General features: G+C 44.5%; 3 protein-coding genes across 4 annotated transcripts; 2 read left to right on the top strand and 1 right to left on the bottom strand.

Annotated features, from left to right (window-relative positions):
* The first annotated feature begins 1566 nt into the window (after nt 1-1566).
* On the top strand, nt 1567-53711 carry RPS5 (ribosomal protein S5). 2 transcript variants are annotated; one of them, XM_063291408.1, is made up of 7 exons: nt 1567-1699; nt 3021-3126; nt 3274-3483; nt 6625-6753; nt 6836-6934; nt 8209-8283; nt 53700-53711. In XM_063291408.1, the coding sequence occupies exons 2-6, from the start codon at nt 3022-3024 to the stop codon at nt 8275-8277; spliced, it is 612 nt and encodes a 203-aa protein (XP_063147478.1). In that variant the 5' UTR covers nt 1567-1699; nt 3021; the 3' UTR covers nt 8278-8283; nt 53700-53711. The 2 variants fall into 2 exon arrangements, with proteins under 2 accessions (XP_063147478.1, XP_063147477.1); XM_063291407.1 differs by lacking the exon at nt 53700-53711 and having other exon boundaries at nt 8209-8331.
* On the top strand, nt 26405-33660 carry RNF225 (ring finger protein 225). Its single transcript, XM_063296406.1, has 2 exons — nt 26405-26863; nt 32693-33660. The coding sequence occupies exon 2, from the start codon at nt 32808-32810 to the stop codon at nt 33525-33527; it is 720 nt and encodes a 239-aa protein (XP_063152476.1). The 5' UTR covers nt 26405-26863; nt 32693-32807; the 3' UTR covers nt 33528-33660.
* GABBR1 (gamma-aminobutyric acid type B receptor subunit 1) lies at nt 37280-106019 on the bottom strand. The gene is made up of 22 exons (XM_063291384.1): nt 105941-106019; nt 87125-87328; nt 85934-86122; nt 83836-83868; nt 73905-74065; nt 69010-69144; nt 68447-68617; nt 63824-63925; nt 55779-55844; nt 55250-55441; nt 53533-53775; nt 52741-52804; nt 51486-51563; nt 49688-49838; nt 48830-48962; nt 47236-47352; nt 45861-45968; nt 42673-42766; nt 41710-41837; nt 40719-40847; nt 40251-40394; nt 37280-39182 (listed from the first exon to the last, which is right to left on the bottom strand). The coding sequence occupies exons 1-22, from the start codon at nt 106017-106019 to the stop codon at nt 38940-38942; spliced, it is 2964 nt and encodes a 987-aa protein (XP_063147454.1). The 3' UTR covers nt 37280-38939.
* Nucleotides 106020-144179: the final 38160 nt, after the last annotated feature.

Here is a 144179-nt window from a genome sequence, read left to right on the forward strand (position 1 = left end):
TTTTTCTCTGGAGAAGTTCCTCAACTCTTCTCACTGTCACTCATGCCCTTGTGACCTCCTGTCTGGATTACTGCAATGCATTCTACATGGGGCTGCCCTTGAAAAGCATTTAGAAGCTTCAATTGGTGCAGAATGCAGCTGCCCGGGTAGTAAATGGTGTTGGTTATTGGTTACTCAGCAAATGTAACGCTATTCTGTGAGTTGCACTGGTTGCCAGTGTCCGTCCGGATGCAATTCAAGGTGCTGGTTGCCACCTTTAAAGCCCTTTGTGGCTTGGGACTGCATTACCTGAGGGACTGTCTTTTCCCAGTTGTTTCTACCCATCCTATTCAGTCTGGCAGGATGGGCATGCTCCTGATCCCATCAGCCAGGGAATGCTGGCTGGCCCGGCCCAGGAAGTGTGCCTTTTCTGCCATAGCAACCACCCTATGGAAGATCCTACCTTCGGAGATCAGGATGGCCCTGAACCTGCTTGTCTTTTGTAAGGCTCTAAAGAACTGGTTACGTGCCTGGGCCTGGAGCCCTGAGTGTGTGAAGGGTCCCATCTCCTGGCTGTGTTAACGATCATGGATTAGAACAACCTCCTCAGCTGCTGTATGTATTTTGATTTTTGTAACATGATGGTAACTTGCTTTTTTTATGATTGTTCACTGACCAGAGTCACTTGGAGTGAGATGGGCGAGAATGAATGAATGAATGAACCAGTCAACATAAAGTAAAGGCAGCTTAGGTTTCCCTTGACATTAAGTCCAGTCGTGTCTGACTCTAGGGGGCGATGCTCATCTCCGTTTCAAAGCCAAAGAGCCGGCGTTTGTCCGCAGACACTTCTGTGGTCACGTGGCTGGCATGGCTACACGAACACCGTTACCTGCCCGCCAAAGCGGTGCCTATTAATCTACTCACATTTGCATGTTTTCGAACTGCTAGGTTGGCAGGAGCTGGGACTAGCAATGGGAGCTCGCCCCATCAAGCAGATTCGAACCGCCCTTCTGATCGGCAAGCTCAGCAGCTCAGCGGTTTAACCCGCAGCGCCACCCGTCCCACTAAAGGCAGCTTACTTTCACTTTAATAAACAGATTGTGCTCCACCTCAAATTTGAGTAAACAAAGCGATGGAAGCTGATCCAAACGCACCTAAACAGAAGACAAACTTTTAATATGCAAGATCTCCCTTGCCAATGTTTAGAGAAAAAGAAATCACGGGGACATTAGGGCCCCCAGATGCGGGTTGCAAAAACCCGGGCGAGATGGCAGCCCGGCGTTAGCACTCTCTGTGTCTCTTTGCTCCCATCTCGTGGGCGTCCGGAGTTTTGCAGCCCAGATCGGGCAGCTCAACCTACCGAGCAGTTCAAATACAGAGAAATAAAACTGATAACGGGGAAAGAGGAGTGAATGCGGAAAAAAAGGCAAACCGCCTCAATAATAACGATGATGTTAATAAGCCCACTTTTGTCCTCAAGCCCTTCATCATCTGTCACAGCTCAGAATTGGAAAAGCCCAACTCCGCATGCGACGAGGTTCGTACAAATCATGCGACGACTTATTCGGCCCCGACTGGAGCCACGGGGTGAGGATCAGCGCATGCGCAAATGCGCCGGAAGCCGGTAGCCCGTGGATAAGTCTCAGGGTAACCCCGCGTGCGGCCTTTTTCTGCCTGAGCCAGCGAGCGGGACGCGGGGAGGGGAGCGGAGCGTCTTCAAGTGAGCTTTTATCTCGGCGAGGCTAAGAGGGCCGCGGCGGGATCCTGTTCGGTTCGAGGGTGGGAGCAAAGAGAGGCTCTGCGGGAAAGGCCTGGGGGTGCGCGGGTAGGGTCGGTTGAGAATGAGGCCGGGGAGCCCTTAAGGGCACGTGATCCGGCGGAGTGGAGAAGTCTTGGACACGGTGGCATACCTTAATATAATAAACGTAATAATATTATAATAAAATCTAACAAAGGCTAACATAATAAAGCAACGGCAGTTCTACTGAGACGGGTTTTGTGGGCCAGCCAGCCTGCGCCCTTCGGATAATGCTGGAACTTGGATCATTTCCATGGTTCCACCGTGGTCATGCTGACTAAAATTATGGGAGTTGTAGTCCCGATCCAGCATAGAGTGGGAGAGGAATGGGGAGGCCGGGCTTCAAATCCCCACTTGGCCAGTGACGCTGTCTTTGTGATCCTTGGCGTCTCCTAATTTCTAAAATGAACTTTCGGGATTTTAAGTTAAGGTGTTCTGAGTTTGGAAAAACTTTTGAGAGCGAAAGAAAGTTGTACCTCGTGGCATTTTTCCACATAGATTTCATTTTCAGCTTGCATGATTCTGCACTGCTCTACCTTCATTTCCCTTATTGGTGTGCTGGCATTTTGTGTATTCTGTAGATTGTAACATTTTTCCTATCACCCATTCTTTCTGTCCCCTTATATGCCGTTTTCCATTCTTCCCCCAGCTTTTTCTCCACAGTTTTGTTTTCTATTACAGTCATCCCCACCTGTCTCTCCAGCTAACTTATGTAAGCAGAGTCAATGACAGCCTCAACATTTTGTAGAATGGGTGCTCTTCTACAATGCACATCACATTATTACCACAATTTGGGTTGTCTGATAAGCCTGAACTTGGAAAGAGGGAGCATAATAGTCATATATTTGTGAATAAAGCTGACAACTACAATTATTCTGGAAATATGGGCATAACGGGTCTTGTAGCCTGATGCCTAACCCTGTTAAATGAATGCACATATAGTGCATCATGTTTTTCATGTACATGGGAATCACGGGCCATTTGGATAAATGGCCATTGTGACTTTCTTTGTGTTAGCTTGTCTACATCATTCGTGTTGATTACAAACTGGAGCTGTGAAGTTAAGTTTCTTCACAAACTGAATCATGAAAAGATAATTGGACTAATTTTTTTTTACATGCATAGCATGGGTAGAGCTTTGCTTGAAATTGTCTATTCAAAAAGTCAATGTTAGGAGGGAGGACGCAAGCTATTGAAGGAGGGGGCCAATTCAGGCCCTAATCGCTTTTTATTTTGTCTCTAGAATGACTGACTGGGAGACAGCCCCTGCTGTGGCAGAGACTCCTGATATCAAGCTGTTTGGAAAGTGGAGCACAGATGATGTTCAAATCAGTGATATCTCCCTACAGGTATGAAAAGAGAAGTTGCAGAGTAAATTTTTGAAGACAGGTCTGCAGAGTGGTGTTGCCTTCAGACCTGGCTTTGTGGCTGGAAGAGAGTTTTATTCTGATATTTCTGCCTCCTAATGCATGGCTCTTTACTTGTGTTTTTTGTAGGATTACATTGCTGTGAAAGAGAAATATGCTAAGTATTTGCCTCACAGTGCTGGGCGCTATGCTGCTAAGCGCTTCCGTAAAGCCCAGTGCCCCATTGTGGAGCGCCTCACCAACTCCATGATGATGCATGGGCGCAACAATGGCAAGAAGCTCATGACAGTGCGCATCATTAAGCATGCCTTTGAGATCATCCATCTACTCACAGGAGAGGTAAGCATGGGATTGCTCTGTGGAAATACGGGATTACTTGGAGAGGGCCAGGAGAAGGAAAGATGAAGTCATACCTACTAGAAAGAAATATCTATAATATGAATGAGGCATAAGCCACGTACATGGAATTACAGGTCTGATATAACTATATTTGATGGATAGCTATTGTGTTTGCTCATTTTCTTAAGAAATCTACTTTTGAAGCCCATTACTGTTTCCCATTCAAGAGTAAAACAATTTGCATTTGACTAATTTTATTTTGAGGAATAGGGATGCTGTACACAGTTCTTCAATCCTGGACAACAGTGTACACTCTGAAGCTCAGTTGCCTGCAGATACCCAAAGCCTCTCTGAAACTAAACTAACTAAACTAAAATGTTTAATTATAGCTTCACCCTCTCCCCCATCCTTCTTTATAGAAGAGAATATCTGGGGAGTCCTTGGTGCTCTCTGAGCTCAGTTGTTTACTTGCAAACATTTCATTACCTGACTAGGTAACATTGTCAGTGCGAGGGAGGGTGGTGTTTGCTCTCTGTTTATATACCGTAGCTTGCCCTGCCCGTGCTGGTGGGGGTGTGGTTTTCTCCTTGGTAGTTCCTTGATTAGGGTATTTCTTTCTATGTGCTTCTTGATATTCTTCTTTACATGTGCTTGAGACAGGTATGTGTCTGCAATCTCCTTGGCTCTTATAGCACAGCCTTAGGAAATAGTTAATAGTGTACCTTGCTGTTAGCCCTGATTCAGTTTACAGGTAGTCCTCAGTTAATGACCATTCATTTCATATGGTTCAGACTTACAACGGTGCTAAAAAACGACTTACAACCAGTGCTCCCTGCAGTCATGTGATCACAATTTGGGTGCTTGGCAACCAGTTCGCAGTTATGACTGTCTCAGCATTCCGTGGTCACATGATTGCCATTTTCAACCTTTCCGGCCAGCTTCTGGCAAGCAAAATCAATGGGGAACTGCGTGATTGGCTTAACAACCAAGTGGGTCGCTTAACACCCACGGTGATTCACTTAACGACCACTGCAAAAAAGTCACAAAATTGGGACCGCTTTGTTTAGCAACTGAAATTCCAGCCTCAATTGTTGTTAAGCAAGGACTACCTGTAAGTGTCCCTGACCATTTTATACTTCCAGAATAATGGGGTTGATAGGCAACCTTTTAAAAAACATTCTCTGAGTTTTCAGTAAAAGTGAAAAAGATTAGCCCCTTTTTAAGATCATAAGCAGCAATGACCACTGATATAAGATAGTCCAACTCTATAGTCCAAAGTTCTTAGAAATAAGTAATAAACCGTCCTTAGCAATATTAAAAAGTGTTACCGAGTTAAAAGTCAAAACTTATTTCAATACTGAGAGTAATGTGAGGCGTCTACCAAATGTAGCCTTTACTGGAAGAAGCATTCAACTTTATTGAAATAATCTAAAGGTATTGGCCTAGGGCTACCTTAGAAAGATACATCAACTTCGAAGTAACATTTATTTTTATAACATTTGCCTTTCCCCGCAAGGTCAGTGGAATTTTTAGTTATCTGTTTTGTTGTTTAAAGTTTAAAAGTTGAAGTTTAAAACTTGAGTATTGTCCACGAAGTGGAATAACTACAGATACTTGCAGATACTTAATTCAAGCAACAATTAAAGCCCCAATTATTCTGCCTTCCTTTAGAAACAGTTGCGATTGTAGGAAGTACATGAAACTTACTCCAAAGTTGATGTAGAGAATAAATAATTATCAGTGATATAGCAGTTTGTTTTCCACGTCAGCCACTGTTAATCCAAATTGTCCTCTATTTGTCAAATAAAGCAGGGTAAGGGGATAAAGGTTATCTTTGACAGTTTCCACAATATACCTTTTGAAGAGAGAATTCCATTTGTAATAACCCTAACAAAAAAGGGGGGACTCTGGGCGGTTGGATGTGTTGTAGGAAAGTTAAATTGATTCCCTTTGCTTTCTTCAGAGCAGTTGCTGCAAAGTGATTGCTACAGAAGTATTTTATAACAGGTGCACAGTTTTTCTGGGTTGGGGGCTTTATTTGTGCAGGAGGGTCTGGGTAAGTGGGCAGAGACAGTGGGATGGTGCAGTTGTTTCTCCTTGGTTAGTTTCAGGATAGCTATTCCCTCAAGTCGAGTTTGATTTCCAGGGCCTACACAGACAACTAAATCCCTCTAGTATCAGGAATCAATTCAACAATAGCTACTTACGCTATTTCTTTTATTGGTGAAATAATAACATTTGTAACTCACAGTAACTCAGGCTGTTCTTTAAAAAAAGTCTCTGCCTTCTGGCAATTAAAAGTTCCATCTTGTGTCTCTCTTAATACAAGGAGGAGGAAACTATAATATTAGAGAACAAAGCTAGAGTATCCATGGTAGAAAATGGGGAGAACTGATATTGGCAAGGTGGATTTTCTCTTTCTTTGGAATAATGCAAAACAGAAAAGGAATTTGGGGAATCACAATTCATTGGCAAGTCTCTGGTTGGGTGAAGTGGGGAGAATTTTTCATAAGTGGCATGGTTGACAGGGAGAGATTATAGTAATTTAGGAGAAAACTAGGAATGTGCTAAACTCATTCTGGGGGCAAGAATGTTTCATTTTCTTCCAGAAGATGATCCAGCTGTTCCAAAGGCGATCTCTTACTTTCCTGGAAGTAGATCTTCCAGAGCAAGCAGGGCTTGTGGTTTTTCAGACGTAGTCTACCACCAAATGCCTCTGTTCGGAATAGTGAATATTGTATACAACTATGGAACAATTACAACTAAAGTTATAATTGGAGAATCTCACATGCATAAATCTTCTCTATCACCTCAATTATTTTGCCTTTGCAGTTTTAGAGACAGATTTTAGTATTAGCAAGTATAGTAGAATAAAATTAGTTACATTCATGGTTACATCTTTGAGCTATGTTTACTTTTTATGAACCCGTAACGTTTTAAAATCGCACTCCAATTAAAAAAAATTAAATGTAAAAAATTAAAATTTAGATATGCAGATTATTTAGGTGCTAATCATTTGTGTGGAACATGCTTCTGGAAACTGGCTATAAAATATTTAACATTTTGGGCTATTTTCTGGGTAACATTGGCTCTTTAGTCCTTTCCCAGACATAGTTTAAACCTGCTTGATCTTTGTTCTAGAACCCCCTCCAAGTCCTGGTGAATGCCATCATCAACAGTGGCCCTCGTGAGGATTCTACACGTATCGGTCGAGCTGGCACAGTGAGGAGGCAGGCTGTTGACGTGTCACCACTGCGCCGTGTCAATCAGGTAGGAGTTTTTATCAAGAGGGGTAGATTGATGTAGACCCAGTTGACTCTTTTGTGAATATATCTCCTATATCTTCATGTAGGCTATCTGGTTGCTTTGCACTGGAGCACGTGAAGCTGCCTTCCGAAACATAAAGACTATAGCTGAGTGCTTAGCAGATGAGCTGATAAATGCAGCAAAGGTAAGAATAAATGAATGGAGAGCTGAGCTGAGCTACGGAGAAGATGGCTCTTGGGTTTAAGGAACCACAGACCTTGGAATAAAAGATAACAGTCTTAAGAGTATTTGTCTTTGGCCCATCTGAGCCAATTCAGTCAATTAACTAGTCCTCTGGAAAAACAGCAGAAGCCCAGTGAAGTGGTGCTAAATTGGGCCTCCATAGCAGTCCTATAAATTTCAGTAGACACATTTGTTTACTTTGGTTTGGGCCTATGAAAGCTTTTCCAGTAATGCAGAGGAAGCAAAATGGCATTTGGGGACCCTTAAAGCAAAATAATTTGCTGGAATCTTTTTAGTATCCTCAAGCGTTGTGAGATTTGAAACAAGAATAACAATCTCGTGGGATTTCAAACAAGAACACCAAAATTATTAGTGAGATTTCAGCTATTTAAGAAGACAGTGTTTTTGTGGTTGCATGTGTTGTCATATGATGCCCCTAAAGTTGCTGATCTGTGCTGGATTAAACATTCATTTTAAGGTGCAGCCCAACTCTTTCCTGCCTTCATTCTAGTCCTGGGTGTTCATTATTTGGCAAAAATAGCTATCATTACAAGTAGCCTGCAAGCATTAGCAGGAAACAAAAAGTGCAGGTGGTCAATAGAACTCTGGCCTTGTGAAATGTATTTATTTTATTGATTGATTTCATGGATGCATATAGCCGCCCATCTTGTAAAGTGACCTGGGTGGCTAACAGGGTTAAAAACCTCAATAGAAATACACTAATAACAGTAGCGAAACAAAAATAAATCAGTAACCCAAAAAATATGGCCACTGAGGCCAACAGCAAGTGGTACAGTATCACCCACCTCACAGGCCCTCTTAACCTTCTGACTCCCATGCCTAGGCTCAGAGCCACGTTGTTGAGGCTTTTGGGGATGCCAGCAGAATGCTTAACGATTGGAAGGGACCCTTCTGCCACTTTGGCTGTTCCTCTGGCTGCAGCTTTTAAGCGGCTCTTAAATGGCTGCTACAAACAACGTTAACATAACTGGTGACAGTCTGACGTGTAATCAGGTAATTGTACAATAAGGGTTTCTGGCAGTTTCTGGAGTAGTGATGCCTGACTGGCTTTTCCAGTTATGTATGTGAAAACAGTTCTGTTGCAGTCACTTATCTGTGTGGTTTGGAGGGTGGGAGAGAAGGGGAGGCTAAAAGGGACATCTTCAGTGACAACATCAGGCTGGCTGTGTGCTTGCTTAAACTGTAACTCCTCCTCCTCCTCCTCCTCGTTCCTAGGGATCCTCCAACTCCTATGCCATCAAGAAGAAGGATGAGCTGGAGCGCGTGGCCAAGTCCAACCGCTGAAGAGTTGTTCCTGGAAGCCCAAAGCAAATAAATCCTCATTTTCATACCGTTACACTTTTTTGTGTTGCAGTTCACTTGTCGAAGCAGATTTGAGGGCGTGGCCTGGTTGGGTTATAACAGACATGATAACTGGGGCTTCTTTCTAAAGGGGCCTCTTCTGGAAGGTGGGCCGGGATTTGGGAGAATGATCCGGAAGGCAGGCTGTTGCGGTTAACGTGGCAAGGCAAGAGGAGAGCAATGAACGAGAAGTGGTTATAGAAGCACCACAACATACGTGTAGAGCTGCTGCTCCTGTAGTTGTTGTTGGTCACCTTGGTTTGCAGCCAACCCATACCAGGTGGGTGAACTTAGCATGATGCAGGGACTCTTTCAACAGAGTTTTATGGGCCATATCTATTAACCCAGATGCACAACTGGGGCAAGGAGAGTTCTTGGTCCATGGGTTAGTTGTGAAGTATGTCAGCCCAAGTCACCTCACAAGGCTGCTGTTGTGGGGAAAATAGGAGGAGGAAGGAGTATTTGGTATGTTCGTCGCCTTGAGTTACTTATAAAAATAATAAAGGTGGGTATTAAATTAATAGATAAATAAATGTGCCCAAAAAAAGGATAGTAAAGGATTTACACAAGAGATTTTTCAAGCATGTGCGATATAATGGATGCAAGAATTGAGAGGGATTATGAAAAAGGGGAAATTGTGTAAAGGAAGACAAGCCAGATGGAACTTGAGGCTTTCTGGAGGAGGCCTTTTGGAAGAATGAGAGCTAAACTCACCAGAGTCTTCGATGATCTTTCCATAATTCATTGATCAATAATTTTGTAGGAACAGGCAAAGATCAGTCAGTCTGCTTTTCTTTACCTGGAAAAGAAGAATCCTTCCAGTTCTTTCACAGAACCTTTTGCCCAGCCGCCAATTGAAACGGATGAATATGTTCTGAATACATTTTAGGGCCTTTGCTGTGGGTCTCTTGGAGATAGCAAGTCTAGCCAACCATCTCTTCTGGCTTCTTGGGCAGCAGGAAGCAGCAGGGTGAGGCAGGATTGTTAACTTTTGGGCAGCCCTTTGCTGTTTTTGTATTCTTTTAAACAATTCCCAGTATGGTGCTGGCAAGAAGAATATACCAAATTAGTACACGTGTATCTTGATAGGAACCCTACTAGGTTAGGCCACAGGTGCATTTATTCCAACGTTCCACATCACATGGTAGCCAATTAGATGCCTGGGAAGTTCACAAGCCTGGTCTGAAAGGCAACAGCCCCATGCTGTAACTTCCCAGCAACCAGGAATGAAGGCATGCAGCTTACGATTCAAGAGCTGCCAACAACCATTGGTATTAATGGCCTCTGCTTACCTGCTCCTCCGTGAACCTTTTTGGTTCCCCTTTAAAGCAGTCACGCTGGCTGCCGTTACCACAATGGCTGATAGCAAGTTTGATACACTGCATACTACATGAAATGTTATACAGGTAGTCCTCACTTAACAACCACAACTGGGACCAGAATTTTGATTGCTAAGCGCAGTCATTAAGCTAATCCAACCCAATTTTACGACCTTTTTTGTGGTGGTGGTTAAGCAAATCACTGCAGCAGTTAAGCGAACCACGTGGCCATTAAGCGAATTGCCATTCCCCACTGATTTTGCTTGCCGGAAGTCATCTGGGACGGTTGAAAATGGTGATCACGTGACTGTGGGACACTGTGATGGTCGTAAATGCAAACTGGTTGCAAGCTTCGAAATTGTGACCACGGGGACACTGATGGTTGTAATTGTGAGGACTAACCACAAGTCAGTTTTTTCAGCACTGTTGTAAGTCTGAACCATTGCTAAATGAGTGGTGGTTAAGCGAGGACTACCTGTATTTCAATTCAGTGGCTAACCTCAAGTGCAAATACGAGGAAAAACCTACTCTTCATACTCCCTATGGTGGGCATGATGTACCTATGTCTGCTCTCATTCCCACTCAAGAGCCCTGACTGCTGTAGTCTTTCCTGGTAGGGGAGTTGCTCCAGCTTACTCATCTGGGTTGTCCTTTTTCCTTTTTCATATTCCCTAGCTCTACGATATCTCTTGGACGAGGCAGTGCTGTACATCAGGGTTCTTCAACCTTGGCAGCTCTACGCTGTGCAGATTTTGCTGGCTGGGGAATTCTGGGAGTTGAAGTCTGCACAGCGTAGAGCTGCCAAGGTTGAGGAACGCTGCTGTCCATAGTCCTGCCAAGCATGTTCTCACTCGAGATTTGCACTGGGCAGGGAGGTGCAGCTTTTTTGTATCTGAAGCCAGAAAGCTGCTTTGGGGCAGGGGTGGGCTGGGTAGATGCACAACCGCAGGAACACACACATTTGAGGTTTAGGCATTCCTATTTTGGTGGTTCAGTTTCAAGTTCCTTAATAATTCCAAGCATGAACTTTGTCTTTTTTTTACAGCAGCTGATCAGCAAACAATTTTCCTGGTTAGTCATTTTTAGTTCAAATCCTATTAATATCCAGATGACGTTTGTACTTTTTGTGCCCACATGAGTTGCTTCTCATCTGTGTATGTTGTTTATTCGTTCAGTCGCTTCCGACTCTTCGTGACTTCATGGACCAGCCCACGCCAGAGCTTCCTGTCGGTCGTCAAGACCCCCAGCTCCCCCAGGGATGAGTCCGTCACCTCTAGAATATCATCCATCCATCTTGTCCTTGGTCAGCCCCTCTTCCTTTTGCCCTCCACTCTCCCTAGCATCAGCATCTTCTCCAGGGTGTCCTGTCTTCTCATTATGTGGCCAAAGTAGTTCAGTTTTGCCTTTAATATCATTCCCTCAAGTGAGCAGTCTGGCTTTATTTCCTGGAGTATGGACATCTGTGTATATTGAACTGAATTTGCCATGTTTGAAGCCCATTCATCAAATGTGGTTTCTGGGGCTTTTTGAGTTCCTTTTCATTTTTTTTTTTTTATTAGATTTATGTCCCACTTTTCGCTTAGGGACTCAAGGTGGTGTGGATGGCACTCTCTCCACCCATTTGTCCTCACAAGTACAACCCTGTTCAGCTGGGTTGAGAGAGAGAGAGGGGCTCAGAAGTCACCCAGGAGCTTCTGTGGCTGAGGTAGACGAGATCCAGGGGCCCCTACTCAAAAGCCCCACCCCTTCTCCACTATGCTAGCCTTCATTTATTTTTCCCAACCATTTTTACATTTCTAATTACGCAAAGGCACTTTCTTGCTTTAGCCACGTTTTATAGTAAAGCCCTCTCATGTCAGTTTATATCCGAGCAGTCATAAATGATGTTAGCCTTTCAGTAAAAGTGCAACAAACATACCACACTGAAGAGGTCAGCAGACTCCACTGTAAAGAGGACTTCTGGTGGAGTCTGACTAGAAATTCTGACAAAAAATAGCATTAAAAAGGCTGCCAATAATATTGGTGGCTACTGAGAGCAGAAAAGGTGTTTCAGTCTTGGCCTTTCTATAGGCACCTTGTTAGTCGCTGGAGAAATAGATGGGGGGCCTTCACCTTCAACCCAGCAAAATGGTCTTCCTATTCCAGGGTTTCTCAACCAGGGTTCCGTGGTGCCCTAGGGTTCCATGAGAGGTCACTAGGGGTTTCCTGGGAGATTTAATTTAAAAATTAAATCAAATTCGGGCAACTTCAGATGAGGCAAGTTCCATTCATTATTTTTAGTTTTAAAAACATTGTTCATGCATATATACAGGCCTACCCATTAAATGATCACAATAATTTTGCAACTTCTGGCCTCTGTTTGAGCCTGAATGTGCAGGGGTTCCCCAAGGCCCGCCTGAAAAATATTTCAGGGGTTCCTCCAGGGTCAAAAGATTGAGAAAGGCTGTTCTATTTGTTGTCATGGTTTGGTACATGTTGCAAGAGGTACTGAATCTCTATGAGATTCCCCCTGCCCAACTACTTTTGAATCAAAATTTTGTTAGCTGTGGTATGAAATCTGCTTAAGGTGGGATGCAACACAAGAGCAAGCCGATTGTTTTATTATTAGATGTATATCCTGCCTTTACTTCGTACAAGTCAAGGTGGTGGGCATCATGCATCTGATTCCTATTTCCCCCGCAACCACAGCCATCACAGCACCACCACTTTGGCTGAGAGAGAGTCACCCAAGCAGTTTTCATGCCTAATTTGCAGTCTGCTGGTTTCTAGTGCAGCATCTTCACTGTTGCACCAAATTGGCTCTCCAACATGAAGAGCCAAGTAGCTTCCCTACAGCCTTTGTGGGCTGGGTGTTGAGGGACTGCTGCAACCTGAGCATTTGCCATTTCTGTAGGTGGGTTGAGGTCACCTAGAAGCAAAGGTGGTAAAGTCCTCCTTGCAGTGGCCCAGCCCCTCTACTGAATGACGTGAACCTGGTAGTGTTTGATGTTGGGCTAGATTGGTTCCTTGTATTTCATAGGTAATTAAATATAAGGGCTCGGATTGTTCTCCCTGGCATTGTGTAACTGGAGATGATAAATTTGAAAGCTGCGATCCAAATTACATTTTATATGAAAGCTGAGTTGCAGGGTGACTTGCTTTTTTTCTGACCACAACTGAATGCTAATCCCTCCTCGCCTGCAGAAGTTGTAACGTTTTTAAGTAATCAATTTGTTTTAGCATTTGGCCGCCGAAAAACTTTGAAGAAGTCTTTTAAAGTTCCTTTTGATATCTCAGCTTTACAGCTGTCAAGCAATTAAATGCATTATGCTTAATAACAGCTTAGCAAATGCCATTAAAGACATGTCCTGAGATCATTACTGAAAACCAGCCTTTTCTTCTGAAAGGCAGCACGCTTAATATCTTTAAAAAAAAATTGGTCTCCCCCCACCAAAAAAAAAAAAGTGGAGGGGAGAAACCCCTAAACAACATGAGTTATAGGCAATAAGAAAGAAAGAAATCTCTTATTTTGGGCCTGCATCAACAGGACCAAGACTTACTTGGAACTTGAGTCAACCCACCAAAGATCACAGATTACAACAGCGAAAATGTGATAAGAGTTTCCTTTTCAGGCTAAACTTGCTGGTTTTTTATTTGTATACATTGAACCGCTGAGTAGTGCTTTTTCATCTTGAGGCAAAAAGTTTTGAAAAGTTTTTTTCCATAGAGATGAAATCTAAATTTCTTGGATGAAAATGTTAATGGACGATGTTGAAAGCCATAAACATTCAAGCCGCAGAATATTGTTGCTGGGTTTCTGCCAAGTCTGTTACCATGTTGTACAGCTGGGAATAGATTTTGCATTCATAAAATAAGGGGCAGGTTTGTAAAATGACTTTAAGCCCAGATGACTTTTTGGCCACAACTGAAATCCTGCTCAGCTCTTTATTTCAATGTATAAAGGCTAGATTCATAGTACCTTCTAAAGCATTAGCCACAGGGACTTCTCTGCTCCTCAAAGCATCTGATTTCCCTGTTGCAAGTAATTTATTGTAAAATCTTTTATCCAGTTACCCAGGCCATGGAATCATCTGACATGGCTTTCGCACTTTCCCACTACTCCTGGATAAATAATGTATCTGGTAAAACAAGGATCAGCACCGTCCATAACTGCCCTGGTTGTATCTGAGATGGTTTGTTTGTTTATTTGTCACATTTTTATCACTGCCCATCTCCCCCACAAGGAGGAACCCTGTGTTGGATGTTATTCGTTTTGAGAGGGTCAAAAACCAAATCTTCAGCGACCAGTTAAGAATCAGAGTCTCTGTGGACAGATTGGGTGTGAGGGGGAGACATCCCTCCACCGTTTTAGCTCCATTTGCACCTATTTTTTAACAGCACTACAGTAAGTGTTTCTAGAGAAAGGCTGTTCTGGGAGGTTTCCATCTCACTCTACAATAGTGGAAGAGTGGATTAACCCTATCATAGTGCAGTGTTTGTCTTGTGAAGAGTGTAAATGGACAACATTCTTTTGCAAAGTGCATGTCATCTGTGTGTTTGTTTCCTAGTATTCTTTGAGAGTCAAGACGGTGTCCAAGGAACTGCCAGAGTTTTCCATCCAGATCCGGATCTGCTTAGTTTCATCAGGGCAGCTCCATCACGTCATGACCTGGAGAACAACTTACACATGGCAGCCAGGAAGTTCATTTTCAAAGCAAGATTTGCATCTCGGTCTAGCTCTCTCAAATGCTTCATCCCTTATCTGTGATGGCAGGAAAAGGAGATGATTTAACTTCAAGGGGGGAGAAGTTGTAAAACATACACTTTGGCACTTGAAAAGATTAGCTTGGAATGCCATCCTTGCTGCAAGTCATCAGATCAGGGAAGGTTTTTTTCCATTCCAGTTTTACTAGAGATCATATACTCAGATACTGTACGTTCATTGTGTGTACAAGTCAAAGATGTCTCAGTCTTCAGTCATGCATGTACACAGGAATGATGGACTTCAAACTGCTTCCAAACAAAAGCTTTTTTCTGTAAAACCTGTTCCTGCCTCTCAAAAAAAAAAGTGGGGGGAGGCAAGAAGTGCAATGCTTTGTTTAAAATACCAGCATAGAGAAAGTTAGCCACTACTTAGCCTTACACAGTCCTCAGACTGTTAAGTTGCAAGGGGCTTGGGTAGCAAAATCTTGGATCTGTATGATCTAGCAAGCAGTTAATTGTATTAACGTGGTTGACTCTAGCATGACAAATTGGGTGACGGATTAAACGTTATTTGGGAAGCACTTTAACTGTCATCTTTATCCATGGGTTTTTATAGGCTTTCTTACCTCAGTCATTGTTTGTCCTGATTTGCATGTTGTCCTGATCAGGACAAAGAGAGAGTTCATGTCTCTTCCCCTTTCCACAGGGAGAGATGAAAAACATGCATGGCCTCAAACTGGAGCTGGTCCAGCATTATTGGTTTTGCTGCTCCCTTTTTCTCATTTTCGAAGGCTGGAATTAAAGGCCCCCAGGGAGCTGGAGGAAAGTTCCAAATCATTAAAAAGAAATGGGGGTTGGGGGAGGGAAGCGTCAGCACCCAGCCAGTTCAAAGTTGGTTGGGATACTGGCTGACATGGAGGACAACCAACAAACTCTGGTTGGCACGTTTTCCCTCGTGGCACTCAGGACTCATTCTCTTACATATAGGATGGGGTAGAACATATCCAGGGATGTCCTTAAGGTATGGTCAAAAAAGTCAAGATGGTGGCTGCAACAGTGTAATCAAAACTCTGCCTGTTTTATGTGATGCACATAAAATTCAGGCAAAGCTTTGATCACACCATTGTGGACATCATCTTTGACCATACCTGCAGACACACCTGAACATATCCTTAGCATATCCTGAACATTATTTGTGCTAAGCCAGTTTTAACATGTTGTGCAAACACACCCACTTATCCACTTCCAATATGGGAAGGGATGACTTGCTTCCTTTGTCATATAACGCCATCACACGGGATTCTCCATTGGCCTATAGGGAAAAGCTAGAATCTATGAATAGCCTTACTCAGTCTGGCCAGAGTTAAGGATAGGCAACTTGGGTCCTCCTGATTTTTTTGAACTACAACTCCCATCAGCCAACTATTGTGAAAAATGGTTAGTTTGTGGGAACTGTAATTCAAAATATCTGGCAGCCACTAGACTGCCAATCCCAAACCAGAGTTCCTGTCACCCAGGGCACTGTTTCCAGAGGGAGTCAAGCTGTTAATTGTAGGTGGCCCAGATGAAGCTTTAGTAATTGTCTTCCTCCTGTTTGTCTCCAGCTTCTAGCTGCTGGTGTATACTGCTATTGAACATGGAGTGTCTGATGAGCTGGCATGGATAATTGCCGTGCAGTTACGGAGATGGCGAAGTTGTTTGGCGTATGTGATCCTCTGCCATTTTAAGTATTGGTTATGTGGGTGAAAATGCTCTTTTAAAGGGACTTGATGTATTGGTAGCTCTGTAAGATGATACTCCTTGTAATTGATGGATGCCTCCTTCGGAAAAAACGTTGGCCCTCGTGATGGTAAACAGCGTCTTTGCTGCTGGTGACCCTGCCAATATCTTGCAGGGCAGGTCATACTGGTCTTGCTGTTCACTGGTTCCAGCACTGTCTGAAACGAGTTGTGACTCTGCATATCGGATGCAAGGAGTTTTACCTCTAGGCCCTGTGGCTTCCTGTTGATCAAAATGTCCTTCAGCACTGGGGGGTAATTTCCTGCCTCGCTCTTATTGTGCCATCCCTACGTCTCCCTTCTTGGAGCGATTCAGCTAGAGGGGTCCCCAACTTTGGGGGCTTAGTGGACACACTTGGAATATTGAGAACATGCTGTCCCTCCCAAAAAGGCTGCCATGGGGAATATAACCAGTTACAAAGCCTTGATTTCCCAGAATGCTCGCTGCATATTATCCCTTTGTGTTCTCCAATAAAATCAAAGGAGGGGGTTTTATTGAGCTGCTCTGAACACCTAGAAGAAAGGTGGGGTACAGCTCTAACCCACAGAAATATTTTCTCTGCTTGCTTTTGTCCTTTTCTGGGCAAATGGGCATACTTCCAAAAAAGCACTGGGCTTCAGCCAACCATCTTTTTTTAATTATTATTATTTTCAAAGCAAACATATAAGGCCCATTGTGTACTCAAGACTGTTTGGAAATAAAGACAATGTAGGATGACTGCCACATTGATCTGTAGTCTTTGCTTATCACCTGCCCATTGGTTTCAATGCTTTTTGTAAAAGGCAGGTGAGTTGGGAAGCTTGGCTGGCATCAAAGGAGATGTCAGTGGGCATATTGGTTTAATTATTGCCCTAAGGCTTTTCACATTGCAAATCATGACAAACTGTGGCATATGAGGCCATCTAATTAGCCTTGTGAAGAATACAGGTAGTCCTCACTTAATGACCATTCATTTAGTGATGGTTTGGACTTACGTTGGTGCTGGAAAAACAACTTACAACTTACACACTTAATGACCATCACAGCATCCCTGCAGTCATGTGATTGCCATTTTCAACCTTCCCGGCTGGCTTCTGGCAAGCAAAATCAATTGGGAACTACATGATTCACTTAACCACCACGTGGTTCGCTTATTGCCCACAGTGATTCGCTTAATGACCCCTGCAAAAAAGGTCATAAAATCAGGTCAGATTCGCTTAATGACCACTTCACTTAGCAACCAAAATTCTGGTCCCAATTGTGGTTGTTAAGCAAGGACTACTTCTATGCATGATGACCAGGAAGTAACAGAACGGATTACGAAAAAGGAGAAAGGAGTGTGGCAAGGTTTTCAACTGTCACCTTATTTATGTAATTGATATGCAGAAAACATCATGAGTATTACTGGCCTGGAAGAAATAGAAACTGAATTAAAACTGCCAGGAAAAAATATCAACAACTACAGAAATGCTGACGATCCCACTGATGGCTGGACGTGAGGAAAACTTATGGACTCTCTTGTTGAATGTGAAGGAAGAGCAGCACAAGCCAGTTTGCCGCTCAATATTTTAAAAAAAGCTGAGGGAGAGGAAGAAAAACAGTTTTATCTTCCTAGACTCAAAAATTCACAGGGATAGTAACCATAGTCATGCAATAAAAGGGTTTCTGCTACTTAGGAGAAAAACAGTGACAGATCTAGACCAAATATTGAAGTGCTGAAACATCATCTTTGTTATCAAAGGTACATATTGTCCAAGCTATGTAACACATGTCAGTGGGCATACTAATTAAATGTGAGCAATAAATAAGTAAATAAATGAAAGCTGAAGCACCAGAAATGCAGAACAAAAAAACCCGAACACCTTTGACCTGTGATGCTTGAGAAGTTGCTGAAAATACCTTGGACTGCATTATGAACAAAAAATTCACTACCTGCTAAGAGCGGAGGTAGAGCTTAATGTTTGGGACAGATAACGTGAAGGGCAGAGTCACTGGAGAAAGCCCTGAGGCTTGGAAAAATCAGCCTGAATTTAAAAAGCGGGCAAAGGTGGCAAGCTACTATCACGGATGACCCAAGCTTAAGCAAAGATGTTGCTGAGAGACAATCCTGGAGCAATGACGTCCTTCGGGTCACAAAGACTTGGAAGTGCCTGAATGACTGAACAAGGCTAACAAGAAGATGAATGTGCCCTTTCCTGAGAATGTTCCATTGCAATGGATGGGCGTGATGCAAAGGACAGCCTTGTGTGCTGCGTATCTGGTCTAGTTACCTTTGGTCCTCTTCTAGAGAGTTGGGCACATTTCCAAACTCAACAACGGGCTGCAACCTCCTGTTATTTTTATTTTCTGAAAAAGCTTGTTGGGCCTGTTTTGGTCTAGAGGCATTCAGGCAAAGGCTGATACTGGAAGTATCTGCTCTGCTTTGTACTAGGGCCCCACTTTTAAATAGATTTAAAAAATTAAGGTAAGAAGTAAAGAGGGCTGGGTGGGTGCCAAGGGATGTGTCCATAAAGACAGTGGTGCTCCCAGGCGTCATGTTAGGGATCCCCAAAGGTAAACCATGGTTTATTAAATTGGCTACAAAACAGTGGTCAAAACTCAACCAAGCCACACAATGTGGCTCAGAGTAATGCATAAACATAGATATTTTCAGAGAATGCTTCCAAATTGGCCCTTTTAAAAATAGGAGTCTTCCGTGATAACAGTTCAACAAGGGAGATCTGTAGAGCAAGTCAAAAAAGTCAACATGGCAGCCAGGACTGCATGATGGAAGCCCCACCTCTTTTCACATGCTTTAAAGTGTGATGCACATAAAAAAGAGATGGGGTGTCAATTGCACAGTCACAGCCTCCATCTTGACTTTGTTTTGTTTTTACCAACCCCCATCTCCATGGTGTGCCTGCTGCATTGCAGTCTTTACTCCCAAACTCTTGTAAATTTCAACTGGTCTATAAGCCCCATTACTTGACCAGAACAGCTCACCAAAGTTTTGCTGTAACTTGTGCTGCTGTGGCGCCTTAGAATTCCCTCCTTGGGATCCAAAAACATCTTAAGCCAACCTCATCTCCATGCACACTATGGCATGAACAACTGCTATTAGCTGCCAGGTTTTCTTTTTTTCTTTTTCTTTTGCAAAATATTGGAAATCTAAACTCTTTACCCAGCTTGCTGGGGAAGGTGACGACTGGGGAAGGCAATGGCAAACCACCCGGCTAGAGTCTGCCAAGAAAACATCGCGAAAGCGGCATCCCCCCAAAGGCTCAGGCATGACTCGGTGCTCACACAGGGGACCTTTCACCTTTCACAAACTCTTTCAACACATCAGTGGCACTTAAAAGTGTGGAAATTGCTTTAGCAGAACAATTAACAGTACAAAGGGCTTTGAAAAATTCTACAGTGGAAGATAAATTTACTCCGACCATAGTTTCCCCAATAAAAATTCTTCCCCTCACCTAGCCAATCTTGGCAGATCTCAGACCTGGTTAGTCCTTGAATGGAAGATCACAATAGCTGTGAGGCTGGATGCTGAAAAACTGCAAGTGGATAATAGCAAACTGCTTCTTTACTGTTGTCAAGAAAATGATGTGGATTTGTCGGTGAAGACAAGCACAACTCAAAGGAGATTCTACTTATGAGCAATAATTTCCTTCCCTTTAAAGGCAGTGGTTTGGTAGCATTAGAACAGTGTTTCTCAACCTTGGCAACTTTAAGATGCATGGACTTCAACTCCCAGAATTCTCCAGCCAGCATGGCTGGCTGAGGAATTCTGGGAGTTGATGTCCACGCAACTTAAAGTTGCCAAGATTGAGAAACACTGCATTAGAACGTAAAGCTAGCTTACAGAAGTGGGTTCATTGTAGAGACACAGGTCAACCAAAGACTGGTTTGGATGTTACTTGTTTAAAAAGGACACTTCTAATCTGGTGCCCTGCAGATGTGTTACACTTCAATTAGCATAATCATAGACAGTTTATACCATTCCTTTGTCTATGTAAAAGAGGAGCCTTTCTTAAGGTAACTTCTGCGTGGTGGGGAGCCTCTGGCCTGCAAGCTGTTCCACAATTCCTGGATCTGTAGGCTGGCTTGATATCTCACGAGAAGCTAAGCCAGCAGATGGCACTCTTCTTTAATCAGTGTGGCTGGCTGTATGAAGGCCCAGTGCTGGAAGCAACAGGAAAGTGATCTATCTCTGGCCTGTAAAGCAGGACTCCAATGTCCTCAGGAGGTTTGTGGAGAAAGGCAGGTTGAAGGGGTAGGTGATACACCTGTGCAAAAAAGCCCCCTCTTCCTTACACAGGTCTTTCCCAATCTTTCATTGGGCATTTTTCTCTAATTGACATTCTTGGGGTAGAGAATCAATTCAGTTTTCCCAAAAAGAAAAATTTCTTGATCTTGGAGATCTTTCCTGCTGCCAAATATTTCCCTGAGTTCAACTCTGGCAACATTCTGATCTGTTTCCTGGTGTAAGCTGGTTAGAGAAGTCAGACATGAATATGGATCACACCTCTCACCTTGAACTGTCTTTGATGTTGCTGCTGCTGGAAATGTTGGTTTAATTCACCCGTCTCACGTATAACACCTGTAACCCAGAGGCACCCCAGGGCTATTCTGGAAATACTCATTTCTCATTAAAAAAAACAACAGGAACTTCAGTGCTGACTGGGTTTGAAGGCGAGACCAAGTGAAGCAAAATAAAGGAATGTTTTCTACCAACTCAGACATTTCCTTGCGTAGAAGCACTGTAGAAGTTCACACCTTAAAAGAAAGGAAATGTTGAGAATACCCTCAAGACAGCTGCAAAAGGCATGTTTACTTCCAGACACACAAATGATTTAGTTGCAAGTGAGCTTGTGTAGAGGATCTAAAGTGGCCTTCTTCAGCTTGAAGGTCTCAGGTAGTGTAGGATTCAAATTCCCATTAGCCCCAGCCACTCTGGGCTGCAATGATGGGAGTTGCAGTCTCAGTCATCTGAAGGCTGGGCAGATTATATCTTCTCCACCTGTTGATCAGGCAGTAACTGTAAGGAGGATCTGTGAAATCCCATCTGCTGGGCCTTCTTCATAATCCTAGAGTGGATTATGGCGGGAAAAGTTCTTCTCATGTATGATTGGTTGAGAGCAGCTGAGATAGTCTGGCCAGGTTCATACGACATACCAAGGCATAATGTAACTTCTTGAGTTCTGACCTAGTGTATTATATGAACCCAGCCAAGAGTGGTTTGTCAACAATGGTTTATAGCTTCCCCAACCCAGATGCCTTCCAGTTCTGTGGACTTCAACTCCCATAATTCCCCAGCCAGCCTGACCATTGCTGAGAATTCTAGGGGGTGATATCCACAGATCTAGAGAGTGTCACAGTTGAGGAAGGCTGTCATAGTACGGTATGGAAACCCAGACAACTGTGGCTTGTTCAGTAAATTAAGCAACCCATGTTTTAGCACAATGTGTGAACTTAGAACATTAGGCTGTTGGTGAAGGGAGAAGACGGGATAGAAGAAGGCAGAAAAAGAGTTGAATTGGATGGGAGATTAAGATTGGAGGAGGACATGTATGTTGTGAGGTTAAAATGGCTTCACTGTGATATTTCAAAAGATGAGCAGAGGGAAAAGGCAACCTTTAGGCATCATTTCTCCATATATGCCCAAAATCTCATGTATGCCCATCTTTGAGGACTGAACACTACTATAAGAGGGAGGGGTATCTGGTGGGGGTCAAAAAAGTCACAAGTGCAAGATTGAAATCTGTTCCTTTTTTACATGCATGCAATGCATCCGTCTCTTAGGTTGCTGGAAGAGAGTGTTTGTTATGCACATTGAGTTGTCTTGGCAAAATTCTATCAGCCTGTGTCCTGCTTCATTTTGTTCTCCCAGGCCATGCTTACCTGTCATTCCAGGTGTCATTTGACTGCCCACCTTAGCATTCCAGTTTCCTGTGATGAAAATAACATCTCTTTTAGGTGTGCTGTCCAGTAGGTGCTGCAGATCCTCATAGAACTGCTCTACTTCAGCTTCTTCAGCATCTGTGGTTGGGGCGTATATTTGGATCACTGTGATGTTAGATGGCTTGCCCTGAATTTGAATGGAGATCATTCTATCGTTTTTTGGATTGTATCCAAGCACTGCTTTAGCCACTTTACTATTAATTATGAAGGCTACTCCATTTCTTCTGTGGTCCTCTTGTCCACAGTAGTAGATCCGGTGGTCATTTGATGTGAAGTGGCCCATTCCAGTCCATTTCAGTTCACTGACGCCCAGAATGTCTATCTTTAATCTTGACATCTCACCAATAGCCACATCCAATTTGTCCTGGCTCATAGATCTTACATTCCAGGTTCCAATGGTGTGTTGATCCTTAGAACATCGGATTCGCTGTTCACCACCAGCACCGTCGGCCGCTAGCCGTCCTTTCGGCTTTGAGCTAGCTGCGTCATCACGTCTGGGGCTAGTTGAACTCATCCTCTGTTCCTCCCCAGTAGCATTTTGACCATCTTCCGACCTGGGGGTCTCATCTTCCGATGGTATACCAACATATCTCTGGTTGTACCGATCCATTTAGTTTTCACGGCAAGAATACTGGGGTGGGTTACCATTACCTTCCCCAGGGATCGCGTTTAGTCTGACCTCTCTGTCATGACCTTCCCGTCTTGGGTGGCCCTTCATGGTTTAGCTCATGGCATCATTGAGGTGCTCAAGCTCCAGCACCACGGCAAGGTAACGATCCTTTGCTGAATGTGCATAACAAACACTCTCTTCCAGCAACCTAAGAGACGGCTTTATACATGGACTTCCCCAGATGGACAACACCAAAATCAGATTGACTACATCCTTTGCAGCCAAAGGTGGCAGACATCTATACAGTCGGTAAAAACAAGACCTGGAGCTGACTGTAGTTCAGATCACGAACTTCTTCTTGCACAATTTAGGATCAGACTAAAGAGATTAGGGAAGACCCACAGATCAGCTAGATATGAGCTCACTAATATTCCTAAGGAATATGCAGTGGAGGTGAAGAACAGATTTAAGGGACTGGACTTAGTAGATAGGGTCCCGGAAGAACTATGGACAGAAGTCCGCAACATTGTTCAAGAGGCGGCAACAAAATACATCCCAAAGAAAGAGAAAACCAAGAAGGCAAAATGGCTGTCTGTTGAGATACTAGAAGTAGCCCAAGAAAGAAGGAAAGCAAAAGGCAACAGTGATAGGGGGAGATATGCCCAATTAAATGCAAAATTCCAGAGGTTAGCCAGAAGAGATAAGGAATTATTTTTAAACAAGCAATGCGCGGAAGTGGAAGAAGACAATAGAATAGAAAGGACAAGAGACTTCTTCCAGAAAATTAGAAACATCGGAGGTAAATTCCAGGCCAAAATGGGTATGATCAAAAACAAAGATGGCAAGGACCTAACAGAAGAAGAAGAGATCAAGAAAAGGTGGCAAGAATATACAGAAGACCTGTATAGGAAGGATAACAATATCGGGGATAGCTTTGACGGTGTGGTCAGTGAGCTAGAGCCAGACATCCTGAAGAGTGAGGTTGAGTGGGCCTTAAGAAGCATTGCTAATAACAAGGCAGCAGGAGACGATGGCATCCCAGCTGAACTGTTCAAAATCTTGCAAGATGATGCTGTCAAGGTAATGCATGCTATATGCCAGCAAATTTGGAAAACACAAGAATGGCCATCAGACTGGAAAAAATCAAGTTATATCCCCATACCAAAAAAGGGAAACACTAAAGAACGTTCAAACTATCGAACAGTGGCACTCATTTCACATGCCAGTAAGGTAATGCTCAAGATCCTGCAAGGTAGACTTCAGCAACTCATGGAGCGAGAATTGCCAGATGTACAAGCTGGGTTTAGAAAAGGCAGAGGAACTAGGGACCAAATTGCCAATATCCGATGGATAATGGAAAAAGCCAGGGAGTTTCAGAAAAACATCTATTTCTGTTTTATTGACTATTCTAAAGCCTTTGACTGTGTGGACCATAACAAATTGTGGCAAGTTCTTAGTGGTATGGGGATACCAAGTCATTTTGTATGCCTCCTGAAGAATCTGTATAACGACCAAGTAGCAACAGTAAGAACAGACCACGGAACAACGGACTGGTTTAAGATTGGGAAAGGAGTACGGCAGGGCTGTATCCTCTCACCCTACCTATTCAACTTGTACGCAGAACACATCATGCAACATGCTGGGCTTGAGGAATCCAAGGCTGGAGTTAAAATCGCTGGAAGAAACATTAACAATCTCAGATATGCAGATGATACCACTTTGATGGCTGAAAGCGAAGAGGAACTGAGGAGCCTTATGATGAAGGTGAAAGAAGAAAGTGCAAAAGCTGGTTTGCAGCTAAACCTCAAAAAAACCAAGATTATGGCAACCAGCTTGATGGATAACTGGCAAATAGAGGGAGAAAATGTAGAAGCAGTGAAAGACTTTGTATTTCTAGGTGCGAAGATTACTGCAGATGCTGACTGCAGTCAGGAAATCAGAAGACGCTTAATCCTTGGGAGAAGAGCAATGACCAATCTCGATAAAATAGTCAAGAGCAGAGACATCACACTGACAACAAAGGTCCGCATAGTTAAAGCAATGGTGTTCCCCGTAGTAACATATGGCTGCGAGAGCTGGACCATAAGGAAGGCTGAGAGAAGGAAGATCGATGCTTTTGAACTGTGGTGTTGGAGGAAAATTCTGAGAGTGCCTTGGACTGCAAGAAGATCAAACCAGTCCATCCTCCAGGAAATAAAGCCAGACTGCTCACTTGAGGGAATGATATTAAAGGCAAAACTGAAATACTTTGGCCGCATAATGAGAAAACAGGACACCCTGGAGAAGATGCTGATGCTAGGGAGAGCGGAGGGCAAAAGGAAGAGGGGCCGCCCAAGGGCAAGGTGGATGGATGATATTCTAGAGGTGACGGACTCGTCCCTGGGGGAGCTGGGGGTGTTGACGACCGACAGGAAGCTCTGGCGTGGGCTGGTCCATGAAGTCACGAAGAGTCGGAAGCGACTAAACGAATAAACAACAACAAACGCGTCCAATGCGTCATAAAAAAGATAGGGCTTTGACTGTACAATCATGCCACCACGTTGACTTTTTTGACCCACCCTGTGGATGCCTGAACAATTCTCTTAGAGACTGGGAACTTGACAAAAACATCATATTACCAGTAAAAAAAGTGTCTTTCATCTCTTTACTTACAGAAACAAAATGCCATTTTACCCAGTTGTTTCATAAAAAAGTAATGTTGCCTCTGTATGATACTAATTACAAAGACTTTGGGTACTAACAAATCCTTGGACTCTCCTGGTGCCTGTAGTAAAATATATTTTTAAAGTAATAACTGAAAAAACTATTTGGCTATTTACTGGTTTTGTCATTTTGCAGGGCCTGAACCCACATTTGCTATTTATAAAGTTACATATACCCACATTTTTTTCCCTCTTCCTCTATGTTTCAAGTGCGTGACTTTGAAGGCAGAGGCCGCAGCTGTCCTCACTTTATACTCATTCTGGCCAACTACATTCTATACTAACATGTAATCTGTAAGTTCAGCGTGTCATGAAAACCCTGAAAATTGGGCTGATTGAGTAAACTGTGTGTTGGGCAAACACAGCTATTGTATCTGCTGCTCTATGAGGTTCCCTGATGTTTGCAGCCGAATCTATGCCTTCTAACCAAACACATGACTGCTAATTTGTCAGCTTCACTGCTCTGTTACTCTCTGGCCTAGTTCATACCACATACTAAACTGGGTTAGGTTTCTGGCTTAGGACGTGGTTTGAATGCAGCCCATTGGGTTGGTTCATGGTTCAGCGTCTCAGGCAAATTTTAAAAATGTGTTAAGGTAAGAAATGTGGTACAGTATTCGAACAACCAGTTTGCTGTGCAAAAAGGCCACCCTGTGTAATTAATTTCTGGTTGACTCAGTGTGTTATACACCCCCTCCCCAAATCGATTTTACTAAGTAAACCGTGATTAGGTGAACCATGTGTAAGTGTGTTGTTTGAACCCAACCTCTAAGTCTCGCAGAGGAAGTTGGATCCCTTAGGTAGGTGCCAGGGGCTCCGGTGTGCAGCCAACGGGCCTGGAAAAATTCCAGCAGCAAACTCCGGAAACGTAACGCCCGTTCTCCTGCGAGGGTTTGTTACGGAGTGGAGGATTTCTAACGCGCTGGGCTGCACGGACTCTGACTGCAGCAAGGCGGCCAGGCAGGCTTCTGGAATTATGACTGCAATCGGCAAGCCCCGTCAGAAGGACAGAGGGCAAACCATCTTCCGGAACGCAGGCTATCCGCAGGGCGCGTCCCCTGCCTCGAAGGCGGGAAAGACACACGCTTAGGTCTGTCTGGTGAGGAGACGCTCCTGGATTTGCAACTGGGCCCTCCACCAGGAGCGGTTTCCTACGAAGAGGGGCCCGAAGAGCCTTGGGTGGGAGAAAGGGGTCATAAATCCGCACCTGGCCGGGGATGAGGGTCGGCGAGCACATGCGGGCGCTGTGGCGGCGGGTTACGCGCGGGCTCCTCCGGGAGAGAATGCGGCGGCACCGGCTCGGTCACCCCGCAGCAGGTGGAGCCCTAAGACGGGGTGTGCCCGAGGAATACGTTCTCTCCAGGGGGCAGATTCCAGGGGCAGGGAGTGGCTAAGAGCGAACGGCAGCCGGAGACGGCTGCGGAGGCGAGGCAGAAAAAGCCGGCAGCACTGTGGGACCGAGAGCAGAGCAGCTGCCGCGCGGCGGCTCCGGGAGGCCCTTCTGCGCCTTGAGACGGGTAAGACTTGGCCGGCGCACCGGCCGTGGGGCGGGCAGCTTCGGCCTTGCAGAGGCCTTGGGAGTCAGGCAGAAGGTCAAGTGGGGGAGCGGACACCTCCCGCGGTGGGGCCGGCGGGCTTTCTCACTGGGGGAGCTGGGAGCAGCTCCATATGGCAACTAAGGCCAAATGTCGCTGGAAACATTCCTATCGCGGGAAGTGCCTTTGTCCCACAAGGGGTGGGGGACCGGGTACTAAGGATGCCCTTAGGGGCTTTCCAGGGCCCCACGGCCCCCTCCGAGCTTTGCGTTTGTTTTACACCATGGGAAATGCCGTGCCTGCCGTGCCTGATTTGGATCTGCCAAATTTCAAGCTGCTTCTTGGGAGACAACTATGGAATACCAAGCGACAGTGTTTCAAAGGGGCATGTTGCTAGTCCTCATGGGTGCAGGAAAGCCTCGGAAGACAATTTCTGCTAGTAACTGAAAAGTTGGAATCAGCTCCTAGGGGCTTTGACTGAGAGGAAGTGGTTGCTTTTCATTCCGCGCTGATACCTGAAGTTGAGCTCACCTCCTTTAGATGTCATGGACTCAGCTGCGCGCCTTTCTCCTCAAGAGTACAGAAGGGATTTGCCTCTTTGCGGATGGTTTTCAGTGGAGTCCTTGGTGCTCTCTGAGCCTCGTTGTTTTCTTGCAGATGTTTTCAGCTTCCTGGTCTAGCCTACATCTTAGGGATTCCTGGGAAGACTCCCATTCGGGGACCCAGCCGAAACCAAACAGCCAAGCCCTCAACTAAGGCTCAGGAGAGGTAACACCCCCCAAATTAGATGCACTGGAGCCCAGGCTGCTTGGAAGCCCCATCTTCTAGCAAATCCCATGCTGGTTATAGAAGATCTATGTAGCTCTTCCATGCCACAAGAATACTGCATTCCACTTATGCTCAGAGGCATTCTCCCTCTCACACACTCTTTCATGTGTTCCATACAGTATAGTACTGGACCTGGAAGCAGGATCTGAAAATAAGGTAACCCGCTGGGGAATTTGGACTCCAAGAATCCCTGCAGAGGGAGCAGTCACCTTTCAGTTCTGTCTCTTTGACTCACCTGTGTCCAGAGACTGCAATGCTTTCAGGTGCTAGTATAAAAATGGGCTCAAGAGACAGAGACAAGCTCCTTCTTGGCTTGAAGCCCCAAATCCCCCAGCCTCACCCTTAGGAAATGCCTGCGAGAGCTGCTGTGGCCATGCCTGGTTTGTCCTGTTCTCCCTGGCATGTGCCTGTCCCTGTTGAAGGACCAATGCAGGAAGAACATCATTCTTCGGAAGCCTTTTGAGAAGGCTCCAGGTGGCAGCTGTTGGGGGATGAAACCCGGTGATCTGCAAAGGCTGAGCATACCAGGGTTTTCAAGTTGCCAAGTGTGGAGAATTCCTGGTCGAAGTTGAATGCTGTCTTTGCCTCCCCAATCCTTCACTTGAGGGATGCTCCAGCTTTCCCAGGGGATCTGTCTTGATCAGAGTGCAGTGCCTGTCCACCCAGACAGACAGCTGGCCTTCTACTTGCCTTTTCCATAACCTTCTAAGAAGCTGATATGCTGTCAAGATTGTCAGTGCTCTTGCATGCTGATGAGTTGCTGATCAATACTCCAACTTGCCCAGATTTTTTGAGGCCACCCTGGTTTCTGTTTCTGATCAAACCACTCAGAGAAGATCCATATCCCTGTGGAAGAGTGCGCCCTGCTATGGTGGGGCTGAGAAGGACTCTGGTCTGAAACCTGGAAAACTACTGCCAATGAACACTTGGAATCAGGCAGCTTCACATGTTCCATGTTTCTCCATTTGCAAAGCTGGTGAATAAGAGAAAATACCATTAAAGCAGGGGTGAAGAACCTACAGCCCTCCAGATGTTGCTGACCTATCCATGCAGCCTTCCTCCGCAGTGCCCGTGTTGGTGAAGGCTTGGCTGAGAACTGGATTTTTGCAAGAGCTGAAGGTCCACAATTCCTGAATTAGAGAAAATAATGGATTCAGGTGGCAGGGTACACTAGTTGGTTCCTTTATTATTTATTAACTACCTCTTTTGTTGAGGCTACGTATTCCTCTGCCCTAAGGTGGCAAGATCTGGACTGCAAAAATCCAGACTGCCACTAGATGGTGTCAGATAAACTCTTTGATGCCATCTAGTGGTCATCTGGATTTTTGACAGATCTGAGGGGTTGGGATAATCATGGCTTTCCTGCCCCAGTGTTATACTAAGGTGAGACCAGGCATTATTGCTTACTCAAGATAATGATGCCATTGGGGAATCTCTCCCATTCATGCCAAGTTATACAGGAAACATCCCCAGGCAATCAGTAAAATTAGCTTTCCCAAATGAAATCTAAACTGAAATGACAGAGTCCAACAATCCTATTTTCCACGCATCCCTATTGACTAGTGGCCATTCCTCTTTTGTTCCTACAGTACAGTACATGGGGATGGTTGACCATTGGTAGAATGACTTGCCGACGTTACCATTCTTTCTAGAGCCCGTCTATTCTCCAGTTGCTCTTGGAACTGAATCTGGGAGTGGGGGAGTGTGTGCGTCTTGTCCCTATCGCACATCCCTGAATGCTACCGGGCTGGGCAGCCCAAAACCTCCCCCTTTATGTTTAAGCACCAGTGAAGACTATTTTGAATTGCTGCTGAAAATTTCTCATGGAGGAAGTTTTCCTTCCTTCTCATCCAATGCAGTAGAAGATGACTATCTCTCTGCACTGCCTTCTGCCCTTTGCAACCTGCTGGGCATCCTCCAAAAGTGATCCAGAAGATACAAGTTGTGCTGGAGGCTGCAGAAGGAAGATAAAAAATGGCCAAATGATCTCCCCCTTTCCTGCAGACAGGAGTTTCTGTATTCCCCACTCTCAGGGTACACTCTGGAGGGTAAAAAATAAATTGGAGGGGATGTTCTAGATGGACTTCCGGGGCACCAGATTAGGAAAAGTAGCTTTAGAACTGTATTAGACTTGTGTGTGTGCGCGTGCGCCTTTGCGTCGGTGTTAAGTCCTGGCAAGTGCCTGCACAAGTCCCTGCGGTTTTCTTGGCAAGATTTTTCGGAAGTAGTTTCCCCTTGCCTCCTTCCTTGGGCTGAGCGAGGGTGACAGGCTCAAGGTCGCCCAGCTGGCTTCGTGCCTAAGGCAGGACTAGAACTTGCAGTCTCCTGGTTTCTAGCCTGGTGCCTTCACTAAACCAAACTGGCTCTTGTGTTAGACTTGGTATATATTTCAGTAAGAGAGCCATCTCCACCCTTGGCTTTCAACAGCACAAATACTTCCTGTTTTACTCAAAATTAAATAGATTATACCTTAGATTGGTCAGTCATTACCATTTTTGCTCTAGCGCATAACATAACATGGCTGTGTGGCTCTCTGGAAATTGATCCAAGATTGTTGCAAGGCTAAAAGGAACTCTTCTGGCAAACGGTAGGAAGTTGTGTCATTCTGGTTCAGCGGTTCTTCTGATGTGGAACTTCCAGCCCCACAAATGGAAGGTTAGGCTAGATGTGCATACATGAGAATGGCTAGTTTTTAAAAACCAGCTCTTGCCATTGGACCTTTAACAGTAGCTTGCCACGGAAACTTTAGCAGTGATCATCCTTACTTGCTTTCTGTGAAAACTGTCGATCAGGCAGCTGTTAAAACCACAAGAACTCTTTCCCTTCTTCTCAATCAGCAATCTTATGACTGAGGTCTCTTAACTGATGGCCTCTTCCTTAATTTTTAAGAGGTTATTTTTTCAGAACGAAATTCCATGGGTCAAAATAGCTCAAAAGAACTCAAACGTGATGTAATGCTGAAACGAGCATTAGGGCCATTGGTAGAACAACACTTGCTAGGCTGCAGAGAAGCAGAAGGTTGGGAGGGAAAGATTTAAGCATTTAGCTAGGCCAGAAGAACCCAGAGGAAGGGAGATGTTTTTCATGTATTTGGCTGGGGAAAGGGGAAAACAAACATATTTTTGCCTTTTTTCTGACTGTCAGTATAAAACCTGATTTAAACCTTGGGCTCAGCAATAAAATATACCTGCTCTTTTTTTTTTTGCGGATACAAAAGTTCTACTTAGTTTAACTGTTGCTTTGGCTAGAGTCCTTTGGATTAGAGATAAAAAAATATTTTAATGCGCACTAATTTGTAAAGCATTGTTCTACCTCCTGCACCAGTCTAGGTGTTAGGAGTTAATACAAGAGAGCCCATAAATGTTGCTGTTTGCTCTAAGTGCTTGGGGTGTTATGACCAAAGCAAGGCCATGTTTACCTCTGTTGCCAATTGAATGTGGCCCTAGTGTACTCTGAACAAGAATTTGAACAGGCAGAAAATATTTGCAAACTGGCTGAGTATCCAAAACTCTTATTACTTTCCTGTCTACAGGTGTTCCACCAACAGATTGAGTGCAAAACTGAAAGTCTGAACCATCCAAAGCTAGTTTCTACCAGACATTAACATCAGCCATAACATTTTAATATAGGTTTCTTTTTCAGTCCCTTTCTCTTAAGATGCGTATGTGCAACTTGAAAACTTGCTGGCTGTAGTTTCTAAATATCAAGTCGTATCATCATTTTTTGGAAATGCCCCTTATTTCTCAGTCACACCACATTTGTTACGCAGTTGAGAAGTCAGTTGCTCAATGAAAAATAATTGATGGAGCAGTTTCTCTAATCATCTGCATTGTTTTTCCCTGGTCTTTTCCACAGCAATGCAGCAAGGTGTATGTTGCTAATTTAGATCATATTCTTGTCCTTTGGATCTACAAGAAGTCTCTTCTAAGGCTGAGGTTGCAAAAGCAATGAAAGGTTTAGGGCTAGAAAAGAACTGTGTCATAGAATATTAATCAGGATAATGTCGGGAGAACTGCTAAGGAACTAGATCAGTGTTTCTCAACCTTGGCAGCTTGAAGATGTGTGGACATCTTCAATCCCCCACGCTGGCTGGGGAATTCTGGGAGTTGAAGTCCACACATCTTCAAGTTGCCAAGGTCGAGAAACACTGATCTAGATGGTTAGGAATATGAGAGATTGGGGTAGAGGAATAATAGCGTCTACCATGAGGAAAAGAGGAGAGGAGAGGAGCTGATACAGCTGCCATTTAAGGGCAGGAACAGCAAAGTATCTTTGGACTATGATAGCAAAGAGAGCCAGTTTGGTGTAGTGGTTAAAGGTGCTGGGCTAGAAACTAGGAGACACTGAGTTCTAGTCCTGCCTTAGGCTTTGGGCTTCTCTCTCAGTCCTAGATGAAGGCAGCAGCAAACAACTTTCAAGAATGTTGCCAAGAAAACTGTATGGACTTGTCCGGGTGGTCACCAGGAGTCAAGACTGAGTTGAAGCGGGCACACACAAAGATAGCAAAAAAGTCCAAAATGTAGTCGGTGATCTAGGGATGCTGAAGATGAGGCCAGGGAGGTGTTAGCAGCTCTTAAGTCCTGTGAACCATTTCTGCAATAAGAAAATGAGCAGAAGGATTTTGATCTGTTTCACATGTAACTTCTAGACAGAGCCACCTATAGTCTGTGGTGACTAAGTTTGGGCGTTGACAAGCATTACTAATTTGAGCCCTTGATGGCAACAGGCATAACTTCTATCACAAAAACTGCATGTTCAAAAGAAAAAAAAATGTCTTCCCCTGGGTGGGGCTGTGCTGTTTGAAAGCTGCTATGATTTGCAATTCTTCACCTGTTTTAATATCTTATCTTGGTATCTGCAGATAAATTGGAGCACCTCCCTTTGAATCTACTTGACAAAGGTGGCATTGCGCTTGGTACATTTGTGGTTTGGGAACCTGTTATCATCAGGGCTAGACTTTTGTCCTCTTTTTGTCCTTCTTAGAAATGTCAACACAGGCCTGACCAGCTCCTCTGAAGCGGCTGAATTTCCATGGGCTGTTGAGGCACGACACCGGAGTCCCTCAGCTTTTGGTCCTTCAGCCTTTGGGCCCAGCGCAATGGTCAGAGACGCCATGGCCCACCACAACATCAGTTTCCAGCCTGAATCCTCAATCCCACGCTCAGATTGCAAGGAGGAAGCAGCGGATTGCAAGGACGAAAGTGCCAACACTGAGCCCAGCCCCTTGGACTGCGTTATTTGCTTCACTCCTTATGACCAGCTCTTCAAATTGCCAAAGGAGCTGAGCTGCGGCCACGTCTTCTGCCTGGAGTGCCTGGCCCGCATCAATGTCTCCTCAGAAGATGTCAATGCCATCACCTGCCCCATCTGCCGGGCACCTACCACCTTGCCCTCCCGCAAGGGCCTGCCAGGCCTTCCAACCCGCTGGGACCTGCTGGAGCAGCTCACCTTGATGCCGGTGCCCCCTGGCTCAGTACGCTTTGATCGTCAGCGGGGTTTGCTATACCTGCCGGGGGGAAGTAAAAGCAGGGCTCAAGTTGGGTCAAAGCTGGGGCCACCCCTCAACACAGTCAGCTTGAGTGTAGATGTTGGGAGGCCTCCACCCCCGGGATCAGTCCGAAGACTGGCCCTCTCGGGGTGGCCCTTCTACGTTGCTCTGGCAGTCGCTTTGCTAGTCACGATTGCCTTGGTGGTCTGTGGCATCTATATTTTTATGATGCCTTCTATGTACATTTCAGTTGGAGGACATCCCCAATCAAATCACAGCTTAGGGTCTGGGGGAAACCAGTCCCACCCAGTTAGTTTTTCCCTGTCCTAACGCGAAGAGATGGGCTTCCTGCCCTTCCAGCATCCATTTGTTGTGATTGTGTCACCGGTAGTTTCAGATTCTCCAGAAACTACCTGGCCACCTCCGGCTGCCAGGCATAGGAGGGATGGGAAGATAAAGCTTAACTCTGCTAATCCTTTTCATCACCGGAGGCTGCTGCACCAGCACTTTACTGGCAAATTGCTGTTTGGACTTCTTCTGGAACTTCCCTTACAGCCACCCACCTGCGTCTCATCTTTAGGTGAAATGGAGAGACTGAAGTTGCCCCTTCACTGTTTTATTGCCCACAGGAGCAGGCTGGTGGAAAAACAGAGCATGTTACAAGTTCTCGGTGGAAGGGAAACATATTAATCCACCTTAACTGTTGCCTTGGCAGAGATACACTATGCTGTTAAAATGTTGCCAGCCTTCCTTAACCTGGTGCCCTCCAGACATGCTGGTTTACGACCGCCATCCCCTCCAGGAAGTTGTAGTCAGATGCAGATGCCAGACAGGAGAATATCATTCCAGATGAGGAATGGGGAGCAACGTTTTAGGTGACCAAGGAGCTGCCAGCTTGAAACTCTTTCTTCAATCAGAAATGTAATACAGCACAGAATATGATGGGGTAAAACTCTTAGAACACATGCTTAGAGAGAGGCAAATGAAGACATTTCCGCTGCCCTCTCCCCTTGAACAGCTGGTGGAATCTACTCTGCGGTTCTGCTTCACAGCTGGATCTGGCCATCATTTCCAGGGATTGAGGATTCTTTGCAAGGGGTCCTTTTCCTGGGCAGCTGCACTTGGTTGGGTCACTGTTCTGGGTGCTGCTTTGTTTGCTGTATCCTCTCCTCCTGGGCCCAGGCTAGACTCCTTGCAGGAGCAGCTTGGCAAAGAAATCCACTTGGCTGTGGTGGTGGGCAGTAGGCACCTTGCCAAAGATGCTAAAGTGGGATTAACTGTTGATGCTGCTCTGGAGTTCTGGCCAGTATGAATATAGGTCTCAAGTCTTGTGGATCACAATGAAGGACAATGGAGTAACACTTCCTGCTTCTTGCTTGTTTTGCTACCTCGTTTTCATCCAATCTTTTGGGGCCCGAACAGCTGCATGGTGAGCAGGAATCCAAGTAGCCAGTGTTTTCCTAACATCAGAGATGTTGCAAAGGGAGGGGGCTTTACCTGCTCTGAGCTACTTGCTGTATGGCTACAAAGGCACAAGACCGGTATTTAGGATGGGGGGAGAGAAGCAAGGGGGTGGGAAGGGGGCTGCACAAAGGCAGCCTGTGGTTTGGGCTTGGAGGTTTTATCTCCAGCTCAGAGCCATATTTCTTAGTGGATTATGGTTATAAATTGGCTAGGGAAAAACAAAGACATCCTGCTCTGTGCCTTTGTCTTTAATAGCACCAGAAAATGCATAGATCAGCAGATAAAGTGGGAAACAGTTATGGGCAATTAATATGGGTCAAATTACTGTATGAAATGCAACAGGAAGGATTGGTTAAGGAAGTAAGAATGATAGAATTTTGCACTCTTCAGGGTTTGTGCCCTAGAAATTACTCTGTTTTTGCTGGGGGGAGGGGGCTCTGTAGCAGGAGTACCTCATTCTCAGATACCCCTCAAAGCTGTTTCACCATCCTGCAGAGGAAATCTGCTCTATTGGAAAAATAATACTAATTTTTAAAAAGATTGGCCAGCCGTTTAGAATTTGGTATTTAGAAATGAAGTCCAAAAGCCTAGAATTCTATGCCTGTTGTCCTAAGAAGTTTAATCTTTTTTAATGTGTTGTCTGCAATCACAAAGAATCATTAAAAGACTTTCACAGATTTCTTAAGAATGTCTTGAGGACTTGCTCTGGATTTATAATGTAGTTTTTCTCTCCTTATGGTTGACTATGAGCTGAGCAAAGTCATCTCCGGTAACTCATCTCCTACGACTGACACCTGAAGCCCAACTAAATTTCACGCATTTTTTATAAGATCTTGATTAATTATTGCTGTTGATGGAGCTAGATGAATACCTTTCTTGCATAGCTTTTATTTTTCCTTTGCCTTCTCCCTTTCCCTCAAGTAAGTATTTTCTGTATTAAAACTCTCTAAGTTCACAAATAGATGAAAGACATACGCAATAGAGCAGCGTTTTTCAACCTTGGCAGCTTTTAAGATGTGTGGACTTCAATTCCCAGAATTCTTAAAGCTGCCACGGTTGAGAGAGACTGCAATAGAACAGCAAAGTTGGCAAAATCAAGGCTCCTGGTCTGCTTGTGGAGGCTATTTAGTTATTTACCAAGCCTGCAGGTTCTACCTGACTGCATTTGTTGGAATGCTGGTCCAAGCATAGGCAGAACCTAATGCCTTGAAGGGTGGGAGCCAGATGCATGTTGCAGTGGCAGGAAAGCCGATTACCCTGAACTTCTAAATCCAGTATACAAATTTATACCTCAACAACTACAAACGGGAAATTCTAAGAGTCCCTTTTTGATGGGGAAGAAGCCTTTTGGACCAGCAGATAATTGAGGTAATATAAGCTCTTGGTAGTTTCTAACCTACCTATCTGGTTTCCCCTGAACTAGGGCATAGAATTGTCCACTTAAGTCTTACATTTTGTCTCTAGACGATCAAGGTCTACAATATATAAAAGAATGGACCAATTTCTAATCATATGGAGAACTGTCCTGGCACTCAGTCTTGGCAGCAATGAGGCAAGAGTGCTGCCCTGGTGCCGCCCTGCGGGACCTCCATCAATCTCTGCTACTTCGCCGTTCTCCATAGCACTCTGTTTTAACTCCAGGAGCTGGGCATTATTAGATCAATGATCCTCTTTGCCTTCAGGCTACTGGGCTAATTCATCTGTTTGTTCATCTGCAGAGACTAAGCCTGTATTTTAAAAGAGGCTTCCCAGACCAGAGTCCTTCGCTTCCTTGGCTCTGCTGCAGTGACAAAGCTTTACCAACATGCCACCCACCCCTTTCCAGTCAGGTATTTGTGCCACTGAACAGCTTTTCTTTTAAAGTAATAAGGACAATTTGGAAACACTTAGTCCAAGTATACCCACCACCTCTAACGTGAGCTTTAAGAAAAACAACTTAGGTTAACAAATTTGCTGGAGAAGCCAGTTACGGTTGGCACTAAATGGCTAGAATCTTTTACTGAACTTTACAAGCCCACCAGCAGTTTTTTCTCTATAGGCTGTAATCTCTTATGAACTTACATGGAAGAGGACCCATGCGAACTCAGTGAAACTTACTTTTGGGCCAAGCAACCTGCCCTTCCATCACTCCCAACAAATTTGGTTAATATTCAAAGCTGGAGCAAGTTTATAAGCCAAAGTATTTAGACAGTACTAGACTGAGATGCTCTGGAGCAGTGTTTCTCAACCATGGCAACTTGAAGATTGTGGACTTCAACTCCTAGAAGTCTGGGAGTTGAAGTCCACACATTCTTATATAGGAAATGAATGTATGTTACTCCAGAGAAGTGTTTCTCAATCATGGCAATTTGAAGATGTGTGGACCATCTCCCAGAATTTCCCAGCCATGGCTGCATGGCATGGAATAACATGCATTCATTTCCTATATAAGAATGAATGGATTGTACCTATAAGTTGGGAGAGAAACATGGCGGCAGGAATGCTTTCATGAATCTCCCAGAATTCCCCCACTCCATCCCTTGTTACTTTGTGTGTAGGGCTCGTGTTGTTGCTGGAGTTAGGACAGCACCTTAAAGTTGAAGACACTCATACCGTTCACAGATGACACGCAGGCATCATTTCATTATGGTGTAATTTTACTAAAGAACATCTTTATACTGGGTGGGAAAGGTCTGGCAGGCATCTGGGCTTCCCTCACTACCCCGGGCAGCACCCATTGCTTTCCATATCTGCTGGGACAATAAAGTGCTCCAAATGGAAAAGGCATGGGGAGGACCTGGCACATGTGTGCATAATGCATGCAGAAGTGCATATGTTCACCCGACTGTTGGCCCCAGTTCCCTAATGTTCATCAGCAACCTAGCCAATCCTTGACTTCACTGTAGCTCCAGCACTTTATATTCCTTGTGTAGATGAGCCAAGATGATGGCAATAATGGCAACTAAATATGGCCTAGCAATTCTCCACGGGCCATTGGCAAAAGACGGACACACTTCCAAGCAAGAACAGATGTTGCTGAGAGAGAACTGCAACGTGTCGAAACAACTCCAAGCTAACATTCTCACATCAGGCAATGCCCACCCCCTATTATCCAAGTAATGGTGCTTGCTTTCTTAAGAACTCTGCTACAAGAGTATTGGCAGGGTGTATCCTGTGTAGCCACCTGATACGTTTCCTTTCCTGTCTCTCATCAGTATCCCATATACCTGAATGAGGGCTCCACCTTCACCTTCTGAATTTTTCCCTTTAACTCTAAACCTTCACCTCCATTGTTGCCTCACTCTTCACATAGATACGGCCCAGCTGTGACTGCACGCTGTCCCATGATTGTACAGGAATGCTGGCAGAGGTTAAAATGAGACCTGATTATGATCTGCAATATCATTCTAGGCATAGCCAGCCAGGTTGTGTATTTGTGTGGTTGCTTGTATTGGCAGCCAGAATCAGACCGGGAAACTAGTTAATCGCTTTTGATACTGAATGTACATAATCAATGCATTCCAATCCAACCATATGGAACTCTTTGGGGTTACATGAGACAAATTCTTTCATACCAAAATGCTTAGAAGACAACTATCTGCTGCAGGAAGACTGTGCTATAGGCTGGCTTGGGATAAATAGACCCTTTTAAAGACTATTTTTGCAAACTATCAGGCTGCAGCAAAAAGGAAAAAAAAAACCTTGGGGTAAGTAAGACCTTGTGAACTATGATATGACTATCAGTAACGCAATACAATTGCCACATCACAACTCGATTGTACACAAAATTGGTATCCCTGTATGCTGTAGCTACCAGGATCTGAATCTAGGTAAGTTTACACAGGAGCAAAAACCACGCAAGTTTTCAATGCTCCTTTTTGTTCTGTGTTTCCTCCTTTCCCTCCTATTCCTGCAAGCGCATACGGTGTGCAGACACACCCACGGATGGAGAGGCCTGCCTTACAACAGCCGCACTTCCAGTTGCTCCCCTCCCAGGCAGTAACGCTTGAAGAGTAGTGAGAGGTGTGCGTGTGATGGGGGAAAGTGTCGATGTGGGTGTCCCTGGGATTCCCTGCTTCTAAAATAACTTCTCCACAGTTTCCACCTCCAGGGGAGGCAGGTGGACAGACGTGAAGGTATTTTACAAAGACTAGGGACTATGGTTCCTTTCCTCCTCTTTCTTTTGGGAAAAGACCCCTTCCCAGCCAGCTGTACAGAGCCCCTACCCACCAGATGCCCGCTGCCCGGCTACCCAGGCAGGTCCCCGCTCTCCCCCTCCCCGGCTATCTGCAAGGTCCTTCACTTGTAGAGCAAGTGGACACGGCTCCCGTCACAGTTGTTGCGTCCCAACTTGGGCTGCTCGGCCGCCAGGCACCGGACCAGAGGCAGGCTGGGCTGGTAGAGGTTGGGGCCGGTGGCCGCTGAAGCTGAGGCCGAGTTGTTGAAATGGTTGTCAGCCACGCAGTTGGAGGACCGCCGCCGGGAACGCAGTTGCTGCCGCTCTTTCAGCTGCTGCTGGAGCTCCGAGACACGCTCTTCTTTCTGTGGGGGGAGGGAGGGAGGGTATATGAAGCAATGGGACAAGACCCCCAGCATCCTGGGGAAGGGACCGAGGTTGGCCCAGGAGGACGGATGATGTGCCATAAGTCGGTGCTGACTCTTAGTGACCACATAGATAGATTTTCTCCAGGAGGATCTGCCCTCACCTGGTCCTTTAGGTACAGGGAGGAGGCAGCTGCAATGCCCCCACCCCTCCCAACAAACCACCAAAAACCAGATTCACTTCCAAGGTGGTTGCCCAGCAATGAAAAGGGAGCTCCATTCTCCTGCTGTTCTTTTATACTCAGTCCTGTGGACTGCTAAAATAGTATACAGGTAGTCCTTGACTTACAACCATTCATTTAGTGACCATTTGAAGTTACAACGGCACTGAAAAAAGTGACTTATGACCATTGCAGCATCCCTGCAGTCACATGGTCAGAATTCAGGCGCTTGGCAATTGGTATGCATTTGCAACAGTTGCAGCATCCCAGGATCACATGATCACCACTTCCCAGCCAGTTTCCAACAAGCAAAACCAATGGGGGAAGCCAGATTTGCTTAATGACCACATGATTCACTTAACAACCACTGCAAAAAGGTCATCAAGTTGGGCATGACTCACTTAATGACTGCCTCACTTAGTGATAGAAGTTCCGGTCCCAATTGTGATTGTAAGTTGAAGACTACCTGCATTCTAAGAATATTTCAGAAGGTGCTCATGAACAGCAAGCAATGTTGTACCACGTTCTTAGCCTTTATAGAAGGTGCGGCCAATTTGCCCTTCCAGGGTTGCATTCTCCACCAATGATCCCAGAAAACACTCCTGAGGGAGTTTCCCACTATTCTGAGTAAAGAAAGAAACTCCCCCAAAAAGTTGGGTAGAAAGAAATCCCATGCCTTCCCACCATGGCTTGGCCCTCTGCCCTAAGCCTTCTCCCTCCAGATCCAAGGAAGTCCCCTCCTGCACATTCTATCATTGTGCAGAAGGTATAATTGGAGATGCAAGGAAGGACAAAGGGCCAAACATCACCCCAGATTGCCCCCCCACAAGTCACATACAGTCCCCACCTCAGCAATGATCTTCTCCAGTTCACGGTTCTCTTTCTCCAGCATCCGCGATTTTTCCTCCTCGTTGTTGTTGGTGGATGAGCCGGTCTTCATGGTGTCCTGCTGCTCGGACTGCCATTCTCCCCGGGTGATGAGGCGCCGCATCTGAAACAAGCGCCACACTTCTGCAGCTCCTGGTCAGGAAAGGACTGAGCGGGACAGCCAGAGCGGGAAACACTCTGACCTCGGAAGGCCAGGTGGGCCTCTCTACTTTCTCAGCCCCCTTCCTGAGGAGGCCGTTTTCCGGGATGGGCTAGCCCAGTGTTTCTCAACCTCAGCAACTTTCAGATGTGTGGACCTCAGCTCCCAGAATTCCCCATGCTGGCTGGGGAATTCTGGGAGTTGGAGTCCACACATCTGAAAGTTGCTGAGGTTGAGAAACACTGGGCTAGAGAATGACGTAAGCAGTATCAGAGGGGAAGTACTTACCTTGGGCACAAACAGCACAACCAGTGTGATGTAAGAGGAGAAGACGATGGCGAGTGAGGCAAAGGCAAAGGCAGCATCCTGTTGACTGCTGAGGATCATGGTGACGGGGGCCGTGATAAGACACAGCACCTACAGGAGGGAGAGGCTCCAGGAAGTTAGAGAGCTTGCACCGGAAAACACACCCAGGAAGTCCTACAGCAGTGTTTTACAACCCTGGCCACTTTAAGCTGTGTGGACTTCAACTCCTAGAATTCCCCAGCCAGGGTAGGAGTTCTCAGGACATTGGCTTGTAGGCTTTAAGGCTCGCCCTGCCCCTCTGGGCAAGGAGAGAGAATACCCGTGACGTCATCCAACAGGACAAGATGGCTTCCCGAAAGCAGATGGTGATCCCTGCAACACTATAAACACTGGAAGCAAGGGATCCTGACTGAGCTGCAGCCAGATGTTCAGAACCCCCTCACCAAAAGTGTCAGCCCCACTAGGCAGACCACAGCAGGAAATCAACTGCACAGGTAGGCTAAAACCCCTTTTATTGCGATGGGCGATAATAACAGAATCTTCCCAGTCTGATTGTGCTTCCTACCCATTCTTATAGTTTGGTGAATTGGGGAGGTGTCTTGTCTGAGCCACTTCCAGACATCATCTGGATGTTCTGGACTTAAAAAGTGTTTTAACCCTTGTTGCCTTGGCAACAGAGCTTGCCTATCTGTGAAGATCATCTTCCTTCCTCTTTACAAAGGAATACAGTTGCATACAGCCAGTGTGAGGCAAAAGTGGCCAGAACCAAGAGCACTGTAGTGTGGTGACAATTAGAAGTGGCCCGGTCCCTGTTCTGATCCTTGCTAATGCAGGAATGTTGGCCCAGACCTTGCTCCTTCTCCTGAGGCTCTTGCAGTCAGGAGACACTGAGCACTTCTAGGTGCTTGTACTCACTGCCAGGCCCAGAAGGTCAACTGGCAGAGATGCCAGTCATGAGAAACAAGCTACTCACAGCCACGTTATAGATTGCCATGCCCACAGCTCGGTGGTCATTGATCTTCTCTGTGGAGACTCCCTTTGTCTCATAGGCAAGGAAGATTCCTAAAAGCAGCAGCAGCCCCTTGAAGCCATAGAAGATACCTGTTGGGTAGGGAGAAACGTGGAGGTGGTGGAGGGGAAGAGATCCCAATGAAAGGGCAGCGGGGAGAACAGGCCTCAGAAGGGTGGCAGTAGATTCTGCCTCCCTCAATCTCTCTCTCACTCTTTGTGGGATAGCTCACTTCTTTTATGAAACATTCAAGGAAGCTTACGAGAAATATATGTAAGCAAGGATTAAAAAGAAAGAAATTTTAAAAGCACAGATTTTAACAAGACTTTAAACCAGCCTCCACCCCTCAAGGATGAAGTCTCTCAAAACTCCCAGGTAGCCTAATTGCTGGCCATCGCAGTGAAAGTACCGGGTTGTCTAAGCAGCAATAGTTTCAAAACAGTGTAAGAACAGCAACGATTACTGAGTACAAATCAAATGTAACAATGGGAGAGGGCACCAAATTGTACACAATCTGTGCCCAGTATTCTTGGCAGAGCCACCTGGCTGGCTGTGTCCCCAGGACGCCAGTCAGTCCCAGTCTACGTCTCCACCCCCGTCACCTGCATGGCTCTTCAGCCCTCTGGCGCTTCCTGCCCAATTTGCTACAGACACTCCATTGTATCTGGAGTGGTAAAATACGCAGGTACAGAAGGAATATCTGGGGCAACCGGGCAGTAGGCATGAAACTGGCAAACATTCAGAGCGTCCAGCCTCGGCCCAGAATGTGGGAAAGGGACCCAAGTTGCCCAGTTCTAAACTAAGGTGAGGCTGGGAAGGGGTTATAGGGCTAGCCAAAGGAAGGGAAGGACGCCGAAACCTTGGGATGAGGAGCGGAAGTGGACTTGGGGCAAAACCAGACACCCTTCTTTTCCTGGAGAGGCTCACCCAGCCAAGTGTTCATCTTTTCGGAACTGCAGTGCTCCAGCTTGGGTAGGATCAGCACGTCAATGTCACTTTTAGGCTCCTCTTTGGTAAATTCCTTCAGGGGAGAGAGGATGAAGATGTTGGAAGCAGAGGAGGCTGGGAGGCTGAATTGCCAAAAAGGATTTCGTAGCCACGGCAGATCGTACAGGTAGTCCTCACTTAACGACCACAATTGAGATGCACATTTTAGTTGCTAAGCAAAGCGGTCATTAAGTGAATCTGACTGGATTTTACAATCTTTTTTCCAGCAGTCATTAAGCAAATTGCCACGGTTGTTAAGCAAGCCATATGGTTGTTAAGTGAATCACACAGTTCCCCATTGATTTTGCTTGCCGGAAGTCAGCCGGGAAGGTCGAAAATGGCGATCATGTGACCATGGAATGCTGAGACAGTCATAAATGCAAACCAGTTGCTGAGCGCCCAAATTGTGTTCATGTGACCATGGGAATGCTGTGACGGTTGTACGTGTGAGCACCGGTTGTAAGTCAGTTTTTTCAGCACCGTTATAAGTCTGAACCATCATTAAACAAATTAAGGGAGGACTACCTGTAAACTGAATCAGGGCTAACAGCAAGGTACACTGCTAACTATTTCTTAAGGCTGCGCTATAAGGGCCAAGGTGATTGCAGACACATACCTGTCTCAAGCACATGTAAAGAAGAATATCAAGAAGCACATAGAAAGAAATACCCTAATCAAGGAACTACCAAGGAGAAAACCACATCCCCACCAGCACGGGCAGGGCAAGCTACGGTATATAAACAGAGAGCAAACCCCACCCTCCCTCGCACTGACAATGTTACCTAGTCAGGTAATGAAATGTCTGCAAGTAAACAACTGAGCTCAGAGAGCACCAAGGACTCCCCAGATATTCTCTTCTATAAAGAAGGATGGGGGAGAGGGTGAAGCTGTAATTTGAAGCACAAAAAAGACATGTGGACAGGTTTTGGTCTCATGGCCATCTCCCTTGCCCTGCTTCACCCTCCCCTTTCGGGTTTCTTCTCTCAGCTAAGAACAAGAGCCCAGCTGAAAAATAATCTTAAGTAAAACTTGGCAAGAACGTTAGCAGCATTCTCTCTCTCACACACACGCATACCTTTTGTACCTTAACCTGCCTGTCTTTACACATCTTGCTTTATACTTAACTGGGGTAGCTTCAAGCTCAAAATTACAGACCACTGGCTGTCACATGTAGTTTGGAAAAAGGAATCTGCTAACAAACCGGTTTTACAGAAGTTTAACGGCCACGGCCTGCTCTACGGGTTCCTGGCACCCTGCAGGTGTGATGCAGAAGCACCTGCAGGATCTGACAGTTTTATCAAAATGAGGAAATGGGTGTTGTGACATCACCATGCAAGCTCCATCCCTTACGTACAGTATGTGCATGCCATGTCATGATGAATGTGCAAAAGGGCAGAGCTTGCATCCGTACCTCACCATGATCATTTGCTCCTCTTCCCATGGGATATACTGTTAGGTCAGGGGGAAGGAACACTGAGGTTTTAGCCCCTTCCCAGAGCCAAAGTCCCAAGACATTTTGTAAAAGAAGGAAACCACCCTGTGACAGGTCTTTAGATATATCCCATCTCATACAACAGCAGAAAAATTTACTAAACCCCATACACCCTCATCTGGGGATCATGATTCAATCAAGAGATGAACAAAGCTGCCAAAAATGGAGAGGAAAGCAACAAGGGTGCAAAACAATCATGTCATCAGATTGTTATATGGAAGAGGAGAAGAAGTGGCAGGGACATACGGAAAGGATGGTATCTAACTGCAGACATCAAGGCCAGTAATATGTTTCTCTAAACCAGTGTTTCTCAACCTTGGCAACTTTCAGATGTGTGGACTTCATCTCCCAGAATCCCAATCCCAATCCCAATTCCCCTGGCTGGCTGGGGAATTCTGGGAGATGAAGTCCACACATCTGAAAGTTGCCAAGGTTGAGAAACACTGCTCTAAACGTTAAGTAGCCAGAGCTTATAAAACTCAGACTCACAGGTTAAGTGTTGATACGGTTAGTTCATAGAGTTTCTACCTGTGCTTACAACTATCTCTGATGGCTGGGCAAGTAGGGATTTCTGTACAAACTCCAAAAGCTGAGTTAATTGGTTAAACCATGATTAAGGCAAGTGTATCGTGTGAATGCAGCCAGCACAGACATGAAGGGAGAAGACTCAAAAAAACAAGAGGCAGTGAATGTATGGGGGATCACGGGGGAATAGTTTAAGGAAGGGAAGAAGCAGGGGATCTGGGTCATGGAGGAAAGAGAGAGTGAGATAGTCAGCTGAGAGAGGCAAACTTTTCTACAATACATTGGGATGAACACTTGCTTTTGTTATGGTCCACCGAGCCAACCCTGACTCCCAGCGACTGCATGGACAAGTCCATGCAGTTTTCCTGCCAACATTTTCAGAAGGTATTTGCCATTGCCTTCTTCCTAGGGCAGAGAAAGAATGACTGACCCAAAGTCACTCACCTGATTTCATGCCTAAGGCAGGGCTAGAGTCCCCCTTTGGGGGAGATGGATGGTGATATAAATTTAAATAATGAACAAATAAATAAACAGATAAAGAACTCTCAGGCTCCTGGCTTCTAATCTAGTGACTTTAACCTTGATTGCAACTGTTGGTTTTTCTGTAAAAAAACAGGTGGTCAAGCGGGATGAGGACCACCTCCAGTAACATGGGACTTGTGGTTCTCTTTGTGGCTCCTGAACTACGAAGAACTCCCAGAATCTTCAGCCTGCAGGGTCAGTGATGAGGGATACTGAAAAATAGCAACATTTGGAAGGCCATGAGGTTCCCCACACTGACTTAACAGGAGTGTGGAATCTTCTTCTGAAGATGTTTCTAATGTAAGAATAGGTAAGCATACTTAGTATGTTCGACAAAGCAATATTTTGTTCCTGAAAAGATAGACCTTGTGGCTCAGGCTAACCGAAATTTTGTGGATGCCTGTTTAACTCCCTAAAGCCTTGTGGGCTGACAGTAGAGAGGCAGTCCTGTACGCTCCGTGGCATTTTTTCATTGTTATTTCATTCATAGCACAGAAGGTACCGACAACCATTTCAACCAATTGGCCCTGTCAGCTGGAATCCATGGACCTATAGCTTGTTTTTAAGTGATTCCACCCTGGGATGTTACCTCTGTTGTGCGTTTCAGTGGGTTAACTATTTGCCAGATAGCCAAGATGACAAAATCAAGCCCAACAAGCAATCCAACAGTGGCATAGAGTTTCCAGGGTTCCAGAGTCTGTGAAAAGAAGAAGGAGAGAGAGAACTGGGGGCTGAGCCCACTCAAAGGGACACGGTCGAATATAAGACATTTCATAGATACCAGAGACCTCAAATTCAACTGCCCTGAGGGTTCAGGCCGTGGAGCCATCGTCCATTATAATATTAATAACTATTATTTACCCAATGTTTTATCTCATATTATTGGGCACTATGGAAACAACATGCACCCATTTCACATGCTTACTTCTTGATTACAGTTTCCCCCAATCTGGTGCCTTTTAGATGGTTGGTCTTCAGTTTCTCATAAGCATTGAAGTTAATGTTATCTGGAAGGCATCAGACTGAGAAAAGTTGAGGAAGTGTGGGAAATCCAAGGGCTTGTGTCAACAGTGTAGTGGAAAACGTGGGCTTAAAGTAAGAAACAAGACAACACAAAGATATTCTGGGAGGCAAGTTATGCAAATGTATTTCCCCCCAAATTCCTGGTCTGCAGGCAGCATGATCCTGGTTCAGCCCTGCTGCCTGCAGAAGGCTGGAGAAACTCCTCCCAGTCACAACAAGACCAGGCTAGATGGCTCAGTGGTCTGATTCAGTATAAGGCGGTCTCCCGTGTGCCTATGAACTTAAGTTCTGTACCTCCAGTGATAGAGTTCCTTGGGAAAGTTATAAACATAAATATAAAAATACAGCACCGTAAAGCAATAGATCAGAATTATTACAAAACAGCGAAGTTCAGCAGCATTTCCACAAGAGCCAAGGGACACAGAGAGAAAGTCTGGTGTGCATGGCCGAGGAACTGTGGCAACGTGATTATGCCTTTTCCGAAGTATGGTTACAAGATCAGATTTACAAGTCCCCCCACCCCAAAAGTGGCACGCTCCCCTCCAAATCAGCAGCCGATCGGATCTAAGGGTGTAATAACACCTGGGTTTTATTAAGATTTGTGCACCTCTGCTGTGTAAAACCCTTTCACCTAAGGATACACCCACCAGATATGAAAGACAGAGGATCTGGTAGAGTAGGAAACTAATCCGCACCAACGACAGTTTAAGTGGAACAAGGGCATGGTGTGATCTCAAATTCCTTTGGAATAGATAACGATGAGCTGCTCAGCACCCTTGCGACTTTTGAGCACATGTCGCCAGCTCTGTCTTGGTGTGGCACCAAGCCAATTCTGAATTGTTCCAAAGAATCATAGCATTCAGAAGGATCACACGCTACGCCCAAATTCTTTCCTCGTACTACTTACTTCAAATGGAGCGGTAACAAGACCAAATACGCACCTTGCGTCGTTCCTTCTTCTCTTCCTTCTTAGTGAAGACGGTGTGTACCCACCAGATCTTGGTGAACATGCTGCCGTAGCCCAGGCTAAAGCCCAAACCCAGGAGCCAAAGCCGAGCCTGCGGGTGGGGGGGGGGGGAAGAATGGTGAGAAAGGAGAACCCTTTACTGCCATACTTTTCTAATTCCAAAATCCATGTTAAGTTAATACCTTCCTTAGAATATCTCATCACAAAAGGATGTCAGAGCTTCCCCAGAGCTCTTAATCAGCCAAGACGTTAAAAGGCTCATGCCAAGCCGTAAAGTTTACCTTGTTGTGGTTGGAAGAGGGAACCTGCAGGTGGGCTGCAGACAATCAAATACAGCTCTCTAAAGCGCCGAGAGAATCTGGGACTTTCCCACGAGGTATCTACAGCCTCCCACAGAGGGTTGATGCGTTTTCTAACACTCTTCTCTCATTTGAAAAACGTGATTGAACAGTTTAAAAATGTGTGTGTGTGTTTTTTAAAAAACAGCCCTGCTATTTGCATCCCAGTTCAGCTGAGTTCCTTCGTCGCTATATGGCGGGTTAGAAATGCTATGACCGAAAATCTACTGTGTTTGATCAAATAAAATAAATTTGCACACAACGATCTGGCAATGTTATCCTTGGGTTCACACAGCACTGAGAATATGAGCCTATTCTCATAATTCGACCGTCTTTCAAAGAATATTAGCATACTTTTAATTAAACTTGGAAGGTTCTACAAACTGTAATGCCACAGTTCTCACTGAAGGCCGTGGCAAAGGTTTCTATCTGCTTTTTGTGTCACAACTTCCACAGGGGCTCCGGTGAAGGCTTTAATACTATCGTCTACCCAGCATAGATCAACAGCATACAGATGTTTTAAGAATCAGTACCCAATCAGGTTTTTTCTGCCTCTAGTAATCAGTAATATCACCATATTGTGAGTTGGAGGCCTGTGTTTAAAATAAAAAAATTTACAACAGCAATGCAGTATTGTCCCACTGTTAAGACAACATGTGGGATGAGATCCAATGAGCGTGAATTCCCACTCCAATATTTCCCTTAAAAAACACAATTCGGGTTGAGCAAAGGTTAGCCTCCTAACACCATCCCCTCAAAACCTGGCACTGATTACATTTTTCCTACACACAGACCCTAATTAGGGTATTCCTTCAACTTTTGGGGGCAGTGATATGGGAGTAGATATGTTGGTGCCTGGATACAAAAATGTTCCAGTTCTGAACTTTATCCATTGATTTCCACGGTAGCTCTCAGTTCTGAAATGCGCTTAGAGGTGGAGGGGACCTTAAAAGACATTTGGCCCAGCTGTAGTTTATTGCAGGAAATCCAGAGAAGGAAGAAAAAAGTCAGAAATTGCCCTTGGGTACATGTCTAACCCAGGGCTTGTAACTGTGGTTCTCCAGAAATTGCCGAATTGTAACTCCCAGCATCTTTTACCATTATGCATGTTGGTTAAGTTTGCTGGGAAATATAGTTCAATGGCATGTGGGGGCCTCAGGTTTCCTACTCCTTGTTTAGCTATTAAACCACTGGGATGTTCCCCAAACCTTTAGAACAGTCATAATGTACCTGGCAAACGAAAGGGAAGAGGTCTCTGCTGATGTGAAGGCCATCCAATCCAAGCGGAAAGACGGCTGCCTGGGCCAGTGCACAGCCCACAGCCGTCATATTGTTGAGATATGGCTGAGAGTTCTGGATGTATCTGTAAAAAAAGGAGGACACTGTCAACGTCCAAATGGAATCTGGCATATGAGGGACTCAACACACCAGCTCTCTGCTTCCAAATTATTACAACAACAAAATAAGGTATTATAGCTGTCCAAACCAGACAGAATCCATTTTAAATAACCAGATTTTAAAGCAGTCAGATTCAACTGCTGATTCAATTTGATTTGAAAAATTGATCTAATTTAGGAATTTGAATCATTGAATTGGATCCTCAAAGAGCCTCGCCATTCTTAAGTGAGATAAGCAAATGCTCAGTGCCTTTTGACCCTTTTCAGGCGAATATGCCCCTCAATACTATCTCAGGTAGGAATGTAAGAAGTTACCTTAGAGGGTCAGATTTTAGTCTGACTTGGTATTCCCTATACCAGCTGTCTCTTACATGATATCTTCTGGTTGTTCAGGTACTGCAACTTGTGCTATGCTGGCAGGGAATTCTGGGAATTGAAATCCCAACATATCTGGAAGGTGTCCGATGATGAGCACTAAAATGTGACAATATCTAGACTGCTACAGGTTCCTCACAACTGATCTGTGCTGACTGGCAATGGTTCTCCCATGTTTCAGAATCCAATATTTCCAGACCTAATTGGATATGTTGGGAATGAAGCTTAGGGACTGTGAATGCAAAGTATGTGATCTACTATTGAACTACAAATTTTCATTTAGCAAAAGAGGCCGGATGTATTAAGTATCACGCACCTGACATGCCCATTGTAGATGTTGAAGGCCAAGCAAATGATGGCCAGTAGGATACCAAGGCTTGAGAGCACCGAAACAGAAATGAAGAGCTTCTGGGAGAGGTACCGGAAGGTGATGATGACCTTTGTATAGTCCGCTGGTGGGACACCACCTGCAGTGGTGGATATGGGAAGAAAGGAATTCAGGAATCTATTCATATCGTACTCTTTTCCACCAGGAAGATCCACAAAGACTCACCATGTGCAGGGATGTTTCTATATGGTGACTAACCTGAATACCTTCAAAGATGCATTGCCTGAGGCTAAGCAGTTCCTCCTGACTCAACCCATATACAAAGCATTTCCCAAGGTGCATATCTTGGCAGACATTGAATACTGAATTATGGAATTCATACAGTATCTGACAAATGGTACTTGCTAGCTTCATCATATAAAAATGGTCATGGAAATTAACCCTATACATACGAGGAACTGGAAAGCTCTAAAATTTCAAATTCATCTGACCCCTTTCTTACCCTTTATAATATGTTCCTCTGTCCATCACTGTGAAGAATATACTCTTTATCTTAATACGTTGTTCCTGAGGTGAATTATTATCTAAATCAATACAGATACGCCCAGAATGTTTAGATCTGAGATGAGAACATTTTTAGGCCTCAGAGAAATCTCTAGGCTGCTAGGTTTCACCTTTTCAAATCTAAAGTCCATCTTTAGCCCCAAATATGCATTGGGACTTCACTCATATCTGTCTGCTTGTTTATTTCCTTACCATACAGTTCCACTATCAGTGACTCTGACTCACCAGTTAAAGTCCCTAGAATTTCAGATCCTCAGATAAGTTGGAAGGAGTTGGACTGTATTTTTAAGTAACCGAAAATGCCTTACACTGGCTTACTTGAAACGTTCTGTTGAAATGACTGGGTTGGCTGTGTTTCAGCGGAACAAAACTTGGAACAACTTCAGGATTTTGTCTCGACACCTGACCTCAGAATAAAACTCTTGGAATGTACAACTTCTTTTGGCTTTGGAACACTTGAAATAGCCAGCTTCAGGGTTGGAGCAGTATTTTAGTTTTTGTTGTTTATTCGTTTAGTCGCTTCCGACTCTTCGTGACTTCATGGACCAGCCCACGCCAGAGCTTCCTGTCGGTCGTCAACACCCCCAGCTCCCCCAGGGACGAGTCCGTCACCTCTAGAATATCATCCATCCACCTTGCCCTTGGTCGGCCCCTCTTCCTTTTGCCCTCCACTCTCCCTAGCATCAGCATCTTCTCCAGGGTGTCCTGTCTTCTCATTATGTGGCCAAAGTATTTCAGTTTTGCCTTTAATATCAAGTGAGCAGTCTGGCTTTATTTCCTGAAGGATGGACTGGTTTGATCTTCTGGCAGTCCAAGGCACTCTCAGAATTTTCCTCCAACACCACAGTTCAAAAGCATTGATCTTCCTTCTCTCAGCCTTCCTTATGGTCCAGCTCTCACAGCCATATGTTACTACGGGGAACACCATTGCTTTAACTATGCGGACCTTTGTTGTCAGTGTGATGTCTCTGCTCTTGACTATTTTATCGAGATTGGTCATTGCTCTTCTCCCAAGGATTAAGCGTCTTCTGATTTCCTGTATTTTAGTATTTACTTCTATAACCAAAACACTCAAAACAACATTGCTCAGAATGGTTAGCTTTTGTTCTGAGTTCGGAACAAAACAATATTATTTTATTTTAAGCTCAGAACACTTGAAACATTTTGAGCTCAAAACATTTTGCACACTCCTACTCAAAATGAACATCTTTCAGTCTCTTACCAATCCACTTTTCATTGTTATACCAGGAGAGGTTATCCTTGGTGCTGTCATAATAGCCAATCTTCTTATAGACACCATCTGTTGGCAGAGAGAAGTATTCTAGACAATAGAAGTATCAAGTCATGGATTTATGGAAAGATAAGATATTGGACCAGTTTTTAAGCTGTCTGAATGCTGGAACCGAATCTTTAAAAAAATAGCAATAGCATAGCAACACCTGATTGCCTCTTTATAAAAGGAAATGTGGTAAAATAAATGCTATATAATTATGCAAAATTGAACATTTCTACATAATTATACAGTATTTATTGTGTAGTGCTGATCACTGTAATGTTGAATAATTCCTTGCCCTCAGTGGGGTATTATATAGCTTTGAGTAACATGGGCAAGAAATGGCGTTGCTCCCAAGCAAGTAGTATGATTCACAATCTCTGGTGCTCTTAACCGCAAGCACTTGTTTTAGAGCGTAGTCACAGCAGTATATTTCTATGAGCTATAATCTCAAACACTGTAATGGCGAGAGCATAATTGTAGCCTTCTGTTCCCTTCAAATATTCGGGAGACCAATAATTCCCTGGAAGGTGCTGGCACTTCTGACTTTGCTGTTTCTTCACAAAATCTCTTAAATGGGATGTACAGCTGTGCTGCAACAGAAGTCCATTTCAGGGGTGTGTGTGCATTGTGTTTATTTATTCAAATGGTGGGATTTCCAGAGATTTGGGCAACAGTGCAGGAACAAAGAACATAGAGCAGTGTTTCTCAACCTAGGCAACTTTGAGACGTCTGGACTTCAACTCCCAGAATTCTGGGGGTTGAAGTCCAGACATCTCAAAGTTGCCTAGGTTGAGAAACACTGACATACTGTAGAGGAAAATCACTTCCCCACCATTTAAAATAAAGGTAAAGGTTAAACCCCCAGTGATATAAGTTACACTATGGTGTTATCAGCACACACCTAAATCAATAGCAAAAGAAGGCGGAGGGAGGGGCGAGCAGCAAAACTAACTCTACAAATTAAAACCACTCCTAGCAAGACAAACTGTAACCTTGCATGGTTGCCACACAGTAAAAAAAAAAATCCAAAATAGAAATTACAGCATATCTATGTGTATTAGAAGGAAAAAAGAGGATAAAAGGGCAGAAATGATGTGAGTGCAATGATTTGGCAGCTGTTTCATGTGGCGTGTGAGTGAGCTTGATGTTGCAATAAATGGGAAAACCCTTGGCATAGAGTATCCCAAGGACTCTTGCTCACCCTGAAGCTGCTCAATGAGGGTCCAAGCCATCCGAGAGCCACTGGCATCAAAGACCACATGTCCCTGGGGAGTGAAGGAAATCGTATTAAGAGAGTGCCCCATGGTGGCAACCTGGCTTGGATCTCTTGCCAATGCTACTTCTTGAAGAGCACTGGATCCCAACAGTAAGTGAAAGAATGGTTGTTTCTCTCTTGAGAAGAAGTTTCAGAGGTGAAATGTGGCAGTACTGCAGAAGGATGTGAAATTAATAACCTGAGTCATCTTGGCTCTATGTTCTACAGTTCCATTCAAGCAATATTTCTATCTTGTGTCTGAAAAATTCCAGGGCAGAGAAGGTTTCTGAGAATCTCCGTTTTCAAAAATATGAGACAAATAGTTCAAGGACCAAGTCCTCATTGTTATGAAGAAATATCTGAAAATGTACATGCAATCTCAGAGAAAGGTCACAGACAGAATGAGTAGTTTTTGTTCCTGAACTGGGACACCTATCTTTGATCTCTGATCTTTCATGATCTTTTCCTTATTATATGCTCTGTACTAATACTTCTTTATATATTTCTTTTTTTCCTACCATCAGTGTTTCTTGGCACCCTATTACTACCACCCCCAAAACAAAAGGCTCTAAATTTCAAATAGGCTTGGAATGAGAATGCAGGATTTTTTTTTATCTAATTCAAATTAACCTTACTTCATGGCTCAGAATTTTAACAGACTTGCGTATAGCTAGAGCTTGAATGTTCTGTACACCAGATTTCCTGCCTTCAGGAGATCAGCTTCAAGGGACCACTCACCGAGACTCCCTCAAAGGCTGAAGAGTTGAGGGCCCGGTAGATCTCATCTGTAATGGTCCGGTTGTTGTAATTGAAGTCTTCAAGACGTAGCCCCTTCTTTACCAGCTCAGCTGAGGTCTTGTTCAATGCAAGAGCCAGTGCCCAGATGGCATCATAAGCCAACGGGGCTTCCTGGAAACCCCCTGTCTCTTCTGGAGATTTCTCTACACGCTTTGTCAGTTTCTCAATGAATTCCTGTGATGTCTGGAGGGGGCCAAAAAAAATAACATTTTCTCTTAATGCAGAATTCATTGATAATTACTGGGATTGTTTTAATAAACAAAAAGGAATAGCCAAAACTGAGATACAACATTTATAAATAAACAAGGTTTAGTATTTTCAGATTAAGAATATTTTGGTGCTGGGCTAGAAACCAGGAGGCTGTGAGTTCTAGTCTGATCTTAGGCATGAAAGCCGTCTCGGTGACCTTGGGCCAGTCCCTCTCTCTCACCCCAACTCACCTCACAGGGTTGTTGTTGTGGGGAAAACAGGAGGGGGAAGGGGTATTAGGTATGTTCGCCACCTTGTGTTATTTATAAAAATAATAAAGGTGGGATAATTTTTTTTTAAAAATAGCATTCTTAGATAACATAACTCTACTGTGGTTTTGGTACTTTTAAAAACTTGCCTCTTTATCCAGGCTGTTCTGCCTGAGTGCATTATTCCATTTAGATCTCTAGTGGGTTACCTTTTTAAAAAATTGTTTGCATGATTTAATTCTAGAATATTATTTTTATTATGCTGCTTTGTATTTTTTAACGTTTATTTTATTTAATTTTTATTGTACACAGCTTTGAGTTTACCTTATTTTGGTTAAATGGTTTACAGACTGATTAAAAACAGAAATCTTACTGTCAAAGTTTGAGAATAATATTGACTCAAAGATTCATTGTAGTTTGTTTCATTATTGAATGCAAAAGATTGTAAGGTTTCTTAGACAGGGGAATTAGTTTTATTAGAGAAATTAATAGCTTTTCAGTTATCCAAAAGAAAGCTCTGGAGTCTAACTTTAACTGAATTAGAAGTATTAATTGATCTAGTGAATCAGCTCTTTTTTAAACAGGAAGGAATGTTTCATGAAACAATCTTGTTTTCTTTTTAATAAAATCAGGGAGCGTCTTTTAAAAAAAACACTTTGGCTTAGCTGGAATACTATAAAAAAATCTCTTCTGCCAATGTATATAATTTTGTCTAATGATCTGTAATAAAAGGAAATATGTAATTATTTTACATGTAATTACTCAAATAAGCGCCACTGGCTGCAGCACATTTCTTACCCTGCCAATCCATCTGTAGAGTAAATACTTCCAGACCAAGGAATGTGGCTCCCAGATAAACTTGCAAGTCCATTTTAAAAAACAGGAGGAGTCTGGTGGGCTGTAATTTTTGAATTACAGCTCACTTCATCAAACGCACAGGGTGGCAAAACAGATGCAAGGTCTATTTTTTGTTTTATTTATTTATTTATTAAATTTATATCGCTGCCCATCTCCCCCAATGGGATGAGGTGGGGGAGAAGAAAGAGGGGGGAAAACCAGGGGGTTATGCCTTTTAACAAAACGTGTTCGTCTGCAGAGATGCGATCAGATTCCTCCTGATCTTGGCTGCCACAGACGAGCAGGGCTGTCATGTCAGAAAGACACGGCCGGGTTCCTCCCCTGTTGCGGCTCTTCCTCACCATGTTAGAGATGCTGCGGGTGTTTTCTGGGTTCAGCATGACAATCTCGGTGGTGATGTGTCCCTCCACTGCCTCCCTCATCTCTTCCTCCGTGCAGTTAATGTTTGCGTCCTTGATGCGAAACCAGTTATCAGCATACCAGCCAATCAGGAACCAGACATATTTCTTCCCAAACAAGCGCTCCTTGTATACCTGCCACCATTCACAAAGGAGGAATAAAAGAGGTTAACTCGCAAGGAGGAAGCCACGCTTCCCAGCAGTATGAGGTCACATCACGACTGAAAGGGTTGCACTGAATACATACAGGTGGGTGGCTGGGTGGGTGGGAGAAAGCTCGGGGGGATTGTTACGCACTAAGCACTGGAAAGTAACAAAGCCGAGCGCACGCAGCAGCCCCAGAGCACGAGGCATGCAACAGTGCCATCATCGTTCCTGCTAATGCCAAGTTTCCAGAATCACAAGCAGAATGGAGTTAAGACAATATTCCCTCTGCGTTCTCGGGTTCGCACACAGGACTCCACGTACCCACCTCACAGAAAACCTTTCGTGCCTCAGTCTCGTAAAACAGCCCAACAATGATGCGAGCATCCTGGCGCTGAAAAGGGAAAATGGAATCAGGTGACCTGAAGACTTTGCCACAGAGACAAGCCTAGATATGAATTATACCGATGGGAGGAAAGACACACACTTTCATGGAGAGAGAGAGAGAGAGAGAGAGAGAGAGAATCCATACATACGTACATACATAACTCTATTTCTGTTTATACTCATTACGATCCAACATACTCAATTGCTTATACCATGCTTCAGTTAAATAGAATGGAACTATACAAATGCCCTCCCTTACAGCTTTTAGAAAAGCGCATGGAAAGACATTCCCCGTTTGCCCTTCCCACAGTTGCAAAGCTCACCCTTTCAAGTTTAGACGCCTCACCCAGGAGCATCCATTCCCAAACCCAGACACAAAATTTAACCCGCCGATCAGCTAGTCAAGGACAGAAATATTTCCGCAGGTGTACTGCAAGCACACAGGCACGCTCCCGTGCACGGACAACTGCAATTACATCATGAGCCTCATAACACAAGCACCATTTTGTTCCTTTCATGTGCGCAGAGAGAAAGATCACATCTACGTATGGGGAGTGCATCTGCAACCACAGTTTCTACTTTCAATTAGCCTAAATGGGTAGATGGAAATGTGTTTCGCATTACTTTATTGGGAGACAATGTTATTTTGACAAGACTTCCAGAAGCCATTATTACTCTTTTTTATTATGTTGGTCCATACACTGATAGACAGGCAGACGGGCACTGAAGTTTCCAAGTTCCGGTGGTTAGAAGAACTGTGGAGTCCTTGGTGCCCTCTGAGCTTGGTTTTTTCCTGCAGACATTTCATTGCCTGGATAGGCAACATCGTCAGTGTGAGAAGGGAGTGGGGTTTGCTCTCCACCCCAGTCCCTGCTCGCACTGAAGGTGTTGCCTAGCTGGGCAATGAAACGTCTGCAAGCCAACAACCAAGCTCAGAGGGCACCAAGGACTCCACAGTTCAACCCCGAGCTACAGAGATTCTCTTCAATGGGTAGAAGAACAGTTAGTAAAGGAATAACTCAAACCCCGCAGAATCAAACTACACGCCAGCCCTCCCCAACTCAGTGTCATTGTCCTTTGTGGCTGGGTCCTAACTACCATAATCCTCAGCCACTACGGCCAACAGAAGGTGAAGAATGTCCTATCTCAAAGGCTCCAGGTTGGGGGAGGAGGCTGCAGGACATAAGAACTGGTTGGCTGGATCAAAGCCAAGATCCACCTGGGCAAGACTCTGAGAACCTGAAGGATTGCCATTCCTTCTCCCTTGCCCAGGCACCTGGTCCTTGTCCAAGAGGCCCTTGGTGGGTTGGGTTCACCTCCTTCTTCCTTCTGTCTCCACTGCTTATTTACTTCTTTCCTTTCCCTATACTGAGCCAGTAGTGCTGCCCGGGGGGAGCCTGAAAACAACGGAAAAAGGGTGCTTTCTCCTTCCCCACTCTCATCCTTGCCTGCAAACTCAGAAGGGGTGAAAAACAATGAGGAACACCACCACGGCCAGAGGACTCTTCATGCGGAGCGTGGTCTCCCCCCAGGGGGCCAAGCCCACCTTTCCTTTCTGCCGGCCCTGCCTCTGCTCCTGGATCTTAATCAGCTGCTGTGGCTAATTTGTTCAGACTTCTCAAAAAGCCATGCAAGCCAGCGGTGCTGGTCACTGTACATTTGAGGCACGTATTCCTGACTTAATTATTCATTGCGTGGAGACGTCCCTTCCCTTTGTCTGTCCTGAACTTACTGTTAATCAGGCGGTGTATTCTGTGTCAGAACAGCTTAGCTGGGAATTCTGCGTTTCTGAAGCAGACAAGGCGCTCGGGGAAACCTGCCCCTAGCCTCTTGTTTTCTTTATGGCAGAGCCAGGCCTGGCAAACCTGTTGTTCTGAGCCATTAATTATTAATACACGCCGTTGAACTGGGCCATTGGATTTTGAGACGTGGGAAATACCTGTTGCAACTAGCCCACTCTAGGAAAAGAGGAGAGAGGCCCAGGGCCCATGTTTTCTGGCCCCGTTGGCTTCCAGTAAGTGGGGAAAAGGTGCTGTGGTGCCTAGAGTGGAAGGGAGACCCTGTCCCACAAAACTGAGTGGGGCATAAACTTATTTCTTTCCATAGCAGTGAAGGCAATCTCTCTTCCCCTTAGGAAAGGAGACCGGTCACAATGATCTGAGTGCTACCAGCAGATGTTTATCACAACTTTGCCCTGCTTTTTAAAGAATCCATGAAAAAGCTAAGTACTGCCACTGAGATGGTATTTGGTGCATTCATTCCAGTGGCATCAGCTCTTTCCTGAGCAGCAACAGTCAGAAGGATGAGGGGCTGCCCATCCTTTAGTTCAGGGATTGGCAGCTGCCATCAGGACAAGAAAAGTTCAGTGACAGCTTTTATCTCTCTCAGCAGGCGGCTAAGCTGGCTGTGATGGATCTGTCATGTCTGGGAACACAAAGCAATTATGACCTGGGGAGGGTTGAAGTTGTGCTGCTGGCTGCTGGCCAGGGAAGGGCTGGCCAGGGAAGGGCCTTGCTTGTTCTGTCTAGAAAGGTTAACAGAGGCGAAAAGGTCATAAAGGGATTTCTCGTTCAGTGGTCAACCCTATGCAAGTTCCCCAGATTGATTAACACAGCTGCAAAGAAGGCCAACAACATCTGGAAGAGCATTCAAAAGGACACTGATAAATTGGAGCAGGTCCAGAGAAGGGCTACCGAGATGGTGAAAGCACTGGAAACCAAGTCCTACGAGGAACGGCTAAAAGACCTGGGTATGTTTAGCTTGCAGAAGAGAAGGCTGAGAAGGGACATGATAGTAAAGCAGGGCTTCTCAACCTTGGCAACTTTAAGTTGTGTAGACTTCAACTCCCAGAATTCCCCAGCCAACCATGCTGGCTGGGGAATTCTGGGAGTTGAAGTCCACACATCTTAAAGTTGCCAAGATTGAGAAGCCCTGCTGTAGAGGGTTTGGACTTACTTTCACCTCCTCCAGAGGATAAGACTAGAATTAATGGGATGAAACGTCAAGGATGTAGATACAGATGGCCATTTTCTTTTCTTTTTTCTTTTGGTGCCTTCAAGTCAATCTTAACTCCTGGCGACTGCCTGGACAAGTCCCTGCAGTTTTCTTGGCAAGGTTTTTCAGAAGTGGTTTGCCATTGCCTCCTTCCTAGGGCTGAGCGACAGGGACTGGCCCAAGGTCACCCAGCTGGCTTTGTGCCTATGTGGGACTAGAACTCCCGGTCTCCCAGTTTCCAGCCTGGTGCCTTGACCACAACACCAAACTGGCTCTCATAGTTCATTAGGAAGCACTTACTGGCAGTAAGAGTGGTCAGTCAGTGGAAGAGGTTACTGCAGGAAATGATTTCTTCCCCTTTGCTTGAGGTTTTCAGACAGAGACTGGATAGTCATCTATCAGGGATGGTGTAGTGAATCCTGCAGTGTGCAGGTGGTTGGACTTGATGACATCCTAGGTCCCTTCCAGACTCTCTGATTCCTTTAACATGCAAACCCAGATTTTCTGGACAATGGCCTCTCAGAGAGGCTGCATAAGTTGCCAGGCATTCCATTCAAACTTCAAATTCCAAAATCGGGAGATAAGCAGCACTTGAAAACGTGATTCAGCCTGTATGAGATTATTTTCACACAGCACAGCAAACATACTTGCAGCCGCCCAATCAAAGTGCATCAGTTAAAAAAAACATCTTTGATCCCAACAAATGTAGGGGGTAGGTTAGCAGGTAGCCCATCAGACAGAATTTCAGTGCCTTCTCCCCATCTCTATTTTCTGCTAATCTAACCAGTCTTAGACAACCTGTTGGTAAGTTTCCAAAGCCAACTACAAGCACCTAACACAGGCATGGAGTCTACCAGTAACGTGGTCCATTTTCAATATTTAAAGAACTGTAAATATTAAAACCAGCCCTTCAGATCTGAGCCTGGGCCATTTGACCTCAAGACTGTACTCTTAAATGGCAATTTTGTAAGCAAGGTCCCTGAAGCCATGAGCTCACCTATACAGCGGACACCTGAGACGTGCTGGATACGGGCTGCTTGCACCACTCCCAACACTCTGCCTCTTGAGACCCAAGTACTGCTTGTGGACATCTGCATGAAGGCCTATGACCAACTCCTGGATCTTAGGAACAAGTCCTGAGAGCCACATCAGTAGAAGAGCAAGTAGTGTGGCTTTGCGGCCTCCTAGATGGATGAAGGAGGACATTACACTACATCCATGCAGGGGACTGACCCCACCCGCCCAGACATCCTCTGATGACTCCAACATACATGCTAAAATCATAAGAATCCTATATACGCTATAGCTGCCCCCCCACAAGTCCTGTTATGGTGTCTTATCTTGGTATGGGTATGGGTGGTGGTGGTCCTGGGAGGGATAAGTGAAGTATACCAGGAGCGTAGCCAAGAGTATATAAGCCCTACAGGGTCCCCTAAGGCATGACGATCATCTCAGAATGCAGGCACTTCGAATGCAGCAGCGACAAAGGAAGGCGCCAGAAGTGGATGATCGCTTTGATGACAATGTCAAAGGTATCATTTCATACCGCACAGGAGAAGGCAGTGGTAAACCACTCCTGCATCTTATCAAGAAGACCACACAGACAGACAAGATAAAGTGATTGATGACATGGTGCTGGATGATGGGCCCCACAGGTCAGATGGCACTTAATGCGATACTGGGGAAGAGACAAGGACCTTTCAGAGTACTAATGGTGTTTAGGATGCAGCATGTTTAAAGCCTTTGGGGTGCCCGGTTGCTGATGTGGCCATCCAGGAAAAGGGAATCTGAAGCTGCAAATACAGAATTACTGTGGGAACCTGGAACACAGGAAGCATGAACATGAGAAAGCTCTACCCAGTGAAATATGAAAGGAATCAACTATGCACTGATATCGAAGGCACCAGCAAATTGAAATGAACTAGAATTGGATACTTCCAGAAAATCATACTGCTTACCACTCAGGCATAAAAAACAAAGAAGGAACAGTGTTATTTTCATAGTTAGGAAGGATATAACAAAGGTAGTACTTGGGTACAATGTGGTCAATTACCAAATGATATCAATTAGACTTTGCCGACAATCTTTTAAAATGATGATCATCCAAGCTTATGCTCCAGCCATTGTTGCAGAAGAAGAGGAGGTTGACAAGTGTTATGGTCAAGTTCAGTCTGAAATCAACACAATGTACAAGTAAAATGTGCTGCTTATGGTTGGAGACCGGAATGCCAAGGTCAGAAATAGTAAGGAAGAAATCAGACTTGGACATAATAGTCTGGGAAACAGAAATGGAGACTGAGTTATCAGTTTCTGCCAATTCAATTATTTCTTCATTGCTAACACTGTGTTCAAACAACCAAACTGACACCTACTGTATATACATGGACATCCCACAGAAGTCAAATTGACTATATTATTGGTACAAGGAGATGGAAGAGCTCAGTTGTAGCAGCAAAGACATGGCCAGAGGCTGACTCTGGAGCAGATCACAAGCTGTTCACGTGCAAGCTTCTAGCCAAACTAAGGCAGAAGAAGGAAGCTATCCGGTTTGCATGATAGGATCTTGAGCATCATATACAGTACCCATCATTTTCAAGGAGAACAATAAGAATGACTTTGAAGTCCTGAACCTCCTTGACAGGGAATTAGAGGAACTGTGGAATGAGATGAAATAAGTTGTTATGGATGAATGTGCAGAGAGATTGCCAAAGACCAAGAAACAGAAGAAAGCTAACTGGAGCAAACAGAAGAATGCAAACTGTGAAAATTGCCAAGCAGAGATATCAAAGCCAAGAAAGTCAAACAAGTTAGGAAGGAACTTAAAAAACAATTTCAGAGAGCTGTAAGAAGAGATAACAAGCAATATAACAACAAGACCTGTAAAAAAAGAATTTAAGATGGAAACGAGATCTTTTAAACGATCTCCAAATTGAGAATGAGGTTCAAACTGGTATGTTGAATGGATAGACAATAGCTGATTCAAAGATCAAACAGAGATGGAAGAAGTATACTAAAATTCTGTAGAGATGTCAACATCCACGATACCTTAAAAGATATTCCCTATTTACAGGAACCTCTTGTACTAAAATATGGGGTTAGATTAGCATTCAGGTCCTTTCCAAGTTGGAAGGTTACAGTATCTATAGAAATATGGCAAGCAACAGAAAAAGAATCAGTAAAGGTTCTAACCAAACTCTGCCAGCAAATTTGGAGAATGATACAGGTGCCAAAAGATTGGAAGAGGTCAATCCACATACTACTAACAAAGAAAGGAGACTTAACAGAAAATGCAAAATATTGCACAATGTCCTTAATTTCATATGTTAGCAAAATAATGCTTAGGAACGTCCAATGCAGGTTAGAGCCCTGCATGGAAAGGGAGATGCCAGATGTTCAAGCTGGCTTTAGAAAAGGTCAAGGAACACAAGACACTATGGCTGATCCGTACTGGATAGTCGAGAAAGCCAAAGAATAGCAAAATAAGTCAATAGATACTGATTACAGAAAGGGCTTTGTGATGATCATGTCAAAATGTGGAATGTGCTTAGAAATATGGGAACCCCAGAACATCTTTGTCAAGAAACCATAATCTGAATGGAATGTGGCAAAACAGACGGGCTCCAGGTTAGCAAAAGAGTGAGACATGGCTTTATACCCTCCCCTTATTTATTCAATCGATATGCAGAATATACAGTATACTGAGGCAAGCTGGATTGGAATATGAGTGTGGTTTTAAACTGGAGGAAGATACATCAATAACTTGTGCCATGCTAATAACATTACTTTGATAGCTGAAAATATAAATGATCTGCAAGCTCTAGTAATGCAAGTCAAGAAGCACAGTGAAAAAATGGGGCTAGGCTTAAATATAAAGAAGACCAAACTAATGACAGCAGGCACAGCAGTCAGCCTCAGAAATGACAATGAATTGATAATGAAGTAGTGGATAGTTCTACCTTTCAGGATTGACTATCAATAGTAAAGGAACCAACAATCAAGAAATACGATGTCACCGTCTAGCGTTTGGGAGAGTAGCAATCTTTGGAAAAGATATTCAAATGGTGTGATGTATCTATACCTGCAAAGATCAGAATTACACAGGCAATGGTCTTCCCTGTGATATTCTAGGGCAGCAAAAGTTGAACGCTGAAGAAGCCAAATGTAGAAAGGGTATTGATGATTTTGAACTCTGGTGTTGGAGAAGACTCCTGCAAATATCACTGATAGCCAAAAAAACAAACAAATGGATCATAGAACAAATCAACCCAGAGTTCTCACTCAAGGGATAAATGACCAGATTCAAATTATCATATTTTGGACACACTCAGCTCCCTTGATAAGTCTATAATGCTGGGAAAAGTGGAAGGAAAGAGAAGATGACCAGCAACAAGATGGATAGACTCAATTACAGCAGCAATGGGTGCATTGTTGGGAGACTTGATGGGCCAGGTTGAGGATAGATCATCTTGGACAAGGTCTATGTATTTGCTAAGGTTCAACACCAATTTAATGGCACTTAATCAATCATATACAGTTCACGTATAAGTGGGTTCACTTCTAAAGAACAAGGCTACATATAATAACCATTTATTCACTAGAGTCATTTACCTGTGTAGAATTAACCTCTTTTTAACCCCAGTATTGACATGTTACAGGGGAACAGGGTCAAATATGTTTGGCCCATGTTTTGTAGGAAATTCTTTTTTAAAGGCTTAGTGCATCCATGTTGCCCTTCAATCTGCAGGAAAAAATGCCTCATGACAACTCTGCCAAAATCCTATTATTTTGTTGTCAAATTTCATCCGTGCAGTCGCTGCAGATTGGGGATGAAGGGCAATCTTCTCTAACATACTCCCTGGCTGTTTTGGAAGCTTAATCCCTATACATGTGAAAGATGGTGGGTTGGGAAGGCTGCTTGAAGGCATCCTGGGCCTCAACCTGCCAAAAAATGCCCCTCCCTTGACTGCTCAAAGTCAGGCACACTGCAATCACCTTGAGATTCTTGACAGGCACAGCAGGATCAGAGAAGAAACTCTGGCGAAAAGTTATTTCAATGCCAGCCTCTTTGACTCGCTCTTCCAGATCATCCAAAGTCTGTGGGAATACAGAAGGAGGCATCATAACCATGAAGAAGTAAGGACCCAGATAAAGCTGTACTTCAGAAGGTACATTAAGATAGGGTGATATATTCTGAGTTTGCACATCACACTAAGCCAAACCCAAACAAATCACAGTACATTTCAGCAGGCTGTGTGAATCTAGTCATTCTGGTTTGCAAGCCATGATTTATGGGTTAGTGTGGTGTAGAAACCCAGCCCAGTTATCGCTTGGTCAATAAAATATAATTATACAAATAAAGCCTAGCACAATGCATAAATTCACTGCATGCATACTCAAGGGCTAGGTTAAAAACCATGGAAATAGAAATGTAAGTTCTATGCTTATAAAATTAGCATTTGCTATCCTGCAGAAAACAGATCTTCAGAATTTCGGTTTCTACACTGTCAAGAGACACCACTCCTGTGGCTGTGCAGAAATACCTAGTCAAATCTCAGAAGCAGGCTCTTGTTTTGCATTATACAGCTCCCAGCGTTTCTTTGATTTTTGTTATCATGGTGAACAAATACAAAATAAATGGTTTAAAATATTATGTCACACACTTTGGCCTCTTTTATCACCGTTCAAGTTAAACATGCTTTCTGATGCGCAGACACAAAGGGCTCCAATTCTGTGGGGCAGGAAGCCTTTTCCTTTTCTACACTACTTCCCTGTTGAAGCTCTTTGACCCAATGAGAAAGGACCTATTTTTAAGTAAAGGACTACTTTCCATGAGTAAACAGAACATTTGCATGGCCAGATGCTACTTATTGAAGTGGGAAGACCAAGGAGGAAGCAAAGCACAGGCAGGAAGCAAAATAGAACTAGGGGTATATGGAGGAAAAGTTGAGTGCAACAAGCTAAGGCTAGCCGGGCTGTGTATCTGGCATGAACTCAAGCATACTTAAGATCATGATCACAATCACTGGAATTGATCGCCTAAGAGCCCCAGTTGGGATTAGGAGCATGTTTGAGATCAGAGTCCAGCAGCAGCTTTTCTTTCAAAATATTTTTTTCAAAGATGTGAAAAATGTGACATACACTGTGGCTCTAATAGGGCTGATCTCTGTGCTCCACTGTATCTCTGGTATAACAGTAACAATGATAATGATAACACCACCCAACAATGTACAACTATCATGAGACGATGCTTGTTCCAGTCACATGCTGCATAAATTAGAGATGCTTTGATGAACTCAAGAGTTTCTTAATTTCTCTGATAATGGACTGGGATTAGACAAGGATTAAGGACAAGTTTGGGCAGGAGGAGAATCGCTGAGCCCCAGTGGTGCTAGTGGAAAAGTACCGCCATGAAAGATGGAGGGCTGCAGCCTACTTGCCTGTCACAGGTCAAATAAAAATAATTCTGGGGTTTCACATTTGCATAAATGTGATGGACATTGGAACACAGCTGGTGAAAATGCTCCTCTTCTTTCTTGGAGCTATTTGTGTTATTTTTTTTTCCTTGTCTGAAAGTGGAAGCTATAATTGTTCTTAGGACATCTTTGAGACAAATAGCCCTCAGCTGAGATCTCAGTTGACATTTATTAAAATTCAATAAGGAAAAAAGGACCTGGAAATATATTTTCAGCTAGGGAGAGCAGAAAGCATATTAAGAGAATCATTACTTCTTCTCTTGTCATTTCCTCCTTTTTTCCATCCCATCCCAACCCATCCCATCCCCCCTCATTTGTTTAACGTCAGGCTGTAAAATTCAAACGGGGAAGGAGAATTACAGTGTCATTCTTGCTATTACACCATGGATATGGGGTGCCTTCGAGTCCGTTTTTGACTGCCTGGACTAGTCCCTGCAGTTTTCTTGGCAAGGTTTTTTCAGAAGTGGCTTGCCATTGCTTTCTTCCTAGGGCTGAGAGAGATGGACTGGCTCAAGGTCATCCAGCTGGCTTTGTGCCTCAGGCAGGACTAGAACCCACCGTCTCCCAGTTTCTAGCCAGGTGCCTTAACCACTTCATCAAATTGGCTCTCTGTATTACACCATAAACATAGAGTTACTTTCAGCTTTTATATTACAGGTAGGTAGGAAGTTCTGCTCAGAACGCTCTTGCCAGCAGAACAGAGAGGGGATAATTTTTGCCGCTTCCCCTTCTAACCGCAAGCCACCCCCACAGTTCTGGAGAGTCCCCAAACATCCAGAGCAGATTTTCTGGGACAGAAGGGACTCTGTGTGTATGTGTGTGGAATCCTCATTCAGATAGTATTTCTTTTTGTCCACAGATCATACATTGGATCAAACCCATTTTCAAGCATTCCTATCATGCAAATTTTCAGTATATCTTAAACATTTTGAAGGAAACCTTTCTTTGAGTTTCTAAGGATCTTTATGCCTGAGACATACCAGAATTTTAAATTGTCCATCTGTGTGTAGGATAAAGAGATGTTTATTAATACCGGAGGACATGTCATGCCCTACCCAAAGGCAGATTAGGATTATAATAGTTAGAGAGGTGCCATCAAACTGAGAGAGGGCATTAAACTTCAGCTGGGTTTTCCTTCAGAGACAATCAAGGAGGAAGACCTTAAGCTTAAGCTTGTGCATTCAATTCAGGAATAAGGTCTTTGTGCTGGGAGAGAGATACACATGGATATTCAGTAGCCTGCTGAAGTCTGAGATTTGCAAAGTTACTTCTGGTAGATAACCTATATCAGTATACATTAGGAAACTCAAATCTAATGAAAATAATGGATATAAATGGAAGCAATCACCATCGATAACATGAGTTAGGGGCTGAATTTATACACATTTGAAATGTTTTAGTATGGATTCACGTGGTAAACAGTAACAAGAGGAAGTATCAGCTGAGCTACAGCAAAATACGAAAAAGAACATGGCCAAAAAACCAGGAGAAGAATAAGAAAGGGCTGCCAAGGAAAATCCTTTCTGGTCCATTAGAAGGTTCTTCAAGATCCATTCTTTTCAGATTTCACCAAACACTGCCTGCTCATTTTAAACTCTTCTTTTGGAACCACAGGAGAAGTTTTTTTGTTTGGTTGCTTGGTCTTTTATGAAATAGTATGTGTGGAGGTTCTGAGGAAACTGAGGATTGTATCAGACACACGCTAGGGAGGTTCCGTTGCTCAAAGAAGGAACTTAAAGCAACGACACAAGTAGATGGTCATGAAAGCATGCCCTGAAATAGGAGTGATGTGGCTAATTTTATTGGTGACTAGCAGAATGGCAATTATTATAGAATCATGGCTTTTATGAAGGGAAGGCTGCTGCCAAGATATTTTGAAGACCATTGCATAAATGTGAAATATCGCTGTGCATATCCTCTGGCCAATGGGGATTGGCATAATGTCAAGGATGCAACAAAGATTTTGTCTTCACTGCAACTGTGTCTCCAGACTGTTTTTTTAATTTTCTCCATTGAAATGAATAGTCATCATTCACTGAGAGGGAAAAATGTAAAGAGGTACATTCAAGGGCATAATGGCTCTCAGGACTAAACCAGCTTCCCTCCACTGTTGATCATAGTACTGGGGGCATGGAGCAGATTTTGTATAGGAAAAAGGCACAATCTGTTGCCAGAACAAATGTTCTGCATAAAGAATGTCTTAGTTTTAATCATCTGTGGTTAAAAGAATCAGGTAGCAGGTGATGGAGTGATCATTTGAAATTCTGGAAAGTAGCTAGAATAAAGTAGTTTTAGAAGAGATTTACAGGTAATCGTTGCTTAACAACCACAATTGGGACCGGAATTTTGGTTGCTAAGCAAAACAGTCATTAAGCAGATCTCACCCGATTTTATGACCTTTTTTGTGGCAGCCATTAAGCGAATCACTATGGGCATTAAGCGAACCTCGTAGTTGTTAAGCAAATCATGCATTTCCCCATTGATTCTGCTTGTTAGAGGCTGGCTGGGAAGGTCAAAAATGGCAATCATGTGACGACGTGATGCTGTGACAGTCATAAATGCGAACCAGTCGCCAAGCACCCAAATTGTGATCATGTGACTGCAGGGATGCCGCGATGGTCGTAAGTGTGTGGACCAGTCATAAGTAGGTTTTTCAGCACTGTCCTAAGTCTGAACCATCACTAAACGAATGGTTGTTAAGCGAGGACTACCTTTACAAACAGAGGTAGTGTAGTTATTACTAATCTTGGACTGAGGAGATATACCTTCAATTCCCCAATCATGGGGCCAGGCATTCTCTCTTAGCCTAACCTACCTCACCGGGCTGTTGCAATAGCAATAAAATGAGAGACCCTATGTCCATTATCTTGAGCACCGATAAGAAAAAATGGAATATAACTGCAGTAATTAATCAATGAATTGTACTTGGTTTCTTTGGAAATCAGCCCAGTCCTGAATCTCAGGTAGAAACAATGGGCTTTGTACATATAGACTGCAAGGACAATTTATTAGACTTGTAAACTTGTTGTGGTTAGGATGGGAACCAGGGATTATAGTCAGGGTTAGGTTTAAAGGTCTGCTGGATGTTACAGAGTGGCTGAAAGATTATGCTGAGATCTAAGCTCTGGTTTGGGCTCCATACCGATGTAAACACCTCGGTGGTCTGCTGTATTGTGGCAATCTTAGTCCAGCTCCATTTCTTGAAGAGCTGCACACGGGTGGGATTGTGCAGTGTGGCAGATGGGTGCGTGCGGAAAAAAGTGGGGAAACGCAGGCGGTTGGAAAGGGCTGGCGAACTGGAGCCATAGGACAACTGAAAAGAAGAAAATGGAAATTTGATTAAAGACAGGAAGGGTGAGATGCCCATATATTCCTTGGCTAACTTTGAGATGAAGATTTCCCTTCGGCCCCTTCATACAACAGATCTGTCTGCTTAACACCAAAGACACCTGTCCCTGTGGTCCCTCTAGAGATGCTTCAGTCAAGGTTCTGGAGTCTTCCAACTTACTTTACCTTCCTCCGTTCAGATACATGGGGAAAGATGGGGTCTATGCTAAGACAGTGTTAAGAGAAAGGCACTTTGAATCTTTTTACTTGGAAGCATTTCCCTCATGTGTTTCGGGTTGAAAATTTCAGCTTGCAGGGTCTGAATTGGAGCTGGCTTCTCCCATAACATCCACATATACAAAAACAAGAAACGCTTACCACAATGAGATTCCACATGCGTGCAGCCTCGGCCACCAAGGTGGAAACGCTGCTGCAGCCAGGCATAAGGATGATCTTGATGGGGTCATTGTAGAGGAGCTCATAGAGAAATTTGGTTGCCACGCCAGGTTCACACTGTGGGAGGTAGGGAACAGACAGAGGATAAACCTCCCCACTAGGGATCTCAACCTGCTCATGGTCCTGCATGCACCCCATTCAGAATTCAGGTCAAACCCAGGGAACTGCTCCTAATCATTTATTTTCATATCAAATGCTAGGCAAGATGCTGTGTATAAAAGGCATCAATGGAGTCCGAGCCCAAACAAAAGTCGCAAACTAGAAGGACTAGAAGAGACGTGGAAGATTAATGCTTGGACAAAATTAGTAATAGCAGGAGTTAAATGGCCATGGAAATTCAGGTAGAATGGGGTGGAAAAGTGAGGAAAAAGAATGTAATTTGTCAAGTAGGCAGAGAAAAACGTAGAGCACCTGGTTTGCCAATGAACTTCCCTCTCACAGATGGACCACTGTCCTCCTGTGATCCTTGCTCCATAAAAAACATTAATATCACGTACTTGCCAACTGCTCTGCCAAGACCCAGGAATGACGCCATTGCTGATCGACCGGAGTTCTTGGATTGCACTGGGGTTGCATGAGGAAAGAAATGGCTTTTTCAAAAAGCCACACACATAACTACTCCCTACGCCCCTGGCCCCTGAGCAATGAAGGCACTAGGTTAGACAGTCTTCACCAACCTGGGTGCCTCCCAGAAACATGGACTTCAACTCCCAGAATTTCCAGCCAGCACGTCCACTGCTGAGAATTCTGGGAATTCTTGTCTACATGTCTGAAAGATGCCTAGGATGAGGAAAACATGGTTAGGAGGCTTCTGAGTAGTGAGGAGTCAGTAGTTTATTGGAATTTTGTTTACAAGTTTAAAAAGATGCCAACCCTGGAGTATGAACTGGGCTTGAATGGGAGTGGGCAGGATAGCTGGAGAGACTCGGCCCCACCTTTCTTGGATCCAGAAACAACTTCAGTCCACCTCTGTGCCAACATGCAGAAAGAAACTTGGGAAAAAAGCCAACCCAGAGTAGTCATGATGGATGAATTTTCACCACGGAGAAGCAGACCAAAGGTGTTCACTCAATCCACCAGTCTTTCCCCTGCATTTCCACTAGTACGGCGTAACAGGAGATAACAGCTAAGCTTCTCAGGCTGATGGTGAGTATAGGTAGAGATAAAATCTCCCTTGTATTGAGCATGATGCTGGTGACTATGTGGGCAGGGCCATGTCACTTTCTGGGCAACAGTTCATAAATGGCTTGCACTGCCTTCTTCCAGGCCATTTTCTCAACTTCCGGTGATCTGAGGGCTTTCCAACTAATACATAGGGTGTTGGTGCCAAGTTGGCTAATGAACACCTCCCACTACGGCAGGGTAGGCAACCTGAGACCCAGGGCTGTATGCAGCCCTGAAACTCTTTTTTGTGATTCCTCACAGCCACCTGCAATCGCAGCTGCTAATAAATGGTGGCAGTTTCCTAAAATATGGAGATGAGAAACACCCAACTCAGGCTTAACATAACCAAAAAGCAAATGAAAAAAAATTCAGCTCCACCACAAAACACTGGCTCTGCCCATCCTGCGCCATCACTTCATCTACTGTGCCCCCTGGCCATGCAAAAATGTTACTGTTAAGTGCCATCCTGCCCATCCAAAGGTTCTTCAACAGGGTTGAGCATGCAACTAATGCCCACATACAGCTATTCTCTAACTCTGCACATTCCATCTGACCCCTGCCCTGCTGTGCGTATCTCTAAGCAAATGTGCCACACAGGATCCTCCACTTTTTTTTTCCTACGCACACACACACAGACACCCCCCATGTGCCCCATCCTGCTCCTGGCTGTGAGCCTCCACCGCAAGGGGATGATGAATTATTCAGGGCATCGCCGCCCCAAGAAAGAGGATCAGTTTCCATGGAAACCTCAGGCAGGCGCTGCCACGGCAACCTGTCAGCACCAGGGAGCGGGCTTCAATAGGGAGGGAACAAAGGGAACACCATGGGGGGGTTGACTGGGAAGCACAAGAGAGCAGAAGAGGAGGAGGAAGAGAGAAAAATGAACAGGCAGGGCAGGGAGGGGAGGTGTGTGTGGGAGAAGGGACAGACGACCAGACAGACTGATGGGTAGAGGAATGGATGCGAGCAGAGACTGGCTATGTAGGGTTGGAGGGAAATAGAGAATTAAAAAAAAGTTTGCAGAAATTCCATGCAAGGGAATGGAGCAGGATGGTGGACAACTGGGTGATACTGCTTTGTGTGTAAGGAAAAGATGGGATGGGGATGGGGATGCGATGGAGTAGGAAAGGGCTGATTTATACACTCGGGGACAGCTGGGCAAAGGAAAGGGCTACAGGGATTTCAACTTGAGTGTGGAGAGGTCCTGTGGCAGGGAGAGATTTGCAGAAGTGGGCATGTGGCCTGACTCAGGTTGCCAAAGTCAGCACAAGAGTCTTTAAGGCAAGCAGTTGCAGCAAGTGGGGAAGTTTGCAAGATGGGTGCTTTTGGAAATCATGCCCACATATGCAGATCAGGGCCACATCAGCAGGCTCAGGGTGAGGCCACCAATCCACAGGCACACCTAGGCCCTCTGGCAGTGAAAAGATAAATATTTCAGTAAAGCCATAAAAAAGAGCAGAAAGAGTTTGATTCATTTCCCAGTCGTGGGAAGGAAAACATGGTCCAATTATGGCAACATGTGGAATAAGGACCCACCCCACGATGGCCTTTATAGTACTCATGATGAAAGCCAGGAGTCTACTCCAGTTAGGGGTGAGAGGCATGGCTTGTTCCCAGTTGGTACTTAGACTGAAAGATATTCCAGAAGGCTCAAACCATGTGGAGAACACATTTTTACAACACCACCCATTTCTCTTCCCTTTCATTATTTGGGGCACATTTTGATGCTCAGCGCATAAGAACTCCTCTAATGCAGCTGAGTTTGATTACCAGGGTAAACATAAAAAAACAGATGTAGAGATAAGAACAGGAGTACAAAGGACTGAATAAGAACTTAACAGACAAGCTGAGTCGTCCAACTCATACTGGAAAGCAGTAAGAATGCATGCATACAGAAAGACTCAAGAATGTACAAGTCAGAAATGGTGCATGCAGCCATAAATGGACAACGAACACAGCACACAAGTGTGCAATGGAAGCATACAAAACAATTGGCATGACCAAAGTTAGGTCCCTGGAAATGCCATGCTGATCTTCTGCACAGTCTTTCTTGAGTGAGACACATGAATTAAAAAATGAGATGTTGGGAAGGGGAGAAGGTGGTGGTTGACAAGGATATTTACATTTCAAGAGACAGGTCTGGCTTAGGGAATCTTTGCTATTCAACCCTATTCACAACTGCCTTTGGCACATTTTGGGTTGGGAAGGAACTGGTGCTTTGAGGGAATTTCACACCATCATTGGCTCAAAAGGCACTGATTGCTCTCTCTACTTGCATCAAAACAGAACTTGCATCAAAATCCATCCGTGCCTACAATCTAGAATATACCTGTATCAGATCCATAGCTCTTACCCAGGTTCATCCACATGGCCAGTACCTAGTGGAGACTAAACCAAACTCAACCCTGAAAACTCACAGCCTTCCTATCCATCGCTCATACAGGAAGACTCCTCTCTACAACAGACCTTGCACCAAACATCTCTGCCCTAAAACTGTCCATCTACATTCTATCCACTATCCTAATTTTCCTAATATTCCACTTATGGTTAATATTTCCCTCAGCTGCTGCTTCTGCTACTGCTGCTGCTCCGCCTCAGATTAGAAACATGGATCTTCCTCCAGCACATCTCTACATGGGAACCCCAGCAAGCTGTCGTGAATCGTGTCTGGAATCTCCATATGACTCTTTCCCTCGCACCTCCAGCACCAGCCCCTTCCTACCAGCTCCATTTCTGAACATGGTCTCCAAACTTTGCTTCCAGTCAGTGCGCCAGTGTCACTGCTCCAGTCCCACCCTTTCTCCGCCTGTTTACCTCGCTGCTATGACGGACCACAGGGCCCTAGGAGAGCCCTCTGCCTCCGCCTCCCCATTCTTTCCCCAACCCCCCTGGTCATTATCTGTGGCGTTACCCCGAGGCTCCCGGGCTTAAAGCTCTCTAGAATAGCCCAGGCTTGACCGTTTCTCCCACTCTTCCACAGAAGTGAGAGGGTTGCGCAGGGACCTTCTGAGGGGTGCTCTGGCCCAAAAGGAACACTACAAAAGTTGGGTGAGAAAAGAGGGGGTTCTGTGGCGTTATGCTCACGTTTTCTACCCCTTGTGCAGCCCTTGTGCGCTAACCCACTCCTGCCATTTTCTTCTCCCTCATCTTTTAGCCTGCTCATGGATCTTTCCTGGCGAGGACATGGCCCTAAGAGGCGAACCCTCCCCCGCCCCCAAAGACTCAGCTCCTGGTATTCCACATTTCTACTTTCAAGGTTGCCTTGTCTTTCCATCTTTCTATGAACCTCTCCCCTAGCAGTATCCCAGTTGCGTAGACTGACACTTTTGAAAACATCTTTCCAAGCAGCTTTGCTCTCCGTTTACAGATGAGTCCCTGCATGATCTGGGGATGTGTAGAATTGTGCCAGGATTGTCCAATATGCTCAACCATCCCTCTGCACGCAGGACTACCTTAGCTATAAGGCACAACATCCTCCCCTCCCAATTCGATCCCCCCACCCCCTTCTGGTCCCCAGATTACCCCTCCCTCCAGTGCAATTGAGGGGGGCAGCTTCCCCGCCGCAACCGAGGGCCTCCTCCCTCCCCCCCTGCGGAAACCCACCTGTCCCCACCTGGGCGGGCGGGGCAGATGGGGCGTGGGGCTCTGCTCACCTCGCTGTCGCGGTGGTCAAGGCGCAGCTCGTAGTCGGGCAGAATGTCCCTTCGGCTGTTGACGTCCTCGAGGGCCATCTGGGCGGAGGGCAGGCAGGCTTGGCCCCCCGGCCAGCCGCCGGTCATGGGGAAAAGCGCCCCGATGTGCAGCCTCTTCTTGCCTGCGCCCAACGGAGGAGAGAGCAACAGCCAGCCCGTGAGCACCAGCAAGGCCGCCTGGGGGCCCCCGCCGGGACGCGGGCCGGGCAAGGCCATGGTGCCGGCCGGAGGTCAGGGGCGGCGGCGGCGAGGGCGCGCGGCGGCTGCACTGCGCGGCGGCGGCGGCGGCAGCGAGGGCGCCGGAGCAGGCTCCTCCATGGCTCTGCCCGGCGTCGGTGCTGCAGTGAGCGAGCGAGCGAGCGGGCGGGCGGGCGGGCGGGCGGGCGGGCGGGCAGGCGAGCGAGCCAGCCAAAAGGAGGAGGGGGGGAGGAGGAGGGGGCGGGGGCTGATGTCAGTGCGGAGCCGGCGCGGAACGTCGCCGTCCAGGGCGCGGGGGGAATTGCAATAAGCCCCCTGCACCGCCTCGTCGCAGGGGCGGCGGACGAGCGAGGCAGCAAAGGAAAGGCGGAGATGATGGAGAAGAAAGAAGAGGGGAAGGGATGCGGAGACCCCTGGGGACGGTGGAGAGAGGCAAAAAAGGCGCTAGGGAAAGGGCAGATGAATGCTAGAGAGGGAGAGGAGGAAAAAACGGTTGGGAAACCATCTGGGATGACAGGAGCAGCATAAAGAGCAAATGGATAAGAAGTGGCGAGAAAGGGCAGAGATGATGGAGCAGGCAAGGGAGAAGTGGGGCTGAGGAGCGCTACGAAAGAGGACTAAGACAAGTGAGGCAGACCAGAGCCACGGGGTACAGGGGTGAGATCAGTTTAAAAAAAAAAAAAGAAGTGATGGGGAACAGGAAATTTGGTCTAGTGGTTAAGGCACCAGGCTAGAAACTGGCTGGGTGACCTTGGGCCAGTCACTCCCTCTCAGCCCAACTCACCTCACGGGGTTTTTGTTGTGGGGAAAATAGATGAGGGAAGGAGTATTTGGTATGTTCCCCACCTTGAGTTATTTATAAAAATAATAAAGGCAGGATAAAAAAATCTAAAAGGAAGAAAAGCAGTGGGTTAGGCCGGTTGGCCAGGTTCCCCCAGTCAAATCCCATTAAGAATAGCTGGGACTGCTAAGTTTGGTTAAACTTTATTATTGGGGGAAGGGGGATGGGGTCATGTGAATGCAGCCCACTTAGCTAATGATTCAGAGTATTGTGTGAATGGAAATTCAACATTCAGGTTAAATGTGAACCAGAAAAAAAGGGCGGGGGAGTGAACCCATAGGAGGCAACAAGAAAGGATGAAAGAAGAGATGTCTGGAGTGCTTTGAGGATACATGGAGGAAGAATAATTGAAAGACAAGAATAGGGATTGGGAGGTAAAGAGATGGAAAACAGAGCAAGAGAGGATGAGGGTTTGGAGGTAGTTGGGAAAAATATGGGGGGCTGGGGCTGGACTAAGTTGATGGAAGACCAGAAACAGATGGAAGTCCAAAGGAATGTCTGGTCCAAGTTGGAGACCTGAAGGCACATATGATAGGAGCTTGGATAAAGAAAAGCTTTGCAAAGAGGGAAGTATTAAGAATTTGGAAGAATGATTAAAGAAGGGAAACATGTATTTTAAAAAACATGAAGAAACCCGAAAGGTTGGGGTAAAATATGTGGCCCTCCACTGTGGATACCAGCATGCTTCCCTATCAGTCATACTTGCTGGTGTGCTGGAAGATGGAGGGAAGATAAATGAAGGGTTATGGAAAAGGGGGCGCTTAAAGAATGAAGAAATTAGCTGGAGATAGAAGAATGAGCAGAAGAGAAAGGGCACAGAGAAGGGAGAGAACAATTGGTAGAAGGATGGGGAAAGTGTATAGTGAGGCTTGAGGGAAGACATGGTAGAAATTAGATGTGGGGAAGGATGGAGAAAGAGAACAGCTGAGGAGGGAGGTGGACTAATGAAGACGGATGAGAAGCAACAGAAATGCAGTTAACGTGGGGAACACAGAAGGAGGAAAATGAGTGATGCAGCTAACAAGCAAAGGCTGGACAAGACAAGCAGATAAAAAGAAAGACAATGCAGGATGGGAGTCAGAGAGGGAGGGAAAGGAGGTAGCAAGAGGCTTAACAGAGGCACACAGCACAGCACAGCACAAGAAGGCTGACAAAGAAAGGGTGCAGAGCAGGCATGGGGGAAAGAAAAAGCAGTGGGATTTATCAAAACATACTAAAAGGGAAGCAGGGAAGCACTGAGTGGTGTAGATAAAACTGAGGCAAGGATGCCATGGAAATGGCGAACCACAACCAGCAATTCACAGATCAGCAAATCGCAGCCTTCAAGACAGCAGCAGAAAAATGAATCCCAGCCTGATGTGCAGAAGGAGCCTGTCTAACACATCAGGGCCACCGAATCTAGGCTGCAGAAGTGCACACAACCCATAGATGACAGCCGAGTTACAACTTTTCCTATCTCTTTGCTGCCATCTAGCCAGTGCCTGGATATTTGCGGCCCAGGTCAGGTAGCCCTAACCTAGGTGGCCAGAAGGAAAAAAAAAATCTTCTTTTAGGTTATTCTGTCAGCAGATAAATAGGGGCACATGACACGAAGCAAAGACAATTGTGGTGTATCAGTTCTACTCCATGTTTAGAGGGGGGCAGAGAATATGGATGTCTGGCCTAGCACGGAGGTGCTGGGAGGCAGGATTCCTGGATTTGCTGAAAGGGGGGGGCAAATTTATTAGAATAGTGGTACTTGTGCTTTTGGGGGGGGGTTGCACTTTAAAATCCTTGGCTCTTTTCCCAGTTCTGGGAAATGGGGAGGAGGTAGTGTATATCACCAATTCCTCTCCCTGCTGGTTTCTGACATTTCCCTGGCAAAGAGACACATGCGGAGGTGGCTGGAAAAGGAACGGAAACAGAAAGAAATAAAGGGCCTCCCTGCAGCCCCTCTGTGTTCACCCCTGTAGGGAAATGGAGATTTAGTAAGAAAGGGTACGCTGAAGAGGAAAAACAACTGGAAAAGGAAAAGTTAGCAACTCAGGAATGTCCCCATTGTGCTCCTGAGCACAATCTCCTTATTTTAACTCAGTCCAGTGTTTCTCAACCTTGGCAACTTTAAGGCCTGTGGACTTCAACTCCCAGAATTCCCTAGCCAGCATGCTGGCTGGGGAATTCTGGGAGTTGAAGTCCATACATCTTAAAATGGCCAGGATCGAGAAACACTGCCTTAAACTCTCATTGTGGTTTAATATCAAAATTTCAAATTTGGGCTTGTTACCTGGAATTTTAGGCTTCATTATTAGCTTTTAAGGAAAGGTGATATTAGCATTTCTAAAGTCTAGTCCTCTTTTCTAACTCTTCTTTTCTCACATGTAATCAATGTCTTTTATTGTTTAATTGCTTTATGACATATCACATATACTAAATGAATGTATCATTTGTTTCTGTACCCTATAAAAGGGTTTGACACCCCCCCCCCTTAATAAAGGCTTTTTGCTTTTGCCTGAAATACTTTGTGATTTGAGTTTTCGGGTAGGCAGAAAACCACCTTTGCAAAGGTTAAGTTGTTTCTCTCCCAGATTCAGGGAATAGGTCTTCAGCTCCACACCACTCAGGGTGCCTGAGTTTTAAGGCAACAGGCTCTCAGGCTTTTGGTAAGAAAGGACAAATTATAGCTCATATTCTCCTGGAGTTATCAGTAGGACATCTTTCCAAAATGGCATCCCCTATATACTGGGGGGAACACAACAAGCAGCCTGTTCCAGCTCACTGAGTGAGGTGTCAAGGCTTTAAATGGAATATTTGGGGATCCCATTTGTCTTGGCTATATCTTGTTAAAGGTATTACCTCCAACTGTAACAGAAGAAAAGTGTACGTGCAATAGTATTAACAATACAGGAAGTCCTATGCATATTCTGAACTGCATCCTCAGAAGACTTATCAAAAGATATTTGCCAGCTGTTCCCCCATCCCTCCATTCAAACAGCTGGCCTTCAGCAGTAGCGGCTCTGAGGGGCAGGGCTGGGGGATGGAGAATGTGATAGTTGCTAGGCAACCATATCCCACTGCTGCTGGTAGATTTGGGCCTGGCAACAGAAGCCTACTCTAGAGCAGCCTCTGGCAACCTGGTGTCCCCCAGATGTGACAAGATTTTAATTCTGCAAATTCCCATCTGGATGAGAATGAGGAAGCCTGCCTTAGTATTCGTTCTAAACTTTGTCTGGCATTTCTCTTCCCCAATAATGAAATAGCTGTCCTACTTATCCTAGGGAACACTCTATTCCTATGTTTAGGCTGCCATCTTCCAACCTGGACTCTAGGCCTGTAGCTACCAATGGCATGAGAAATGAGGCAGAGGGTGTCTTCCTACCTGTTTCTTCCCTGGTCTTGAGGTCCATTCTGCCTCTGTTATGCAACTAACTTGGAGTCTTGTAAGGGAAAAAAGGCACTAAGCCCCAGAGGAACAGGGAGGAACTGTGGCTGCCTCATCTCCAACAGCAGTTGGGTGATTTAATGTGTCTTATGCTTGGGTTGCAATGTGACCACCCTACTTCCTATTTAAAGTCAGGTTTCTTCAAGTGGATGTGGACATACCCCTGGAATGTTCTTGGCAATGGTATGGAGGATATTGGAATTACCTGGTGATCTCCCATTCAAGTCCTATCAGGCCCATCCTGCTTAGTTCCAAGCCTAAGCAAGGTTGGCCAACTGCAAGAGACACTTACCTTTAAAGAAAGGCCAAGTCTGGCTCCCATGCCACATGCACATGCATGCTGGGGGAAAGAAGGAAGCCAGCCAATCCTCAGCATGTAGAACAAAACAAAGCAGTACTTAGTTACACCTCCGTGAAAAGCACTCGTGGTCCGTGGCATTCTTTAAAGTCCCTCATCAAGGGGAAGTTATCTCATCGGACGATTTCACACTCCAGTGCTTTTAAACAAGTTTCTCTGCAAATGGTGAGGTCAACTTTTTGGCTGCCTGTCTGGTCAAGGCAGCATTCACCCAGCCCACCCTAACCTGGTGCTTTCCACATATGTGAGCCCATATCCCTGAGCTTCCATGCTAGCTGAACATCCAGGTCAATTTTCTTCTAGCTCAACTACCCCAAATCTCAAATAGCAACATTTCTGTGTTACCATTTGAGACACTGGAACTCTTTTGGGGCTTGGATGTGCACCAGTTTCATACTGGGGGGAACTGATGTGGGCCAGTGTCATGCTGGGCCAGTTTCATAGTGGGGGCACTGGCTTTTTGGCACTCCCGCCTCCCTGAGGCTAAAAAGTTGCCTTATTCCTTGTTGCCTGATGCCCTCACACTGGGCTTTAGGATAGCTAGTTAGGCGGCCATATAGTTTTATGACTATATGGCTGCCTTTATGACTATATGGCTGGTTAGTATCTATGAGATACTAACCAGCTCAGGTGTTCTCACAGTCCACTCTGGGAACAACTGTGGGCTCTTGCAAACCTGAATCTGAATCCAATATACCAGCTGTGGAGAATCACAACATGATGGCAGTATACAGGTAGTACTCACTTAACGACCACAATTGGGACCAGAATTTCAGTTGCTAAATGAAAAGATCATTAAGCAAATCCAACCCAATTCTACGACCTTTTTTGTGGCGGTCATTAAATGAATCACTGCAGGCATTAAGCAAACCATGTGGTTGTTAAGTGAATTATGTGGTTCCCATTGATTCTGCTTGCCTGAAGCCAGCTGGGAAGGTTGAAAATGGCGATCATGTGACCACATGCTCATAAATATGAACTGGTTGCCAAGCGCCCAAATCATGATCACGTGACCGTGGGGACACTGCAATGGTTGTAAGTGTGAGGACCAGTCATAAGTCAGTTTTTTCCAGCACCATTGTAAGTCTGAACTGTCACTAAATAAATGGCTGTTAAGTGAGGACTTCCTGTACTAGATACAGATACTGCCTACACCAGTGTATTGGATTTGAATAGCTGGGGAATGGAAAAAGCAGTGATACAGAAGTGTTCTTAGAAGTGTCACATTTTCTGCCATGAATCTGCAGGGACTCAAGCCAGTTTCCCAAGGTTAGATTAATCCCTGGCCTGGCTGCAAGACATAGAATCGTTCACGCCATTAACATCAGAGACAGCTTCTATTTCTCCACACACCTTCTGGCAGTTGTAAGGAACATGAGTAGGACAGTGGAGAACCACAACATGATGGCAAGTTCCACCGAATGTATAGTCTTCTAATTTATGGCCCAGGCCAGGATTATTTACTTCTGAGGAACAGTTTTGGCAGCATTCCTAGGTAGCAGGTATTACAAATGCACAGAACAAAGGTTTCAGCAATTTAGCAGTGGATAGAGAAAGAGGTGGAATTAGGAGGCCGGTACTCAGTACAAGAAGCATACTGAAAATTTAGAGGCACAGTTGTGATCACCTTAGAAAGATAACAGATATGCAGGGGGTTCTTCCATGTTATTTTGACAGCAGTCCTAAGAGGTGGGTTGAGTTGAGAGAGAGTGACTTGTCCCAAAGATACCCACTGAACTTCATGGTTTAGTGAAGATACAAACCCAGACCTCCATAACCCAAGTCCTGTCTGTCTGTCTGTCTCTATCCACACATTTGACAGCTCTTGTTTCACTTCCATAGGTAATGATGAAATCTTCTGTACCATAGATCTAAAAAAGCGCAGCAAAATGATAGGCAGCCGTCATCCACCATTTCCCAAACAAAGCCTGGCATTTGCAAAAAAGAAATAAGATGTAAGGAGGGTCCCCACTCTGTCTCTGTGCGTATGTATATGGGTGGGTGGGTGTGATACGGGAGTTGAAAAACATCTAACTACCAACTCGTGCAGGATCAGTGTGGTAGATCATGGTCCATAACCTTCAATAAAGAGGACTTTGTCTTGCAGTGGGTTGATTTGGGCTGATGATGATAATAACAGCAACAACAATAATGAAAATACAGGAATGTTTTCCTGTTTAATTTGGGGCCAACTGCACTAGTGCTTAACTACTGATATGTGCAGGAGCGTGCATGGACAAGTTTTGACTCATATTTTAAGCTATCAGCAGAGAAATCCCTAGTTATATTTTTGCTTCACATTCAGGTAGCCTCGGATGAGCCTATATTTCCTCAGCTTTAGTATCAACAACATGGGGATAAAATCTGTGGCTTGCTTTACACAGAGCGCCTCCAACACCCCAAGCTACAATCAAAATGCAAACCTGTATGATATGCCCCATTCAATGTTCTTCGTGATGAGGATTCATGACTTCTAAATTAAGTAGCTAAATCAATAAAACATGGGAAAAAATCTCTATCAAGGAGAGATGGATGAAAGAAATGATACAGAAGGAAAAATAAAACCTTTATGTACAGGACCAGCAATTGGAATGCTATGTCTCAAAGATCAAGGCAAGAGACTATAAAATAAATATGCAGCTCCTAATTTGTGCATAAAGTATAACTGGCTGGAGGAAAGGCTTGTAGCCTGGGGATAAAGGACCATTTTTCCCATAAAATATCTTCAGTTCAAGCCCCAAGGAAGGCTCGGAATAGGGGAGAGATGCAGCCTTGTCAGTGAATATTGTCCTTACCTACATGCCTAAATGTTCTGATCTGGGATAAAACAGCTTCCTCAGAGTTTACAGCACTGTCCCTTTAAACTGATAAAGCAGTGTTTCTCAACCTTGGCCACTTTTGGATATGTGGACTTTAACTCCCATGCTGGCTGGGGAATTCTGGGAGCTGAAGTCCACACATCTTCAAGTGGCCAAGGCTGAGAAACATTGCAATAGAGTGTAGATGGGGAAAAACAGACTTAGATTCCAGAACTTTTGTCTTCCGAGAAAATGCATCTTTTGCACACCTTTTTATTCAGACCATATTCAGCACCATATGGCTCCCAGCAATGTCCATTTCACCAGAGACAGCTGACACTAATTTTGTACCCTGATGGCCTCAACCAATGTTGGACTACAACTCTCATAATCTCCCACTAATGTGGCCAAAGCTGCAGAGTTGAGGAGAACACAAGCTTTAAAAGCAGAAAGAGGGTCCCATGTTCAGCTTCTGATATCTCCCATCAGAAAGACTGAAAAGGCCCAATTCTGCCGGAGACTTTGAAAAATCTTTTCCAGGCAAATGAGACAAAACTGGCCGAGGTGCACACTGCTCCGGTAGAAAGCAGCATCCCATAATCCAGTGTCCCCAGGGCCTCCCAGCTCATGACTCACAATGAGAAGCAGAACAATCTGTAGTCTCTCAAGACATTTCCTGGCAGCTGAGTGGAGGCCTACAAACATTGCCCATCAGAGAGCCAAGCCAGTGAGTTTCAACCTGGGGTTGAAGTGGGTCTCCCTTTTGATAGCTTTAAAAAATAAGATCTGGATGATCTTAGAGAGAGAGAAAAAGGAAATGGCCTCCCTACAACAAAGTTCAAACTTGACCAAGAATGTGCATGCAGAAAGACCCCTACAGTGGCTCTGACAACCCACAACATTGCCTCAGAAAGAATCCATGATTGAGAATTCTGGGCAGGTGTGCCCCCTTTCAGCAAAATGGGCAAAGCCCTTAAAGAGAGAGTTGAGATTCCCCCCTTCTCTGGGGGGGGAGATGGGCGGTAGCAAAATTTGATGAATAAATTAAAAATTAATTAATTAATTAACAGCACAAGAAAGAGTGCCCGTGGCTCTTCTTCTGAACACCAAAAACAACCCAGAGAAAAGAGGCCATTCCTTTTCAGCCTATTGTCCCTTACAATAGGAGTTGGGGAACTCAAAAAGAAGTTGCAAGGCTCCTAGGCACTTGAAAGGAAGCATAGATAAAATGGAGAATCCTGGTCTCTTGGAATTGCCTAGCTGGGTTTGGGAGGTACAATTTTACAGGGAATCTGAGTCTCTTTGTTAGGTTAGGCCTATGGGATTCTTGTTGTGCCTTATAGGTTTTCAAAGGTTCCATTTTGTTCCCTATAATATTTAACATCAGTATGAAACCACTTCAGGAAATGATCCAAAGGTATGGGTTATATCTTTGGTTCTTCACCCAGGCCTTTGGTGAGGGAGAGTGAAACCCCTCGCTTCATCGCTTTTATCTTTATCTTTTATGTTTTATTGATTTGATTGTAATTTCTTTGTTTGTTGTGAGCTGCCCAGAGTTGTTGAGAGTCAGGCATACACATGTAATAAATTATTATTATTATTATTATTATTATTATTATTATTATTATTATTATTATTATTAATAAGGACTTGCAACTCAGCCTGTTTTCTGCCCACTAATTTAAGGAAGGCTGTTGAGTTTCAGTTTTGGCATGGATGAGGGTAAACAAACTGAAGTACAAGATAGAAGTACATTGTGTGAGGAAATGTGCTAATTTGATAGAGGGGAAAAAAATACTGCGTAGAGTAGCAAGAACATCAAACATTGCAACTCCCAATTTCTTCCAAAGCCCATGCTGACCTGTTTACTTATCATCAATACTTGCTGAGTATGTCTTGCCACTGTAGTAATCTGCCACTCTAAGCTGGTCTCACAAAAGCTCTAAGCTAAGTGTCAATAGCTTGGAGATGTAGGTTAGCCAAGGTTCAGAGAAGAATTCAAGAGTGTATGTTCTCCTAGGTGATGCTGACACACCTACCTATCTTTTACACATTAATGGTGTTGTTGTCAAAGAATGAGCTTAACTGTTGGGATCAGGATCTCAGAGAGAACCAAGCCTTGCCACCTATTAGCATCAGCTGGAACAGGCTGCCAGGGTTGAAGACCTTCAAGAAATAGGCAAGACAAGCCCAAGATTCAGGGACACAGAGGGATGAAGGTGAGAAAGCTCTGCAGACATGTGAGAGCAGGGATGATAGGCAAATAGAAATCAACTCACCTGATCCAGACCGGGAAACAGGAGGACGCCACACTGTGCAAAGAAACAGGAAGAGAAAGTGATGAGGCCCAAGAAAGTTTGGGGAAGGTAATTTTATCCCTCCTGAAAAAAATAAGCTGGTACAATATATTACAAGAATATTCTATTACATGCCAAATTAAATGATTTGTAAGTGGGTAGTGGTGGTAGGAACCTGATTATTTTATCAATACCACCAATCAACTGCTTAAAAACATTTAGGATCCTCAATATTGATTCCATAAATAGACATATCCACTAAAATTTTAATAGTTAAGTAAAACCCAATTCCAACTGATGTGGGATCTGGGTTGCAAATATGTGTATAGCCAATGGCAGCAAAAAGACATGGGAAACTTTTTGACTACTTTGCTGTCATCTAATGGTCATCTGGATTTTTGCAGCCCAGATCTGGTAGTCTTATTGGCTACCAGACATTCCTGGATTGATCTGATTTTGAGCCTAGTTTTGGGATGACTAATCTTGGCCTTCCCTGTATAAGTAGCTGGGGCAATTTTTTTTTAATGTACAGTATTTTTACTCTCTCTCTTCCATATTAATCTGTGTGTTTCTTATTAACTGTTATAAATGTTTTATTACTCTTTTTAAACCTGATTGTAAAGCACTCCAATATATTTTATGGGGAGAGGCAGATAAATACATTGCATCGTTTATCATCCTCAGTATGATTAGCCTTGGAAAAAGCCTTCCATTGAAGTCCAGCAGAAGACTTTTTGTTAAGGTAACAATGGCATGAGATGAGCGTGTATGAGGTTGCATGTATACGTCTGAGAGTGGGTGATGAAAAGAAAATGTAGAGGAGTGTGTATACGTAAGTGTATATAGGTTATACAGGAATGCATAGGAATCAATGAGTTTGAAGTCCTGTGTAGATGAGAAGCGAGGGGCAGTTCTGCTCCCTGATTCCACCCACTTGTTAAAGTAGGCGTGTATCCTGCCCAGCAGCAGTAGGCAGCCCACATCTTTTAAAAAGCCCCCTCTATCTTCTTTCTTTTAGACCTTTGGGAAAGGCCTGATTGTTACTGAAGGCTTTTAATTGATTGCTGTCTTGGCTGTGTTATTTTAGAGATTTTTTTCCTCCCCAGCTGATGTTTTCTTTGATGTTAATAGATTTTGCATTGCATCTTTTTCATTTGTTCCATGATGTGCTATTAGGTAAGTCACTGAATTCATGCTCAGAGAAAGGCAGCATGGAAACTGTTTAAATAAATACAGGGGCAATTCTAGGGTCTGTTGTGACCTTATTTTATTCTGACTGATTTTGCCATTGTTACCATGACTACAGGTAGGCCTTGCTTAACAACCACAATTGAGACAGAGATTTCAGTTGCTAAGCGAAGCAGTCATTAAGTGAATCCAACCGAATTTTATGACTTTTTTGCAGTGGTCATTAAGTGAATCACACGGTTCCCCATTGATTTTGCTTGCCAGAAGCCAGCTGAGAAGGTTGAAAATGGCAATCACGTGATCATGGGATGCTGTGACAGTCATAAATGCAAACTGGTTGCCAAGTACCCAAATTGTGACCATGGGGATGCTGTGACAGTCGTAAGTGTGAGCACTGGTTGTAAGTCATTTTTTTCAGCACCATCATAAGTCTGAACTGTCACTAAACAAATGGTCATTAAGTGAGGACTACCTGTAGTCAGGGCACTGGGGTGCTCTCATTCAGTTTACCAGGGCACTACTAATAGTCATGAGCTAACACGGAGCTCCAAGAATAATATTCCAATGAAATAATGCAAAGAAAGCTAGAGTGTGCAAAAAAAAAAAATCAGATATGGCTGCTGCAAACTCAGTCTAAATCAGTGTTTTTGAAATTTGGCATCTTTCAGCTGTGTTAAGCTGTGTTAAAGATGAGTGGAAGTCCACACATGGAAAAATGTATGGAAAAACATTGATCTAAATCCGTCTATCCCCAATATTATTTTTCTTCCAGAATTTCTGAAGTTAACAATCTAGAATACTCTTTTAAAAAAAAAGTGAGGACCTTCTGCTCCACATAAGCCTTCCCTGCATGGGGGGTTCCCCCGCTCTGCTCTCCTGCCTTGTGACTTACACTCGCAGACAGGTTTGGCGGAGCTCCAGCGGCCCACCTTGGTGCAATTGCTGCGGGGGCTGCCCGCTAGGTAAAAGCCAGGATTGCAGCGATACTCCACCCAGGTGCCTTCAACAGGCACCCGTTCAATTGCCCGGACATTGACTTGCCCATTCTCCAGGTTCAGGTGCATCTTGGGACAAGTGCGTACTGTAGAAAAAGAAGGGTTCGTTTCAGAAACATCCCCTGGTATTATTGTACATAGCTTGGTAGTGCTTCTTGAACCACCTAGATCTTCATCCTGTCTGGGTCTGTAGTTGCCTGGACACAAAGTTAATGTATCTTTGGGACAGGAATTTGACTGTTCAGTAGAGTCTGTCCCATTAAGTCTTATGCCTGATTGCAGTAGATCAAAGCTGACTCCAAGGTTGAAAGCATCTTCTGCAAAATTCCTTGGTGTACCATCTCCTATCTTGATGAGCCCAAACTTAATGGGCACAAGCTACAAGCAAACCTAAGTTGGCACTGTAAATTCCCTACACTTCTATGGGTATTCTGGAGCTTCCTAAGAAATTTAAAATGACCATTTACAGCTGCCTGCCACCTGGAAAAAATTTCAGGTTTGGATGCTGATGCCAAACCTGCGGTCTAAGTGCGAAACTTAGGATTTGTTAGATCTGCTGAGCACTTCCTTTCAGTTACCTCCCCAGCCACCCCTATCAGCAAGTCTTTCTGCCAAACAAGCAGAAATCCAACAGGTCAAGCTTCCCCCATCATCTTCTCCCGGTGGTGAAGAATTTCCTCATGGATTTATGTTCTCACCACATGAATGCTCTCAGGATGAACTAAGATGAAACTGAAAAAGCAATAATAAAGCCACAAGCGTTTTTTTTAAAAAAAAAACACCTTGGCTAGCAGGATGAAGTTAGTCGCGCAAGTTATTTGGAGAACAGCAAATTAGCTAAATGAAGTCATCAGAAATCTGTCCAACATGGCAGATATAGCTCATCTAGACACTTTGGAGCCTACACTGAAAACTAACAGTTTTTGTATCCCATTGTCCCCCAAGGCACAATGTTTTTACCCCAAGCAAGGACAATTTCCCTATCCACCAGAATGTTTCACACACCCATACACCCACACACCCACACACCACCTGCTTTGAACACCACAATAGAATGCCTCCTCTCTCAGACTCCCGGTTGGACTCACAGCAGCGGCTTTCAACATCACTGTCTGTCCAGGTGCCGTTGGGGAGGCATTTTCGTACTTTGGGCCCCACAATTTCCCTCTCCGGACGGCAGACATATTCAATCTCATAGTCGAAGGGAAGGAAGTGGGCGGTCTTCACCTGTTCACGGGTCAGGCCTCTGTAGCGGATCCCACCATCCCAAGGAGGGAAGATCAGTTTGCAACCTGGATGGGAAGGCAAAGCAAAAGATCCATTCAGGGGGTAGAAGTGATACAGGGCGCATGAAATTCAGCTTTTGAAAGTAACGCTTAACCTGAGCACCAGAGGTGTGTAGGAGTTTGGGTCTGGAACAGTGTTTGTCATCCTTGGCCACTTGAAGATGAGTGGACTTCAACTCCCAGAATTCTCCAGCCAGCCTGGAGGTTGACAAAAACTGGTCCGGGATGTCAATTAAGAGATCTGGATCAGCTGCAAAGCTTATGACTGGGAGACCTGGAGCTAATCACTTTCAACCTACACTTTACAGGAGAGCTATGTGATTAAAAGGTGTGTCTGTTTATGTCTGTGTATTATTTCCTGAGCCTTTTGGAGGAAGCCCAAGAAACTAAATCATCCTTGAATATCAATTTAAGAAGTCGCTGAGGCACTTCAAATCAGCTAATCCTCCTTTCGCTCCAAACAGCCATTTTACAAGCTGGATTTTATGTTTCTTTATTCCAGCAATCATAGAGGTTTTCCTATGTGCAACTGGTAACAGTAAAAAAAAAAAAAAAGAAGAACAATTCATTTGAGTCAAACTCAGCTTTTGGTGACTACATGAACACATCCATGTAGTCTTCTGGACAATATACCGAAACCCTATGTTCAACTGGCCAATCTAGTGGGATTCCTGGTGGCCTTCCATCCAAGTACTGACCATGTTGTCCAGCCCTGCAAGGTGAGCTAGATGCTGCAGTCTGCTGTGACCATACAGTTATTTGTTCACTTGCTTATTAATCTTAATTTTCATGCAGGAGCTCAAGGCAACATATAGTGCTGTTCCTCCCCATTCCACCCCCCACTCCGCACAACCACCCTGTGAGGCAGATGGGACTGAGCAAGCATGATCGCCCCAAAGTCACCCAGTGCATTTCTATGGCTGAGGGTTGACCTGAGCCTAGGTCAACCAGTCCACCACCTTATCAGCCCCCTTAACAAAGCCCGATTTAATTGCAGTCCCGAGAGACAGTTTGCTAATATAGATATACACTATATTTTTCATGTGTTTCCTGCTTCAGAATGGTGGGAAACTGAAATTTGTCCATGACATTGAAAGAGGCTTTGGATCTATGAAAAGGGATTTGGGAGGTACTCTCACCAAATGATGCACAAGGAGATACGCTGAATCATACAGTTGGAAAAAGCAATGCAAACAGGCAGATCAAACAAGAATGAAAGTGCAACGGTGATAACTATCAGAACAGTGGCTGTTCGGTCATAAAACAGCTGTTGCCTGATAATAACTGTTATCGGGTCATTCCTTCTTAATTTGCTGTTTACAATTCTGTCTTCACCCCCCTTCTCAGCAATCTGTGACTCAAGATAACCCTTCAGGTATAAGCCCATGATCTTTATCCTGTAATATATGTGTTTGCCTTGAAGGTACCAGATATACCAAAATCACAGTCTTGTTAAAATTTCCTGGGGCCATGTCAAGGTGCCAGCCACCCCCATGGCAAACTATCCCCCCCTTCCACCCCAAGTGAGGTGGCACAACCACGTATATCTGGTACCTTCAGATATACCACAAGTATCTCTCCTTCCCTAATCCCACCTAAATGCAGACTCCCTGATTTCAACTTCATGCCAGCTTCCACCCCACCCTTTCACCTTTTTCAGTGAATACACAGCCCAGGGATTCTCAAGTTTTGGGGTATCGTGACCCCCTAAAATAAAGCATGAATTTGTGTGACAGCTTGCCCCCCCAATTAATTATTTGATTGGGGTTAGGGTCGGACAAGAAATACATCTACGCTCACTTTTAATAATTAAATTTTAATCTATTATTTATTCAGTCTATATAGCTGTATATCTCACATATGTGACTCTGGGCGGCTCCCAGAATTAAAATAACAAAAAACAAATACAACAACCAAAACAAATAAAACAATTTAAAAAAACAATAAAACCATGAAACATAATCTGCAGGAAAGTGCAGATTAGAAACAGTGCAACCATCTTGCAGGCTCCATCTCTCCACTGGATCCACAGGCCTGCAGGTAAAACCAAGTTTTAAGTGCCAGCCGCTCATTGAGCAGGAGTCATGAGTCCAGATGGACCCCCAAGTTGTGCACAGGGTCTGTTTGGGGCAGTGCCACCCCATCCAGCACCAAAGATAGCATGTTCCTGCAACCCGAAGGCCCCCAAACCCAAGTCTTGCTAGGGCTGAACTGAAACCTGTTGTTCCCCATCCAAACCCCCACAGCCTCCAGTCACCGAGACAGGACATCAAGAGCATCACTAAATTTGCCAGGGGCGGAGATGTACAGCTCGGTATCGTCAGCATCCTGATGGTACCTCATCCCATGATGATGGATGATCTCAGCAGCTTAATGTAGATATTAAACAGGAGCAGAGAAGGTATTGGACCCTGCAGGACTGCACGAAGTAGAGCCAAAGGCAGGACCTCTCACTCCCAATCTTGCTATTTATTTATTTATTGTATTTTTCCACCGCCCATCTCGAAAATGACTCTGGGCGGTTTACAGACGAATTGAAACAGTAGAAATTAAATATCAGTTAAAAAGATACATTATAAAATATAAATATACAAATATGGCAAAAGCTCTAAAATATAAAATATGAAATCCAGAACCCAAGATGATAAAATCACAGTCTTGTTAAAATTTCCTGGGGCCATGTCAAGGTGCCAACCACCACCATGACAAGCTATCCCCCCCTTCCACTCCAAGTGAGGTGGCACAACCACGTCTTGACTCCCTTTCAGAAGGCCGGGAGAGTGGGGGCTTTCCTAATCTCTGGGGGTAGCTTATTCCAGAGGGCGGGAGCTATGGCAGAGAAGGCCCTCCTCCTGGACCCTGCCAACTGACAGTCTCTCATGGACAGAATCCGCAACGTGCCCTCTCTGCCTGACCGGGTGGTACAGGTCGATGTGAGGCGGTCCCTCAGGTAACTTGCCCCATGCCACGTAGGGCTTTAAAGGTGATAACCAACACCTTGAATTGGACCTGGAAGCAGACTGGCACCCAATGCAGCTCACGCAGCAAAGGTGTTATATGGGCCGTCTTTGGGGCTCCTAAGACTGCTCACGCGGCTGCATTCTGGACCAGCTGTAGCTTCCAGGTACTCTTGAAGGTATATAAAGGGGTTCTCAAACTTTGCTGTCCTGGAACAGCCCACTGAGGCAAGGGGCCAAGCCCTGAGCAAATTTTGTTCAGGTTCCTGCTGTACCAAAGCAAGGCTGATCAGATGGTTTAAAAGAAAACATGGCCTCATCTAAGTCACCCAGGAGGTCCTGACCCACAGTGTGAGAGAAGCCTAAAGATATTTTGGTTGGTCTTGAAGACAGCATTAGTAAAATCTCCTTTGACTCCAGCTGAATTCCTGCTGACTTCAGAGATGCATCCTCATATTTTTCTTGGCAATCATATGGATGTGATTTGCCATTGTCTTTTTCCAGGAGGTTTTTTTTTTTAAATTTCCCAGAGACTTTGAAATCCCTAGAAAAGGTAGTCTCCCATCCAATTATTAACCAAGCCCAACCCCGCTTAATTTCTAAGTCAGTGTTTCTTAACCTCAGCAACTTTAAGATATGTGGACTTCAACTCCCAGAATTCCCCCATGCTGGGTGGGGGAATTCTGGGAGTTGAAATCCACACATCTTAAAGTTGCTGAGGTTACGAAACACTGTTCTAAGCCCTTACAAGGTTGACCAGGTGCTTGGTCATTTGCTGAAGCGTAAAGATGCCACACATGTAGCACATTATTGTTAAGAATAAAACATAAAACCATTACTCCTTCCCATAGTTCGTTAAACAAGCCACAATTGGCTGGACTTTGCATGATGTGCGAGACTGTGGGGAGGCTGGGAAGGTACCAGGAGGAATGCTAAACAACCAACAGACTGCAAAGTTTGTTAGTAGCTTATCTCATAAAATCAATCCCGGCTGCAAACAGTCTAAGAGGAAAAGGCTCACAGCCTTTGAAGAAATTCCATCAAACAAACTCAATAATAAATGAGGGGGGAAGTTCTACCACAGATTCCAGGATTCTCTACTTTGCACCTTTTTTTTTAATCTGTTCAATCGTGTCTGATTTTCCGAGACTGGACAAGTCACCGCTGTTTTCTTGGCAAGATTTTTGGAAGTGGTTTACCACTGTCCTTTTCCTAGGGCTGAGGGAGAGGGACTGGCCCAAGGTTACCCAGCTGGCTTTGTGCCTAAGGTGGGACTAGAACTCACGGCCTCCTGGTTTCTAGCCTGGTGCCTTAACCACTACACCAAACTGGCTCTCACTTTGCACCTAATCCTTGCCTTAAAGCCCTTTATTGAAGTCTGTGTAGTTCTTGCTTGCAGATTATGCTCTGCTGTGAGGGGGCTGACCCACAGCATGCTCCATCCTATGAATCACAGGGGCTCAGTTCAAGTCATCTGTTAAGTCAAAACAAAACTATATTATGGCTTAGTGCAATGTGCAAAGCCCACAGCTAACTAGAGATCTCTGATCGCAACCCAGCACAAATGTCACTACACAGCACTGTCTCGCTAAATCTTTGGCAACAGTAGGATCTAAAGATTGACTGGATGAAAGGGCTTCTGCAGAGAGCATCCACTCTGTATCTGAGAATGTACTTCCGAAACCAGTGACTATTTTAGAAAGGGGGATGGTTTTGTCTAGAAGGTAAGACTGCAACTGAAAAGAAATAGGTAAAATCAGAGACTGTAATAGTGGGAGGCTGCCTAGTTCAGTGTAAGCATCTGGTACAAGCCACAATAGTGCCTCACGTGCCATGATGTCATCATGCAAATGGCATGAATCAGTACTGTAATTACAGAATTCACATCATTTCCCTGATGATGTCATGATGTCACTTGCCTCCCTGCCCTTGGCAGACACCCACAACCTTTAGTTTAACGTAGCTAACCCCAAATTAAGAGTATCTCCGAGAGACAGCTATCAAGCCTCATTCAGCCAGCAGAGAACCACCAGCAAAAATCTAGGCTATCCTATGCAAAAACATTTGCATATGGCTTAAGAGCTTTTTGGATCCTGGCTTAAAGATCACATTAACCAGTTTATTCAGTGATATTCTAGTCATCCCTTAATGTCATTCATGCAATAGGAGAAATGGGAGAAAATTTGGTAGCAGCTTCACCCTGGCAATCAGTTAAGAAGCTGGAGCCACGGAGGAATAGGATTCTCCTCTCACCCCCGGAATGGAGGCATCAGGTGGATGATGGCTCCCTGACGGGGATGTCTGCAAGGATAAATGGCCATCTGCACACACATACCACCACCCCTGCACACACACCAAGTTCTTCTATATCCCAGGCAAACACAAAAGGAGACAGAGGAGGGCTCCATTTGATGGAAATGGAGAAAGAACATATGGTGAAAGAAGAAGATGAGGTCAGGATACTAGATCAGGTATAATCTGAACCAGGAAGTCTGGGTGCAAATCTACACTCTAGTCTGGCCCAAGTTGGACTAGACTGTGCTAGACCAGTCACTTAATCTCACTCACACACAACAATTTGTGGGTTAGAGCAGTGTTTCTCAACCTTGGCAACTTTAAGAGGGGTGGACTTCAACTCCCAGAATTCCCCAGCCAGCATGGCTGGCTGGGGAATTCTGGGAGTTGAAGTCCACCCCTCTTAAAGTTGCCAAGGTTGAGATACGCTGGGTTACAGCACAGCAGGAGGATGCAATATCAGATGAGGTCACTCCAGGAAATAAGAGATTACCTGGAAGGCTTCCTCTGAGTCCTCAAGAGCACCTCCAAATGGAGTGACCTCATCTGATTGTGACTGGATCCCAAACAAAATGCTCAGCTCAGCCATCCGCCCTTCCCCAAAGCCGCTTCTTCTCTGTTTGCAGGAATCCGCTGTTCTGGGCTTCAAGCCTGATCCAAACTTGTACAAACCCTTTATTTATTTATTTATTTTAGACAGGCCATAACAACCTAGTTCATGCTACCCACTAAGCCATCATTCACCAAAGTTCACCGTGTGCTGCTAATCCATCTCTAAGATCTTCTTAGAGGCAAATACGTATTGGCTTAATGCATTCTAGGAACTAAGTCACTGAATGGAACAGGAGTCCTGCTGGGTCACGTCAAAGGAATCCCGGTTCCCATCAGGGCTAGCCAGGGCCCTCTGGGAACCCACAAGCAGAGCTTGGAGGCAACAATCCTTCCCTGATGTTGCACTGCAATGCAGCAAACTGATGCTCAGGGGCTCAAGATGGAGGCTCTCCCTCCCTTGGGGCAGGCTGAAAAGGAGTGTGTGCCCGAAGGGCAGTGAAATCACGTGGGGGAAACAAGGCAGACTGAGGGTCGCAGATTCAGCCTTCATCTCCCTCACTCTTGCTCCCTAGTCAGAGCAGCTGCCTCTTCTTGCTTAATGAGAGGAGAGAGAGTGGGATTCCACATATTAAAAATATTTTTCAGGTGCAGGAGGGAATGGGTGCCTTTAATTCGAATTCGGGGGAAAAATATGGAAATTATAGCCAGGCACATCTCACAGCAATGGCAGTGCCTAGAGGAGCTTGGTTACTCTCAAAGACCACCAACAGACTGTTACAACCACATGGCATCACCGTGGCAACTGGGAAACTGTGAGCATCCTAAACCAAGCCGAATCCAAAAATGCCAGAGAACTCGTGGAAGCCTGGCACTCAGACCAAGCAGCCATCAACAGACACATAGAGGTAAACAACATCTACATACCATTCAAAAGAGACAATAGAAAAGCCAAAAGACCAGCATACTCCCTTGCCAGCAATCAACACCCAGATATGCAAAAATCAACACTAGGATTGGATGAACCATCAAACAGCACAATACATCCTAATCAAGGAACTATCAACTCAGGCAATCAACCAAGCAGCAAACAACAGCCCAATCAAGGAACTCCCAAGGAGAGAACAACATCCCTACCAACACAAGCAGGGCGAGCCACGGTATATAAAGTGAGAGCAAGGCCCACTCCCTCTTCACACTGTAGATGTTGCCTAGTCTGGCAATGAACATCTGCAAGAAAACAACAAGGCTCAGAGAGCACCAAGGACTCCACAGTTCAACCCTGAGCTACAAACATTCCCTTTGATTGGCACTCTCAAAGAACTAAGCAGGATTGGGACTGCTTAACAGTTGGATGGGAGACGTCCAAGAAATCTCAGGGAAGTGACCTGCCCAGGGTGGTGGCAAAATTTAATAAACAAACAAATAAAGAGCCAGACCTTTATATATTTACTGGCTGGTTTTGCCTATTGCATCAAGCTGTGGTTTATTTAGCCATCTTTCACTGAATAAACTACTGAATAAACTACAATTGGCGGCTTCACATAACACACAAAGCCGCCAATCATCATTTACACATCCTAAGAGTTGCATTGACGCGACATGCCCAGCCAAACTAAACAAACCATGTTACAGCTTAGTACAACGTGTGAACCCAGCCGGTGTTGCAATGAGGATAAAAGGGGAAAGTCTTCTATACGCCGCCTTCTATTTCTCAGTGCTGCTAAGACCTTGGACAGCCTCTCTGTCCAGAAGGGTTTTCCCTATTCTCCCCCTGCCTCCCTGGTTCAGGGATGGGCAACGCCGCAAGAGAGAGAAGCAGCGTGGGCTGGCAACGAAGAGTGCAGGTGGGTCAGGAGGAGCAAAGGACTTGGTTGGCACACAAAAGCCTGTGTCAAAGAAGTGGGCATTATCATGAGGCAGGAGAGAACCAGAGCTGTAATTAAACACTGGACAACAGTCATACTGCTAATCTAATAAAGCTAATTGATTCAAGAAAGGGAAAGCTAATTTAAGATCGCAGCAGCCCATTATTGAGATACTTTCCTGCGAGGTGCTACACTTCAACTCCTATTATCCCTGGCCGGTATGACTGGGGATTATGGGAACCCAATATGTGTAAAGGGCACCAGAGCGGCAGAACGGGCTTAAGTCCTAGTAAGGTCTACTTCGGTTTCTTCGCTGGCCAGGCCAGAGAATCGGCTGCCGAGAAGAATGGGTTCTCCCAACTGTAAAATAGGCTGTGAAGAGAAAATTCTACCCATGCCTTTTTTCATTACTTTCTAGAGCCATTTCCCCTCTTCTCTGAAGCAACTAAGCAATCATATTTAGAAGGAAGATGTTATAACTCAGCTCTAAGAGGTGGTGGGCTTGGAATTAGGAAGGTACGAGAAGGCAGCCGCCGCAATGGGGCGGGCTATGCTTTCCCATCACAGGAATCCTGTTTTCTGTTGCCAAAGGATTAGGCCTAAAGCAAAAATAATCCAGGCTCTATCTCGCTTCTTAAAGTCTAGCATGTTCATTATTGCGTAAGCTTTCATAGTTGGCTTCGTCAGATCCACACAATGTGGACTGCCGAGAAAGGAAAGTGTGCACGAGTGCGCACCTGCGCACACACACACACAGAGTATTGATGGGGGAGGACAGAAAAAGGAAAAAGGTGAACAATGAAAGAAAAAATTGCCCAAACATAAAGTTAGTAGCATCTGTTTGGATCCATCCCACACAACTCCACCCAATGAAATTAAATACCAGATCAACTAGTTCTCAGGAATAATCTGGTACAAGAGAGGCGCAGAAGGAAAAAAAGAACGATCAAAATGCCACTCATCACCTACTGTTCTCAGCTAAAGCCGCTCAACAGTATAATTAATCATCCAAGGAAGGATGCTTCCTTTTCACACATCTCCTAGGTGCCTGGCCTGGATTTGCTGCAGATAGCCACTGAGCCTACAACAATTACTAGCCAGCCTCAGTTAATAAACTGAATTTTAATTATATTAAAAAGGGATTATTCATGGAATTGAATTATCATTTTAATTAATACTGTAATGCTCTATGCATGCCACAGTGCAGAGAGCAGGGGCCAAAGTCTGCAACGACTCTCCCCAGCTATTTAAATAACACAGTGGCAGGGCTAATAACATCACCCATAACATCGGGGAAACATGCACCCCCTCGGTCTTCTACGAGGTACCTGTCCTGCCCTATCAGCAATGCCCAATGTACCGTGTGCTACGCCGGACAGCCTATCTGATCTCCTTGCAACAGAATAGGCATACGCAAATCTGATATTAAAAATGGCAATATTCCCAAAAGAAAAGGGATCGTTTCAACGCCCCAGGCTGTTTCTGACCTCAGGGTCACTATCCACGAGAAAAAGGAATGAATCAGCAAACAGTGGAGCTGGAATTCGTTCAACGATTTAACGCCTTTTTTCACAGATTAAATAAGGACTGCAATTTCTTATCACCCATGTATTTACTAATTATTAAATGCAGAAATTATCTGGGTTACACCTAACTACCATTTAATTTTGATTGCCTGTTAGGCAATTCTACCTTTCAGCTTTTCGTTCACCCTTCCCCTTCTCTCTCCCCCATGAAACCAAGAGCTGTGTGTATGTATGTATACAGGTAGTCCTCACTTAACAGCTGTTCGTTTAACAACAGTCCAAAGTTACAACAGTCTCAGAAAAAGCACTTTACAACCTGTACTCACACTTACGACTGTTGCAGAACATTGCAACACCCCCGCAGTCACCTGATCAGAATTTGGGCACTTGGCAGCCGATTTGCATTTACCATCAGTTGCAGCGTCCTGTGGTCACTTGATTGCAATTTGCAACCTTTTTTGCCAGTTTCTGGCAAAAACCATCCATTGGGGAAGCTGGATTTGCTTAACAACCTGTGATTCACTTAATGGTCGCAGTGATTCGCTTAATGTAAAAATGGTCGTAAAATTGGGTCCAGTCACGTGGTGACTCATTTAATGACCACACCACTTAACAACCAGTTTTCCAGTCCCTACTGTGGTCATTAAGTGATGACTACCTGTATTCACAAATACACACACACACACACACAGTAGATATAGCAGTACACTCATAGGCCTGTATTCCATGCATTTGATGACCTAGAAATTCATTCAGGAGACCTTATTTGTTTCATTTGTCATGAATGTGCTGGACGAGACTTCATTGGTTTTGTTTCTGTTCTGATTTCCTACATTCCCCAACCTCTAGGGGGAAAATGGAGCTCCTTTCTGCAAATGTCTGAAACTTAATCAGCAGTGCCATCAGGGAAGGATCTTGGGGCAGACAACCAAGTTCCAACCAGTTGGATACACTCAGCACATTTGAAAATAAGTGAAGCCATACCCATTATGATCCAAAGAGCTCCCTTCTTTAGAACTATTATGTCCAGAATCTAAAATCAGTTAACCAGGCCACTAAGCTCAGCTCAGGCTGAAGACGAATGGAAGGTGATTTGAGGGAAGGGAGCGACGGAAATCATGTTCTAAGGTTTGGGAACTACTGGACAGAATGTGTGGGAGGAGAGATGATGCATGCACCCATATACTGCACATGCATCCTGTCTATAGAAGAATGGATGTCACATCATCCCTCGTAGGTTGGGTAGCAACACACCCCATATTGGCTCCTTGCTCCATCTGATTTTTAAAAAATAATAATTAAGAACACAAATAGAAAGCTAGGATGCTACATGGCAAAGCCTGGGTCACTAGCCAATCTATGCCTTTTAATAAATGGGTGTTTTGTGATTGGCAAGACCACCACCGCAACCATTTTTTGAACAGGCAAGCTTCTGTGGCTGCTATTTTTAATACCCTTTCATACACTCTCAAAATCCCAGGAAAACCCAGTGAGGCTGCCTACTTTTCCTATTGTATACCTATCCATAGAGCCTAAGGAACTGGCTGCCACAAAATCATTGCACTGACTACAGGTGCCATAAAACCTTCTACAATTTGGTGCCCCCTCCTGGTATGCTGGAGTATAATCCCCATTATTCTTAGCTGGTGAGGAAATAAGGGGAGTTTTAGTCCAACATACCAGGAGGGGCCGCCAAGCTAGCCAAAGGCTGCTTTAAGATATAACATAAACTTCATTTTGATGGTTGCTAAGGAAAACGCAACTGCTCTGTCCCTTCCCCTGGTTAGTCTCTTTTGAGCTCTGACTGTGCGAATCCAGATTTAAAAGAAAGCAGGTGCGCTAATAATGATCATGCAGGCGAAAACCTGAACCACGCATGGAAATCAAGCAATTATTGTAAAACGTGTAATTGCAAAAACATCTATCAGGAGCTGACTTTTTTCGCAGGAACATTATATGAATCATAACGTATAATCTGGGGGAAAACAATGCACTCCTGATTACCATCAATACCTCCATTGAGGTTTATTCTTGTGCACACAATGCGGTTGGATTTACAGAGAACGGCTTTCTTAATAAGACTGCCAAAATTTCAGCTAGTTTCTGAAGCTGCGCCTGTAATGGCAGTGTTACTAAGCGAGTGGCAGAATGTATAGGATTTGTCCGTGTTGTGCTAAGTCAGAAGCCTTCACTTCGCTGTCCTGTTGGAAATCTCTCATGGCTGCAGGTCTTCAGAACATAAGCACATAAGCAGGGCCCTGCTGGATCGGAGCCCTGGCCCATCTGGTTCACCAGTCTGTTCACACAGTGGCCAAGCAGCAGATGGCCTTCAGTGGGAACAAATGTTATGTGATTTTGGGGTGGGACATAAAAGGAACTTGGAATAAGGTTGGTCTAGGGCAGCTTTCCCCAACCTGGGCAGATAAGGCAGTCCTCGCTTAACAACCATTCATTTAGTGATGGTTCAGATTTATGATGGTGCTGAAAATACCAACTTACAACTGGTCCTCAGACTTATGACGGTTGCAGCATCCCTATGGTCACATGATCACGATTTGGGCACTTGGCAACTGGTTTGCATTTATGACCGTCGCAGCATCCCATGGTCACAGGATCACCATTTTTGACCTTCCTGGCTGGCTTCTGGCAAGGAAAATCAATGGAGAACCATGCAATTTGCTTAACAGCCACATGGTTTGCTTAATGCCCATGATGATTCAATTAAAAACCACCACAAAAAAGGTCATAAAATCAGATTGGATTTGCTTAATGACTGCTTTGTTTAGCAACAGAAATTCTGGCCCCAATCATGGTTGTTAAGCAAGGACTATCTGTATGTAGATTTCAAATCCCAGAATTCCCCAATCAGCATGGCCACTGCTGAGAATTCTGAGAGTTGAAGTCCACCCATCTGGAAGATCTCCAGATTGGGAATGATTGCCTTGTCAGCCTTCTCCAAGCTGACATCCTTCAGATGCATTGGAAATAAAACTCATTATTAGCTAAGTATTCTGAAGGTTGCAGTTTAAAACAGCAGATTTGGGAAGGCTGCCTTGGGACCCTTTAACACAAAACTGCAAGGCCCAATACAGCCACTCTCTCTAACATCTTGTACACCAAGTTCCCACTGCCGGGATGAAGGAAAGGCCATTTTTCTGAAAACCTGAAGCCTGAGCTGGGACTTTTCCAAGGGTTCACTTAAAATTTAGTCTTACTTGACTTTGAATAGACAGAAATCATACTAGGCAGGCCTAGGATCATTTTCAATGCATTTCAATCAAGGATACATAAATTGCTGTACTGAATCAAATTACCAGCCCATCCAAGTCTTAGCACGTCTTCCCAGCAGTGTGCAGCCAAATGCCCCTGGGAAGCTGAAAAATAGGCCATGATCGAGATAGTTGTCCCCTGTTGTTTGCCCCCAGCGTCCGATAATTATGTTAGCCATAATGAAGGCAATCCGCTCGGCAGCTTCCTCCACAAAGAAAATTGCCATGTAATTAACCGGCATTCAAGTTGGTTTCACTTCCAGACAAAGCAGCCAACCACCAACTGCGGTTGTTATTTTTTGCGTTCATTGAAGACATTTGCCCTCACAAATACATAAGAAAAGGAAGCAGAGATTTCTGCCACTGTTGTTTTGAAAAGGAGCTGACTCCATTTGGCTTTTCGAACCAGACCTTAACTTGGTATGTGGAACCAGAGACAAACATGTTGTTGTTGTTTGTGGTTGTTATTTTATCCTGCCCTTTTAATATATAACTCAAGATCGCGAATATATTTAATATTTCTGCCTCCTATTTTCCCCACAACAACCACCCTGTGAGGTAGGTTGGGCTGAGAGAGAGCGACTGGCCCAAAGTCACCCAAATGAAATATCTTATTACAGTGAAAGGATAAATGTTGTAACTAAAAAAAAATGAAGTTTTGATTTTTGTTGGTTCTGACCTTTAAAGCCCTATATGGCATGGGCCCAAATTATCTGAGAGACCACCTCTTCCCTATTTCATCGACCCATCCCATCAGGTCTGGCAGGAGAGGCACGCTACGGGTCCTGTCTGCGAAGGAGTTCCATCTGACGGGACCAGGTAGCAACGCAAGAGTGGAAATAGCTTCCTCTTTTGAATACCTACTTATTATTCAACGGCTGAATGGCCCTGGAGCTCTGATGGAAGAAAGAAAAAATGATAGTCTTGTGCAACTGAAGTGGCATCTGTAGATAATTTTCTCTGCTGCTCTCACCCTTTCTCATCTCTCTTTACTCTGAAAAAGGCACATCAGATACTGCCCAGTTTTTATGTGGGTCACCTCATTGATCAGTATTCTGAAGATGACTCTGACTGGGAGGTGGGAAGGAAAGGCAGACAGTGAAGTACTAAGTTGAAGAGAACTCAAAGGGTGTCCCTTCCCAGGATCTGTGCTGGTTTCAAGGAGGGCAGGATGCTTGTGTTGATTCTCACTGAAGTCAACAGCACTTGACTTCACCTGGAGTCGCTGAACCCTGGCAAGACTGAGTGGCTTTGGGTTTTAGGGCCTAACAAATCTGGGACTTTACCATCTTTGGTTCTGGATGGGGTGGCGCTGCCTGAACACCTGTAAGGATGATGGCCTACTGCGGGAAACTAGTCTGGAGGATGGATTCTGCATTTGGAATTGGGGGTCCACCTTGCTGTCTTCCCCAGCATGTTGGCCTCCAGATCTGCTAGGACCACAATGTCTAGAATGTAGGCATTTGGAAGGCCCGGGGTTGAGGAAAATGCCCTTAAAAGGTGCTATAGCCTTTTTGGACGTTATCAATCATTCATTTAGAGCAGAGTTTCTTAACCTCAGCAACTTGAAGATGTGTGGACTTCAACTCCCAGAATTCCCCAGCTAGCATGGGCATCTGAAATTCTGGGAGTTGAAGTCCACACATCTTCAAGTTGCCAAGTTTGAAAAACACTGATTTAGAGTAAATACTCTTGTAGCCAATATTCCTGTATTTTTAAACTTGGCAACTCAAACATGCTCACTTGAGGGAATGATATTAAAGGCAAAACTGAAATACTTTGGCCATATAATGAGAAGACAGGACACCCTGGAGAAGATGCTGATGCTAGGGAGAGTGGAGGGCAAAAGGAAGAGGGGCCGACCAAGGGCAAGATGGATGGATGATATCCTGGAGGTGATGGACTCGTCTCTGGGGGAGCTGGGGGTGGCGACGACCGACAGGAAGCTCTGGCGTGGGCTGGTCCATGAAGTCACGAAGAGTCGGAAGCGACTGAACAAATAAATAACAAAACTCGAACATGGGTAAGACTTCAACTCCCAGAATTCCCCAGCCAGCACTGTCTTAAGATCTTCTTAGAGGCAAATACAGTATATTTATTTATTTATTTTGCTTTATTTATTTTCTATCCCGCCTTTATTATGTGTGACAACAAGACTTTCTTGCAGTGATGCTTTAATGGTGGCGGTTTCAGCACATGCTCTATATTTTAACTTATCCCTGGCCATTTATTTTTAATTGTTCCTAAACTGTTTTACTCCAATTGCTTTAAGGGTTGTTTCAATATCATTTTAAATACTGATTTTTAAAAAAATATTGTTGATTGTGCTTGATTGCTACCTTGATTTCCTTGCACATAAGTATAAACATTTAAAAGAGATATGTCTATTATACTCTGTCTTTGAATCTATGAAGATAAAGGGTAGTGCAAAATTACCAGAGAAGGAAAAAGTACTTCTACTTAGCTTATATATTCCCTTTGAGGCCGAAACTTTCTTTGTCTAGGATTTAAAAAAAAACAAACAAAAAACCCTTGATTACTATAGCTAAAAATATGCTTTAATAGAGCAATCCCATGTTCTGCTCAAAATCCTCCTATAGCAAAAACATCCTGCAGGGAGGGAGGAAGCAGAAAAGAAGCCAAGTTTATTTCTATGATTGTTGGTTTATAAAAAAAAAAAACCCTCCTCCACAGTAAGCAATGGTATTATTTACAGAATCATCGGATCATGGAAATGACTGTAAGGACCATCTAGTTCAGTGTTTCTCAACCTTGGCATGCCGGCTGGGGAATTCTGGGAGTTGAAGTCCGCACATCTTAAAGTTGCCAAGGCTGAGAAAAACTGATCTAGTCCAACCCTCTGCAGTGGGCAAGAAAACTGTATGGGACATGGTTGTGCAGCCTCTTCTTTAAAACACTGGAGAAACCCACACCTCCACAGAGAGACGATTTACTCTTTCGTAGATCTTACCCTCAGGAAATTTTTCCTTATATATAACTGAAATTGGGATAGCTGCAATTTATACCCATGATTCTGTTCCTGGGGCAATGGGCATTTATTTAAACATATGTCTTGCTCTTCTACCTCAGGCAGATGACGATAAATCCTAAACTCTTCAAACCATGTTTTAAAAGTTGAAGTTGCTATGAAACTAACTCAAATGAAAAAGGTCTGTCTGAGCTTCTGAGCAAGTCTAAAATTATTCTGCAGTTGGGGGCACTAAGAAGGGGTGTATTTCCAGTGGATATTCATTCCACTTAGATTTGCTGCTGTTATTCCAGTCCTGGGGTTTTTCAGAGATGGGGATTTCCACAGCTTGGAAAAAACAGGATGATGGCAGCAACCAAATGATGCTGGTTTCGTCCTTCTCAGGTTGGAAGTCCCCTGGAAAAAGGGGAACCTGCATGTCCAATGACCTTGACATCGCTGTTGGTAAAAGTGGTGCTCCACATTTTAAAACTGGGAAATGGGACCTTTTAGAACTTGGATGGGATTCCTCCAGGAATATCAGAGCTTTAGACCACTTATATTGGGAAATGGAAAACTCTTGAAACAATGAAAGCTGTTGCCAAGAAAAAGATAGATAGGTAGATAGATAGAGAGAGAGAGAGAGAGATAACTTATTTATCAAATTTCTCACCACCCATCTCCTCCCACCAGAAGGACTCTGGGCGGTTTACAACAAAATACTCACTAAAAAAATAAATATATAAAAATGCCTTATAAAATTACTATCATTAATAAATATAAATAAGAGTAAAGTCCAGATATAGATATAGATAGATACAGTAGATAAATAGATGATAGGATAGATAGATAGATAGATAGATAGATAGATAGATAGATAGATAGATAGATAGATAGATATTTGATAAATAAATAAATAAAATAGATAATAGATATTGCCATGTAGTTATAAAGAGTACCCCTTAATTCAAGAGGCTCTTGACTTCTTTATCTAAACAGAGAGAAAAACCAGGCACATCCTAAATGCACACAAGGGAAATGCTTTTCAGACTAGCTATTGAAAGCTTACCATAAGAAATTCTGTCTTTGGCAGTAGTAACCTTTCCCAGGACTTCCATGTCCCATCCATCCACCAACTGATCCAAGCCTCAAAAGATCATTAAATTCCACTAGGTTTAAAAAATTTTACTTTCAGATTTCATGATATACCATACAACTTTTCCAACATCTCACAAAAATCTCATGCAAGATCTCCAAAATGTTTTTTTTAAAGAAAGAGCTAAACAATTTTCTAATTTAATTAGAAAGGTGAATCATGGAAAATTTTTCTGTGGTTGACTGATGTCCTGATGTTTGTAGGCATCACTCAGAGATGAAACATAATCCACAAGTGTATTTTTGCAGTAAGAAAGTGAACCCAGATGTGCCATTAGACCACTGTTTCTCAATGTCAGCAACTTTAAGGTGTTTGGACTTCTGCTCCTAGAATTCCCTAGCTGAGAACCTCTGCATTAGAAAGTATGAATTTTCGGGGGTGGCGGGGGGTGTGGATTGATGGTTTTTTTGTACTGTGGATTTTAATTTTGTAAGCCACCTGGAGTCACCATGTGTGACTTGGGCAGCCATATAAATTTGTTTAATAAATAAATAAAATAAATAATAAATTTATGGTTATTATTATTTTTTAATGCAATACCACGTGCCGGGGAGACAGATTTTCATCAGGATTGCTACTGGGAATAAAGCAGCCCAGACATGGGACTTCCATCAGGGCCATCTGAGATGATGGCAATAACAATAATAATAATTTATTAAACTTGTATACTGCCTGACTCTCAACAACTCTAGGTTATGCCATATGCCATTCTTGCTTTGGAACCCCTTACTATTGGAGGTACCTCTGGCACCTTCAATTCTACAACTTCGTCAGTTGTTCAAGACACATCTCTTTGCCCATGCTTATGCCGATGGTATTTTGCTTCCGATTACCGGACCTCATTTTACATAATATTAGATTTAACTTTCTGTTACTCTGAACTTTGTTCTATTTATTTATACCCTACCTATCATACCACCCTGCTCCAGGTAGTGTAGGAAATCAAAATGTTCATTTTAATGCAGCAAAAATAGAATAATATAAAAGCACCCAAAATACAATAATGAAAAAGACCTAAAATAATATAACAACATAAGAATGTAAGCCCAGCCCTGCTGGAGCGAGCCAAGGCCCATCGTAGTCCACAGGGGCCAGCCATGTGCCTCTGGGGTACTCACAAGGATGAAGACAGACACCCCTCCTGTTCTTGTTCCCCAGCAACTGGTGCTTGAAGGCAGGCTGTCCCCGACCTTGAACAGAGTCCTTGAGAGACCCATCCTTCATCATCTTCTCCATTCCATCCCCCTCTTAAGCCCATCCAAGTCAGTAGCCATCACCACGTTTCGTAGTAATGAATTCCACAAGTTAATGCTCAACAATTAGGTCAGTTGCACCATCAAGAGCTTTCAAGGTCTAAGGTGAGTTCAGCCCTTCTTCAGGATTGTAGCACAGTCACTGCGTGCGTTAGCTCTATATGAAATGCAGCACAGACATTCAAATAACAAAAATAAGAAAGGGATAATTAGAATCTCCCTGGTCCATGAGTTGCAGCTTGCAAGAAACCCACACCTAATATAAGACCGAGGCAGTTTCTAATGAGGTGCCTTGCTTTCTTGTTTAACTTTTCAAAAAATACAGGATGGATTAAGGCTGATTGAGCCTTGGTCAGAGCCCCTGTTTTGCCTGCAGAAGATCCCAGCCAGGTTCAGTAGAGAATAGAACAGGCAAGTCCTAGCAAAGAGCAGACAGCCCAATCTTCTCACCTACCACCTTGGAGGGCAATGAGGTTGGGTAACAAGAAGGAGAGGAAAGGCCTTTTCTGCACTGGCCCCTTGTCTTGCAAAGGGACTACCATCTGGCACCCATCAGCCACCATTACATAAGACTCAGAAGACCCATTCGGGTCTTTTTTAAAACCATTGTTACTATTTTGAGAAGAGCTTAGACAGGTATTGCATGTTGGAAAAATAGTAGCATGTCATCTTAGACCTAAATGTACCATCTTTGGGGTATGCACAGCACAAGGAACTTGAGCTCCCAGAAAAAGGGGCCTAAGGACAGACGTGTAGAAGGGAAAGGGGAAGTCTTACCTTCTGTGATGTTCAGATGGAATGCTCCATGCCCAGGTTGTGGTATCGCCAGCAAACTCAGCACAAGGAGAAGCGGCATCTGAGGACAAGAGGACAGGTAATATCCATATAAGGATAACACTGCAGGAAGATCACATATTCTTGTATTTCATTATCTACTCCAGCACTGGTGGGTGCAAAAAGGTTTTGTGAACCTTGCCCTAAAAAAATTAATAAGATCAGCATCTTATGCAGGTAGCCCCTATTTTGTCCACCATCAGAAGGAATGTGATCTTAGAAATTATACAAAGGATATTTGCCTACATGCTTTCTATTTTCCTGTTTTTTGTTTGTTTGTTTGTTTATTTATTCGATCTCTATAGCCTCCCATCTCACCAAGTGACTCTGGGCAGCTTACAACAATAAAACTATAAAACAGTTAAAACTATTACAATTAAAACAATTAAAACACAAAATAAATGCAAGATAAATATACATGGCTGCCAAGTAAGCAATGTATGGATGTTAATATAACCAAGAAATGGGACCATTCACATGCCCGGGGCCCCAGGCCAGGGCACGTAGCCAGGTCTTCACAGCCTTACGAAAGGCCAACAGGGTCGGGGACATCCTAATTTCTGGAGGGAGGACGTTCCAGAGGGCAGGCGCTACAGAAGAGAAGGCACACCTTCTAGTTCCCGCCAACCGACACTCCCTGGCTGATGGGACCCTCAGCATACCCAACCTGCCAGATCAAATTGGATGGGTAGAAACAACTGGGAGAAGACAGTCCCTTAGGTAACCCAGTCCCAATCCATGAAGGGCTTTAAAGGTGACAACCAGCACCTTGAATTGCACCCGGAAGCACACCGGCAACCAGTGCAGCTCATGTAGCAGTGGTGTTACATGTGTCAAGTACCCGACACCATTTAGTATCCGTGCAGCTGCATTCTGCACCAGTTGAAGCTTCCGAATGCTCTTCAAGGGCAGCCCCATGTAGAGCACATTAGAGTAGTCCAGACGGGAGATCGTGAGGGCATGAGTAACTGTGAGCAAAGCCTCTCAGTCTAGGAATGGGCACAGCTGGCGCACAACCTGAAGGTGTGCAAAGGCCCTCCTAGCCATGGCTGCCACCTGCTCTTCGAGCAGGAGCCGTGAGTCTACGAGGACCCCCAGATTGCACACAGGATCCATCTGGGGCAGCGCAACCCCATCCAGGACCAAAGATGGAAAAACCTTACCGCCGAAAGGCCCACAAACCCAAAGCCACTCAGTCTTGCTTGGGCTGCGTCAAAGCCCATTGCACCCCATCTAGGCCCTTACAGCCTCCAGGCACTGGGTCAGGGCTTCCATGGCATCACTCAAGCTGTCTGGGGTAGAGATATAAAACTGGGTATCATCAGCATATTGATGGTATCTCACCCCAAACTGTCGGATCACCTCCCCCAACTGCCTCATGTAGATGTTAAATAGGAGAGGGGAAAGAACGGAGCCCTGAGGCAGGGCCGCAACTAGGGTCTGTGTCACCCAGGGCAAACATGGATGGATTCCATGCCCATTTTGGTGCCCTCCGAGCGCTCATTTTGGCATCCCCCCAGCGCGGCGCCCAGAGCACATGCCCTGCTTGCCCCCCCCAGTTGTGGCCCTGCCCTGAGGCACCCCACAAAGTAGGGGACGTGGGCTGGACCTCTCCCCCCATCAACACCAACTGGAACTGACCCCGGAGGAAGGAGGAGAATCAGCACAACTTTGTGCCACCCACCCCCAACTCCCGAAATCGGTCCAGAAGGATACCATGATCGATGGTATCGAAGGCCGCCGAGAGGTCGAGAAGAGCAAGGATGGTCACACTGCCCCCATCTTGCTCCCACCAGAGGTCATCTAAGAGTGCAATCAATGCCGTCTCAGTCCCATAACCCGGCCTGAACCCTGACTGAAAAGGGTCCAGATAATCTGCTCCTTCTGATTATCTCAGAGCAGACGTTTGGTGTGCAATAAATTCCCTTGCATTAAATCTCTGGGGGAAATTCCAAGACATGGTCCTGGGAAAGCCTTCTCTATGGGGAAGCACCGCAAGTCCATGTGTGCCTCTCTGAACCATGAGGGCCAATGGCATGTTGATCAGACAAGTTCATTAGAAGACAGGACAAGAACTTCACTGCCAAGCTCTGAAGCCTTATCTGGTGGTCACTATCATTTATTTATTTATTTAAATTTATTGTCCTCCCCACTCCACTCCAGTGGATTTTGCTAACTCTCCCAGCCCTCTGAGATTTTAAGTTTCAGCTACTTTCAGGTCTGTGCAGAAATTAAAACAAATGCGTTTGTTTGTTTCCTTGTCTATTGCTGAATCTTGCCACTCATGACGGTCGAGGAAACAGCAAGAAACAAAGTTCTTTCATCAGGCAACTATCTGTTGCAAGTATGGTATGTGGGTAGGAGCTGGACAGGCAGATAAGAAACAGGAATGTACATGTATTATGTAGCAGCTAAATGAACAAAGATAAGGAATGGGAAGCCCACCAGACTCCCACCAGGCTTGTTTTAAACATATACCATATATCTCGGGGTTGACACTTATTCTATGCTGAGTAATCACCCAGTGGGGGGGGGTATAAAAGAGGTAGGACCCCAAACCTTCGGGGTTCAGAATTGGAAGCTTGAGCTTGTCTGAATCTGTGCGCACATTAAACTCTTTTCCTGGATGAAGACCCGAGCGTCCTAGCCTTCATTTCTACAACAATTCTGGCAACCCAGATGGGACTGCTCGAGGGTGATCTTTCGCTGGAACGGGAGGAACCCCAAGGCACGGAGCCGCCGCCTGGAGTCGACGCCTAGGCGCCGCGGGAGAGTTCTCCCGAAGGTCTCGACCGAGTCGACGGTTCGGTCCCGGGGATACCTCCTCCTGATTCCAAGGACCCTTCATGTAACAGGAAAAGAGAAGCCTGAACGTGTGGGCCGGCGGGCGAGGAGTGAACGGTGGATGAATGAACTTCGACATAAGGTGAGTATAGATAAATGGATGTTACCGATTCCGTTTGAGAATCGAAGAGGGGGAAGGTACACCCCGCTGGGCTCGGGCCGGCATGCCTAATGAAGTCCTGGTAGGTTGTGTGGGTGGTTAAACAGTCGCAGTTCCTGTTGGTGACCGTTGAAAGTCCGGGACCGCAGGTCGGCTGTAGTGTGAAAGGTAGTAAGGGTGGTAATAGGTTATAGAAGACAATGGGGGGAGGAACAGGGAAAGGTATAAGAAAGTGTGTATTTGTAATTTCGGGTGTGGCATCTCTCCTTTCGATCAGGCTCTGCGTAGCCTGGTCGAGGTGCCCACCGCGCTTTGCAAACCGCTCAAATAAAGTAGGTGCCTTTTCAGAGATCTCTGGTCCAGGTTTCATTATTTTTATATCTAACAAATTGGCGCCCACCGTGGGGCTCTGCCCAGCACCTCGGGGCCTTACCTCCTGGAAGACGTGTCCTACCCGGTTTTAGGTAGCCAGGGGGGTGGGACGTGGGGACTCTGGCCAGAAAGCAGAGGTGTTTGAGCCAAACGAACAAAACGGACGGACCATTGGAGGACTCTGAAAAGGGGAAGGAAGGGTGCAGGAGTCAGAAGGGTGATGTTGCAGCCCCTGTAAAAGGCCAGGAAACTCCACGCGTGGACCCAGGTGAGTAGACTTGGTGGAAACAGAGAGCCACTTTAAGACACCTGGGCGGTTGGGGGATTGGGTAGGCCTCTCAAGGTTCTGAGATCCAGTGTGTGGTGTGTGTGTGTGATGCCCCAAGGGCCTCAGAGGCTGGCAAGGCGGAGCGAGAGTGAATCCCCGAAAGCCGCGGTTCCATACCCCCGCGAGGGGATTGGCCGGAAAAGGGGAGAAGCGGATTATATAACTGGATTGATAGAGAATCGGGAAGGGAGGGGCCGAGGATCCAATATAAGCCACGGGAAAGTCCCTTTGGGAGGTGTCCCTTCTGGTTACCCTGAAGTTGTTGCGTCCGCTCTGGGACAATTGGGAATGCTTCTCGAAACTCTTCTCGACGCCATAGGTTGAGGTCGGACTTTAAAATTAGCCAGCGCCTGCTGGGAGGCCGGCCCGGTTTTACCCCCCCCCCGACAGTCAGAGGCTTAAAGTTGCTGAAAAGCAAATCCAGCGCAGCTGGAGTACTCTACCTTGGGGGGGATAAAAACAATAAGAAGGTCGAGAGGGGGCTGTACTGATCAGGGTGAGGGAAGGCAGTAACCCATATGGGCAACAATAAAAGTTCCGAAAGGAAGGTGTCCCTTCCAGAATTACCTAGAAACATACCTAAGGAGAGTCCGCTCGGACTCTTGTTGAGGAATTGGGAAAAGGAACCTTATAAGAAAATGGTAACAAAGTGGAATTTAACCAAAGAAGAAATGATTCAGATGTGTTGTTTTATATGGTATGAAGATGAAAGAATAGATTGGCCAATAGAAGGGAGTGATAACTACTTCGTATGCCAGAATCTATACGAATATGTTAAAGGCAAACCGAATCGTAGAGAAGGGGAGTTAGATTATGGTCCAAAATTTAGAAGAGGAAGAACAGGGAGGGCCTGAAGAGGAGAGAAAAAGAAAGATGAAATGCCTTGTTTTTAGCTCAAGGTTTGCGGCCCCAAAAAGGGGGAGGCAGGGGGAGTTCTCGGAAGATTGGGCCGAGGAGGTATTCCATGGAATGGAGGGCTCGGGAAACAACGGTGACAGGCAGGGTGCAGGCTGGACCCCGATCAGAGAAGAGACATTAGAGAAGAGAACTCACCGCGCGGAAAGGACCTGGAGAGACGCAGGCTCTCTGGGGAGGGGAGTTGAGTTAAATCACAATAGGGCAGTTGAGTGTGGATTGTCTCCAATAGGCATGGGAGCAGCTAGATTCATCTTGATGGGAGCTATAATAATAATAAAGCATTCCTTTCTCCTGGCTGAGAGGCAGGGAGGAAGAGCTTCTGTGTTCCTGCAGGGCTGTGATGGAGTGCATGTGGCAACAGCCTGTTGAGGCATTGGTGTGCGGTTTTCTTTTTGAGAGCATTTGTCTGTCTGAATGTGCGCGTACATGTAAGGTTGAGAAACTGTTTTGAGTTGTGAAAAGAGAGTTGAGAGATTGTGTGAGTCTATTCCTTAGGAGGCTGCAGGTTCTGGCCATGCCTGCATCCACCATTTATTCTGGTTTTGTGTGTGTTGTGATTTGTGTAATTTGAATGCATATGATGGGGAAGTTGAAAGGTTTTTGTCGATCCTTTCCCATTTGTTTTTTTTTTTTGTTTTTTTTAATTGTTTGAGGAGTATGTGTGTTTCATTATTTGCCCAGTCTCACCCAAACTCCCCCCTTCAGTCTGCCTCTTGCCTGCTTGTTACAGGCTTGAGGATCCAGATGAGGGGACAGAAGGGTGACAGAGGGGAGGGGCAGTGCTTTTACAGAAGATCCTTTACTCCCCCATCTTTTTAGGATTCTTCCTTTTACAATACCTTTACACACATCAGAGACAATCCTTTAAGTTTCTCTGTCTGCAGCTGCTGCTGTAGAAGGAAATGATTACTCCTCTTGTGAAAGGGGGGGGAATGTGGGCAGTTTCAGAGAAGCAATGACTCAGAGAAGGGGGGGGCACCCCTTTGCTCTCACAGCTCCACTCTGCTCTGCCCCTGGCATTCCAGTTTTAGAAAAGTGTGTGTGTTTTTATAAATTTTATATGGATTAAATTTTAATCACTCCTCAACATGGCACATGATGATAAAAACAGGAGAGGGAGAGAGGAAAACAATGTATGGTTTTAGTAGAACTTCCATGGACTGGTATGATCTATCTGAATTTTGTTTTTTGTGTGTGTGTTTTGTTTCTGTTTTAACAATTTTGGCTATGGAAACAGTCCAAACGCTAGATAAACTCTTATGTCAATGCTTTTTTTTTTTTTTCTAGTTTTACAAGTTTTGATTTTAGGGAAGTTATTGGGGAATTAAATATTGGCAATTGAAATATAATATTGCTGTTATTGAAAAAAAATGAATGACTTTAAGTCATTATATATATTCATTTCTACAACAGAGTGAAGGCTTTGCTACTGGCCATGCGCTCCAATGCCGACAAGGCCTCCATATTCCCCACAGCATTCTACTCAAGCAGCACAGAGTCCAACACATGGGCAGATAATTAGGCAGGTTCCTTGCAAGTGGAAGCTGTAGGGTTCCTATTTAGTAAATTTCTAACTGGCCTTTCAAAGCACAGCGCTCTGCCTGCAGGGCAGTGTGTGAAACTGGTTTTAAAGCACTCACAGATAGCTACAAACCAACCAAGAAATGCAACAGGTGATTATTTCAGGCCCATTCATTGAAACCAGGAGCTATTTTTTCCCCAAGCACATTAACCACACGTGGGCAGGTATAAAAGCCTTTTCGGAATGCTCCATAAAGCAACAGGTTGAAGCTATGCCTGATGCTACGGGGTTCCAGGAGTGTTTGGCCAGCAGAGAGAATATCTGATCTGGAACATGCACAATGCTAATAACTCTGAATGGTGGGTCACTGTGCAGGACCCAAGAGGCTGATTTTATTGCTCAGAAAGGATTATGTAGAAATAAAGTAGTCCCTCAGATGAGCAGACTTCCTGGCCATTTAAGGTTTTTAAAGGCCAAAATTAGCACTTTAAAATGGATCTGGAAATTAATAGCAAGCCATGCAACCGATATCAAATTTGGTCTGAATGTCACACAGCAATTGCAAACATTCTGGCCACCAGCTCCTGCCCTAACAGCAGATTTTAAATCATCTTCAAGGGAGCTCCACATAAAAGGACCCTATATTAATCAACCCTGGACTTTACCCAATAAATAAGCATTTCTGAGCATGTTAAAGTGGCCTACATTGGTTACAAAACCATGCCTGGCCATTGGTACTAACTATACCTCCTCTGAGCATGCTGAATTTAAAACTGACACTACAAATGCAGTCTTGTTGTTTATTCGTTTAGTCGCTTCCGACTCTTCGTGACTTCATGGACCAGCCCACGCCAGAGCTTCCTGTCGGTCGTCAACACCCCCAGCTCCCTCAGGGACGATTCCATCACCTCTAGAATATCATCCATCCACCTTGCCCTTGGTCGGCCCCTCTTCCTTTTGCCTTCCACTCTCCCCAGCATCAGCATCCTCTCCAGGGTGTCCTGTCTTCTCATTATGTGGCCAAAGTATTTCAGTTTGGCCTTTAATATCATTCCCTCAAGTGAGCAGTCTGGCTTTATTTCCTGGAGGATGGACTGGTTTGATCTTCTTGCAGTCCAAGGCACTCTCAGAATTTTCCTCCAACACCACAGTTCAAAAGCATCGATCTTCCTTCGCTCAGCCTTCCTTATGGTCCAGCTCTCGCAGCCATATGTTACTACGGGGAACACCATTGCTTTAACTATGCGGACCTTTGTTGTCAGTGTGATGTCTCTGCTCTTAACTATTTTATCGAGATTTGTCATTGCTCTTCTCCCAAGGATTAAGCGTCTTCTGATTTCCTGACTGCAGTCAGCATCTGCAGTAATCTTCGCACCTAGGAATACAAAGTCTTTCACTGCTTCTACATTTTCTCCCTCTATTTGCCAGTTATCAATCAAGCTGGTTGCCATAATCTTGGTTTTTTTGAGGTTTAGCTGCAAACCAGCTTTTGCACTTTCTTCTTTCACCTTCATCATAAGGCTCCTCAGTTCCTCTTCGCTTTCAGCCATCAAAGTGGTATCATCTGCATATCTGAGATTGTTAATGTTTCTTCCAGAGATTTTAACTCCAGCCTTGGATTCCTCAAGGCCAGCTTGTCGCATGATGTGTTCTGCGTACAAGTTGAATAGGTAGGGTGAGAGGATACAGCCCTGCCGTACTCCTTTCCCAATCTTAAACCAGTCCGTTGTTCCGTGGTCTGTTCTTACTGTTGCTACTTGGTCGTTATACAGATTCTTCAGGAGGCAGACAAGATGACTTGGTATCCCCATACCACTAAGAACTTGCCACAATTTGTTATGGTCCACACAGTCAAAGGCTTTAGAATAGTCAATAAAACAGAAATAGATGTTTTTCTGAAACTCCCTGGCTTTTTCCATTATCCAGCGGATATTGGCAATTTGGTCTCTAGTTCCTCTGCCTTTTCTAAACCCAGCTTGTACATCTGGCAATTCTCGCTCCATGAACTGCTGAAGTCTACCTTGCAGGATCTTGAGCATTACCTTACTGGCATGTGAAATGAGTGCCACTGTTCGATAGTTTGAACATTCTTTAGTGTTTCCCTTTTTTGGTATGGGGATATAAGTTGATTTTTTCCAGTCTGATGGCCATTCTTGTGTTTTCCAAATTTGCTGGCATATAGCATGCATTACCTTGACAGCATCATCTTGCAAGATTTTGAACAGTTCAGCTGGGATGCCGTCGTCTCCTGTTGCCTTGTTATTAGCAATGCTTCTTAAGGCCCATTCAACCTCACTCTTCAGGATGTCTGGCTCTAGCTCACTGACCACACCATCAAAGCTATCCCCGATATTGTTATCCTTCCTATACAGGTCTTCTGTATATTCTTGCCACCTTTTCTTGATCTCTTTTTCTTCTGTTAGGTCCTTGCCATCTTTGTTTTTGATCATACCCATTTTTGCCTGGAATTTACCTCCGATGTTTCTAATTTTCTGGAAGAGGTCTCTTGTCCTTCCTATTCTATTGTCTTCTTCCACTTCCGCGCATTGCTTGTTTAAAAATAATTCCTTATCTCTTCTGGCTAACCTCTGGAATTTTGCATTTAATTGGGCATATCTCCCCCTATCACTGTTGCCTTTTGCTTTCCTTCTTTCTTGGGCTACTTCTAGTGTCTCAGCAGACAGCCATTTTGCCTTCTTGGTTTTCTCTTTCTTTGGGATGTATTTTGTTGCCGCCTCCTGAACAATGCTGCCAACTTCTGTCCAGAGTTCTTCCGGGACCCTATCTACTAAGTCCAGTCCCTTAAATCTATTCTTCACCCCCACTGCATATTCCTTAGGAATATTAGTGAGCTCATATCTAGCTGATCTGTGGGTCTTCCCTAATCTCTTTAGTCTGATCCTAAATTGTGCAAGAAGAAGTTCGTGATCTGAACTACAGTCAGCTCCAGGTCTTGTTTTTACCGACTGTACAGATGTCCGCCACCTTTGGCTGCAAAGGATGTAATCAATCTGATTTCGGTGTTGTCCATCTGGTGAAGTCCATGTATAAAGCCGTCTCTTAGGTTGCTGGAAGAGAGTGTTTGTTATGCAGAGTGAGTTGTCTTGGCAAAATTCTATCAGCCTATGTCCTGCTTCATTTTGTTCTCCCAGGCCATACTTACCTGTAATTCGAGGTGTCATTTGACTGCCCACCTTAGCATTCCAGTCTCCTGTGATGAAAATAACATCTCTTTGAGGCGTGTTGTCCAGAAGGTGCTGCAGATCCTCATAGAACTGCTCTACTTCAACTTCTTCAGCATTTGTGGTTGGGGCGTATATTTGGATCACTGTGATGTTAGATGGCTTGCCCTGAATTCGAATTGAGATCATTCTGTCGTTTTTTGGGTTGTATCCAAGCACTGCTTTAGCCACTTTACTATTAATTATGAAGGCTACTCCATTTCTTCTGTGGTCCTCTTGTCCACAGTAGTAGATCTGGTGGTCATTTGATGTGAAGTGGCCCATTCCAGTCCATTTCAGTTCACTGACGCCCAGAATGTCTATCTTTAATTTTGACATCTCACCAATAACCACATCCAATTTGCCCTGGCTCATAGATCTTACATTCCAGGTTCCAATGGTGTGTTGATCCTTAGAACATCGGATTCGCCGTTCACCACCAGCACCGTCGGCCGCTAGCCATCCTTTCGGCTTTGAGCTAGCTGCGTCATCACGTCTGGGGCTAGTTGAGCTCATCCTCTGTTCCTCCCCAGTAGCATTTTGACCATCTTCCGACCTGGGGGTCTCACCTTCCGATGGTATACCAACATATCTCTGGTTGTACTGATCCATTTAGTTTTCACGGCAAGAATACTGGGGTGGGTTGCCATTACCTTCCCCAGGGATCGCATTTAGTCTGACCTCTCTGTCATGACCTTCCCGTCTTGGGTGGCCCTTCACGGTTTAGCTCATGGCATCACTGAGGTGCTCAAGCTCCAGCACCACGACAAGGTAACGATCCTTTGCTGAAGACAAATGCAGTCTAGTCCAATTTAAAAGGAGTTTCCAGATCAGCAGTATTTTTTTTTCTTGCTCACTGTTTCAGCCACTTCCCTGGGATGAAATGATGTAAAACAGAGCTCACACGCATATCATTTATACACTGAATGACATCTCAGTCCACAACTCTGGATGATTTCTCCAAGCGGCTTCCATGAAAAGGTTACAAAAACAAGGGGACAAGAGAGAATCTTGAGTAGCCTCAGAGATCAATGATAAAAGCTGGAATGGAAGTGCCACAGCATCACTTTCTGTGTCTGCCTGTCCCCTGAGAACTGAGGCAACTATGACACCAATATTCTAAGTCTCATTCCAGAGGAAACATTCAACGGCTGATGGATGGCAGCAAGAATCACTGAGAGGTCTAGAGAACCTATAGACTTGTATTCTCTCACTCCCCAACCTCCAAGATAGTCAAGAGAGTTTCCATCCCAAATCCTGGCTAGAAAACCGAGCAGAAGGGATTGAAATATGTGGAGTCCTTGGTGCTCTCTGAGCCTTGTTGTTTTCTTGCAGACGTTTCATTGCCAGACTAGGCAACATCTGCAGTGTGAAGAGGGAGTGGGCCTTGCTCTCACTTTATATACTGTGGCTTGCCCTGCTTGTGTTGGTAGGGATGTTGTTCTCTCCTTGGGAGTTCCTTGATTGGGCTGTTGTTTGCTGCTTGGTTGACTGACTGAGTTAATAGTTCCTTGATTAGGGTGTATTGTGCTGTTTGATGGTTCATCTGGTGTTAATCCTAGTGTTGATTTTTGCATATCTGGGTGTTGATTGCTGGCAGGGGAGTGTACTGGTCCTTTGGCTTTTCTATTGTCTCTTTTGAATGGTATGTAAATGTTGTTTACCTCTATGTGTCTGTTGATGGCTGCTTGGTCTGAGTGCCAGGCTTCCACGAATTCTCTGGCATTTTTGGATTCGGCTTGGTTTAGGATGCTCCCCGTTTCCCAGTTAAAACTATGGTTGAGTCTGTCTGTGTGCTGTGAGATTAAGGAGTTCTCATCGTGTCTTCTGACTGCTAGTTGGTGTTTGTGGATGCGCTCTGCCAGTCTTCTGCCTGTCTGTCCTACCTAGTGGCTGTTACAGTCTTTGCACTGTATGTTGTAAATAACTCCTGTTTTTTCTTCTTGGGCTATTGGGTCTTTTGGCTTGCTTAATATGTTTTGAAGAGTTTTAGTTGTTTTATGTGCTACGGTGATGCCATGTGGTTGTAACAGTCTGTTGGTGGTTTCTGAGATGTTTCTGATGTATGGCAGTGTTATCCTTTTCATTGTTTCCATTGGTTGGGTTGTTGTGGGTTGGGTGGTGAGGCACTTTCTGATAAAGTTGAGCGGGTATCCATTTTGTTGGAAGATGCTATGCAGATGTTCTTTTTCTTTTCTGGGTCCAACCTCCCACAAGAGAAGCTGTGTAGGAACATTATTCAGACGAGCTCTTACACACTGTAGCAACCCACAACACCAGAACAGCACAATACGCCCTAATCAAGGAACTATTAACTCAGGCAATCAACTAAGCAGCAAACCACAGCCCAATCAAAGAACTCCCAAGGAGAGAACAACACCCCTACCAACACAAGCAGGGCAAGCCACGGTATATAAAGTGAGAGCAAAGCCCACTCCCTCTTTGCACTGAAGATGTTGCCTAGTCTGGCAATGAAACGTCTGCAAGAAAACAACAAGGCTCAGAGAGCCCCAAGGACTCCACAGTTCAACCCTGAGCTACAAATATTTGCTGGGATTGAAATAATCTCTGTCCTCCAAAACTGCTTGGAATTGACAAAATGTCACCTACTCTGATAGCCAAGAATTATATGAGAGAATTTGGTTGATAATTCTCAAAAGCCAGAGGATCTACGTTGGCTTCTTCAGCAGTTGAATCACCCTATCTTCCTTTGACACATTTTTTCTCCGATCAACATATTGTGAGCCAGGTTCTGGCAGATTTCATTAGTGAGGAAAGACAAGGATCTAGAGCATAAGCAGTCAATCTTTTCATCTCCAAAGGCTTCCTGCTGGTGGGACCAAACTTGATATCAGTTGCTTCTACACAGTGACGTGCATTCCTAATGTCATGCTGGGGAAATGCTAATCAACTGTCTAGCAGTGTCAGGAAGCAGAAGCCAATGGCAGCCTCTGAGGTGAGTCATGCAGACAACCATCAAGTGCCATATGAAGCCCTTAATCTGCCCATCTCAATCTAGAGATCAGTGGTAGATTTCAGTCTTCAGCCCTTGCCAGTACAGTACAGGTAGTCCTCACTTAACAACCATTCATTTAGTGATGGTTCGGACTTACAATGGTGCTGAAAAAAATGACTTACAATCAATCCTCACACGATTGTCACAGTGTCCCCGGGGTCACGTTATCATGATTTGGGTGCTTGGCAACCACTTCGCATATATGACCGTTACAGCATCCCGTGGTCACGTTTTTCTACCTTCCTGGCCGGCTTTTGGCAAGCAAAATCAATGGGGAGCCGTATGATTCGCTTAACAACTGCATGGTTTGCTTAACGCCCATGGTGATTTGCTTAATGACCACTGCCAAACAGGTTGTAAAATCAGGTCAGATTCGCTTTGCTTACCAACCAAAATGCCAGTCCCAACTGCATGGACTACCTGTATCCTCATACAACACAAGGTTAGCCCCATGGCTATACCTCTCTCTGAGTTTGGCCACACCATGGCATCCATGCCAAAGCAAGTATGACCATTTCTACTGGCAAAATAACACACACATTCTTCAAAAGAAATTCTCATGGGTTCCACATGCTGACTCAGGTGCCACAGAAAGCAATCTGCTTCTTCTTGTACAAGGCAGCCCGCACAATTCCATCCAGACTGTTACGTTTCCAACCCACCATATTTCTGTCTTGTCTGCATTATACTTCAGCATATTTGCCTTCATCCAACCGCAAATTGCCTCTGAACACCATTAGCTAATTTGACCCTAAAGCCGTAATCCTGCGTTTTATTTATCTATTCCTTAATGCTAGACTGTTTTATTAATTTTCATTATTCAGCACACACAATTCTTCATCTGTTACTGGAGCTGTTCTTTGTCTTTAATCTAAACCATAAACCCTATTTTCTGATAATTATTACTTGACTACACAGGTTGAATAATATCCCCAAATCATTCCAATTATAATTTTCTTTTCCCAGTGCATTCTTGTAAGTGAAGAAATCCATCATAAATGAAAGAAATCTATACAAGTAGTCCTCGACTTACGACCATTCATTTAGTGACTGTTCGAAGTTATGACAGTTCTGGAAAAAGTGACTTGTGACCGGTCCTTGCACTTATGATTGTCGCAGCACCCCTGTGGTCACGTGATCAAAATTCAGGTGCTTGGCAACCGGCATGTATTTATGATGGTTGCAGCATCCCGGGGTCACGTGATTGCCATTTGCAACCTTCCCAGCCAGCTTCTGATAAGCAAAGTTAATGGGGGAAGCCGGATTTGCTTAACAACTGTGGTGATTCACTTAACGACCATGGCACAAAAGGTCGTAAAATCAGGCGTGACTCACTTAACAGCTATCTTGCTTAGCAACAGAAGTTCCAGTCCCAATTGTGGTCGTAAGTCGAGGACTAACTGTATATGTGTATTGAGCAGGAGGCAGACATGCTTATTCATACATACCTCTGAGTGTGTTTGTGCATAATAATTTTGTTTGTTTTGCTACAATTTCAACACCTGGAACTGTAATTCTTATTCTTTCAAATATACATGGAGGTAATATACCATCTGGGCAACATTTTGAAATAGTTTTCTTCTGTATCCTTATTTAGTAAAAAAAAAAAAAACCCAACAACCTGCTTTCTAAAAAATATTCCTGTCAATAGATTGGATAAGTTCTGGAGAGTCCTTCATGTAAGCCAGAAAGTCCTTCTACCACATATGGATGAGCTTCTCCAGTTTCCGTCCCTTCCCTTCCCCAGCTGCTCTCCAGTTGCACCGCTAGCCAAAATTCACACCAGAAAACCCATTTGGGAGATTGGGGTGGAAAGAATTTTGATGGGAGGGAACTCCATTCCAAATTTCCACCACCTCCATCACTTGAAGCACATGACTGAATAGAATTCAAGTTTGCCCAAAGAAATTCAAACAGATCTACATTTTCTCTTATGCATTTTCTCTTGCCTAATATCTACCTTTTTCCAAAGGTGTTAGCTCAGGGGGGAATTCCAGTATTATAAAATATAACTCCCCACATCCCTCCTCATGGGCCAGACTGTGGAGCTAGAACTGTTTGCAATCTGAACCAAGATGAGTTTGCATCAGCTCTGCTCATCCTGAATCCTCCAGATATGATGAACTTCAACCTGCCAGACTTGAGAATGAACAGAGTTAAAGTCTAACCACCTGCAAGTCTCCAGTTTGGCAAAAATGGTTTAGCCCATGAGTTTATGTCATGCATTGTTCTCTTAATTTTGCTGCAAGAAGTGGATCCCAGGATGGTTCATCAGTGGTCATGCCAGGAAGTGATGCTGGGAATTATAGCACAGTAAATAACCCATCCTTTTCCTTCCACTCTCATGAAACAAATGGAAGTTGGGTGTTAAATACGTGTATCTGAACAGAGTACAGAGCAGCGTAGGGAAAAAAGAAGGAAATTTTGTCCTCATAGCCTGACCCATCGCAACATAATTCTTTATCAGCAAGTCTCTTACAGTTCAGTGGAACTAGCCTCCAAATATAAATCTGATGCTTTACAGAAGTTGTCACATGCTATTATAACCCATTTATGAGCTAGATGACAAGACTTCTCCATAAATATATTTTTTTAATCCGTTCAGTCATGCCCAATTCTCAGAGACTGCCTGGAGAAGTCCCTGCAGTTTTCTTGGCAAGGTTTTTCAGAAGTGGTTTGCCATTGTCTCCTTCCTAGGGCTGAGAGAGAGTGACTGGCCCAAGGTCACTCAGCTGGCTTTGTGCCCAAGGCGGGACTAGAACTCATGGTCTCCCGGTTTCTAGCCTGGTGCCTTAACTGCTACACCATACTGGTTCTTGTAAATAAATTCACGAATAAATAAATCAGCAAAATGTCTTATAGCAAGGAATGCCCAAAGGTACCATAATCTTCATGATTTAAGAAATCATTCTGGTGTCCAGACCCCAACATTCCAACTGGGATTAGATAACTGGTCATTCCAGATGTTGCTGAACTTCAATTCCCAGCGTCCCTCACAGCTGATCATGCGTCTTAAGAAGGCTCGCCATTGTAGTTCAGCAAAGATCTGGCATGACCCTGGCTGCGAGAAAAGATGTTGAAGTCATTCAGTTCATCAGCCCCATCTCATTACAGTAGTATGATGACCAGGAAAGGCCTAGACAGTGGTTTGATTTGGTAATGGGACCATGACAGGCATGTTCTCAGTTTTTGTCTAGGAATTCTTAGAAGTATGACTACCGTTGAAGGCCGTTGGCTTGGAGGATAGTGGACTTCTCACGATGAGAATCGGCTGCTGGACTAGATGGGCCAGGGGTCTGATCCAGCAGGGCCTTGCTTATCTTCTTAATTCCCAGCATCCCTCACATGCATCTTAGGAATGCTGGCCATTGTAGTTCAGCAAAGATCTGGAATGACCCTGGCTGCGAGAAAAGATGCTGAAGTCATTCAGTTCGTCCGCCCCATCTCATTACAGTAGTAATGAGTAATTACAGTAGTAATGAGTACAGCAGTACAGTCCTGGGGAACTCTGGGAGTTGAAGTCCACACATCTGAAAGTTGCCACGGTTGAGATACATTGGACTAGAGGGTCATTGTTGTAGAAGATAGGAGGGGAATATGGTCACCTTCACCCTTGACTTTCCAAATCTCTCTCTCCTGCACGTGCTACAACAAAATGATTTATTTCACACTTTCCAAATATTTGTGAGGAAGGGGGTCTGCGGACAGCTCCTCTACGCCAACCCTAAGCCTAGGGCTGCACAGACAAGGACTATTTATGTATCAGCCAATCAACAGCACAAAAGGAGAAGCCAGGAGAACCCCAATGGGGTGGCCACACGCACCATCTGGTTGGGGAGAATTCAGGAATGAAAAACGGTCTTCCATCAGCAACAGGAGATCTCTTCCTCTCTTGCCGTTGTTTCTATGATGTTCTATTCAGGGAAGCAACCGAAAGGCAGACGGTGAAGCAAGGATGGCGCAGATACATTATTCGGTTATTAAACCCAGTCTGGAGGAAGCCCTTTCATCAGAGGGAGAGACAGCACCGAAGTGTACGGCTGCCCTCGTGTGGATGTTTTCTCAAGAACTGCAGTCGCTAGAAGGGACCGTTTCACCCTTCCAGTTATTGGTGCCAGCAAAGGGTCCAAGGGAGGCATTTCTCTCAGAGATGCCATAAACCCCTTCATTCCCAACTTCCACTTGAAAAAGGGAGAGAGCTAATTTCTCGCTTTTCTATAAGTGGGGATATAAAGTAAAACACTTGGTCCCTCTTGGGTAAGGAAAGCTGTTCCTGCTTCGTAAGTGTTTCCAATAGAAGAGAATATACGTAGCTCAGAGCTGAACGGTGGAACCCTTGGTGCAGATACCATCTAGATAGATATCTACTGTGTGTAGGCATCTACATAGGCACTGCAGATGTTGCCTAGTCAGGCAACAAAACATCTGCAAGCAAACAACCAAGCTCAGAGACGGCCAAGGACTCCACAGTCTTAAGTGTTTTTAAGCCAGTGAGGACAGGACAGTTCTAACACTGTCTGACACACTCACTGCCTGGAGGAGGACTCCTCTTTTAAAATCTTCCCTGATGGGACATGGTTCCTCTCTCTTAAAACACAACAGAGCTAGAAATTTAAGCATTGGGTGCAGCTTTGATGGGGCAATTGTGGGTTGACTGTATCTGCCAAAAGAAAAGAAAGAAGTGGGAACAATGATTGTAGTATTTCACAGATCCTATTTTTTATAAAAGAGGATTATAGTTTATTAGGGTTACCGTATCTGGGACAACCCCTAGATCAGTGTTTCTCAACCTTGGCAACTCTAAGATGTGTGGACTTCAAGTCTCTATGCCTCTGGGCTTTGAGAGTTTTTAGGCAGTTTATTGTTCTTTGCCAAGAGCCTCCAGAAATGGGCAGCAGACAAGGAGAGTGAATAATGAAATAGAGAGCCAGTTTGGTCTAGTGGTCAAAGGCGGTGAACTTGAAGCGGGGCAAGTCCCACCTAAGGTGCAGTAGCCAAATGAGTCCCTCTCTCTCAGCCCTAGCAAAAAGGAAACAAAGGCAAAACACTTCTGAAAATGTACCCAAGGAAATTGCATGGACTTCTCCATATATCAGCCAGGAGTCAAGGCTGATTCCAAGGTACACGTGTGCACACACAAAAATCATTTGTGTACCAGAAGCCTTAATAATTGCCTAGCTCCTGACATTAACTTCCACCAACCATCCCATCCTCTATTTCCTTCTATCGTGATTGTATCGTTTATGCTAGGGATTAAATTCCTATTTCTTACGGTTTATAGCTTGACTCTTATCACAATGAGATCGGCATAATTTTATTCTTCAACATGAGGTTATGCTTTAGAACATATACATACCTGGACTTTATATCAAGCACTGAACTGTTCTGCAGGATTATCACACACCCCTCTTGCAAATAGGTCTGCTGTTTTAACTTCCATGGCCTTTGTAGCTCAGCCTGTCACCCAACACCCTTCTTTTTGTAATATCTATGTAACAATGGTGGAACTTAGCTAGAAGCAGAGAGCTTATGCTGTATAAAATGTATTGATTGAGGTTACCTTGGCCGCAAAGCATCTGGATGACTACAAGAGAGTGGTGAAGGGACACCGCCCATTGGTTACCATCAAGGGCAGTGTTTCTCAACCTTGGCAACTCTAAGATGTGTGGACTTCAACTCCCAAAATCATGCCAACAAGCCATGTGTGCCGCAGATGCCACCTGCACATCATAAAGCACCTCCCCCTGTGCCAGGGAGGAGGTGCTTTATGGAGGAGGAAAGTTTTTACACGTTTCCAGGAGTGCAGGAGGGATAAAGTACAACATTGAGAAAGGCTGCAAATGTCTCTTTCTCTCTTACTGTCCTTTCTGGAATAAGGCAATTTGGCACAAATGATCAGAAAGCTGCCCGCTCTAATATGAACGATTACGCTAGATCAAGTGGCCCTACATAACCAAAGGGAGCCAGGGAAAATATTGATCAGATCCATAGTCTGCCTCCTCCCCCACCCTCCCCATGACTAGATGTTCTCACCCTGATTGACTGTCAGCTCTTTGGGGTAGGCCGGGTCTGAAAACAGACTAGTGGATCTCTGTTTTTATAGGGTACAACAGCAGAATCTTGAAAACCTGACCAAATTTCCTTCTATCCACTTTTCAACCAAATAGGGCAATTCTTTCTCATGTGTTTCCTTTTCCTGGGGCTAAAGTGATCTCCAATGTCTGGCTAAGCCTATTTATTTCTCATCAAGCTTACTACAAAGCACATTTCCCACAGATTCCACGGCTATTCTTTACAGATTGTTCACCAATGTTTCCAAGATGAAGGGACAGGCTGTAGTTTCGTGGTAGAGCCTCAAGTGGAATCCTTGCCTTCATCAGGTAAGGATAGCAAAGATTTCTGCCTGAAACTTGGTGTGTGTGTGTGTGTGTGTGCGTGTGATGCCAATCATAATGAACATAATTGGGCTAGCCCAGTGTTTCTGAACCTTGGCCACTTTAAGACATGTGGACTTCAACTCCCAGAATTCCCCAGCCAGCCTTGGTGAAAGCCAGTCTGGTTTAGCTGTTAAGGCTCCAGGCTAGAATCCAGGAGACTGTGAGTTCTAGTCCCGCCTCGGGCATGAAAGCCGGCTGGTGACCTTGGGCCTGCCGCTCCCTCTCAGCCCAAGAGCCAATCAGGTGTGGTATAAGAGTTCTAGTCCCACCTCGGGCATGAAAGCCGGCTGGGTGACCTTGGGCCAGTCCCTCTCTCTCAGCCCAAGAGCCAATCAGGCGTGGTATGAGAGTTCTAGTCCCGCCTCAGGCATGCAAGCCGGCTGGGTGACCTTGGGCCAGTCCCTCTCTCTCTCAGCCCAGCTCACCTCACAGGGTTGTTAGGTATGTTCCCCACCTTGAGTTATTTGTAAAAATAATAAAAGTTGGGATTAAAAAAAACATCAACAATTCATGGATAAAAGCAATTAAGGAACAAGTTAAATGAGAGTTATATATCAAATGCTCTCTAGAACAATATCAGTTTTATGACCTTCCCAAATGACACCCTGGTGGGTGCCACATGCCCTCTGGCCTGAGTTTTATCAAAAACGCTTACTAAAGACACCCTTAAAATATTTGAAACAACAATTAAATGTACAGTCAAGAGCCTGCAGAGCCAGTTGTAACTCTCAGTACCTTTGTTGCCTTCAGCCTTGTTTTGATCTTGAGGGCTGCGTTTTGCCTTCACTTGAACTGGTGAACTGGTGACTCATCTTTGGTTTTGTTGGCCAAATCAGAAAATAACCAATCATCTGTCTAGATGACATCATAGGGATGACTTCAAAAAGAGAAGAATTCTCTAACCCAGGGTTTCGCAACCTGGGCCACTTTAAGATGTGTGGACTTCAACTCCCAGAATTCCCCAACCAGCATGGGTGAGAGTATACAGCCCTGCCATACTCCTTTCCCAATCTTAAACCAGTCCGTTGTTCCGTGGTCTGTTCTTACTGTTGCTACTTGGTCATTATACAGATCCTTCAGGAGGCAGACAAGATGACTTGGTATCCCCATACCACTAAGACCTTGCCACAATTTGTTATGGTCCACACAGTCAAAGGCTTTAGAATAGTCAATAAAACAGAAATAGATGTTCTTCTGAAACTCCCTGGCTTTTTCCATTATCCAGCGGATATTGGCAATTTGGTCCCTAGTTCCTCTGCCTTTTCTAAACCCAGCTTGTACATCTGGCAATTCTCGCTCATGAGTTGCTGAAGTCTACCTTGCAGGATCGTGAGCATTACCTTACTGGCATGTGAAATGAATGCCACTGTTCGATAGTTTGAACATTCTTTAGTGTTTCCCTTTTTTGGTATGGGGATATAAGTTGATTTTTTCCAGTCTGATGGCCATTCTTGTGTTTTCCAAATTTGCTGGCATATAGCATGCATTACCTTGACAGCATCATCTTGCAAGATTTTGAACAGTTCAGCTGGGATGCCATCGTCTCCTACTGCCTTGTTATTAGCAATGCTTCTTAAGGCCCATTCAACCTCACTCTTCAGGAAGTCTGGCTCTAGCTCACTGACCACACCGTCAAAGCTATCCCCGATATTGTTATCCTTCCTATACAGGTCTTCCATATATTCTTGCCACCTTTTCTTGATCTCTTCTTCTTCCGTTAGGTCCTTGCCATCTTTGTTTTTGATCATACCCATTTTGGCCTGGAATTTACCTCCAATGTTTCTAATTTTCTGGAAGAGGTCTCTTCTCCTTCCTATTCTATTGTCTTCTTCCACTTCCGCGCATTGCTTGTCTAAAAATAATTCCTTATCTCTTCTGGCTAACCTCTGGAATTTTGCATTTAATTGGGCATATCTCCCCCTATCACTGTTGCCTTTTGCTTTCCTTCTTTCTTGGGCTACTTCTAGTGTCTCAGCAGACAGCCATTTTGCCTTCTTGGTTTTCTCTTTCTTTGGGATGTATTTTGTTGCCACCTCCTGAACAACGTTGCGAACTTCTGTCCAGAGTTCTTCCGGGACCCTATCTACTAAATCTAGTCCCTTAAATCTATTCTTCACCTCCACTGCATATTCCTTAGGAATATTAGTGAGCTCATATCTAGCTGATCTGTGGGTCTTCCCTAATCTCTTTAGTTTGATCCTAAATTGTGCAATAAGAAGTTCATGATCTGAACTACAGTCAGCTCCAAGTCTTGTTTTTACTGACTGTATAGATGTCCGCCACCTTTGGCTGCAAAGGATGTAGTCAATCTGATTTCAGTATTGTCCATCTGGTGAAGTCCATGTCTAAAGCCGTCTCTTAGGTTGTTGGAAGAGAGTGTTTGTTATGCAGAGTGAGTTGTCTTGGCAAAATTCTATCAGCCTATGTCCTGCTTCGTTTTGTTCTCCCAGGCCATGCTTACCTGTAGTTCCAGGTGTCATTTGACTGCCCACCTTAGCATTCCAGTCTCCCGTGATGAAAATAACATCTCTTTTAGGCGTGTTGTCCAGTAGGTGCTGCAGATCCTCATAGAACTGCTCTACTTCAGCTTCTTCAGCATCTGTGGTTGGGGCGTATATTTGGATCACTGTGATGTTAGATGGCTTGCCCTGAATTTGAATTGAGATCATTCTCTCGTTTTTTGGATTGTATCCAAGCAATTCCCAAAGTATATATTTTATAATTTAGAAGGGGGGGGGTTGTTTGAAGCCACTCTCCCCTTCATTTGTCACCCAGGAAGCTTCAAGAGGCTTTAATTTTCCAGATATAAATGTATACCACTAGGTGTATTTTCTTTCTCCTGTGAATGCAACCAGTTTTGAATTCAGTGTATTTGGCACCCCTTCAAGCTGGACAGGATGAGTATCCAAGTGCCTCGGAGAAGTGTGGACTTCCACCTCTTACTATATCAGTTTTTAGGGAATCCAAACTTGAAACTAGTGAGGCAATCCTTTTGTTAGAGAATCTGGGCAGAATAGGGTGTCTGTGCCTCCAGTTAATTGCTGTAAGCTGCCCTGAAGAGTTATCCAGACAGAAAAACAGGGTTTACATTCAAAAGAAAATAAAAGTTGATAATGAATGGGATGGGATTATGAATTTTTGCTCATTGTGGAGCTATAATATAGGTATAATTTGTTTAAAAACTGCAATATTGGAATAATTCCTGTTAAAATACTTGTGGATGTCTAGATATGGGCCAGCATCCCTAAATAAGCCCTAAGAGAATTTAACATTTTCTTTACAAAATAATTTTCTAAGAACTGTTTTAGAGTTGTTAGAGTACACTAAATCGGATATTCAAGTGTACAGAGTTACAAGTGGAAGGGAACTGTCATTTTATATCTCTTGAACACCTACACATTTTTTTAGGAAGTAACTGATAGACTCAGCTAATTATTGGAGTTATGCCTTGATGTAGACAGCACCTCCTTCCTTTACTCTTCTAGCATCCTCTGCTCATTAGAAAAGGACATGGGAGTCATCAGCTGTGGTTTATATAAATTACAGTTTCCATGCTGTGCCAACTTAGGAGAGTGCGGTGTGTACAATTGTAATTATATATATGTAATTATATATATAGACTCGTCCATCTCAAGACAATACAAGAGATGGACAAGGCAATATATAATCACATATATCAGGGTAAAACCAAAAACAAGAGCTGACAAGAAACTGCAGTTTCTCACAAACCAAGACAAGAACTTTAAATTTCATCCCTTTGAATGTGACCATGAAGGAGAAGGAGGTGCAGCGGGAGGTGGTCTGTTTTGGCACCTTCTTGTGAAACTAAGTTGTGGGTTGTTGTTACGTATTTATTAGATACATATATGTCTGTCCTGAAGGCAGCAGGTACGCAACAAGACTGGCATGACACAAATGCAAACTATTTCATTGTGACATCATCAAGCAGTGAGGTCATAACAACAGTCAGCAAGAATAGGTTGAATGGCTGGCTGGAGAATTCTGGGAGTTGAAGTCCACACATTTTCAAGTTGCTGAGGTTGAGAAACACTGGGTTGAGTGAAGCCTGAGTTTTGACCTTCCAGCTTTCTTTTTTTCTCTATTGCCTGCACTGCAGCAAGCCACCAGCAGAGGGCAGGAATCTCCTACAATCATGTTCAGCCTGCACCACATGTCTAGCTGCATGACTTTCTAGATTTACTAGAAACGTTTTTTTAAAAAAATCTTTTCACGGTATTTGCTTCAGAGGGAATAATAAATACCCCACCAAATAGTAGCTCATCACCCACCAAGAAAAGAGACAATTCAAGAACAAAACAAAGTAAGCCATGTCAAAGTAAACCAGCAAACCTTTAGAACTTCCTTAAAAGTATTTGCTAAGTTTGAGCGTGATGCAGTTCATTGCAGAGGCTTCAGGCCACTGCAGAAAAAAAACTCTCTCTTGCCTTCACCCTCCTATTTTTGCAGCTGGAGATGAAAGAAAAGCACCAGTGTAGCTGGCGTTAAAGGGTGGCAAGGATTACATGGGAGACATTTAAACCCAAACCACTGAACACTTCAACATTCAAAGGCAGCATTTCTAACTGGGCTCCAAAATGGACAAGCAACTGCTGGGGTTGCACCAGGGCAGGTGTCACCTGCTTGGCGCATCCCATTCCAAAGGCAGACCAGCCTACAGTGTGATTGAAGCTCCACCTGTTTTTTATGCGCATCATGTCTGTGCCACAAATAAAAAACTGGTGGAGCTACAGTTGCACCGCCACAGCCACCATCTTGACCTTGTTTCCCATACCTCATGGACATCCTTGGATTTCTCTATCGAGGGTTGCCGCTGGAATGGTGAGCGTAAATCAAGGTGGGCAACTTAGTGCTTCTAGACACCAATGTGCCCTAAACACCTCACTTGGTGCCCATTAAACTCTCAGATCTACCTGATTTTTTTGTTTGGATCCTTTAAATACAAATACATATGTATATGGCTGTGTATATACAGGTAGTCCTTGTTTAGCAACCACAATCAGGACCGGCACCTTGGTTGTTAAGCGAAACAGTCACTAAATGAAACTGCGACTTCACCTTTCCTTTGCTTTACAGACCTGCGAAGGTCGTAAATGCAAGGATCAATTGTAAAGCAACTTATCACCATCACCACTGCAACTGCGAACACCACTAAACAAGGCAGTCAATAAATGAGGACTACCTGATAAATGAGGACTACCTGATAAATGAGGACTCACAGACTTAGCTGGCATGTTGCAGAGAAAACTCTGTTTCCAGGTTCATATATGTTTTCAGCTATGCCTCTGGGCCCTCAGTTCCCGCTTTTGTGACCTAGCCAGGCCTTCTGTGGCAGCCATGTTGTGAGTTCACCCCTTTATGATCTCCAAATTGCAAATGGGCCCCTGGCCCAGATGGATTGTCTGCACATGGCCTAAACTGATAAAACGAGCTTTCTTGGTTGGTCTGAGGAGATTGATAACCTGGAAGAATGAATTGGCAGCAGAGGGTGACTCTATTCCTCAATGGAAGAAGGAAGAAGGGACGTACGAGGAGTCCTGCTGGAACAGGCCAAGTATCCACCTGGCTCTTTAGCAGAACCAGTGAGACACCCATGAAAAGCCTGTCCCTGAGGGCAAGACCATCCGTCCCCTCGTCTACATTGCCAAGGAACTCGATGCCTTTGATCCTGGAGGGTATATAGAGGTGCGGTAGACAAATCCAAGGAGGAAAAGCTCTCTTCTTTTGTCCCAAACCATGTGGTAGTAACTCCACAGTTTCAGGAAGAGCCAAAATGATCAACCTCTTTTCATCCCATCAGATTTCTCAAGCTTTTGACTTGCCTGCACTGTAACAACCAGACATTCTTATACTCAGCCTGAATTCACAAAACACACCACTGTATGCCAATGCCAGCCGTGGAACATGAAGCATGAATCCAGGCACTGTAGCTAATAGAGCCATAGGGTCGGAAGGGACCTTGGAGGTCTTCTAGTCCAACCCTCTGCCCAGTGCAGGAATCTCCATACCATTCTGGACAAATGGGTCTCCCGGCTTTTCCCGAAGCACCTACAACTTCAGGAGGCAGAATGTTCCATTGCTTAATAGCTCTCACAATCAGGAAATTCCTTCTTAGTTCAAGTTTGGATCTCTCTCTGTAAAGCTTCGACCCATTGGCTCTTGTCTTACCTTCAGGCGCTATAGAGAATAAATCCATACCTTCTACCCTGTGATATCCCTTTGTGTGTTGGAAGACTGCTATTGTGTCTCCCCTTAGCCTCCTCTTCTTTAGGCTAAACCTACAGTAGACTCTCAGTTAACCAGAATTCAAGCAACCGGCACAAAAATCGAACTGGAAAAAAACTGCCACTCTCAAGCAACCAGCAAAAAAATCTGTATCTCTGCTGCCATCTAGTGGGTTTAATAGTAACTCTCAAGCAACCAGAAGCTACATTTATCCGGCATCTACCAATCCCCATGGGTGCCGGTTAACTGAGAGTCTGCTGTTCCAAGTTCCTTTAACTGCTCTTCATAGGATTTACTCTCCAAGCCTATTACCAACTTCGTTGCTCTTCTCTGCATTCTTTCCAGTTCCTCAGCACCCTTCTCGTATTATGGCAACCGGAACTAAAGACAGTATTCCAGATGCCATCTGAATGGTGCAGCATAGAGTATGCTATCACATCCCATGATCTTGACACTATACCTCTATTGATGCAACCCAAAACTGCATTGGCTTTTTTGGCTGCTGCAGCACATTGCTGGCTCATCCTTAACCAGTGGTCTGCCGAGACCCCCAGATCTTTCTTGCAACTGCACTGCAGCTAATAAACTCTAGACTACAGCTTAGGGTTGTGTGTGAATTCAGCTAATTGTGGTTTATAAATAAAACATAGTTACACTGACCATAGCTGAGCATGCTGCATGAACTCAAGACTTTCTGCTTTTCTCTGCCTTCCCCTACCAGCACCTTCTAGATGTGCTTGGCCATATCTAGACAGCAGCAGATTGGGAAAATATTACATTGCATCTGAAAGTGGCAAAGAGTTGTTGCATCTCATATCTTCCTATTAAAAACCCCAGTAACCCTGAAGTCCCTTGCCCCAGGTTGGAAAATCACCAAGGCAGCTTTTACTTTCATGGACTGCCAGTGCCCTATTACTGTTACGTGGCCGTTGAATAAATAGGGCTGATTTTCTCCTGGTACAAGCTGTTCGGAGTGATGCATGTCCATTAGATGTGTTGGGATAAAAATACTCATATCCATAAATCAATTTCATTCCTTAACTCTGCTCACCTAGACTTCCATTAATATTAAAAACTGAAAGATACCAATTGATTATGTGTTCAAAACAGGCGGGTTTTAATCTGTGGAGCAAAACCAACCGAGTGAATTGTGGTGCCAAAAACTACCCAGTGCAAACTTTTTTGCGGACCAACATCTCTTAGCACGCTACAGCTGAGTTCACGCAATCCATTTAACCAGGGCAGTTAAATATTTATTTATCTATTATAACCGCCCAACTCCAACATCTGCAAAACGTACTGTGCTTGATTAGTTTTCATCTTGGTTACTGTGTGGTGCAAACTCCATCCATTTGCTTAATTTATGCTTCAATGAATGTTAAAAATCTAGAAACTGGGCTACTCAGTAACAAAGTAAAGAATGTTGGGAGACCCCATTTTAGAACTATTAATCAGTTCTCTGCTTCAAAAATATAAAAAATGAATGTTTTGTTAATAGTTCCTATTTACCTTGTACGTTTCATTTCTACTCTCCTCACTAATTAGCTTAGGCCAAAAGATGGCATGTTTGTTTGTGGCTTAGCATGCAAAGTCAGCCATTATTATTTCTAAACTATGGTTAACATCTAACCATGTTATGCAAAGCCAGGAGAATGTGAACAATTCAGTTAACTAGAATGAAACAAGCAGTGGCTACCAATGTCATGTGAACACAGCCACTGTTTATTACTCCCCATCCATCCAATTGTGTGTGTGCATACCTATATAGTACCATGAAAGTTTATGCCAGAATAGGTTTGTTGTGATTTAATTCCCAAGAGATGTAGCCATGTTGGTCTGTTGCAGCTAGAATATTTATTTATTTATTTATTTATTTATTTATTTGTATTTCAAATTTAGTTACCACCCATCTCACTCAAAGAGCAACCCTGGGCAGTTCATGATAAAACAAGAATAAATACTTGTTAAAATACAATAAAACAATATTCTTAAATAAATAATATATTCCTAGGCATAGATGGCAAATAAGAAGTTCTTGATTTATGGGAGCATAATTTCTTCAGGGTGCTAACCACCCCCATGAATATGGTACATACAAAGACATGGACTGGCTTCTCCATTGCATAAACAAAACTGACCCCAGAAATGGAAACATCCAAACTCATGAACTTCACTTTTCTTAAGATACTCAGTCAATTATCTCAAGCCATCCTTCAGCAAACAAGTTACAAAGCTTGGCTAGACTCATCAGAGGGTTCAAACTGCCTTACTCAAGAATTATACAAAGACTCTGTGGTGCTGGGAATTCAGAAGGGGAAGTGTCCTTGAAAGTCCTTGTGGGCCCTCACGCAGCAGTGCTCAGCAACCCTTTGAATCCAACGACAGCTTTTCCAGGGGTTGTACAGCAGCTGCAGAGACAGGTTGTGTGACCCCAGGAAAAGATGCGACTGCTTTCAAGAGTTGCTAACAGGTGCGGTAGAAGCCCATCCAAGCCCCTTTTTAATTCCAAACATGGCACAATCCTAACAGAGAGTCCTTATCATCCTGCATGTCTTAATCAATTTGCCTCTGCATAAATGTCTTTGCCACACTCAACAACCGTTTGGTGAGTGGTCCCGGTCAATCATTTTCAGAACAGGGGCTTAAAGACAATACCAGCGTTATTGTGTAAGGTTTTCTAGATCACTGTCCACTTCTGCAGATGCATGGATTATAGGACAGATGGACAGAGAGCTATTAGAGTGGTGTGAGGAAGCCAAATGATAAAAGGAAAGATGAGAGGCTGAAATACAATAAGTGTGACCTGGACTTTTTCACACAGATAGGAAACCTTTGATTATGGTTTGATCTGTAACTCTAGCTATGCTATTCACCATGAATTGAATTAAAATGGTTGGTTTTTTGTTCAGGATTATCTTTGAACAAAGGAATAACAAAGGCTGATTTCATCACAGAACAATTTGTATTTCTTCTATCACTCATTTATAATGGTGAAGTTCAAAGTTGAGTTCCACTCCTGGTGACTCTCTGGGTGTGTCCATGTAGGTTTCTGGGCAACAATCCATGGCTTGCCATTGCCTTTTTCTGAGATATTTGGTGACTTTCCAATCTATCCTCCATCCTGGGCTTTCTTTGCAATCTCCCATCTAAGTAGTAATTAGGTCTTACTCTAACCTTTTCAAGAACATCCAGGGTCAGTTGTCTGCTTGCCACTTGTGGTGACCACTAGTTTGTGGCTCTTAAAATTCTCTGTGCTCTTCCTTGGAAGTAAATCCCAGTAACTGCAGTTGTACTTATATTCGCTTCGATTGGTAGCACTTAGATCTAGAGGTGAACTGCCCTTCTTGTGTGAAAGATGCTGCTATCTTATAACTGATTACTTAGGAGTAAGGCATACTAAATTCAAGGAGATTTACTTCTGATAGATAGATAGATAGATAGATAGATAGATAGATAGATAGATAGAATCATGGATCACAAGACCCATAGTTTTTTTAATCATGGTTCACTGGACGAACCACAGTTGGTTGGGTTCACACAACACATTAAGCTATAAACTACAGTTTACAAATCACAGTAGCTGGCTTCATATCACACTAAGCCAAAATCAAACAAGGTACATTATGGCTGAGTGTGTATGAACCAGGCTACAGACTATTTCACTGAACTACCCACCTCCATCTCTTTTCCAGTTAGTCCCTCCTAACTGATTCACCCCACAAATAGTGCATTTTACAAATTTTCTGTATCTCTTTGCTGTCCTCTGGTGCTCACCTGGACTTCTGCAGCCCAGATCCGCTCTACCAATTTACAATGAAACCTCATGTTTTTCCCTCACTGTTATTCATTGTATATACGCTAATTTCTTATGATCCTCTGTAAACTCTGGCCCATTTGATTTTGCACCTTTTGAAATGATGCAAAATGTGTGAAGCAAGAGGATAGCTGGAAGGAGCAGCCACAAAAATCTCTTCCTTCAATCACTCATTATTTGTTGTCCATGCTAGCTGCCAAGACAAGTCTGAATTGACATACAAGAATGAGTAACTGTGGAGGCACAGTTTTGTGTGATAGATGTGTCCTTAACCAAGAAGCAATGTGTTCACACCTCTGCATCATCCACCATATGCTATTCCCATTCTCTGAAGCATGTGTCTGCTTCAGTAGAGGGCACTCGTGTCTTTCCCACGCACAAATTGCTCTGCTAACTAGGAAGCAGGCAGCCAATCTTCTCTGGAACATCTTTCTACCCAGATGGGCAGGACGTTTCATTGGAGTGGCACCACCATAAACACAAAAGGGTCAAGGCCAGAATGAGTCCTTTATCTCTGGGGGGCCGTGGTGAGGGAATCATGCACATCTTCCAAATATCTATTTGACTTGTTTTCATTTTTCACATTTATGTGCCACCCACACCCAAATAGCTCTGGGGAGTTAAATATTAAAACTACAAAGCAGCATTAAAACATCTAAGAGGCTTGAACAAATGTTGTTATATTATGATTTTATTAGAACCTCAAGATACACCAACCAGGCTTAAGTACAAGGGGCAGTTCCCTGCTGCATCTCATGAGTAGAGCCTGATTCACAAAATACACTAAACCAGTGTTTCTCAACCTTGAGAACTTTTAAGATGGGTGGGGAATTCTGGGAGTTGCTGACTGGGGAATTCTGGGAGTTGATGCTGGCTGGGGAATTCTGGGAGTTGAAGTCCACCCATCTTAAAGTTGACAAGGTTGAGAAACACTGCACTAAACTATTATGTGGCTTGTAAGTTAGCATATTGTATGAACCTAGCCAATACAGTCAACAAGCCATGGATAAACAAACTGTGGCTTAGTGTGATGTATGAAACCTTATTTATACTATGGTCATCTGGGTGCAAAGTACAGTAACTCCAACTGGTTTGCTGCAAAACAGAGAATGAAATGACTTGAGATTTGGGGACGCATGCCAGGCTCTTACATCAATAGTAATTTCCAGTACATCCCATTAGATTTTTCTGCCTATCCCTGGCTTACACTGTTATGAAATGAAATAAAGAACAAGTAGTGGGGGTTGATCATCTTATAAGTAATAAAAGCACAGATCAAATAAAAGCAGCAGGGAATTCAGTTGGGAGCATAAATAAAGTTTTAAAGTGGTATCTATTGCAGACTTTTTTCACCCAAAGCTTTTCTGGGATGCCTTTATTTAATCTAGGCTTTCACTTTCACTCATCTTGCAAAGCCAAAATGTAGTTTGTTTTGGCTTAAAGGGATAGGTGATCCCAGGCCCTTGTGAATCAGCGTATCAGAGATTATGGCTTAGCCTTTTACAAAAATCAGCCTCATGGCATTTATTCAACAAACTATGATTAAACATACCATGGTCTAGTGCAATGAGTGAATGCAGTCACTGACCCTAAGATCATCAATTTTATTTATTACCTTGGTTAATTTCATTTTTTTCCCCCAGCTGCAATTGTATTATGCTCTAAAATGTACAATGCTTTAGAAAGCTGTTGGGAAGGAAGTCATACCTTTATAAGAAGTAAATAAATAAATAATTGAGAGCCAGTTTGGTGTAGTGGTGAAGGCACCTGGCTAGAAACCGGGAGACTGTGAGTTCTAGCCCCGCCTTAGGCCTGAAAGCCGGCTGGGTGACCTTGGGCCAGTTCCTCTCTCTCAGCCCAAGAGCCAATCAGGCGTGGTATGAGAGTTCTAGTCCCACCTCAGGCATGAAAGCTGGCTGGGTGACCTTGGGCCAGTCCCTCCCTCTCAGCCCAAGAGCCAATCAGGTGTGGTATGAGAGTTCTAGTCCCGCCTCAGGCATGAAAGCCGGCTGGGTGACCTTGGGCCAGTCCCTCCCTCTCAGCCCTTGGAAGGAGGCAATGGCAAACCACTTCCAAAAAACCTTGCCAAGAAAACTGCAGGGACTTGTCCAGGCAGCTGTCATGCTCCCAGATCAAACGTTCACAGAACACTTGATTGGACTCACATGCATGTTTCAGTTAACACGTGTATCATCCTTGCGAGTCAAACGCACAGGAGGGGGAACATCACTGGAGTGTGAACTCATCTTGTGTGGACTATCTCACAATGCCAAGGTCGTTTGAGAGGAGCCGTTAGAGGCAGCTGCACATTCTTACACTAACTGGCACGAGAGGGAGGGGTGCATACCGAGATGGGGAGTGGGGGGTGGAATTTGAATTCACTGAAGATGTTTCATGGGGAAAAGCACGGGATTTTTCCATTCGCAACTTTTTCATTGTACTGAATGCTACACACCATTAAAAGAATTCTAATTGCTTATGAGTCAGATTTAATGGGAAGTTGAGTATTCCAGTCATCACAGCAGTCACCAGGAATCAAAAACTGATGGAAAGGCACAAAAAATAAAATAAGATAAGATAAGATAAGATAAGAATAAATGATAAAAGTATAGAGCTGTGTGCAGTGGTAGAAGGACTGAAGTCTGATGCAGAGACCTGAGACCAACTATTACAATAACAATAGGGAGATGACTGAGAATTCCCCTTGGGTGTTCCGGGAGGAGAAAGAGATGTCAGATTTTTACCCAGGCCTGCTACATATACGGCTTGAGGGTTACAGCTGGTGATTGTTGGTTTTCTGCTTTCTTATGGTTTTTCTGGAATAAATAACTAGCTTATGCAAGGATTGCCCACCCTGAATCCCTGCCTGCCAGCCTTCGCGCCCGGGCAAAGCTTGACAACCCTAGATCTGACTTCCAACAGGAGCCGAGCTGCCAGGCCTTGCAGGGTGATGGAACGCGAGGGCGACCTTGGGGAACAGAGGGAAGAGATGCTGCCGAGGATAAAAGGAAAGGGAGCCCGAGGGAGGGTAACGGTCCAAAGAAGGAACTTAGGGAAGATCCTCCCTGACCACTCGAGCGATAAATAGGGAGGGCGGGAGATTTGGACTTTCAGACTTGCAAGATCGTTGTCAGCCCTTCCAGGTAGACCAGACAGGAAACACGACTAGATGAACTAATTCTGCTTTTATTATAAGGCTACAGTAACAGAATCTTGCAAGTCTGAAAGCCAGATTACCTTGCCAGCAACAAAGCTCCCTTCCCTCTAGAGCAGGGTCCTCAACCTTGGCGGCTTTAAGATGGGTGGACTTCAATGCCCAGAATTCCTGCTCTAGAGGGCTGGATTGCCCAGGACTCCTTTATGAGCCCCCTCAGACCACAAGTGCTGAAACCCAACGGGGAGTTTCCCGCCCTTTTCAGCTGGAAGCACATGAACTGTTGCAAGCCAAAGCCCCCCCCCCCCCCCTCCACCACCACCCCGTTGAGGAAGAGCGAGGAAGCCAGAACTACTCAGGCCCCAGGAAGGTCTCTTTCAGGCCAGGCCTGGGGTGAATCCAGAATCTTGGAAACCGCGAGGGGAGTTTCCCAGCTTCATTTCTAGTGAGTGAGTTAAGGTGGAGTCTCTTGGAACGATTTGAAATGCTTCTTCCCAGTTGCATCTATCAGACAAGCTACCAAAGGACTCATCCTGATGGTTTAGGTCTAATCTCCCTTCTGTTACTTTCCCAGCCTCTGGGCAGTCTCTCACCAAAATTTCCCAGAATTCTTCCTCATTTAGTAGGAAAATATGAAAAATCCAGCATTGCCCATATACACCTGGCCCTGCCCACTTTCCATTAAGCCTGTGTCCCCTGAACCTTCAGGAAGAAGGAGGAGGGGGGAAGGGGGGAGAGGGGGAGGAGGGGGAGTGGGAAGAAGAAGAAGATGAGGGGGGGGAGGGAGAGGAGGAAGGAGGGGGAGGGGAGGAGGGGGAGAAAGAAGAATAAGAGGTGGAAGAGAGGAGGGGGAGGAGGAGGAAGAAGAAGAGGGGGAGGGGAAGGAGGGCCTCTCCTGGCCAGTTAAACACTGCCCCTCCCTGGACTACATAGCCCAAACAGCTCATTAGGATGAGGTGCTGCTGTGACAGCTAAATAACGCTTCCCTGTTTTGCTGTTGTTGCTCTGCAGGAGAGACTTGAATCACATCTGCTCTGTTCATGCCACCCTCTTCAGCTTTTTTATATTTAATGGCTTGTTTACTTCTTTGGGCTTTGGCTTATTTATTTCCGGGTAAGGACTTGCTGTTCGAATACAGTCACCAGCTTCTGGTGTCGCCACCTTGTCAGAGAGCATGCTAATTCCATTTGAACGCTTTGCCAAATCTACCCAGCCCAGGGCGTTTCTTTTAAGCCGTCTCTCTCCCTGACAAGCTGACAGAGGTGCTTCTGTGTGCAGAAAGGTCTTCAGCCTTAACCCCCCTCCCCAAATTCTAGTGAGTTACTTGTTTTGAGAGGGACGGCGAGAGTGTCTATAATCTTTTGAGTGTGATTCCACTTTGAAGATGATTCCAAGCAATCGGGTTGACATGTTGAGAACTGTAAACTGAGTGGAGTCATTCAGGGTTAGTATCTGCCATGTGTGAAATGCTCTGCAACATTCACAGGCCTTCCTTACAAATAAAAACCTATTAAGACAAGGCTTAAATTATTCTTCCCATACTGCAAATGAAAAAACTGAAGCTGATGAAACAAAAGCTTGCTTACAGCCACTGAATGAGATCAGGGACTGGTTGCTGATCGGGACAAATTTTGTAGCCGAGACAATCCTTGGGCAAAAGAATTAATGGACGCAAGTTTGTTGACATCAGCACTCAAAACAAGGACAAAGCAATAGCAGAGGATTTCGATCTCCCAGGACATTATTACAGATTTCAAAATGACCTTTTTGGAAAAATGAGACTCGAACAGCACTTGAAGAGACTTTAAGAGCGAGAGACATACTTCAAAAGGTTTCAGGCTGCCTCAATAGGTCTCAACAAATAAATGGATTTTTAATACATTACATGTGTTAATTGATCAGGTACTTGCAATCCATCTCACATGTATCCTGCATCTGCAAACCAACTTGTCTTCTCTTCCCTGATCCCAATTTAAATCCTACATCAGTCAAGCCACTCCATGATCTGTAGCTCACGAAAGCTTACGCCTTTTAATAAAACTTGTTAGTTGGAAAATGTGCTGTCAGACTCCTGATTTTTTGTAAACTTGAGTCAAACTATGAGATGGACCTTTAATGAAACAGTAAGATAAACCAGCTGTCCCCAGGTCAGCATCCTTCATATGGAGGAACCATAGTTCCCAGAATCCCCAGCCAAGCATAGCCAATGGGGAAAGTTGAAATACTTCATTCTACCTGGATACCCACTGGGCAGATTCAGTATGTGGAGATGGCCTGGAAGGATAGTGATGCTGAAGGCAGGAAGGCTGAGATCCAGATTGTGTAGAATAATGAAAATTCAAGGATTAGGAAGAAAATAAATTAGGATGCAAATAAATTTCAGGCTGCGGGATTGCTACCCCAGGAAAATACGATTTAATTTAAATTGAGCTAATGGATGTAGATTGGTACTTTTGTATACAAGGTCTCCAGATCATAAAGTATCCACTTTTCTTTCATGAAAGCCCCAAGGGATCACAGATATTTACAAAAAACAGCCTGAAGTTGCATCCATTGTTTCTGAAGAAAGAAAAAGCAAGGAAGGGAGGGAGGGAGGGAGGGAGGGAGGGAGGGAGGGAGGAAGGGAGGGAGGAAGGAAGGAAGGAAGGAAGGGGAGGAGAGGAGAGGAGAGGAGAGGAGAGAGAGGAGAGGAGAGGAGAGGAGACAGCAGGATTTATAGGAACCTTCACATGTTGCAAGATATATTTATGTGTGTTTTCATTCTTTCAGTTTTATTTGCTGCCTGTTGGACAGTGATGCTATGCTTTTATTATTTCTGTTTGCTGCTCTGGCTCTTAAGACACTAAATGGCATATTAAATAAAACAGTAATAGTAAAATGCCACTAAGCATCTGGAACAATCCAGTGGCCACCACTGAGACTGGACTGAGTTGTGGGGGGGACCCTTTCTTTAAAAACAATTGGAGGACAGGTTGGCAGAGTGAAGTTCTGCCCTATTGAATAGGACACCACACGTATTCACAGCTACAGAACAAGAACAGTTTCTAAGACAGTCCAAATCCTGCAGCTGCTGAGTACAGTAGTTGCAACATTTCCCAGAGACCAGGAGGTAGGTAAGTGTTTCATTTTGACTTCCTTTTCCTTCTTCTCTTTCTTCATCCAGGTGTCCTCCATTTACTTAGAGGTCAGCATCCAAACTAACCTTTCCGTACTGGCAAAAGGAAGTCTTCTCTGTTTGCCTAGAATAGTGTTTCTCAACCTTGGCAACTTTAAGATGATGGACTGCAGCTCCCAGAATTCCCTAGCCAGCCATGCTGGCTGGGGAATTCTGGGAGCTGCAGTATACCCATCCTAAAGTTGCCAAGGTTGAGAAACACTGTTCTAGAAACTCATTTCTTCTTTGCGGTTGTTTAGGGAAGGAATATGGAAATGGTGGCCTTCTCCAGATCCAGTTCCCCTAGCTTGGTCAACAAGAGCTGATGATGGGAATTGTCACAACGGTTTCTTACTCCTGGCCTAATTTCTTTTTAATTGGCTCTGAAACAGATTTAAATTTTGGAGCAGTATAATTGACACAGGAAAGTAGCCTGCCTGCCTGCCTGCCTGCCTGTCTTTATTTGCACTTCATTTCCTTTAAACCTCACCATTCTGCCCTAGCTGGACAACCAATGCAGCTAACAGCACAGTAAAACTACAAATGCAGTTAAAACAATGAAAATAATGCGTAACTACTAAAATTTCTGCTCAAAAGGCTGGATTAAAAATAGGTGCCTTAATTCTTTTTCTAAGGGTGGGTGAGGTTTGGGAGGGAGCTGCTGTGAAACCTTGTACCAAGCTCCGTATGTGGAATCAGGGGAATGGAATGTGTTCGGGTTATTCTGTCTGTTCAAGGACTTTTCCCGCAGACCATCAGGAACCGTTAGGAGCACCTGTGGATATGGACTTGAGAAGATTCTAAGGGGGAGGGATTTCGTTTTCACCGAGGGTTTTTAGTTTGAATTTGCCCACGCTTTTAGCATTCTCAGCTTTCTTTGTGATCCTGCATGCTGTTCTTTAATAAATCAGATATCCTTAAACTTCTGCCTGTGAGTCTGATAATGTTTTAGAATAGGCAATCATCACAGTCTTGGGTACATAAATTCACAGAGGTAGCTGTCAACCATCGATCAATAAGCCCAACTGTAGCTCAATTGGTGGGGGTGGTGGGGAAGCATGAGACCACCCAAATAAACAGAAGTAATCAATTGGAACAAGCAGTCAAGAAATATGCCACAAACCAGCACTTGGTAGAGCAGCCATGAAGGCCCTGGAAAAGATATTCAGATGCTGTGTTGTGTCTACACCTACAAAGATCAGAATCGCACAAGCCATGGTATCCCCTGTGACACACTATGGAAGCAAAAGTTGGACTCTGAAGAAGCAGGATAGGAAGAGTATTGATGCCTTTGAACCCTGGTGTCAGAGAAGACTCCTGAAAATACAGTGGACAGCCAAGAAAACAAACCAATAGATCATCAAACAAATCAACCCAGAGTTCTTACTTTAGGCACAAATGACCAGGCTCAAATTATCCTACTTTGGACACACGATGTGAAGACCCAGCTCTGTGGAGAAGGCTCTGATGCTGGGAAAGGTGGAAGGAAAGAGAAGAAGAGGACGACCAGCATCCAGGGGGATGGACTCAGCTACAGTGGTGATGGGTACATCATTGGGAGATTTGAAATAACAAGTTAGGGATGGATTGTCATGGAGAAAATCTATCTAGGTGGTTGCTAGGAGTTGAAAATGACTTGACAGCATATAATCAATCAATCAATCAATCAATCAACTGATGCACAAAACTCAGCAGCAGACAAAAACTTTTTGGCAGACAAAACGGGAAGAAGAGCTGTTCCATGTGGAGGAAATGACAACAGATGAAGCATGATGCAATTAAGGTATGGAAAACTACTGCCAAATTTGGCCTAGAACGCCCATGCTAGACGTGATATTGCTACTATGCAGAGAATGTAGGAACTCTCCCCAACTACAAACCAGCTCTTTTAACAGAAGCATGTTCACCTGCAGGACAAGCCAACCTTTTTGTAAGCCAGCTCCCATGCTGGCTGGGGAATTCTGGGAGTTGAAATCCACACATCTTAAAGTTGCCATGGTTGAGAAACCCTGGCCCAGAGAATTGGAGCCTTATGAGAGCTCTAGAAAGCTTCAGGGGTGTCCTCAGGCAGGGCTCAGAAAAGATAGTGGCCGCAACTGTGTGGCTGAATCCCTGCCCCTTTTTATGTCCATAACTCACCTTTCGAATAGTCCTGCTTCATTATGTGTAAGCCTGAGTTGGACTCATAGAATGTGAGATGCAACCTGAAATGGTACAACCTGAAATGGGGTCTGAAATCTTTAGTTTTGAAAAGGAATCCCCTTCTGCCCACCCGCCAATGGACTTTTCCCAAGTTAGAATTCAATGCTGGGTGAAACGAGGCTCCCCAAGAGAGGCATTTGAAGGGGGGCCAACGTGGCAGCCACAACTACATGATCAAAAAGGTGCAGGGTTTCTATGGTCATAGACACCATCTTGACCTTTTTGACCACTCCATGGACTCCCCTGCTCCCCATCATGGCTAAAAAGGGATAAACGAGATAACTTTTTAAAACAAAAATCCAGAAAGACCCAGATTTTCAAAAGGCTGGTGTTTTTAATCAATTAATCCTCCCAAAAGATACGATCAGCAGAGTGAAGAACACAGCAGAAAGTGCAATCTGCAATATTTAAAAGCTTCAAATTTCTTGATGGTAAGAATTTAGGCTTCCATTAGTTAAAATGAAAGAGGAGAGGACACAGAGATTTAACATTTCTTAAATTTGTACAGTCAACTTTAAAGCATTTTCTTAAAAAGTTATACATGTAGTCCTCAGTTAATGACCACAACTGAGATCAGAATTTTGGTTGCTAAGCAAAGTGGTCATTAAGTGAATCCAACCCAATTTTATGACCTTTTTTGCAGTGGTTGTTAAGTGAATCACTGCAAGTATTAAGTGAACCATGTGGTCATTAAGTGAATTACTCAGTTCCCCATTGAATTTGCTTGCCAGAAGCTGGCTGGGAATGTCGAAAATGGCAATCACGTAACCACAGGATGCTGCGACAGTCATAAATGTGAACCAGTTGTCAAGCGCCCAAATTGTGATCACATGACTGCAGGGACCGGTTGTAAGTCA

Source organism: Candoia aspera, chromosome 2 (genome assembly GCF_035149785.1).
Source record: "Candoia aspera isolate rCanAsp1 chromosome 2, rCanAsp1.hap2, whole genome shotgun sequence".
In the NCBI taxonomy this organism is placed as follows: Eukaryota; Metazoa; Chordata; class Lepidosauria; order Squamata; family Boidae; genus Candoia; species Candoia aspera.

Excerpts from the sequence above, each read along its gene's own strand:
- RPS5 (XM_063291408.1), top strand. The coding sequence starts at position 3,022 with ATGACTGACTGGGAGACAGCCCCTGCTGTGGCAGAGACTCCTGATATC. Across the intron at positions 3,127-3,273 it reads TCAGTGATATCTCCCTACAG|GATTACATTGCTGTGAAAGA; the intron begins GTATGAAAAGAG and ends TGTTTTTTGTAG. Across the intron at positions 3,484-6,624 it reads TCCATCTACTCACAGGAGAG|AACCCCCTCCAAGTCCTGGT; the intron begins GTAAGCATGGGA and ends TCTTTGTTCTAG.
- RNF225 (XM_063296406.1), top strand. The coding sequence starts at position 32,808 with ATGGTCAGAGACGCCATGGCCCACCACAACATCAGTTTCCAGCCTGAA.
- GABBR1 (XM_063291384.1), bottom strand. The coding sequence starts at position 106,019 with ATGCCGCTTCTCCTTGTGCTGAGTTTGCTGGCGATACCACAACCTGGG. Across the intron at positions 68,618-69,009 it reads GCATGTGGAATCTCATTGTG|TTGTCCTATGGCTCCAGTTC; the intron begins GTAAGCGTTTCT and ends TCTTCTTTTCAG. Across the intron at positions 55,442-55,778 it reads CACGAAAGGTTTTCTGTGAG|GTATACAAGGAGCGCTTGTT; the intron begins GTGGGTACGTGG and ends GAATGGTGGCAG.